The sequence below is a fragment of the Diadema antillarum genome, unplaced genomic scaffold, assembly GCF_040938485.1.
Source record: "Diadema antillarum isolate AM-2024a unplaced genomic scaffold, OU_Dant_1.0 seq00000400_RagTag, whole genome shotgun sequence".
Taxonomy (NCBI): domain Eukaryota; kingdom Metazoa; phylum Echinodermata; class Echinoidea; order Diadematoida; family Diadematidae; genus Diadema; species Diadema antillarum.
In genome coordinates this window covers 1185187-1307082 of record NW_027271391.1, presented here as the reverse complement: position 1 = coordinate 1307082, position 121896 = coordinate 1185187, and the positions used below count along the sequence as shown (strand labels likewise).

The following is a 121896-nucleotide window of genomic DNA, read 5'->3' as shown; positions in this document are numbered from 1 at the left end:
CTCTCTCTCTCTCCCTCTTTTTTTTTTGATTATATGTCTTGTTCTTGTTATTCATAATACAATGTATGTTTGTTTTGTTTGCTTTGTCCACCCTTCTGATTTCGTCAACAGGAAGTGTCTGATTCTCAGTTTCATTCTGCCATCAATTATTCACATCACTCTCTCTCAATTCAAAGCATCCTAAGCATCCACTCAAATACATTATAACCACTACTTATACCGTTCACTCCGCTAATGTGAACACAGTTACATTATATCGAAATTCCGCTTACATTATCCACTTTTTTTCTTACATGCTTGATTATAACAACATTTTGATATAACAAAAGAAAGCTGTTGATCCCAAGGACTTCACTACATTACTTCACTCTATTACTATAGGCCTACCTAACTAGGCAGAGAAATTTACATACATTATTGCACGTGCCATTCTCATCAATTAATAAAATACCTTTTTTTTTCATTAATAACAACAGAGAAAGGAGCACAATCCACAAGTTTTTTTTCTTTATAAATGTATATACATCTCCATATATATATATATATATATATATATATATATATATTTATTTATTACATGTAAGTGTTGAAAGAACTACATTGCAGTTAAGTTTCAAGGTATCCACCAATCTTCATGACAATGTATCACACACATAACAAAAAAAAAAATACCTAAAGTAAGAGCTGCATAAGCAGTCTACAGTTTTATCTACTTTTTAGCAGTATAGTCAAATGCAGTTTTAGATCATTTTATTTTTTTTATTTATAACTCTCATTTATTTATTCATCCATTTATTAATTATTTTTAATTTATTTTTTGGTGGTGGTATTGGACTCAGTCTCCAGCCAAGTGGCATGAAAGAGACCTACGAAAGGTACAACTGTCAGCGGTCTTGTGAGTACATGTAGGAACGCGAGTAGGATCAGTCTGTCTTGACTACAACAGTGATGTACAGTGAACATTTCAAAAAAAAATTCTTCTGCTGAAGCTCAGTAATAAGACAAGAGCAAATGAATGTACCAGGTAGTTTGAACAATTGCAGAGCTACATTGTATTGAGCAGATCTGTACAAATAATTTGCCGGCAAATTCTGACACTGGCAATAAACAAACTATACTGATACCGATGTTGCACAAACATGAAACAGTTGTGAATATTGCTTGAATGTTTTGTAAGTGAATAAAATCAAGCAAGAATACCACAAATGTTTTGAGGCAATACTCTGTAAATTACATGACATCTACACTTTTGGCAAGGTTTCACTCAAATGATACATGTACAGAGATAACTTCATTAATAGTTCAAACTGCATGAATGTTTGAGGGTGTACAAATGCCCTTGAGTACTCTGAAGGTAGGTACACATACGTGTATCTACTATAGTATTCACATCGCCAAGGTTTCACACACATGAATAGAGGGTGACAGTAAACTGGCAGCTGCAAGAGCAATTTGAGGGTGTACATGTATACATATGAAGTGTACTTACTGGAAACAAAATGAAACATGTACAAAATATATAAACTTCATCGACAGTCCAAACAGCAGAGAATGTTTTGAAGGTGTACATATGCCCTTAAATACTTTGAAGGCAAGTACAATGTATCTATTGGTCACACTGCCAATGTTTCAAAGACATGAACTGGCAGCTGCATCAACAATTCAGAAGTGTACATACTACATATGAAGCAGGGGCGGATCCAGGAATTCCGTAAAGAGGGGACGCGTTTACAAAATTAAAGGGGGGCGCATGCACCCGTCCCCCCATTTTTTTCTTTTAATTTCTTTTGTTTAAACAAAAAATAAAGGGGGGCGTGCGCCAGTTGCGGTCCTAACTGGATCCGCCACTGTATAAAGTACACTTTATACTGGAAACTAAACAGATAAAAAATTTAAAGTAACTTTAAAACATCAATATTACTGGAAATCGAAGCAGACAGATTAGACTTGGCCTTATAGCATCTTGCAAAACATCTATGTGAAGAAATCTTTCATTCCCAACTTTAGCATTGACTGTATATAATCTTATCTGAAATGTCAAAAGGCAAACTAATCATCCCAACATCTCTGTCAACTGAATACACATGTATCAGTACATGTACACAAGCAGTATCATACACATTTAAAATATCTGTGTGTCACTCTCTTCATGGTTATGACTGAGTGAATGATACAAATGTGTATTCGAACCCCTTACCAGTAACAACACTCGACAACCCTGAGGTAGACTACAGGCCAACATGAAACCTCCCAGGTGTTATAAAAATCTGCTCATCTTACCTTTCACAAGGTCCACAATTTTTCTTTATAGGTATCTAATAAGAGCATGCCCGTTCAATGCGAACATGTTCAAAATTTTGGTTGATTTGGGGGAAGTACTAATGTAATGTATCATCTATCTAACTGTTGTGTCAAAATCTTCATCTTCCTTATCCCTTCTTGACCGTTCAATTCCTCTTGGTGACATACCTTGTGTATCTTCCTGATCGAACAGAATTCTTACATCTTTGAAACCTCTTCTGAAATGGGTCACAACCAAAATATTAGCAATAAAACATGCATACATGTACTAACTAAACCTCTTATAGTGCTTCAGTGATGATGTACAAATTAAATTCATACCTTCAGCAACAAGACATGCCCCCTGTCGAGTAATGGCTGTACGTCCAGATACTACTTCATACTGTACAATGTACTTGCTTCCATAACATTTATCAAGAATATCATGAAGGATAATATTTAGTTTAATCAGGGCTCATAATTCTGCCATCTGTACAGACTCCAAAGTAATTTATATGCACATAATTTAACATATACTATCTTGCATAGTTCCACACATTGATGTATCTGTAATGGTCGAACTTCACATTTACTACAACAACCGCGCTTTTCAAAGAATATACATGTACATCCTCTTTACTAAAAATGTTACCGTAAAGATGAATGAAGTTGATATACAGTAACATACTGTACTATGTTACAATTGTATATCAACTTCATTCTTCCTATTGTATCATATCACATATTTAGCACCTTTCTGAGGTAGGTTATCATGATCACATACTGCTCTAGGTTTTTCAATGAAATGAAAAAGTTGACAGGTGTACTAACAGAGCTACCAAGTCTCACGCATTCTGCGTGAGACTCAAGCATTTAGGGTCCGTCTCACGATCTCACGCATGGCACCCATTTTTCTCACGCTTTGGGAGCATAGCTTAAAGGAGTAGAGTGAGAGTTGCAATTGAAGGCATATTTCCCTTTTGTCTATCAAAATACGTAAAAAATAGTCACTTAAAAAAGTATGCACCAGCTTGCACCATGAAGAGCTAAAAATTTGAAAAGCTCCCTACCGTGGGAGGGCGGACATCCCCCTCCCACACCCTCCCCTCGCTCACACACATGCGGGCGCGCCGAGACGCTGAGGCATGAAAATCTCACTCATAAAAAAATTTTGAACTTGGCATCTATGTACTAATCAGTTGTTTCTATTCTTGTGAGGAAGTCACTCAGCGCTTGCAAAGCAGCAGTGCTCTCCTTGATAAAAATCTGTCAGAGATTGAATGGTACGTGTGCATCCAAGAAAACAAAATACACTATAGAACTGACAGTGTAGATCTTCTCGTTTATGTCATGCAGATTTTCCTGGAGGCCACAGAGAAGAGAATCACCTTAAATATGCATGTTCCATCGATGTGATGTCAGGTACTGGGGATACCTACATATACAATGTGACACAAATAGAGAAAGGATTAGAAAATGCATAACAACTTTTCCAGATATTACTCCAAATTAATCATAGATGATATTATAAACCATTATTCACAATAACATGTCCGAAAACATTATGTTGGAGTAAACCCCAATTCAAGCAGAGAGAAACTACAGACATGTACTGTACTATGGTAAACATATGAAGAGTCTGTTCGCAAAAACCGATAAGTCCATTTTTGAAGATTTTCAAGTACAGTCTCTGTCATAAAGTACAAAATAACACCTTTTAAATGAGATATTGGTCACTACATATAAAAGGGCATTTTTGAAGTTATGGTCAAAAGAAGCAAAAATTGTCTTAGTATTCTCTTTATTTTTCCTGACCTTTAATCGCAAATATCTCCATTTGGCAAATATGGACTTATCGGTTTTTGCGAACAAACTCTTCATATTATTCTGAGAATAATTGCATTCATTCAGACATCCTCGTAAACTTTATTGTTACAAATTGTAGATGCGGAAGACTAATAATACATCTCTATATTTACTGACAACTTGTATACCAACTTGAAAAATTCAAATAGCCTGGTACTCTATTCGTGTTAACATTGCAGCCGGGTCAACTCTTAAACATGTCATGAAAATTATGTTTACATCAAATACTAGAATCGCTCTTGTGCCTTCTTTCTCCATGCGAAAGAAAAAACTAATAATAATAATAATATTGAATCTATACTGTTCTTGTTTGTATTAAGTGATGAGTAAATCATATAATAATTAACTACTAAAGTAAGAGATGAAGACTAAGACCCTGTTTATTCTTCTTCTTCTTCTTCTATCTTCAAAGGGCTATAAAAATGCAGCCTATCACGAAGGATATTATAGACAGCATACACATTGTACACTGTACAATTTTTGTGAATAAGTTGTAAATTCAAATTTACAAATTGCCATCGCCACATACAATTGTAGGCCTACCGCCACCGGCCTACACTGACTCACTGTACACAACACACGATATCACGAAGTTCCAATTGAGCGAATGAACAACGCTAATTTCAATATATGGGACTGACCCTGCACCTCCGCAGAGATCGTTAACAACGGTGCATTTATGGTCCGAAAAAGTCCCCTTCCGCACTAGATGCAATCACGTGACCTTCCGGAGGACTAGAATACATTATTTGGCCTCTAAAAATGCGATCTTCAGGCCTAATTTTTAACAAGTTATGCTTCTAGGGCACCGTCGATCTTGGTATCTGCGTAAAGCACGAAGTATTGCCGACCTGATGAACAAAAAGTCACATCAATCCCCTTTTTAGATGGGTCAGCAGCCATCTATAAACACGGGAATGTTTTGAAAGAGGAAAAATACTATGTCAACTTCGAGATACTATTTAAACGGCAAAAAATACTCATTTTGAACCGGAAAAAATAGCATGTCGATCACAAGAAGTCAGACATCAAACTTACCCCACAACATCGCTGTTGAAAAGCGTTGTAAAAACACACGTTATTCAGCAAGTCAGGCGTAGATTCAATTATTCTCGATGTAGTATGCATGTAACGGCACGAGCGTGCATATCCACATGTGAGGCCGAGGCGAGGACCGTCGACTGCTAGCTCGCCTCGCGTCGCTTCCGCGCCAGCGTAGCGCGCTAAATCTGGGTACTGCATAGCCAGCCGGCCAGCTGGCCGGCCACTCACCTCAGCTCAGTGCTAACAAAGTGTCATGGCACTGTGACTCCGCTCAGACTGGCGCCACCTTTTGGCCGGAAAAAAAGAGGAACGTATTTTTTTTTTTATCGGAGTGAAATGGTTTTATCAGAGTGAAATGGTTTTAGCGCAGTGAAATGGTTTCGTCTGAGTGATATGGTACGCCAAAGTGAAATGTATTTTTGTGAAGAGTGAAATGAATTTGTATTTAAAAGTGAAATGTATTTTTGTGAAAAGTGAAATGAATCTTTATGTAAAAGTGAAATGTATTTTTGTAAAAAGTGAAATGAATCTTTATGTAAAAGTGAAATGTATTTTTGTAAAAAGTGAAATGAATTTTAATTCAAAAGTGAAATGTATTTTTGTGAAAAGTGAGATGAAGCTTAATTCAAAAGTGAAATTTATTTTTGTGAAAAGTGAAATGAATTTTAATTTAAAAGTGAAATGTATTATTGTGAAAAGTGAAATGTATTTTTATAAAAAGTAAAATCAATGTTTGTGAGTGAAATGTATTTGTTAAAAGTGAAATGAATATTGGCTGGAGTGAAATGAATTTTGTATTGTTTCCTTAATGGCGTTCCATATCCCGTGGTAGACTTTAACCTGTCTATTAGACCCATACGGAGCCGCAGTCGAACCGATAATATTCAGCACGTTTTTCCGCAAAATACATACAAGAATGCAATGCACACAAAATGTCCGATAACTTGTCTATAGCGGTCATCTGTCTATAACGGCCACTCTTCGTCTCCCTTGGGTGGCCGCTATAGTCAGGTTTGACTGTAGTGTCATTCTGACCCGCAGCAAGACAGACCATTTTGAGCAACAGCTGTCCTGCCCACAGAACTCTGGGTTCTGTGGTCCTGCCCTGTCACCTTTCAAAGGTCACCTTCTGCAGACAGGACGGTGGTCAATAGAAAACACGCGCACACGATGGTAAACATTACGCGCCCTTCATTCAACGGTACCGTACTGCGGTGCGGTAAGGTGCTAGCTGTGCAGGCAGACACCCATTCATTCCCATGCACGCCGTACGAACGTTCGCTCTGCACTGAATTACAAAGAGCACAGCTAGCTAGGCAGAGCAGCAACAGGAGCACTTATACTTTGGCGCTGTACTGACAATACTCAGTAGTTTGAGTAAACCGTAAAACTCTACTCGTATTAACTACTAACAGTATATTAAAGGTGGGTCAGTTAAGATTGAAGATACTCAGTAAACTTGCTCATACTTAGTGAAAAGAGTGGGAGAAACGTACCACTAGTAAATGTAGACTGAACTAAATTTACTAACACTTCTTATAAACAAACTGTTAGCTACGTTCTTGGTTTTTTTTCTGTAACGTTACGTAAACTCTCTGGCCTCTGCTCTTCAAATTCAGCTGACACAGCCATACTGCCTTGAGTATTCGCCTTCAAGATTGTTTTCTATTTCTTCAGTGTTCACATCATCTGTTGTGAAAATGCTGCGATCGACTACAGCGAAGGTGACGATGACTGCTGGCGTGGTTGCCGCTGGAGCGCTGGCGGTTGCATTCTTCATGTCGAGGAGGAAATCAAAAAGGACGAAGATCATTGACATGGTAAGTGCCGGCGTCGTACACATTCGTAGATCGTACATTCATAGTAAACAACGTACAAGCTCAAGCGTACTAACCCCACATATTGTACTTTGTGTACGTACACTTGGTGTTGGCTATTAAGTCAAAGGTCGTATGTGCTGTACGAAGCAGCTTCGACTATTATCCATTCCCAGGGACGCGAGGAGATTCCTGCGATAGACTACCCCGGTGACAATACTGTCAACTGACATAGGGACCTAGATCTAATTGGCAGTGCGAAATAATACTCCACGCAACCATAATTTCCCAGTTTGTAGCATTGCAATTGGTGCTGGAGTACATGATGTAGGTAGTGTATAGACCCTCTTTCTACCAGTGCAAAGAAGGACATAGAAAACATTCTAATCTAATATTTTAAAAAGAGTTTAGTAGACAGGATTAGACTTCTGTGGTATGAGTAGTGCCGCATGGTGATTTGTACTTCAATTTAGATCCCACTTGTCTGACAGTAATGGTAGGATTCTAACATGTCTTCTCAGCTTGCCTTTAATTTAGAAGTTAAAATTTAGTGTTCTAGACTATAAGTCTAACTATTTCTAGATGATCTAGCAGCTAAAAGTAAAACATAATCACTGGATCTTACATTATGTCATTAGATTTGTAAAGGACGAAGGATGGAGCGGAGAATTTCGTTTAAATGTTGACTGAGATTGTTTCACAGGTGCAGGTCCAGCCATTATCACATCCCTACATCCCATATACACGATATACCCAGGCCAAGGTGACTGTTCGATCAACAAGCTAACATGCATTTGGGTCATACAGCACAGCCACAGGGGCTAGTAATAGTAATCAATAGATCTTGGTTCTTAATTTTCAAATTCAATCATGAAAGTAAATTCAACTCACTTGGGCTGAAGGTGTACTGTAAATTGTCTGATAGTGAAACTAAAGAATCTATTCTGTTCCTATCACCATTTTTCAAAGCCATCCATGAAAGCTATTCTTTTCTTCTCCTTCTTCTTGTTTTCCTCCCTTTTTCTTTCTTCTCCTGGGAAATATTTGGTGAAAGACGTGGTAATCAATGCTTGTAGAAGTCATAGGAACCTACCAAAATTGAAGTAAAGCAAAATATCATGACAGCAAAGCCGAAAAAGTGACTCTATTATGAGCATTTGTGTGTGTGTGTGTGTGTGTGTGTGTGTGTGTGTGTGTGTGATTGATGTGGCTGAAAGTTTGATAAAACATCCTGCTGGAAAATCTTGCTCTTGAATCTAAACAGCTGCAAATCAGAAACCGTCCAATTTTAGTAAAGTCATTGCCTTTTTAGGAATGCAAAAGGTGGGCATTTGTCAAACAAAAGCACTTCTAGGTTATACTTGTACATGTAAAGTTTTTACTCTTTGATATAGAATTGTAGCTTCAATACATGTATCATACTCAGTGGCCTTGTTTGGGTTGATGAAGAGTACTGGAAATATAAAGCTTTCATAAAGATACATGTACACTGCAATCATACACCTGTAGTTTGTATCCTTTCCATTGTATTGCATCCCTGGAGAAGTTGTCTCGTCCGCAATTATCCTCTAACTACACTGTATACACGGCCCTGTCGCTGTACAGCAGTCTGATCCTCTTGACCCAGTGCTCCACTTCATAGGAAGTTGCTAAAATTGCAACTCTTGCTGCAGAGGCAAGTGTTGATTCATTGATAGATATGAAAAGAACCCTGCTTCCTGATTGGCTGTCGCTACAAGTTTATACAAGAAGTTGCTCTTTTGGGGAGAATTGTTCTTAGAACTATTCACACTGTTAATGAAATGAGACCCAAGAGTGTCTGGAAGAGATGGTACAGCTGTATAGAGCTATTGCTTGGGCAAAAGTCATTAATGGCAGGGATCCGTGTTGAGAGAAGAGAGCTGAAGACGCTGCCTAAAGCAGATAAGGTCATATCCAATTGTAACTAGAGAAGCACTCTGAGAGCGCAGACCTCCGCCAAGCATGCAAATCATTTTTACCACTGATCTTGTTCTTCCATTGAGATATCAGTGATTTCCACCCATGCGTATTTATAGCATTGTGTGCTGAAAGTCGCCCAATTTCCCAATACAAGCCTTTGTTACGTCATAAACCTTAAGCTGCACGGCGCGCCTCGCCCTAGCAGAAACTAGAGTACGCACTTTATTGCGCGCATGCAAACCTCAAATACACGCAGCCTGAACTCCCAAGTTCATTGACCCTACCTGCCAAAATATCAAAATCCTTCATAAATTCCCCCAAAATTCTCGGATCACCACCAAAAGTTAATCGTTAGTTACTTGTGTCATTCTCAACCTTTCCTGCAAGTTGCATCCAAATCCGTTAACTACTTTTTGAGTTATTTTCCACACGGACAAACTAACTAACGAATTAACTAACGAACAAACCAACGGTAACGAAAACATAACCTCCTCCCTTGGCGGAGGTAGTTACTGTCATTACAGTGCCTCTTGAACACTGGTTAGTTTAGGAGTTGAGGAAGTGCAGTGCTGTGGTAGCCGAACAAGCAAATGCACTCACAGCCACTTGTATGTTCACGCACCTGTCTAGGGGTAGATAAACTTCTTTTGTCTACTCTCCTCTATCCCCTATCACTTCAGGAAGGTACAATTGAAGGGGTCACATTGCTGCTTACAGGGGTTTTGTGATGTGAAAGGAGCCCTCAACCTTTCATGAACTGCAGACAAGGTGGAGGGCTTAAGCTCGTCTTTGTGTGTGCAGGTCGTTAGCCCTCCTTTGACCGGTCTTTGAAGGTGTCATTGCTTTTATGATGGTACAGTGGCCATTGTCAATGACTGGGTTCAGTTTACTGAAACGGGCTCACTTCCAATCTATAGGTCAGTGGCCCAAAGTAGAACAGCTGTAAGTGGACTTCAGTGAAGTGGACAGTACATGATTGCTCCAGCATACAGTTATAGGTTACAAGTTCCACAGGATGTTCTTAGACCAACACTGTGATCTGCATGCAAACTTCTGACTTTAGTACAAGGCCATTGTTTCAAAAGGCCAGCATACTTCTCACTTCAACCATCAATTGTGTTTTCAAACTAGACAGGAAAATATGTCAAGTTTCTTGGGTCAGCTTTTAACAGCCTCATTGTACAATTGTAAATCACACCTCGATACCTTGTCTATTATCAAATTCAAATGATTTTGTAGTAACACACAAAAACAAGAATTTAAAACTGACAATTATCCCCTTCAAACCAGATTGGTTTTGTATTTCTTGTAATTCAGATTAAAGGATATATGCCTATCTATTTGGGTGGGGATTTAGAAATCTTACTCTCATGTTGTAAGACTAAGAGAACTGTCTATCACATTTATACAATAATAGGCACAGCTGTAAATGCAGTACTAGAAGCAGATATTATGTTGTAATCTATCAGGGAACTCAGGATCTGAATAGCTCAGACAGTGTAGTGTGGCATTGATTCTCTTGAGCCAAAACACACCCCTATCACATTGCAGTGACCAGGTCATTTCAGGGGAGATACTGTAAGTCATACTCTATAGTAGAAGGTATGGAAAAATCTCTAGTGTAGGCACTGCCTATATCCACACACAATTTTTGATCCCAGTGTGTTTTGCTTTGCTCATTTCTTGGACTCATTTTAAGTGTAAAAATGTACAAATTTGATACAGTTGGCAGAAAAATTGCTCTATTGTTTTGACAGTTTGTTGTATTTAACCTTTTCCAACATCACCAAATGGAGTGTCTTCATCAAAACCAAGACAAAAAAAAAAAATGTCGTGAAACCTGCAACTCTAGATGTATAACAGTTACACAAGGTTACAGACACAAAATAATCTTCTTTGGGTATTACAGTGTGTGTCGTCTTCAAGATTCCGTTCAACTACATGTACATGTACATATCCATACACCACATTGTCCACACAGCTGTAAACCCTTGCATCAAAATTAGCAAAGAGAGGTTCAGTTATGGCATTAATTTGTAGTTTAAATTTACTCGCAAACTGTAGAGTTAATAATAGAAGAGCTGGCATGGAGACAATGACAGCCTCTTGTATTTTTGTGCTCATACAATGGGACGATATGCAGCATACTGGTACAACTGAACACTATATGGCTGACTTACAGGAGGACCTCAATTATTCGACCACGTCGGGAGCGGCGGATGTCCAAATAATCTAGTTTTGACTGGATAAGAGAGATATGCCCAAATACAGCACTTTCTAGCATATCATGCCAGGGTACGTGTATACATGTTATTACCAATTCATAATACAGTAATTGATTATCTTGTTTGTTTTGTGATAAAATTCGACCTCCTATAATACACAAAGTAAAGAAGAATTAATGTAGGCTTGCTATATTATTATGTTCAAAGCCTAATATTTGCAGTATCATGCAAAGTAAACAAAAATGTTTAGCAGTGTGCTGTGGAATTCCCACCAAATTTCATCAGTTTGGTTGCTGGCATCGGCCCACATTGGCATCTTGTGCAATCTGGGACCAAACCCCCTTCTGTCAGTGGCAATGGGAAATGGGAAATTATACCATGAATAGTGATATTACATCTGTATGTGATACCTATCAGATAAAACTTCACCAGTCACACAGGTGGCTACAGTTCCATTTCATTAGTGCCTCCCACTAAATCAATTTGTGTTAACTTGCTACATCCTATTCTGAGGTACAGCAATGCAGTGTGTGCAGTGCAAGATGCATTATTTTTTAGTGTGACCTCATGAAATTGTGTTACTAATACACTGTGCCTCTAGAGTAAAGATGAACAGCTTATTAAATGATCTTGTGTTGTGCCAAGCAAAGGATATTCGATTCTGGGTCTTGTGCTGATGATATCCATTGTGTGGGAACTGACCATTTCATCTTTTCTAGTTTGAGATGAAATCTGTGGATTATCCGTACTTTTTGTTACATTTTCTCATCTGACTGAAATTTTCATCTTGATTACATGTACAGGTGTATGTGAGACCAACTGTTTGACTTGAAACACATGACATTGCAGGGCAGCATGCGAGTTACAGTGTATGCTTCGTCTACGGGAATGTGCACTCTGATGTCGTTTGATACTACTTTAGCAATACATTGTACTATGTAATTGGGAGATGATGTTACTGCCAGAATCCTAGTAAATGAAGAAAACTAGTAGAAATATTGTTGTAAAATAATGGCACATACATGTATACACTGTACATGTACATTATGTTACTTCTTTTTGACCACATGAGTGATAATCAAGGTATTATGAATCAATACAAGTCAACATGCATTAGCATTGCATACAAGCTGTACAGGTGGTTCCTGAATAATGCCAGGCATTTGCATGATATTTTTGTGCCCATTACATTATATCTGTAAGTCATATACAAAAATCAATTTTATGATGCAACTTGTCTTTCCTCTGCCATGCCAGTAGAGTATCATGCAAATATTTTGGTATGCAAACTACATCCTATACTGGTCTAACATTATGCAGTCATCATTGTCCATGTACACAGCCAGTAATTTTACTACTCAGCACAATGGAAGCAGCAGACCATATTGATCCAAAGTACATTGTATGTCAGTGTTTTGAGAGAAAAAGAGGGCCAAAATCATAGATAATTCACAATTATTGCACTGTAATTTGTGGTGTTTGTAAACTATCAAGTCTTTAGTGGGCAAGATATCAGGAAAAAGGGCCAAAGATTTAGTCTATTAGTTTAAAAAGTGGACTGCTAGGCACATACTAGCTAGAGTGCTTGTTTGTGGCAGTACTCAGTTGGGTACATTGTACAAGCCTCACTGCTGAGGCAACCTACAGATTGTACACTGTAGATAATAAGGCTGGTATCTGTACGTAAGTACAATCATCACATGTCATAGGTCAGATACAATGTGACAGCAGTACAACACAAAGGGCATAACAATATGGGTCTTCTTCCAAAAAAAGCGAATTTGAACCAAACCGAGTTCAGTGTGTTGTGCCACTTCCTGAATGATTTTTGCAACCCCCCCCCCCCCCCCCCACCTCTAGGGCATTGGCTGGGAAAAGAAGTGAAGAGGTCTTGAATGGTACCAGATATATTTTTGTACACTGCAACATTCACTTGTTTGCTCTGTATTTGTACAGAGTATATCTTACAGCTTTTTAAATAGCCTTCATCATTTTAACCTGGAGCGAGCAGAAATTTACAAACACTATGATTAGCCTGAGTGCAAACATTAGTTTGTAAATCGTAGTTGTATATCAAGTTTTTATACATATCTATGAATTACGTTTCATATTTTTTCCACTCCTTTTAAGGCTGCCTTTTGACACCTGTAGGTCATTTGAAGTTAATTTTGAACTTGAAATGTATACTTCTGAAACAGGTGCACATATCAATCTTTTCATGTTTTTGTAGATAATATTTTCAATGTTCACTTCTCTTCAAACTAATCTTCACAATGCCAACAAGTCACAGATGCGAGCTTTTAGAACTTCATCCAGAAAGACATGCTGTATGAAGTTGCGAGATTTTTCCAAGTTTTGGATAATTTATGAATTATGCTTTGTAAATTCCTCAACTTTGACCTCATTTCTTATTAATCTTTTTTTTTCCCCACCAAAGATGCAAGTGTTCCAGAAGAAACACGTTCATATACGAGACCCAGAAAAGGTAGAGGAGAAAGTCACACAGCTCATCAGGGACGGAAGAAACAAATTACAGGTAAACGGAGTCCAACTTTCAAACGAGGAGATACGTATTTCTTCATCGTGACTATCATGGTTTTGATATTGGCTAACATTGTGGTGTCCCCATCTCCCTCCTGTTTTGATATTGGCTAACATTGCAGTGTCTCCATCTTTCTCCTGTTTACCTTTTTCTTATTGTTGGAAAAATTCCGGGATCCTTGAAAAAAAGGACAGATTTCACGCAGACACGGAAGCACATGTACAATCAGTGTAGCGCAGGTTCATCCACCAAGCTCCTTTGGAAAAAAAATAAATGTTGCCAACCACTCTGATAAAATCAGTAAATAGTTTCCAGTCATCACAACTTAACTAAAGTACAATGTCACTGCAACATTTGTTTCCTCAAAAGAAAAAAAAAAGATAAAAAGCCACAATTATGTTTGCTGGCACTAACTTTACCAACTACACTGTACTTCTATCCCTGCCCTTTTTAAAGTACATTGTATTCTTGTTGAGCTTCTTGGATAAAGTCAATGGTAATGGGATATGAAAAACTTATATCCTCTGTTTGTATTTCATGTGATAAAGAAGGAAAGTTAGTCATGATTTGACTGTTATGATGCGTGACACACACAAGTGCTGTTATCTCTTTGATTGCTCCTGGGAAACTCCTCGATTTTGATTTAATGGGACTGTTGGTCTCCAGGACCTGTGACTGAGCCTCCTGTCATTAGATTTGAAAAGACAATGGGATTTTGATAACGAGGTGCACATGTTTCCTCTCTTTGTGTTTGTGTGCAATGCTTGCCCTGATTGCAATGATTAAATGCTAGAAAACAAAGAAAGAGACGTCACTTGTCATTAAATCCATTGTTTTCCCCCCAATCTTCCAACAGGTTGTATCCGACTTTGACAGGACGATAACACGGTTCATGCATAATGGCAGGAAAATACCAACGTGCCACGGTAAGAAGTAGCTCCTGTAGGAACCAGAGTACATACACTGTTTTAGCCTAGCTTCCAGGCTGTTGGTTTATGTATTCATCTCTCTCACCCTAACACCCTGACCTGCAGCATCAGTCAAGAATAACTGACATGTGTTAACTCCTTTGATTGTCCGTGTTTTAATTGACTAATCAGTCCATAGAAGGACTTGTCTGTGCCTGGGACTGATGTATGCTAACTGAACAGGCATAAAAGTGAAGAAAAGCATCTCAGTGCCTTGAAGCTAAGCTAACTCTTCCTGCACAACAATGATAGTTTTGTTTGATTGTTAGAATACTCAAAGACAACAGCCAATTTTTCTCTGGTTGTAGTTTCTCTCACTCTCTCCCTCTCTCTCTTTGATATTACATTATCTATTCATCTCTACCCCTCTTTGTCACTTCTTCCTTCCTTCTCTTCCTCTTTCTCCTTTTTTCTCAGCCATATATTTTACTTTCTAACCTAGTTACATATGGTCATAGTCCTCTGTGTGCCCTGTGAGACAATCACATTGTCTTTCTCTCTCCCATGTTGTTCTTTTGTTCTTTTTGAAATAATTGAGAGCTTCTGCTCTTACTAATAGTATGACCTTACTGAGAAGGACATACTGGTGTAGAATGTACTCTTTACTGCCTGATATGAACTTACCGAGCGCACAAGAGATAACTGAAGTACATCGCCCCCAAAAAGACAGAACATGGCCTCCATTGCGGTATATTCATAGCGTGATAGAGAATTGAAGTGTAAAGTAGTAATAAAAGGTATCTCCTTGTAAAGAATTTTATTGGAAAGTAAGTTTGTGAAATTCTTACAAGGAAAAACTGAAAAGAGAAAATTCCAGTGTTTAAATTTGTTTAATCATTGGTTTACAGTATACATGTATTTCATCGCTCTGGCTTTGTGTGTGAGAGCTCTACATGAAGGGGGAAGAATTATGTTTCTGCTAAATGATATAGACCCCATTTACAGTGCGAGGCTCGGCCGCGGCTTGGCTGCGGCCAAGCCCGCCTTCACTTCAGTGTAAACGCGCAAAAGGCCTTATGCGGGGCCAAAATTGGCCGCGCATTTGGCCACGCTCTGGAGGTGGTCTCGGCCGCGGTCGAGCCCGGCCTTTTCTCAGTGTAAACGCAAACTGGGCCAAATGCGCGGCCAATTTTAGTCTGGCTTCCAAACCCTCTGCCCGTACTATTTCGTTATTCAGGATATTAACCCCCTCACCGTCGAACTAGTATAGTATAAGGTGGTTTTGTCCTGCAAAGGATTTTTCCTTCGGCAAAGGCCTTTGCCCGAACGGTGACTTTGTTGCACGGAATCTAGTTGGCAAAGGGTCTGAAAACCAGACTATACCAAATTGCGTTTGTTTACAAGCAGAGCGCCACTACGACAAAATATTAAAAGGTTTGAATTACAAGCGCGTCCAAGCCCGGCAGTGTAAACGGACAAAATTGCAGGGCTTGGCCCTGCAATTGAGGCTGGGCTCGGCTGTGGCTCAGGTGCGGCTCGGCCCAGCCCCGCACTGTAAACAGGGTCCTAGACTCTGCTTTGGATAGGATAGGGGAAGAATTCTTCCCTAGAAGGGGATTGGAATGGGGTTCAGGGTGTCTGTACTACAGGTACAAATTGTATACCCAGTGACTGGAGGAAAATGGTGAGTGTTAATGACGACACTGTGTAGACAGATGTGACCCCTCACTACAGCAGGCTCTTGAAATTACCAATAATCATATCTGTGTTTTGGTAGATAGATTCTCCAGACTTAGCATTTTGATGATACATTAACTGTTGATGCTAAATATGCTGAATATTTCACACTAGTTTCATTTTTGTGAATTTTGCAGCCCGCCAAAATTTCTTTCGGTTGAATGCTTGTAGCAATGTATACGTACATGCAACATGAGCAGGTAGCAGCTGCTCACAAATGCAGAGCCTACTACAATTGTATGGGCACGTTTCTACCAATACGCTGAGCATTCACAATGCAAGCAGTACAATATCTTAATTCCCGTATAACCCATTGAACCTCCCACGCAATTGCCATAGAACTCCCTATTTGCGAAGTACTTGTCATCTATAGTAATTGTCCTACTGCATCCCATCCCTGAAAAAAAAAGGAAGAGAGAGACATACCTCAAAAGCCAATTGAAAAAGCATGTCACCAGAAAATTTTTGTGGTCAAGGTGCATTCAAGCTTGCTGGAAGGTAGACATTAAAACACAATAGGTAGATGTACTGCTGCAATCAGTTGCCTGAATTTTCAGAGTTTCTGAACATTCATATTCCATAATCGTTGCCATGATGTTTGTGAAAATGTTGAACTTTTGGTATTTGAACATATTTGAACGACTTCCTGTGTTTCAACTAAAGTGACTTAATGTTTCTTTTTGTGTGTTTTTTGCTTATTTTGTTTTCTGTTTTTTTGCTTTTTTAGCTGTGATGCCTGCAACTCTACTAGAGTAACTTGTTCTAGGAGTGACACACTGTAAACATGGCAACTTTGGTGCAATTTGTTGTTGCATTGGGCCAATTTCAATGAACTTCACTTGTTCATATTTCTAGCGGACAAGAGTGTTTCTTTATAGTACTTTTAGTGTCTCAAAAATATTTTCATTTTATCATTACCCTAGTCCAGTAGAGCGTGGAGTTATAGAATATATTCATTCCACGAAATATTCCTTGCTTACAGTAAATATGTGGTTACAGTCCAGAGGGTTGCCTCTTTTATCTCGTAACAGGTGTTCTGGATGAATGCAAGATGCTTCCAGAGTCCTACAGGGAGGCCGCCTGCAAACTGCGGAGCAAGTACTACCCCCTTGAAGTGGACGGCAAACTTACAGTGGATGAGAAGTACAACCTGATGGTGGAATGGTGAGTACAACCAGGGAGCTCCTTGGTACAACAACACATCAGTCAGCTGAGAACCAAACGGGTGCTATCACATTCTAAGATTTGAGCGTAAATAGAAATGAAACTATCAATTTTCATGGAATAAAAAAGTGTATTTAATTGAAAGTGGGTAGATTTGTAAGCATTGTTCCGAATTATAATAGGGTAAAATAGCACCCTTGCTGTTTTAATTTTAAACATTTTATTGAAAATTCAAATAATATAAAATTGACACCATAATGCAGAGGAGATGGAGCTTCTACAACATGATACCAATAACTCAATACCCCCCCCCCCAAAAAAAAAAAAAAAAAAAAAAAACTGCGATAAAGCCCTTCTGGTTCTCAGCCAGTGTTATCTTGCGTGCTGAATATTCCGGTTTCTGTCACAGTGGGTGGTCAACAAGGAAATCGAAGTTTGACCACCCGCTGAGAGACGAACGGGAACATTTGACATGCATCACTATCCTCAGGGTTTGTGAGTTGATGAAAGGGGGAGAATGAATACCAAGCCTTTATTATACGTGCATTTGCTATGTTGTGTCAGGGAACAGTTTACGGCTTGCCCCACCAGTATCCTCTGTGATAAGATCTCACTTTATTGATGTGTGTGTACTCCAGTCTTTCTTTGATATGAAGACTTGTTTCGTAACAATTATCATTTTTTTTGCCACCACCAAGGGAGGAGGTTATGTTTTCATTACCGTTTGTTTGTCCGTGTGCAAAATAACTCCAAAAGTTCTGAACGGATTTGGATGAAACTTGCAGGAAAGGTTGAGAATGGCACAAGGAACAGATGATTACATTTTGGTAGTGATCCAGAAATTTTTATGTATTTTATGAAGGATTTTTTTATATTTTGGCAGGGAGGGTCAATGAACTTGGGAGTTCAAGCTGCGCATTTTTTAAGGTTTTCATGCACGCACTGAAGTGCGTGCTCTAGCTTCTGCTAGGGCGAGGCGCACCGCACTGCTGGAAGTTGATGGCTTAACAAAAGGCTTCTATATTTGGAAATTGGGTGATTTTCAGCATGTATTAGAATGGGTGGAAATCACTGATCTCCATGGAAGAACAAGATCATTGATGGAAATTAGCTGCTTGGCTGAGGTCTGCGCTCTCAGAGTGCTTCTCTAGTTTTACGATGTAATTCTTTGTGCTAGCAAGACATGAATGTCTCAATAAAATACTATTCATCTATCAATCTATCATCAGGTGGACAAGTGCCCACAACCTCCTGGTCAGCTGCGGCCTCAACCGAGCGGACATCAAGGACATGGTGGCGAAGTCGGGCGTCATGCTGCGGGACGGTGTCACCGAGATGTTCCGGCGCTGCGACGACGCCGGCGTGCCGCTGCTCGTCTTCTCGGCCGGTGTCGGCGACATCCTGAGCGAGGCCATATCCCAGTTCTCACAGTTCTTCCCCAACATGCAGGTCATCTCCAATCTCATGGATTTTGATGACGAGGTAACGCACTGCTAAACATTCTATCCACAATGCATTTCCCTCCCCCCTTCAGAACTCAGCAGTAACTTTTTTATCTGGTTGCCTGTTTGAGCCACTAAAGTCTGTAAATTTGATGACTCCACAAAAGAAATTGATTAGCCTGAGATAAAAGCAAGCATATTAATAATCCATTTGCATGGTTTGTGTCTGTGGCAAGCCAAAAGGAAATGCATCCAGTAAATTTACCATCAGGTTTTGAGATATATGATCAAAAAATTGATTTCTGGCAGAAAGATTGTCCCCCTTTCTTTAACACAGATAATGCACCTGTCTTTTCATGCGTTAGTAGGAATAACGTGTATACGGTAACAATGGAATTTAGTCTAGACCCACTTGGCTTTGCTTTACTGGTTAAGTATGCCGTAGTTACCTTATGCAAGATGCTAACAGATGGAGTTTTTGGGTCACATCGTGCGTAGAAGGCAAACGGAACATCTTGTCCTGACTGGATTTGTAAACGGCAAAAGATCACGCGGTCACAAGGCTCACTTTCCTGTCCACAAAGGCTGGGATAACTGGCAAAACAGCATCTACCTTGCTGCACTTGTGCAATGACAGAGGGAGCTGGAGGAGGATTACTGCATCAGTGCTTGCCAACCTGCAGTGACTTTTGGCAAAGCAGAGAGAGAGAGAGAGAGAGTTACCTTATGCACACACAATTTCTACTGACACACTCAGACCTGTGCATCATTTGTATGTCCCCCCCCCCCCCCCCCCCCCCCCCCCCGCCTTCACTGATGTGTTCTGGTGATATTCATGCCTTCACCAAATTCACATACAATTGCACATGTTTCGGTTGGATTCCCCTATTAACCTCCAAATGAGAGGTTAATTGGGTAATCCAATCTTCCATCTCTCCCTTCATCCATTTTTACGCTCTCCACTTCTGAAATTTTAGGACTCTTTTCCTAAAGAGGTCTGCGATTATGATATGTTGCATTAATTGTCATTACCATGGCAGCATCCAGAAAACAGGCGGTCATTTCTAATTATTTACCATGTTGTCACAGTAACAGCAATTTTACGCTAATTGCAAATATCTGTGTAAAATGATCCCCTGATTTTTCTTGTTTGTTTGTTCTTTTATCGCTCATGCTGGTTCCAGTCACTTAGGCATTCTGTTGAGGCTGATGTTGTTTATTGCGAGGCTGCGTTTGATAATATTGGTGTGCACATTGGTGAACGTGGATTTTACACCCATTGCCTCATAATACGGTCTGTACTTTAGCCTGGCTAGCTGCCATATATTGTAGGGAGAATTCAAGTCAGAGCTTGTTCCAACCCTACAGTCTGACGGTCAACATTTTTGCATTAAATATTGACTCTGCATAAAAATAGACTGAAAATTCACGGCTCTAAAAGTAGGTTGTTCTGCTCTTGTTTTGTTTTGTTTTGTTTTGTTTTGTTTTGGGGGTTTTTTTTTGTGGGAGGGGGAGGGGGTTTCAGTCAGTGCCTTTGATGTGGATCATGATATGATATGGACTGGCCTTGAAGGGGATACAACATTTATATCCTGAATTAGAATCATATTGCCAAAGTCAAACAATAAGATTCTCGTGAGGGCAATTAATGTCATATCCCCCAAAAGCAGCCAGTCCATATCATTATCATTAACAAAATCAGACATCTGGACCAAAAATATTGACAATTAATGTAATGACATCTTAAATTGCATTTCAAAGGAGGGAAAAGCAAATAGACTATAGGGCAACAAGATTTTACTGGATGTATGGCTAGCCATCTCTAAATAAGTGTGCAAATGCTTGTCAAGTGCATGAACTCTTTTGCTACAAGTGCACAGCAGCGTGTTTTACAGAGTCTATCCAACTTATTGTCAGCTATTTTACACCCAAATTCCCACCGATGTTCTTCGGCAGGCAATTAGCATTTTTTTTTTTTTTTGACTTGATGAAAATTAGCCTTTAAATGGCTGAGATATCCAATAAAGCGATCCTAATAAAATGGACAGGCCAGGACTTTTATTAGGATCTCTTTGTTTTACCTTGTTTTTAGATATATCAGTCATTTCAAAACTGATTTTCTTCAAATGAACTTTTGATTCCCCTTAGAATTTATGCTCTTTAACATTTCATGGAGTGGTTTCTAGATATCTCGCAAAACGTTACAAGCTGAATCCTCACCTCAACCAGTATTGAACAGACCCTTTAAGATGTCTGATGTAGTTGACAAAATTTTGTTTTCTTACTCTGTACTTTTCTGCATGCAGGATAAGCTGGTGGGCTTTAAGGGGGAGCTGATCCACACCTACAATAAGCACGAGGTTGCCCAGCACCATCCAGAGTACTTTGAGAGTATCATGCACCGGACGAACGTCATCCTTCTTGGCGACATGCTGGGTGACCTGAAGATGGCCGATGGGATGCCCCAGGCCCAGACCGTCCTCTCCATCGGCTTCCTCAATGATCATGTGAGTTTGACCTTTCCCCCTTTGACCCTTCACACTGAGAGGATTGTTGTGTTTTGTGGGGGTGGTGGGGGAGGGGGGTGCAACAGTGTAATTGTATAGAGAGGACACTATTTTGTGTTATATTGCCCACTATAAGTATAGATAAGTGTGACTGCTTATATTTTTGTTATACATACCTGGTATCCTAAAAAAAAATCAGTGTGTGCAGGTGTGTATACAATGTATGTCTGTCTCATTTCACATCTTTCTGTGTTAACTACTTATCTACCTATTATACATACATACAAGTATGCTGTACTTCAAGATAGATGCACACATTGACTGTACTGTAAATGTGGACATTTTTGCGCTTTTCATGCAACCAGAAACTAGCATGAAAATAAAAGCATGCAAATATTTGTACTGGTTTTATGTAACACTATTTGATGTTTTGATTCTGTGGGATTAAAAATAAGCAAAATTCATCTTACCCTGACCAAGTGCAAAAAAGTACTTGCACAGAAATTTCCACTTTTACAGTATAGTATGTATATTTGCATATATACACATAAAAGCAAGCATACACGTGTGCTATGCAGTGATGCACTATTTACCCTATTTCCATCTATTCTCACCTCAATTTTCAGCATCCTCCGCCTTAGTTTGGAGCGATGAGTGAATGCCTCCGCCTTAGTTTGGAGCAATGAGTGAATGCTTTGGCATCCAAACAAGATGATGCGATTAGATGCGGAAAGTGCACAGTCCTCAGGTAAGCGCTTGTTGCCTAGAGACTCGTCTCCACAGTGAGGCTGTCTGTCGTGATGAGGTGATCGTGGGAGCAATATAATGTAATCGTCGAAAATTTTGACAGCGTTTTCACGCTAATAGCAATGCACGTCTTATAACAATTTTAATAGTACTCAAAATGCAACATAGGTGATGAAGTCAGGGTCCAATGCGTTTTATGATGTGTAAGCAGTTATAAACTTGTTAAGGTGTACCTGTATGTTCAAAATGTAGTTAGCTGTATCTATCAGTAAGACAATAGTTAAATCCATGCTTGTTATTATGATGAGAAGATATTCATGGAAGAGGGATGATTGGAAAAGTTCAGTTTCAAAAAGCCAACTACTTCTTATTGATTGTGGATAAGTGCAATAAGTGAGGATAGTCTAGTAAGCAAATTCAACTTCTTCCAATTTTTCAATTGACTACCAGTACATAGTTTGACATTCTTTTGTTATGATTATCGTTCTCTGCAACGGGTTAAGTGTGTATATGCGTAGGTTGTAATAGAAGGAGACTTAAATGTTGCAAATAAGCACCGGTGATGTCAGCATCTGGTCTGTGCAAAGCGAACATTCAACATGGTTTCAAGCGATGTATGATCTGGCCATGCCAGTCGGTTCACACATGGCTGTCACTATTTAATGTGACCGTTAACGTTGATAGGTTGTCTGCTTTCCTACCAAATCAAAGGCAATCGTAAGGCTCCGTTGCCTTTCTGTTTCCAAATTGAATTGGCAGAAAATGGGACAATTTCATTTTTTAGCTTTAGAGTGGAATTGCAACCCCCCCCCCCCCCCCAAAAAAAAAGGGCAGTCTTGGTGTATGTATTACCATTTCTAATATATCTTTTCATTCTGGCTTAGGTTTGATTGCCTGACATTGTCAAAGCACAATATTCTGCAGCAAACTGCTCAGTTCATCTTAATCATCTTAAGCCAAGCCAAAGACGTTCTCGTTTTCTTTCTTTTCTTCCCACATTCTCAGCCCCATTTCCCTTCAATTCTCAATTTGTACGGCTGATCTTGTTTTACCCATTTCTGACAAAGGGGCAGAAATCTTCTGAGGATATGGTGTTCTAAGCCTTCAAAATCCTGGATATGCATTCCAACAAAGGGATACAGTGCACCTTCTAGACAATTTCAATAAAATCTCACCATCTTACATTCTTTCCCCCCCCCCCCCCCCCCCCCCCCAAAAAAAAAAAAAAAGAAACAAAAAAGATGATAATAAGAAAGAGAAAAATAACGATAATGAAAATAAATGAAAAAAAGTAAGTAAAAAATAATAAGGACTGAAGCAGTCTTCCTGTTACTGAGCATAGAATAGCAGAATTTGCATTGAGTATAGTTGGGCTTTAGCAATGTGTGCTTTCAATAGCGTATGATGCAAAATCACCAAGTGTGATATCACCCAGCCAAATACGTGGCTGCACTGCTGAGTTTGATATCCAAAGAGGATAGGCATAGTCCGTTATGGCCAACCCAACCCATTCTATACGTTTGAAAGGGATTGGGATTATGTGGGCATGTATAGGTGGAGCATGCACATACAGTATGCTTGGACAGGGAAACCAAATTTTTTGTACTTTGATGCAAGTGAACAAAGTCATACCAATGACATATTTTCAATTCAAATTTGATGGATAATGAAATATTTGAGGGAAAGCTGGGCCCAGATATTCCAAATACCAAGAGAATATTCTTTAACCAGGGTAATATATATTTTATATTTGTGTGTCATAAGTTTTAGGCCTTGTCATCTCCAAATTGGCATGAAAATATGCCTTGAATGTGAATGCTAACTTTGTGAAAATGAACTAAATACTGTGTTATTAGTTGAAAATCAATTCAGTGTAAACATTTGTGGTAGGTTATATTATATTGTATTATATTATTATCATGCTAGGTTTATTTGCCTTAGACTTAAAGCAGTTACTGTCATCATTTGCGTAACTTCTCATAAAATGAGTCGAACATTTCTTCACTGCAGATTATACCTTCATATTTTGATGACTGTCTATTACGTAAATTGTGTCGCATTGTAAGACGTGCATTGTTAAGTGACAATAATATCAGCATTGATGTCGATTGTACCCATGCTCCCACTGATCACCTCGTTGAGATGGCCATGCTTGGTCTTGTTCTGTTTTTTGGCAACAACCGCTTATCTATGGTGTATGTTTTTCATCACTAAGTACATTGAACCTTCTGTTCATCACATTTGTATTTTGATTTTTGTCTTTGTTCTGTAAGTAGCTTGTTCACCACTCTATAAAGATGTACATTTTGTACATCATGACATGACAATGCATGTAATGTCAAAACTGATATAGACTGATACGCACCTGCTCCCACAATCACCTTGCCGAGTGGCCTCGTCACCGTACGTAGGTTTCTAGGCAACAAGCGCTTACATGTGAGAATGGACTCTTTCTCTGTCTGGTGATGTTTGATATTTTGAGTGGGTGTTCTGTGCTCGGAAGTTTGGAGATATTCCAACTTTGAGTGGATGATAACAAGTCATCATTGCCTGAAGACATGTCACATTACAGTAATGTTTGCGCCGTAAATTTAGCGAGTCTAATTTTTTTTCGCACATCGGGACTTTCCGACGAAATCCTGAGTGGTTAAATTCGCGATTGTGGAGTACAGTAATGAAGGGAAAATATATATGCTTACACATCACTTTCATGTCACGATCAGAGTTATTATTTTCTAGTGTTTTTAAACCCGCGAAAATACTTGTTCTCTGTACAAGATATCTGCTTAATTCATATAGCATGTATACATAAATATAATGGGGAAAAGTGGTTTGTTTGACTCATGGACCTATTTTCAATGTCGGTCTCATGGACTGTATGACTCGTGGGTGTCGGTCTCGTGGGATGAACCCCTTGCCAAATGGTGAGCATAATTCTTGAAATCTCGTCTCTGTGTATAGATGTATATTTAGTGTTATCATTTGAGATTTAAGTGGGGAAATACCTAGCCCCATGGGTTTCAATAGGGGGAATTCATTAAAAATGTCACAAGTTCATTGTCCATGAGAAATGTTTGTTGACCATGCGACAAGTTCATTGACCGTGCTGGAGGTTCATTGTCTGCAAAACAAAAATTGGCTTTTCGTGTAAACAACTTGCACCCAAGACCCATCAAAGTTTGATCTTATAGCCATTCATCGCCATGAAAACTTATTGTAAACAGCCTCACCTGGCCATAATATCTTCTCACTATTGTTGCTAACCATGCTTGCACCTGGTTCCAACTGGAGCTGTAGCAAAAGACTTTGACTTTGGTATGGTCTGTTCAACAGATACTCATGCAAATGTCACCTGTCAGGTGTTAACTTTAAATTCCCTACCTTACATAAGAAGACTTGTAATTCAGAACCCTTGTTGACCTCATACCTTTCATTGTTCAATTTAAATGTTCAGTTTGGAAAAAGAATGCTGCCATTCAAAAAACAAACAAACTAGTCCCAAACAAAACAAAACAGCTGAATGCACACCTGCTCATTGTTCATTTCAAATTCTTCACCATGTATGACAAAAATAGAATTCAATTCAGAACACCTGCTGACTGCATACTATTCATTGTTCATTTGAAATGTTCAGTTCAAAATAACAGCTGGATGCACATTGTTCATTTCAAAATTATTACCAGGATCTAAAAATACACATGTTTATGATAGGTGTTGTGGCATGCCTGTTCATAGTTTAGGCCTATGTCCATTTTTGTAGCCACCTACACACTATAGGTGATGGCGATGAGAGGTGTGTGTTTCATGCCATATTATAAATTCAGGCCAATAGAGTTCAAAGGGTTCTGCTAGGCATGGGGTCTGTTTCCTGAAAGTCCAATTTGAGAGACTTTTCACTCATAAGACACACTTCTGAGAGACTTCATGAAATGGATTTTACTTCTCTTTGAAAGTTTCTGTGAGCGAATTTGGCTATTCTGAGATTTATGTAAAGACTTACATTATGTGATGACTTCATGACACAGACCCCAGGACTTTATTTTTCCTATCAAGAGAAGTTATTAATGTTAACTTGTTTTTTAATGTAGAGAGAAATATTTTGTAGAGAAAATGTTTCAATTATCTTAATGCTTACTTTTAAAGAGAAAATATGGGTAGAAATAGTTCCTCATTAAGTACTGTCAAATGTCATCAGGAAAACCCATGACTCTGCAAATATCTGAGGATTGGTTTTCCCCCAAGGGTGATAAGGAGGTGGTGTGCCAACAATGTGTGGGCATCCCTGGGGGTGGAATAATACTAGGCTGGAAGGATCGCCCCCATGTTGAACAACTGCACATTCAGCCACATGCACAATATAAATGGCATGTCATAAAAACAAAAACAAAGAAACAAGACTCCCACACTCATACCTTGAAGCACTCGAAGAGTGCAAATTTCGCCAAGGCTATGGGGTCACTAATGCCAGAAAACTATGTACACATCCTGTAACAAAAACAAAACACACACACACAAAAAAAAAAAACCCACAACAACTATGATCTGGATCACCATCAAAAACTAATCAACTGTTCCACTTATGTATAACAACAGTCCTATTGTGATAGTTTCATCACAATCCGTTCATAAGGTTAAGAGAAGTAAGCAGGCAAACAAAATCAATGCTTGTAAATAACGTTAACTCCTTGGCGGAGGTATATTGTAAGTTACCATTTGAAGGAAGATGGCTACTTACGTAGAGCATTATGGCTTTTTTTTCTATTTGAGTGATTGAGAGATTTGCACTTCGAATTATTGGATGTGATGTTGAGCTCACAGTTCTGAAATTGATCAGACTTTGGATGATGAATGTAGGTGGGCTGCCATGAAGTTCAATAATTGTCCTACTTTATCAAAGGTGCTTGTTATCAACAATTGTCTTGAAAAAGGTGTATGTCTGTTTGCCAAGCATGTTTGACAGTAAATTTTCTGCAAACTGCACTTTACACTCATCATGTGAGCAGGCAAATTACACTTTCTTCGAAAGGTATTACCTATTTTCGAGAGATGGTAAATATTGCTTGATGTGATTTAATATTTTGAATGCTGTGACTCACAAACTCATAAATGTGTTCGTATATTACTCCAGAGGCAGTTTGAAGTCAGAATTCAAATAATGATTATTGCCTTGAATACACAAAACCTACTGTTTGTGCCTCATATTCCGCAGAGAACTCATTTTCGCAAATTTTGCAGGCTGAATGCAACTCACAAATTTTAAAACATATGAAGATATGAACACTCCATCCAGCATGAATGCAACATGGAGGTGTACATTACTTTGTCCATTACTGTACTCCAGGAATGTGAATTTAACCAATCACAAAATATTGTCTAGAAGTCCTTATTCACAAAAAATTAAACTCGCTAAATGTATGTCATTTTCAATAGTCCACAGCGTTCTGTCAAAGAAATTTGTTTATTTTGTGCCTGTGATTGGCAACATTGACTGTCTGTCTGTCTGTACATGTTTTTTGTTTTTTGTTTGTTTGATTTTTTTTCTTACTGAGTATGGTTATGTGAACTGGCGTCTACTGCATTGCTTGATTGTAAACTTGTTGAAGACGAGTCCCAAGAATATTCGAGCAGGTGTCTATGGGAAGTGTATGTTATAGCAGAATCAGTCCATCTTCAATGGGTTGATGATGAATGATTGAATCTTTTGTACTCTTCTCTAGATTGAAGCCAACTTGGAGGATTACAAAGCCAAGTACGACATCGTGCTCGTGTCAGATGAGACGTTTGATCTGGCCAACGCTCTGCTGCAGAAGATCCTGTAGAGGAACCAATTATGGATCCCAAGGTGCATCGCCGGAGTGTTCCTTCTTCTCCTCTTATCTTGGGTTTTCCGTAGTAAATTTCCCCCAGCGCCATTGGGAAATTGAGAAATTAATGATATATGAAGTCAGCAAGTAGTATCAATATGACAATTTTTTTCATCTTTTTGTTTTTATCTAAATACCACTGGCAGTGGATTTGTTTTGCATGTCTGTGCCATCACATAGCAGCTGTCGTGGAGAGGATCTCGTATTCAAGATGACTCCAACATCAGGAGAATGGTTGTCAGGGTACCTCAATGAGAGAGCAGCAGTTCGACAATAAACAAAAAAAAAAAATCATCTTATGCATTTTGGCAACGGTGTAAAACAGAGTGTTGTGCATTTATTTTTCCTCTAGAAAAGCCATCCTTGGTGAATGATGCGCTGTCTCATTGTGTAAAATTAGAGTAAAAGAGATCTATAACTGTTGAGACTTACAGGAGACTAAAGCAAAAACATGTACTCTCAAGATTATCAGGTTTACGATAGTTGCTCTCCTTTGCAAAATGCCAACATTGTTGCCGGAAGAAACTGTAAGTAGTCAAGAAAACTGTCACTGAACTTCAGGGAATACCTGCCTACTTTTCATTGCCAGAGCTGAGCAAAGTTTGAGTTGATATTAGGCACGGTCATACTGGCAAAAGATCGAGAAGTTTAAAGATCACGATCTTTAAGATCTCAAAGTTTTGCCAGTGTGACTGCATACTTCCCAAAAACTTCTCGCGAAACTTCCTACTCCAACTAGGGATATTTCCCCCACCCCTGCCAAACTTCTTGATCTTTTGCCAGTGTGACCGCGAGAAACTGAAACTTTGCGATCTTTGCTGTGTGACCAGTCCACCACCTGTTTTCGGGCCGTGCCTCAGAAACACACGGCCATTGTAATGTATAGGTGTCGACTGTCATGTCACAATCACTAACCACCACACTGCGTATTCTTTCTTCTTCCTTGTGCACGCGCACTAATGACCCAAACTTCTCGATCTAAAGATCGGGAAGTTTGGCTGCCAGGGTGACTGGACGACAAAAGATCGCGAAGACTTCGCAACCTTAAACATCTCAATCTTTTGACAGTCTGACTACTCCTAGTGTGTGTCTGCTGTAACATGCCTTTATGTCTTCGTGAGATGATGCTCAGTTGATCGATGAAGAGTTGGAAAAGGAGAGCCACAGCATTTGCAGTGAAGTAGAGTGTTTGAAATCCGTTGTCAAATAATGAAGATTTGTCCTCTGATATCCGTGGTGTCTCATTTATGCTGTGAAGGATGATGGTAGATGTTTGAAGCATCGAGGGCCCAGTTCGTGAAGATGCTTGCCCTTTTTGTAAGTCACGAGTATTGCATTTACTCTGGCAACAACTAAAGCAGGTGTCGTGCCACCAAACTTCCAGAAAGGCTACATTTTGGCGGCCTGATCGTCTAACTAAAACTCAAAATTCATTGTAATGTTTCCTTTTATTTTAGGCCACCACATTTCCTTTTCGAGCCACAAAAATTTCAGATTTATAGATTTCAGTTGCCGGAACGTGCCACCAGGGAGAAAAAAGCAAGTTTAGTGTTGAGCCCTGACTAAGGATAAACTCCTAAACTGACTGACTGTATCTGGACTGCTGCTGTAGTGATTTGCAAATGTAAGTACACTATACTCACAGAGTGCAATCCCCTACCAAGGCTGTAAGGCCACTAATGCCAAAGAACTCTGGCACAAAGGTGGATCTGGATCAGGATCTGAATCCCCTCAAAAAACCTCACTTTTCCTTTTAGTACGACTAAAACAGACCTATCCTGAAAATGTCATCAAAATGTGTTTTTAAGTTTCTCAAAATAACATTGCTAGCAAGACAAACTAAAAAACCAATAATGACAAAAAAAATACAAAAACAAAAAACAAAAAACAAAATCAGCTCTTTCATGGAGGTAGTTATTATAACTTAACAATAATTGCAAACCTCCGTGTGAAATGGGCCTTTGATGTTTAGAATGTGAAGATTCTGTCACATACATTATGTATACATATACTTTATTCTTATGTAAGAGAGTACAGTAGATTATTTTGGATTGGTTGAATTTTTATCTTTATCAATGAATGTCAAACTCGCACAAAGTGACAAGGAAGTTGGATCTTTTCATACCTCCGCGTAACAATTGCAAGAGGTATTCAAGCTTGTGTATCATTGGTTGGTCCACTGACCAGTCCATATCTCTCGACCTGTTTTAGGCTTTGCTTTTGTTGCTTTCGTCCAAAAAGCTCAGGAGGTTCTTTCATCATTATATTGGGACTGGCTCAAGGAATGGGGATATTGATCAAGAGGTAGATGCATGATGTTTGAGTGTGGAATAAATTCTACAATAGCCAGGATCAGAGGCTTATAGTCAAAATGTACACAGCCACTTTCTGTCAGTAGTTTGTGGGGGATGTTATTTCATATGCCTATATACATATGTTTCATATCTCTTTGTGGATGGGATGAGATTTGTAAGTTGAACAACAAGTCTGCCAAATATTTCAATTTCTTTGCTGTGTATTGCATAGTCTGTGCATGCAGTTTGTCTGTAATGGAGCATACCATTTCTATGGGCCTTTGATAAAATTAAGTCTCGAGGAATTGTATGTCTTATAAGTGTGTGCTGTCTTATGTATACTCGATTTTAAGAAGATTATGTTCCTGTGTTTGCCAGTGGCTTATATGATTAATTTTGATTAATTCACCCAGTCTATTCAAGCAATAAGTTGAATTCCATTTTTTTTTTAGCCTTCCAGTCCTCTAGGAACCAAAAGACAAAATTGCTGAGCATATGAACTTTTCAAGTTTGAACCAAATTCTGATTTTTGCCTTATGTTTTGAATTGTTTTGTTTGTTTTTATTGTGCATCTGCATTTTTAATTTTTATTAGTATTGTTTTTTTATTTTTTTTTTCTCTGTTTTTTTTTTTTTTGGGGGGGGGGTTTATGCAGAGGTTGGCAATCCTTATTTCATTTCATTTCATTTCATTTCATTTCATTTTATTTATTTCCACTTTCATAATTGGTTTACAAAATTTGCTTTAAAAAAACAAACATACAAACAAACAAACAGACAAACAAACAAATTAAAATGCATGGTGTCAAATATGATAGATGTATGGGTCTTGTTCAATACCCATAATTGGTTGATGGCTATCCAGAATTTTTAGCATGATTTGTAGAAATGCAGAAAACAAGGTAAAGTCTTCATTCATTCAACAGATTTATACAGGTGAATCTAAACCTTTTTTTTTTTTTTGGTCTATGTATCACTGGACTGGTTTAAAAGCCTACACAGCCTTGCAGTAATTGGGCAAAAAAAAAAGAAGTTAAAATGTGCCTCTTCATTTTACTTTGCTTTTTAGGTCATTGCTGTGTGATTTTTGTATTTTCTTTACATTTTGATATTATGTATTTTTGTAATTCCATAGGCAGGTGCCCATGACAAAAAGAGAGAGAGAAAAAAAAATAATAATGTGGTATATTTACAAGGACACAACAATGAAATATTGCAGATTTCATGTTCTTCGTATGTACTTCCTACGTGTTTTCCTGCCTTCACATTATTTTCGCTGAAAGGGCTATAGCTGCTCAGATTAGATGGTAGTTCTGGTCTAGTGTAGTTTGAGAAAAGATGAAGTTTTCATCCAGACCAGATCTATGGTCTACACTAAAAGGTTCTTTGTGATTCAAGGTCCTCTGGCACACAAGCGAAAGCCCTTACATTTCAGCTGTATAATTTCTCATGCGTACGCCTCAAGAGAGTGCAGGAGGCATTATGTGTGGGTGCACGTCACGAGACCGACACCCACGAGTCATACCATCTACAAGTTATACAGCCCACCAGTCATACAGCCCATGAGTTCGACACTAAGCAAACAAGGCCCACAAGACCAACACATTAAACCCCGTGTTGTATCTGTCGAACTCGTGGGCTGTTTTTACCTATTGTCGGTCTCATGGGCTTTATTTGCCTAGCGTCGAACTCGTGGGCTGTATGACTCATAGGTGTCGGTCATGTGGGATTACCCCTTATGTGTTACTGTGTTTTTCTAAAATTCTAATTAACAATTAATATCCAATTTTAAAACTTCTCTTCCACGTAGGCCCCCAAAACAAACATGATGCAGTCAGCTGCTGCTGACCACGAAAGATTTATTCAAATCCATGAGATTTTTCGAATCATCTTATTTTGGGAAAAGAGAGTGGAATCTATGAGTTGTCTATTGATGATAAAATAGCCTGGCAACCATAATAAAGCATGCATTACAGAGAATCTACAAGAAATGTAGGATACATTGCACATTTTGTTATCGTGTGGGTAGTGAGGTTGTGTTCTCAGGGGAGTGTTCTTTTTCGGTTGTTGTCTTTTATCACAACAACCTTTGTAGCTGTTGCCAACTCTATATACAGAGTTTTAATATTAGCTTTTAATGCATGTCCTTAGATTTTATTTACTTTAACCCTAAATAGACTGGGCTATTTTGGTAGCTCGAAAGACTGGGGGGGGGCCTAAAGGGCCCCCCCTTAAGATCTCGGCCGTGGATCGCGCGATCACCGCGGAAATTTGTACAATGGTAGTGTGCGATGTAATCTACAAGATCGTATATTTAAATTTTCCAAAATAGTATTCTTTTATTTTATTTTGATTAATTATGCTAATTTATGCGAGAAATCAGACTCTTTGACCTAAATCAGTAAATAAAGCTCCAAAAGTGCTAATTTTTGGTCTAATTATTCTTTATGGCATTCTTAGCAAATGTACTTGAAAAAAAATTTGGTATCAAAATTAATTTCTTATTTATTTTATTGTTTTATGAATTTCTTATGTATTTCTTTGTTTTTTCGACCTTTTGTTTTTGTTGTTTTTTTTACAAAATTTGTGGCAGACACTTTTTGAAGCATAATACTCCTAAAATAAATTAATTTTAGCCATTGAGAGTAAAAATAAGCATATTTATATGAACCATGTGAAAAAATCAATTTGCATTGACTTTGTACACAAAATCACATTTTTGAGCCATTTTCGGCCTCACGCGCATGTACAAAAAGTTATGTAACTTCAGAACCGTACCTCCGGGCGTCACAAATTTGGTGTCAAAATGTGCGGGAAACTCGAAAGAAAAAAGTCATAGAGCATCGCGGCAAGAGCATTGCGTGTTGCAGAGTAATCGCACGAAATGTCGGGGGGGGGGGGGCCTTTTAGGCCCCCCCCCCAGTCTTTTTAGGGTTAAACCAGTAAGGGGTGCATGTATCTTCACAAGTTTGAGTCATGCGTGTCTTCAGACTTTTTAGAACTATTTTAAATCCTAAGCTGGGAATTCTTTTGACCTCAGAGGGAACTTGACGAGACGGGGTTAACTATCAGTTTCTCCACCGTGTCGTACAGCTATAGGTTCATTTTGACCTGTTGAGGACGAGTCCCGAGTATACTCGGGCAGGAGTCTATATTGGAAATGCATGTTGTAGCAAAATCAGCCCATCCTCAACGTGTTAGTAATTGTATAAAGACATACAAGTGAGGTCATGTTTTTTGTAAGTAATTTCCTTAAGTGAGTAGTCGTGTATGCTGTCAAAGTCAAGTTGTACTCATTTCTTTTTTTTTAATGTTTTGATTTGTTACTTTTTTGTGAGGCTTTCTTGTATTAAAAGTCTCCTGCTGGTACTGTTTTAGTCATCAGCACTGGTGCCGGGACTCCACTCCTTTGCCAGTGTGACCAGTGCTTTGTAATTTGTACCACTTCAATTTCCAAAAACACACCAAAGAAATGAGTAGGAACTGGGCAATATAATACACACAATCTGAAATGCTTTTGCAACTTGCTCAACCCCCTACCCTATCCCCTATTCCAAATGTTGAATCATTGTGAAGTTTGGAATATTGGACAAATGGTAGTTCAGGTATCAATTTTTTAACCCATACAAGATTTTCTTGGGGGTGGGGGCAAATCATCTTTCTTATTTGTTTGTATTTTTTCCTCGTTTTTCGTTTTTGGTTCAGTGTATATGACTTTGTTATGGCCTAGATTGTGTCAGTTCACTCTTAAGAATTAGATTACATCAAGACAGTAACATCCCCTTTCCCCCTATATGTACACACTGAAAAATACTGTCCCTTCGCCGTTCATGTTTGTTTAATAACACCGTTCAACTTAGCATGCACGACCATTTAGCTCAGATTTTTCATATTGAAGACATGAGTGAATGCATTTTTCTGCTGGTTTCCGTTGATTCATTCATTAAACATATCAAAATTTTAGCATAAGCGTATGAATTTAAAGAAAGAGTAATGTTCTTTGTAATGTTATAGAGATTATGTCTGGGGAATCTATATCCAAACATGCATGATGGGGTTGCAATTATTCTTGGAACTGTACTTTTACTTGTTTGTCAAGAAATTTATCTATACCTGCAAATGTGTGTAAGTGTACAAAGTGTTATTGTAAGGAAGCATCTTGACACACAGAAGAGAGATAATTGTAATATATGTATATGTTTGCGACTACTTCCCTTCTTATGCAAAGTCTGTATATGTCCCAGAAGAAATGTACAGTAACCATGGATACTAGTAAAGTTTAGTGCAAACATGTACATGCTAATCCCCACTTTGTATTTAATTGACTAAAGCTATAACATCTTAATAAATTGATTATTTACTCTTTTACAAAGAGCTGTGCCGAATCCACTTCTTGTTCTGTGTGAGTTGATGGAACATACATTTTCACAAAATACCTTGCACAACACAATTATCAAATTCTTTCTCTCTTTTTTTCATATGAGATCAGTGAAAGTTTGAGGAAAATCGGACAATCGATGCAAAAGTTATGAACTTTTACAGTTTTGGTGTTGGAACCGTAAATGAGGAGACTACTTGAGTTTATGACATATGTGTGGACACCAACTATTAAGAAAATATAAAGAAACTTCAACATGTTTTCACATTTCTAGCAAAATGAAAGAGCACTTGACTTACCGCTTTCAGAGAGCATGGGGAATAATTACTACCCTTACATATATCAGTATTAAATTGATGGAATGAGTCATTTCATGAAAAATGAATTTTTGTGGAATTCCCTTTATATTTTTTTTTATATTGTTGTCCACTCATGACATCATAACCTCTAGTAGTCTCCTCATCCAGCAGTTCCAACACCAAAACTTTAAAAATTCATAATTTTTGCATCGATTGTCTGATATTCCTCAAACTTTCACTGATGTGTTCCACTAATATTGCTGCTTTCACTCAATCCACATTTATCTTGGGTTTTGGTTTCCTTTAATTAGTTGCTTAGCTGGCCTATAACTGGACATAATTTTATTTTATTTTTATTTTTTTTGACGATACAAATGTATTGTTGGATTTGTATATGGCTGACATATATGTTTTCCAAACACATTCCTGGCAATAAGTTCAACACATATATACACATTAATACAGATGTATTCTTGGCTTTATTCAGATATATGCATACATACATACATACATACATACATAATACACACATATTTGTGTCTATACATGATTATATGTATTATATGTATACATACATAATATACATATATTGATGTCTATACATATACATTGTACATGTATTATATGTGTACATACATAATATACATATATTTATGTCTATACATATACATTGTACATATATTGTATGTATACATACATAATTACGTGTGTATGCATGTTTTCGAAATATGCCAACACTATTAATACCTAGTTTGCTTTGAGCACTATTAGAATTTGAAAAACATGTTGATAGCTATTGCTGACGGCCAGCGGAGAGAAAAAAAAAGGGAAACACATTATACATAAATATGATTGCTCAATCTTGGTTTTTGCATTGATAAGCATGTTTATTTTTTATCTAATTGAACTACCTATCTATAACGACAGTACATGTATCCTAAACCAGTATAAAAAAAGTAGTACACTAATTTGCAAATAATTTATACAAAAATAACACCACTAGTATATCTAGTAGTAATCATGTGATTATGTTGTATAGCACTGGAAAGTGATTGGATGTGTAAAAGTGTACGTGTGTCTTCAAAAATGGCAGTTTTAATGCCTCTTGTCTTATTATTGTTTGAACTCCCTTGCTCACTGAACCTCCCGCGGCCATGATTCCTCTCGCAAATCTCAGGACCACCTGCTGACGCTCTTTACGCATGCGCGCGCAGGTGTACAATACATGTATTTCAGCCTAGTATGCAATGTCATCTCCACTACGTCAACAAATAGTCTAACCATGGACCACATGGAAATTTATTAGAGCCTCTTTACAAAAGGGGTCGGTTTTAAACAAAACCATCTTAACCAATGTGATAGGTCGTTGCATGTCCTTTAAGTCTTTGTTTCTTTGTTTTGTTTTTTGTTTTTGTTTACCCTGATTCAGTGATAAACCTGATATAACGAGGTGTGTAACTGACATGATCTAAAAGTCCTCGTTGAAAGACGTTTTCCTGTATTTCGTGCTTGCTTCAGAAAGTAGAGCCAGACGTTGCACGAAACCTGCGGAAGCCAAATGGTTAAATGTAGGTTTCCGAATCGGGGCACGTCCTTCGTCATTGTGTTGCAACCGATCTAACATGTTCGATTTTTTTTTTTTTTGATTTTTTTTTTTTGGGGGGGGGGGTGGGGGGGGGGGGGGGTAAAGCGCTAAGGTTCGTCTGTTCTGTTTGTTTGGTTGGTTGGTTTTGCAAATTAATCAAACAGCTCATAAAATCTTCTTTATCCATAAAGAAAGTCATCAAGTCTTGTCCATTGACAGCCCGTCTAATTCTGCGGTTATAGGCGATAAAGTTGATCAGTTGCCATTCTGTCCTGTTCGAAGCGAGGCTCGAAGGCGATTTTGGTAGTACAAATTGTACTAAGAGTCATCTGTTCTGCTTGTGTGTTTTTTTTAGTTGTTGTTCTGCATATTAGTTCAACAAGTTCAAGAACCCATAAAATCTTCTTTGACCGTAAAGAAGGTAATCAAGTCTGCTCCATTAAGAGCCCTTTTCTGGTTTTCAAGATATAAACGAAAAGGATGATCAGTTCCCGTTCTATCGTGTTCGAAGGTGTTTTTAGTAAAGTACTGAGATTCTTCTGTTCTGTTTGTTTATTTTGAAAATCAATTCAATAGCCAACAAAATCCTCTTTGAGATATTGTCTTAAGAAAGTCATAAAATATATTTCCATTAACTGCCCTCCTTTAATGTTGACGAAAGAGGCATTTAAAAAAAGGTTTATCATTTCGATTTTGTCAGACATTCGCAATAAACAAGATCAGGCATTCCGTAGGGCGCGTTGAATAGGATGGTTCATTTTGTTGAATGATAGTACAATTTATTAGCTGTCAACGTTTGGCTACATATTTACTGTTATTTATCATCATTGTCATCATTTCATTAACAGAATTATTCCTCTTGAACAAAAGAGAAGACTTGCTGCATATCCCGATCGAAGCTAATATTGCAGTCGACTCTATACTCAAGCTGGTCCTCTAAACTACTCAGAATGCAAAACAGAGAAGAATATAAAATCTATACATTCATTACAAGTTACACAGAAAACATTTTTATCGAGCCCGCCTGCCCGCAGGAAAAGATATGAATAGCAAAAACAAAACGAAATAAGAAATGAACTATATAATATAAATGATTATAATAGCTATAAAAAAAACGCAAGAGCTTTGGGCTTCTTTGGTTATCAAGTATTTGATTCACTCAATGTTATAGTGAATTCTCATTAGGTGCATGCTTATAGAACAGCTAACTAGTGTCAACTAAACATGCTGCTGGAAGCAGTACTTCTAGCTCATGTAGAGACCATAAAGTCGAGTAGAGTTTAAAAGGTTCTCATCTTGATAGGAATTTCATTCTCAGGAATTTCATTCTCTACAGATTGTTTGTTTTTCTCAGGGGCATGGACATCTTCAAGTTCGTTCCCTGTCTTCTTTGGCGGGAAGTGATCACCAGCTTGCTGTAAGAGTCAACAATGAGAAGAAAAAGGATGTCTGGTTACAGACCGTGAAAAATTGCATGGAGCACTCGTGTCGCACCTAGCCTTTTGCCAAGGCCCTATCGCTGTTTGGTTGTGAGCGAACGGGGGCGAACGAAGCAAGAACAGCCGAGTGCGAAATCATCGCGCTCGGCTGGGCTCGCTTCGCTCGTCCTTTATATAGCCATCAAACTGCGAGAGGGCCTTGTCAAAAAGACTGTAAGTCGCACCATAATGCCGTGCCATGCATTTGATATTTGCTATAGACAATCAACAGTCAACATATTATTGATGGTGGGGTGGTGTGGTATACCTAAGATTTCAGTTCGCTTCTCTTTTTGAGATTGCATAATGTGGTGGCTTTGGCAAGACTTTCGTGGAATATCTAAGGTTCGCTAAAAAGCTTTTTGATTTCATATCGGAGTACCGAAGTCTTATGAATTGTCACTGGTCCTTTGGTTCTTATTTTACTAAATTCAGAGTCAGTTGGGGTTTGCAGCTGGCGTTACCCTTTTAATCCTACATACCCAATGGCAATGTGGTTACCCTATATCAATCCTACATACCCAATGTGGCCAAGACCACATTTCCTCGAAGAGCGCCTCGCCCGGGCACGTCCGAAGAGGTGTTGCTTGACGGTGACCGTAGAGGGTGTAGTTTGCATCCAGTTTATTGCTGCGTTAGCAGAGAATAAGAAGAGCATGTCTTAGATTGTTTATGATGATGTCGATGACAACAATGCTAATCATCATCATCATCATGAGATCTATGATGACGATGATAATGATGATGATTATTGTGATCATTATAATGATAATGATAATAATATGATAATAATAATGATAATAATAATAATAACAATGATAAAAATAATAGCATGCTAATGATAGTAATGATTTTGATAATAATGATAATGTAACAAACAGAAAAACTGACCAGAAATGAAAATTATTTATTAATGAAAAATTGAGCACAGAAAATGGGATTCCGAATCCCATTTCTTTGCTCAATTTTCCACTAATAATGATAACAATAAGAATGTTGATAACACGAATTATTATTTATCGGTGGATAATACAAAACTGATATTTGTTGTTTTGTTATCTAAGAGTACATTTATATAGCCACAATGTCATGATATCACAGGCGTCTCATTTGCATGCAAATCCGGGATTGAATAAACTATTCACAAACGGAAAATACCTGTATTACTCTACGCATCAGATAATTAAGAGTTCTGAAAATGGGAATGGGCGATTTTCAAATAGGATTTATAGTTACTCCATTATTTCAAAAGAATTCACACTGATTGGTGATGGAAATCAACGGAAGATCTTGATGCGTGACGTCATAGCCTCATCTCATTTGCATAATCATGTAAATGTGACCCATTGGACTGTTTTGTTATTACAATGTCATGTGGAATCTGAAAATTCAACGAACCTGTTCTTCTTTTGCAGGTTTTGATAAAGCTTTCTCTGTTGTTTGTCTGCACACCCTTTATTAAAGTCAATGAAGTAAAAAATTTCCTCAATTTACTGAAATTGATAATTGTCAACGAGAAAAAAATTAAACAAAGACAACAGAAAATACCCCCACCCCCCACCCCACTGCGTACTCACTTCTCGATTGCACATGATACGATAGACTGGAACGCACTGATCGCCTGTTTGTTGGGAAGTTTGGCCGTGTAGTTACCCATGATGGATATTCCTGTCACGTCAAAGTGAAATTTACAAGAGAAGATTTATTAGACAAAAAGTCATTTGTCATGCCTGCAAAATGTTATTTTGCGATAACTTTCGGATACAGACTCGATTAACGGTCCTCCCGACATGATCATGGTAGGTAATGAATAATGAACGGAAAAGAAAACATAATTCGCCATTCCTGCAGGGATCCGGTGTCGATATCAATGTGGAGTATAAAGTTTCCGCACAGTGATTTATAGAGATACATCAGGAAACAATCAGGACAGAAAAGTAATTACCATAGCAACGGCAGAATAGAACACAAAGTCACCGCATCTGTGTACATTGGCAAATTGGTGGAATTTTTTATTGGGAAATTATTCAATTCATCCAACCATATTCTACGGCTTTCCTGCTTGTGTTTTCCAACATAGTAAAGATCATATACTTGAACACACTATATACGGCACATGCAATAAGAGCCATCGATTAAGATACTTAACAATTTTGAGCCATTCATTTTTATCCCAACATGCAGATACATCGATACTTTGTACCTGAAGTCGATTCTTTAGTCATTTGGTTAAAAGATGAACTCAGTTGTTGTTGTTGTTGTTATTGTTGTTGTTTTAACCAAAGATATAATAACATTGAAACGTCAAATTCTAAAGGTCACGCAGCACCAAAAGGTAATAAAAATAGATAGCTATGCAGGAAATAAGTAATCAAATAGTGAAGAAAGTAAATGAATCATCTGTTCATTTGTATTCACTGCATCACTAGACATTCGATGTTATGCATAACCTTTATATTTTATAGTAATTTATTCATTTGTATGATACTTGCCTATTGATCTGAAGTTGTACCACGGAGCGTGACTGCCCACCGTGTCCCAACCTCGTCCCTCGTACACTCGGCCATCTTCGCCAACCAGAAAGGAGTAGGCGATGTCATCCCAGCCACGGTCATCCATGTGCAAATCCTTCAGCAGCAGAAAGCGAATGAGATAGGTAAATCAATATCTCGTCATCATCATCATCATCATCACCATCACCATCACCAGCATTATATCATCTTTGTCATCACGAAGTTCGCGTTTCTCATTGCAAAAGCGGAATATTCATTCATTCGTACGGCAAACATTTCTGGCTTCTTGGCAGAAAAAAAAAACAGAAAAAAAGAAAGAACATACGTTTTTATTCACTTCAGCCTTAGCGAATGAATTAATATCTGGAATACTCTCCGATCTCAAGCAGAAGCGCAATATGACTGCATATTCCAAAATTGTGTGGTAAATATTTTTGGCTTCTCGGCGGAAAAAAAAAGAGAGCATAATGTTCTTATTCACTTCAGGCATTGCGAATTAATTTAAGATTGGAATACATAGGCCTACACTCTCCGAACTTTTGTGTATGTGTGTATTTTCCTGTGGATTTCTTTATACCTGTATTTCTCTCATCATCTTACAGCAGTCATCCAGGTTGAAACACTCGTCCATGTAGGTGTGATGTAAGACGACGAATGGCACTGGAGTTTCCATGTCTAGGCGGGACTTTGGCGGTCTGGCTCCCCACACCCTACGGGGAACTATGATCGGACACGCCGTCCTCTCTGTCGATAGGTACAAGATAGTGGGGTTAGCGTGGAAGCGCGTGAGAGTGGGGATGGGGGGGGGGGTGAGATTCCATATAGATTTATCTTAATCCAATCACTTTATTTCCATCGAACAAAATGCAACATATGATACAACGTATCATACACGTAAAGAAGTAAAGAAATATAAGTTGTAAAGTATACAGAATTAATATAATGTAGGCCTATAGTACACGCTTGTTTAAGAGAAGTAATGCATACTTTGCAAAAATGCCATTTAAAAGTAAATAAAGCTATGGGAAAGACTAGACTGATCCGCTAAAAAACATAGCTCATTAAACACTCCTTCTCTCTCCCTTTATGCCTATGTCTATAACTGATCGGAAATCTATGTTATGATATAGAAAACGTGAATGAGTCTGAGTGCAACAGATACCCGCCTTTTCCACAAGAATTCGCTAGATGATAGATATAATCAATTTTATAGACAAATATTGAGGTAGGGTCGACACTCACCATCGGCACTTGAGGCATCCATCCTCATAAACTGTGTAAAACATAAGCGAACAAAGAGAGAAAAAAACAACACGTTGGCGTTCTGTTTTAAACACATGAGCCTGAATCCATTATCTTATTATAGGTTGATCGAAATAGATGCAGTAACGGAAGCTCAAGCAAACGATATTTTGATAAGCCGAAAACTAAATAACAAAACAAAATAAAAAAAACGGCGATGTCTTTAATATAACTTTACTCTCTAAAAAAAAATCGAGTGAAAATATTCACTCTTAAAGGAGTGAATACAAAAAAGAGTGAATTTAGAGTGAACTTGGAGTGCATACTCATTTTGGAGTGACCTCAAGGATCACTCGAAGATTTTGGAGTGATCCCTGACGTCACTCTAAAACGAGTGAAAATGAACATTTTCACTCAAAATTCTCTCCAATTTCACTCTGAATTCACTCTTTTTTTGTATTCACTCCTTTAAGAGTGAATATTTTTTAGAGAGTACCATGTCTTGAGGCGGCAGGTTAACCACGCGCGATATTAGACCCAATTCACGTGGAAAACAACGTCAACGTCAACAAAAACAACACGGCATTTGATGGGGGAAAAAGTTATCATAGCGTGTGAGTCACCTGACGTATTCCATTGGCCGCCTTGAACCACGTGGCTGTGACGCCGCTTATGCTCAAGTCATTGAAAATTAATTCAACTTCGTCTTCATTTTAACCACAGTAAAGTTAAAAACAAAACAAACAAAAAACATACGTGAAAGTTTCATCAAAACCGGACATGAAAAAAAAAGTTACGCAAGTCAAAAGAGTCACACATTGCTATCTTCCTGCATGACTTTACAGTACTTTTCATGAATAAGATTCAAGGAGATGCATGCTTTATCCTTCGCAAACAATTTTCAAATGGACTACAATAAATAAAGTGAAATCAAACAAGCAGGGTATACAATATTTCCATGAAGTCGGACAAAGAACATAAAAGCTGTGAAAAAGTTAATGTTTAATTATTGTTTTGCATGAATACTGATATAAGTTGCAATCATGTTCTATATGATATTTTCTAATTATGTTTGCAATATTCCATAATATGCACCATGTTCTACATGTTTGCAATAGTTATTCTACTGTTCCTCCTATCTTATAGTTGGATATCATGTACCATTTTATTTTGTGATATTCCATGTATTTTTTTTCATTGAGAAATATTACAATAGAATTTAAATGACATGAAGTCAAGAAGGCAAATTAATTGGGACACTGATTTAAACGCCATCTCTTTCTTCTCTTTACTTTCTCCTCCTACTACTCCTATTTCTCAAAATTTTCAATCTACAATACGTTTGATAACTTTCCCTGTTCCTCCAACCGTCTCCCCTCTCCCCCATCTCTCTCTCTCTCTCTCTCTCTCTCTCTCTCTCTCTCTCTCTCTCTCTCTCTTTCTCTTTCTCTCACTCTTTCGTGTGACTTCCAGATTTTATGTCACATTTGATATTTATTTCCTCTAAAAGGTCTACTGTGTTGTTCGCTGCCATATTGTATTTAACACATGCACACTACGAGCGAACGAACGACAAAAATCTGACAATGATCCATTGCTATACGACGGTCAACTGCTCACTCGACCACGACGATTAAACAAAGCAAAAACAATCTTGACGCCATTTGCCACCTGCAATGACGTAATGGATACGCTCAAACAGGGAATTTCCCAGTTCGTGGTTTTTACTGTTGACGTTATATAATCCGTTTCCCCAAGGACGCTATTATAATACCCTTGCTTGCTTGGAGCCGCTGCGATTGTGCAAAGTAGCCTAGTCTTTATATTCAGCCAGTTTGCAATTGAAACTTTCCCTAAAGTTTTCACGCTCATTTTACAGGTTTACCGCATAGTCCACACAATCGTTTTAAAACCGTGAAGTTCCGCTTTTTAACATAGTTGGTGACAGGGCAATTTTGGGACTATAATAAAAAAAGGACGTGGCGAGTCACAAGATCCAACCAAAGTGTGTTTACAATCACAATATGCACTGACGGGGCATTTATTGTCACACTGCTTAATCACGATTACTAGTACACCGCTCCAAAAAGTCCCGTGGATTACAACGATCCATTTTTGGGAGAAAACAAAACTTAACCTTTGTACAATCCGGCACAAAAGAATACAAAACATCGTACTATTATGTTCACAAAATACTGCTGAAATCTCGCAATTGTTTGCAGCAAAGAGGAACTACACTCCTCTTATAACTGGATCCCTTACAGCTAGATATTAATTTTATCAAAATAATGAAGAGCAGAAGTTTAATATTAATTTTCTAGTTTCATGTTTCACAGAGGAAGGGAAACTGGGAAACACGGAAGTTACGAAATTCGAAATTCTTAATGAGATACTTATTCTTAGATAAATCCTTACTGAAATTCTTCAATACGGTCATTGAGGTAAAACACACGTACGCGCGCGCGCACACACACACATACACAAACTTCATATATCAGAGGTGTTCAAGTTTTTTTGTTTTTGTTTTTCACGTTAGCTTGGACTCATAATGTGAGCAACAAAATCTATACCAAATAAACGAGGTCTTCTCGATAGGACGTCAAACCAAAAAATACACATCAAGGCAGTTGCAAGTTCGCATGATACTGCACATAATAATAATACCAAAAGTTTGGTAAAACAGTTTTATTGCCAATTCTCAACACAAAAATCTGGGATGAGAAACCAATCGCACACCACAGCGTGTATACCTGATCAAAAAGAGGCATGTGAAAAGCAAGACTTTCACATTTATAAACATCAATGCGCTCCCCTCCATTTTTCAATTTTTTCCCCTAAACAATTAGTTATTGTGCTGAGTTGGGGAGCGCCGCTTATTATGTAACAATGTTTGTGTGACAGGAACTATCAGTGTGTGAGTATAGTATCATTATGATTGAACCTATTTTTCTTATTCAAATTCAAATTCTTATTCAAATTCTTCCATCGAGATTTTTTTTTTTTTTTTTGGTATTGCAACTGATTGACAAATTTGCCCTACATCGACGTAAATAATGCTTTATTTACGTCGATGTATATATAATAGGACAATTTGTTAATCACTTGCTATAATTTCTTCTTCTATATACGATATTGTTATAGTGTACTGCTATTACTACTCATTCTTCTCCTCCACCTCCTTCCTATCCTTCTCCAGCAGTCCTTCTTTTCTAATTCCCCTTCTCCTTTTTTCCTCTTCTTGATCGTATTCTTGGTTTTTCTCAATGCATATATTTTGAAGTAACTTCCGTAAAATGATTTATCATGATATTAAAACTGTGAGCAAAGGGGGGAAACGCCATTGTATAGCGTGTCTCAGCTCATATCTATATCTATATAACAAATTCAGGAAGAATTCATTCACTACGATAACAACTTTGTGGTTTTTGGTTTATTAAGAATAATTATAGTGATATCTCCTTATATTTTAGGCTTTATTGCAAAATGTTTGTATGGTAGGATGTTTTGTGATAAAACTGACCTACACACATGCATCAAAATTAATGTGATAACTCGAACATCTTTTAGATCACTGCTTCAAATGGCAAACAATGGTAATGCTTTTTAAATGCTATGTTATCATCGGTTACCAAATAGCCAAGCTTTTTGTTTATTGTTGGCAGCAGTTATATATGCAAATTCATAACACGTGTAATCATGTCACAGATGTGCATGTGTAATGAAAATTGTTGAAATTATAGGAATGCCCATGGTGTGTAGCACCTTGTTCTGTAACTTTTGATAATATCGCTGAAAATAAGGATGGTATTGTAAGGCAATGTCATTCAGATAATATAGATAATAAATCAAATCAGATCAAATCAAATCAAATCAATTTAAATCAAATCAAATCAAATCAAATCAAATCAAATCAAATCAACAACTAGAATCGATCAAATACAACGACTATTATAATAATCCAAACCGTTTGTTTAACAATAGGCACGGGTAAGAAGTAGACCCCTGTCCTATTATACCTTTCGCACCAGGTCGACGGCTTGCAGTTCTCCGCTGGGCCTGGCCTCGACCGAACCCCTCCACAAGGCGACAGCAAAAACTCCCCACAGCAGGGCTTGCCCTCTTTCGAAGAACATAGTGCTTGAAGCGAGACTCGAACTCGATAAGAAGTACCGAACAAATCGACAACTATTAATGCAGCTGCTTTTAACAGGTAGACTCACCTGTAGCAATCATGTGCTCAAACACCGTGCACATGTAGATTGAGTATACTTAACAGCACGTTCCGCTCTGCGATGAATGAGCAATGTATGATTATGGAGCGACTAAACATAATAGCTCCATGGTTAAAGTCCAGCTTACTCACCGTGACGAAAGTATAATTATAAGGAACCCCCCCCCCCCCCCCCCACACACACACACACACACACAACAGAAACTAGTGTGGCCATGTAAACACGTCCTAGTCTAGTTTCAGACCATTCAGATATTGGGTCACTATTTCCTACTTCCGCTATAGAAAATTAATGCACATGTGTTGTTTGTTTACATGATAATAATCATTATCTAGCAGATGAAACATGCACGTATTAAACAGTATGGTGTATTCTTTAATGTTCCGACACAATTATTGAGGTCATCTTTTAAATGGAATGAACAGTGACCAGAGAGACGGGGACATTTTTGTTGAAGTGTATTCTCGGGTATAGTGACGCACATTGATGCATTCTTGCTCAGAGGACGAGGAGACAGAACAAAATAAAACAAACTAGAAAATAATAAACAATATTAGATTTGAACGGAAGATATAATCATGAGGAACGGGAATCAGATTGATAAGGGTATGATAGTTTGAATATTTGTTATGTTTGATTGTATTTTGTTGGTCCCGTGTCAACAGTCCGGGTTTGATATCAGTGTTGAGAGAGAGAAACTACATTAGATGAAAGATAAACAGATAGAGATATGTAGAGATAAATAGAGGGATAGAGAAACGGGTGGAGTACAGTGGATAGATATAGATATAGATAGTAGAAAAACAAATGGATAGATAATAAGATATAGATATAGGGCCTAGATAGATAGATAGATAGATAGATAGATAGATATATAGATAGACAGACAGATAGATAAAATAGGAGATGTTGAAAGAGAAACATAATTGTAATTAGAAAGTACATGAAAGTTGATAGCCGTGAATCTATGAGCTGAAACAATAAGTCATCTCTTTCTTTCCGAGTGCCGAGTGGTAGTTTTTACGACCTTCATGGTCCCTAATTATAGATAATTGATGTGATTTAACACCTATGGTTCATCTTAACATAGTATCACTCTCATTTCCCCTTTATTGCCACTTCGGGCGCGAAAGTAAGCCAAGTGTGTATGATACATCAGCACGTACATTATGCTTTCTTGTAAAAATCTCTACGCGTGTCACACTGTCACCATAGAGCTATATACTATACACAGTGCATACAGGTAGTTCCATGCTGTCACTGAACAGTATATATACGCACAGGTATGGAATCGAATATAATGGCAAAGCACAAAACCAGTAAAGTGGTTCGGCCCATACCAAGGAGATCGGTCCCACAATTTTATGTCCTGGAAATTGCTATATACCATCCCATATTGGGGTCCGCCTGAAGTGGTAGCAAGGAACTATATACAGAAAGAATATGAAAGATTAGGCCTCTCCCGACGCTCATCTTTCCCTTAATCCAATGAAACGGTGTCGACTCGCCACAGCGAGTCATACTTACGAATAGATATTGAATGAATTACTATGAACAAGAAAATGAATGAATGACACACAGATTATCATACTAATAAATAAATGCATAATTATACCGACATGCAAAGGGTAAGTTTTATGTACCTACTACTGCATCTTCCCATTACTACTGCATGGGTGATATGCACATACTAATAATATGATACCAACATAATTGTACAGACATATTGTTCGACTGGCAGGCTTGACATTCGCGGTCGGGGCAACCAGAAATAGGCTTCGAGCCACATCCATTCTTTTAAGAAATGATTATGTTTTGTTGGCCCGATGGGGCCACTAAAGTCCGTGAGTGTGTACATTGTTTTATGTGTTTATATGCATCCAGAAAAATGGAGAATAATTCTCGGCTCAGTGCATTTCATCTTGTTTCTGGGACCAGGGTAGTCTAGCATGCGACGTATTTCAAATCTTATCCTTTGGCTATCATACATGTATTTCATTCGTTGGTTGCCAATCAATAGATGGCGCAATTCTAAGGAATACCTATAAAATTATGAAGGTACTCCAGATATGCTGGTTGGGTAGCAATCGATTATCATGACTTCACACATCTATATTTGCAGTTTTTTCTCTCTTTAGTCTCATAAATTGTTAGCAACCCTTGCGAAACAAACAAACAAACAAACAAACAAACAAACAAAAACAACAGCAAAACAGATAATGTAACGATGATCAATGTGAGATTCAGAAATTCTGGTCTCCGGGTACATGCAGGATTTCATTACTCGATAATATTCCAACTTTACCACACCGCATACAATGTAATAAGTTCAACATGACTAATGCTCCGATGTCTAATATTGAATGCACCAAGAGAAGAACTATACAGGTAAAAGAAATAAGCAGAGAGGTTGTTAATCAAACCATGTAGCAAACATGAAACCATTGAATGAATGCAACCAAGCATATCTTGCACATTAACAGAAAAGCACGCACGCACACAATACACACATGCACGATTCATCCTATAATCGTTAAGTGTAACAGTTTTATATATTCATTTGTTTATCTATTTCAATATTCTTTTAGCAGGGTAGCCCTTTCAGTTGGTTAACTGCTCTACCAAGGGGTCCTGCTCACATTATGTACAGATAAAATGTCATGATCATCAAAACAAATTTAAGTACAAACAATGAAATAGCTTACACTGCAAATCAAATAGAAGAAAGTATAGAAGTACACGTGTATAAGAAAAAAAAGAGGCAGTTGAGCTTTAATTTCAATTTCGGTTTTCAATTCAATTCAATTCAATTTCGGTTTTATTAAAAAACACCAAATAAAAGTCCGAAGACTAACCATATTTGGTTTACATCAAACTTTACAGCTTTACAACAGGGAGACATAAAGAAAAGAAATAAAACAAACTGACGTTTTACACAACTGATTCATATGGACACCTCCCGAAAAAAAAAAATGATCTTCTCGTGCTGTATCAGTAATAATATGTTTCTTGTTGCTTCGAGAATGAAGTTATGAGACTCAGTCACTGTAGTTCTGCTAACGTTAGTTATTACGATTGGATGTTTCGTAAATTTGTTTTCAGTGTATATTTAGAAAGCTGACCCTGTATGTTGTAAACTAGTAAAGGTACAGTATATGCAATATAATCACATCATTACATGTGCACTGCATCGTTTAGGCCCTTTTATTGTTCGCTGAGTGTTTTTGTTCGCAGACCTGTGTGTATAGCGTGTGTGTGTGTGTGTGCGTGTGTGTGTGTGTGTGTGTGTGCTGTGTATGTGTGAGTGTACGAACTGTGCGCGTGCGTGTGAGTGTAAAAACTGCGCACTTTTACAGGGCAAACTTGCATCCATACTACGGGTGCAATTTTGCACCCTTGCAGGGTGAAATTAACGCACCTTTAACATCAGTAGAACAGGTGCAAATAAGTCATTAAGAAAGGACTGTATCTCGATTCTTCTCACCGTTATGAAAGATGCAAATATGCACCATTAACCCTAAAAGGGCCGGGGGGGGGGGGTGAATCAACCACCCCCCGACATTTTCCGCGACCATTTTGCCACGCAAATTTTTTTGACCGCGCCGCTCGCTGACTTTTTACTTTCAAGTCTCGCACATCTTATGACACCATTTTCGCGAAAATCGGACATACCGTTACGACGCTTTACGACCTTTTATACATGCTTGTCAGACCGAAAATGGCTCAAAAACGTGATTTTGTGTACAAAGTCTATGCAAATAGAGTGTTCTCACCTCACTAAAAAAAAAGATGCGATTATTTTCATATTCAATGGCTGAAATCAGTTAATTTAAGCATGATTATGCTTAAAATAGGTTCTGTAATAAATTGTGTGGAAAAAAAACGAAAAAAAGGTCGAAAAACAAAGAAATACATAAGAAATTCATAAAACAATAGAGTACATAAGAAATTATCTCTGATACCAGATTTTTTTTTCAAGTACATTGTTAGGAATGCTACAAGGAATAATGTTATCAAAAATTAGGATGCCATTAGCTTTATTTTCTGAATTACGCATAATATACAATATAAAAAATGAAAAATTCAATTTTTTCTTTTATAATTTGGTAGATTACGCGACAAGTAATGTATGTGCCAAATTTCATGGCGATTGCGCGATCGACGGCCGAGATCTCGGGGCGGGGGGGGGGGGGGGGGGGGATGGGGGGAGGGGAGGGGGTTTGAATGATCACATGTTAGTGTGATTTAGTAAGCGATATCTATCATTAGAAGTACACTCAACTCAACTTGTGAAACTGGAAACTATTAAGTCCTTGAAACGCTTCATTCCGGAAGTAATTGAGGAAAATCAATTTCCTCTTTTGGTATTAAGGGGGTAGATATAGATTCGATAGATTGATTTGATATGAAAAAAAGACGATTTATGAATATACGCACACACACACATGTACACACAAACAGTCATGTTCAAGGCATAATTTACCATTTGCAGATGAAACAAAAACTTAGCATTAGTGCTTCAAAATAGTTCTAAAATGTGGGCTAGGGATAGAAACAACCAAAGTAAAGTTTGAACCAGTACAATCAATGTTAAGTATTGTTAAATATACAAAAGGTGAAAAATAGTTATAACAAAAGTGTTTCTGGACTTAACCGTCTACAGTTATGGTTTATTGAGAAAAATACTGACATCTCCTTATATTATAGGCTTTATTGCGAAAATGTTATAATGGTAAGATGTTTTGTGATACAACAGACTTACACATACACTCAGCAAAAAAAAGAAAGTAAACGCTTTTTCAAGTTTATATTTCTCATAGAATATTTGGCTGAAAGCTAATGTATTATGTACCATATTAAAGGTAATTTAATTGGCTATCAGCCTGGTAGGTCAACAAAAAAAAAAAGGAAACTTCACGCATGAGTGCACACTTTTGTTTTTCTCTTCCAGGGCACAAAAGTAAAAATTGCAAGATTGAACAAGTTGTCATTCATGCGTATGTGCTCTCCCATAGAACATTAAGAGCAAACAGCAAATTTCACACAAAACGAAACATGAATTAAGTTGCAAAAATAAACCTTTGATCTCTATGACATCTTTAAAGCCCAAATGATCAATGAAGGCTAAAAATAATGGAGGAAAATAAAGAATCTTATGTCAAATCTAAATTCAAATGAAATAAGAGAAGTGATAATTAACAGAAATGGTAGAAATTTGAGCTTTTTTTCAAATTAGGAAATTGTAAATATTGTTTGGTTCTTGAATTTGTCTCATGAATTCTGAAAACACTAGATTAGAGGAAATAAACAAAAACATTCTGCTCATTTAATCATCTGTGTGCTTATTATTCCCTATGTTATTTGAAGTTTGACTTGACAGGAAATTCTTATTTTCCCCCTTTTAGTTTCCCATTTTGCTTTTCTTAGAGGTTATACAGAGATAAAGACAAAGAAAACTTATTTTTGCTATTTCATTCATGTCTCTCATTGTGTTAAACTGGTCTTTTGTTGTGAATGTTATCGTGAAGGGTATTTGCAAATGAAAGAGAACATGTCAATTTTTAATTTTGTGCCTTGGAGGACAAAAACGAATGTGCTCACTCATGCGTAAAGTTTTCTTTTCAATCAACCTATGAGCTTAATAGCCAATTGAATTACCTTGAATATGGTATATAAAACATTGATTTTCATCAAAATCTTCTATCAAAAATATGATCTCGAAAAAGTGTTTACTTTCTTTTTTTGCTGAGTGTAGATATGCATCAAATGAGATATCTTGACATTTAAAATCACTGCTCCCATAACAGGACCTTTAACACCCGTCCGAAACAACTTCGTTGGCGAAAAGTTAGGCCTGTCTTCACCCTGTCAGAAAGCACACGTGAATTATCGTGCAAATTTAATAACAATAAAACTTTTGAAAATGGAGTAATACCTTAAGGCCCGGTCTCACTGCACTTACGGATGCAAAGAGGATGTAAAACGTTAAAAAAAAAAATCTTGCCATCCGTTGGAAAACGCTGTACGCATCCGCTGTGTACTCATCGCATACGTGTTTCATACGCTCTATCCATCGAGCAATCCGTCCACTGTGATTTCATCCGCGCAAAAAGTTTTAAGCTGCTTAAAACGTTTAGAACGGATAAACTTTCCGCCGTGTAGGATGTAAATCCGCGACATACGAGCAACAAACGTTGTATGTCCGTTATCATCCCTTAAACGTCCGCTGTATCCTCTCTGCATCCTCTGGGCATCCTCGCAACTCACATCCGCTGCAGCTCAAAGACGTGGAAAGACGTGGAAAGACGTGGAACGTCTATACATCGTTAATAGCACGGAAATAGAAAGGATGTAGGCGTATGCATCTCGTATATAAAGTATTCAGAACGGACAAAGCGTTTGTTTCCGTTAGGCATACGTGATGCATCCGCTTCATCCGCTCTGCATCCGCTCTTTCCGCTATGCGTCCGTTTTGCAATTATCTCCGGTAACCCCTTCGGAGCTGTCATCCACTTCCATCCGCTTTCATCCGCTAGGCTTCCGATGAAAATCCGTTTAACATCACCGCTACATACTACCCACGTCCGTTCTTTTTCCGTTCTGTTTTCGCAAATTTTCGCCAATTTTGTCAATTTCTGGAGCGGATGAAAGCGGATGGAGCCATTCCCGAAATTTTGCTCGTCCGCTGTGTCCTTTCTGCATATGTTTTGTGACCATCGGCCGATGGGACCGGGCCTTTACTGGCAGCGTAGGGACCCTCTTACATGCAGGAAGGAAATACCAAATAACCATTACATGACCATTGTGTTTTCGAAAGTATGAAATACAAGAAAGGAATAACCTTGCATTTATGAAGATGAAAAAAAAAATCAGATTCAGTAAGTAATCATTGTGAGATGAAGACATCATCACCAGGGGCTCGTTTCATAAAACTTGTCATCATCAGTGACAACTGCCACATTTCTATGACAAATTTGCTCTCAGCCAATCAGATGCAAGGATTTCAGTAGCTTGTCACATCTATGACAACTTGTCACTGATGACAAGTTTTGTGAAACGGGCCCCAGGGATTACTTTTGCCTCCCCTCTCTTTCTCACCCTTTGTTTCATGAGTACATAATTATACCTTTCATTACGGCTTAACGCGTGCTATCGATTCTCCACAGAGAGCTCATTGTAACTACAATGTTGATTGACAACGCTTGTGTTTGATTCTGTTTTGCATTTCATTAAACACACACGCGCACACCCACACACACACACACACACACACACACACACACACACACACACACACAGACACACACACACATGCACACACACACATAAGGAAAAGCCCGGGAGATATACATTTTATGCATGTTGCAAGAAAGTTGCAATTAATTGCAACTCGACTTTCTTCCAACACCTCCTTAGTCGAATGAGACCGAGCATTTATTTACATGCATATTATGATTTATACACATAAATGGGCATACTTTTAGGCAGCGAAGGACATTGAGCTTATAAAGAAGAGGAATAAGGAATGGAAACATAGGAAACAAAGCGAAATTACATCTTACGCAAATTGATTCCATCGTCAATAAAAACATTCCTGTATCTATCCATCTATTAGAATCCAAATTTCATTTAATTCCATTTCATGTCACGACGCCAGTATCAAGCGAGGACATTAGTTGACACAGTGCCATATTAGTGGTTGCGTTTGCTAAACAAAACATAATACAAAATGTCGTGTGAAGTAATGTAATTAAACGTTCTGAATAAATGGTCTGAAAGTAGACTATAGGGAGTGCTTTGATTTTTGTTTTCTTTCCCCCGCTTCAGATCTATTCACCCTGAGTGAGTTGGCGCATTATCCTGGTGTTTTGTTGCAGTTTACCTTCCTTCCTGGCTCTATTTCTTTGGGTTGGTCTCATTCCCGACCGGTGTCCTGGCCAAGTCGGTCCACGACCAACTCTCAAATCACCACTTCGCTTCGCCAAACATGTTTCGTGTGCGACAAGTTTTCCTGCTTTGGGGAATCTTAGCGGCGGCCGCATGGACGAGTTCGACCGCTTCACCTGCGTTCGGCAGAGAACTGCGGCCTGTCGACCTGCGAAAGGTAAGGAATGAACGTTATGACTTTCCTGTCCCAATTGTTGCCAATGTACTATGTTTTTTTGTTTCCCGTAAAATTCAATAAAAGCAACCGGCAGCATTTCATTCTTTTTTGGAGTCAGACTTTGAGTGAGATTCAACCTCGATTACACGACAGATGAACGTCATCAAGGCATTAAAGAAATCAATGTTTTTGACTTCCCTGTCTCAATTATTGCCAATGTTCTTTATCATTCATCGTGTCTCTGTTTCTTGTTTCCTGTAAAATTCAAGAAAAGCAACCGACAGCATGTCATTCTTTTGTTGAAGTCAGACTTTATAGTCAGATTCAACCTCCATTACTGACAGACCAACGTCATCAGGGGATGATGAGTGGAGGAAATAAAAAGTGATACAGAAATATTCATAATGAAGTGATGATTATATTTCGATAGAAACATGTAAAGGTTCCATGTAATACCCTGACCGTTTCCTAACAGATACCTGCGGTTATATTCCTGCAGCATGTGTGGCCTGCACGTTTAAGTCACAAACAATCAGTTTATCGTCTATAATGTACTTTTTAAGACGTAATGATCCAAATATCTAGCTGCACAAAGAATATCTCCAAACTGAGATCAGCTCCCTACTAAAAATTATAAGCTGTTCTCTATATCTCTGATATTTCAAAACGTAGGTAATGAAAAGACAAGTGGAAATCAGTCGGTTTTAGATTGGAAGGCTGCAAGACATTGGATGAAATGGGCTAAAACAGCATGCATGAGTATACAAGGAGGAAAAAAAGGAGATGAAGAAGCAGAAGAAAAAGAAGAAGAAGAAGAAGAAGAAAGAAGAAGAAGAAGAAGAAGAAGAAGAAGAAGGATGTAGAATACACTAACAATTACCCACTCATCAAACTTAACCACCATACTTTGATGATGCAGTGGTGCTTCGCCACTGTCTATTCGCTTGTGTCGTATATGTTATAATAGTTTCAATGACAAGTACATCTTTAAGATAAATGATCTTCAAGTACTGGATCAAATGAATTACTGGAGAATTTAATCTAATCTAATTCAATAGTTGTAGTCGAATAATCACAACATACTGCTTGAGTTATCGCAAAGGATGCATAATTACAGCTTTTTCAATACACATGCAATATTCTTGTTCTTGGGTTTTGTAAGTTTGGGAAAAATCATATATAGGTATAGAAGCAGATGAAGAGGAGGAGGAAATCGTTAAAATAAAAATAGGAAAGAAGAAAGAGAAGAAATGGAGGGGGAGGAGAAGAATGTAGTAGTAGACGAAGACAGACTAACCCAAAAGATGTATTTAATCAAGACTACGATCTCGTGACATACTGATTTCTTAACACAAAAGATTTGATAAAATTAAGCGGCCCCACCTTCACCGAAGCGTGAAAAAGGAAGTGTAATTGTAAAAACGTGCAAACATTTCTTTTTTCTTCTTATTCTTCTTCAAACATGCCTCTTATTGTCCGAGAGGGATATGGTTGTGATTACTTTGTGCAACATTTTGGAGCGAGAAGTTCCAATTAAGCAGCTTTACCACCCTTTCCTTATGTATCTCAAACTGAATGAGTTGGCTGGCTGACTACTCAGACAATCTGAAGACAATTTCCGTAATCCTGTCATACGCAAATAACATACGTCGTATAACGAACGGTCTGCTCTTCGCAGTGGGTGTAAAGAGGACGTTTGTGGCCTCAATTTGGGAGGTTAGACGAAAACCAGAGGGGAACAACATGAACAGTAACAGTACACCCCGAACTGGCTTACTGCGATTAGGGAAATCCCCGCGTTCTCGGCTGACCATGACGTCACTGCAGATGATAGGTGGCGCTGTTTTGTTTTGTTTTGTTTTGTTTTATGTGCGCGAGCAAGCTTTGCAGCAGGTGCTTGAATTCCATGTCCGTGACTCGCAGACACTGGCGTATCTAGGGGAGGGGGCGAGGGGGGCACGTGCCCGGCCGCCACTCCTTGGGGCGCCAAAAACGAAAAAACGAAAAACAAAAACAAAAACGAAGAAGAAGAAGGAAAAAGAAAGAAAGAAAGAAAGAAAGAAAGAAAGAAAGAAAAAACAAAAAACCTCGCCCGGACAGGGGAGGGAGAATGGGGGGGGGGGGGCAGAAAACCAAATCAAAAAAGATAAAAACAAAACATGCTGATGACGCGGACAAAATGACAATGTTTATTGTGTTCACACAAGAATTCCATGTTTTGTAAGCTGAAATACAAACATTTTCGGCTTGCTCGCTGCGCTCGCTCGCCAAAATCTATTTAAAAAAGAAGATAAGAACAAAACGTGATGATGACGCGGACAAAATGACAATGTCTATTGTGTTCACACATGTCATTCTATATTTAGTAGGCAAAATGTTACACGGAGCAGCGGCTGCAATTTCTTTCGTTCTGAAGCGATCGCCGATTGGATCAAAAGAGGGCGCCAACGGTTTCGAACGTGGGGGGGGGGGGGCGCAAAAAAACCCCAAATCAAACAAGATAAGAACAAAACGTAATGATGACGCGGAAATATACAAATTTCGGCTCACTCTCTCGTACTAATTTAGAGTATTTTTTCAAGTCCTCAGTTTGTTGGTATAAATTGTTATCTATAAGGCCGTCACTATATCTTGATTAGAATTGTAAGATTTAATAAGAAAAAAATGACAAGAATTTCATGTTTTGTAAACTGAAATGCAAAAATTTTCGGATCGCTCGCTGCGCTCGCTCGCCAAAATTTATCAAAAAAAAATAAGAACAAAACGTGATGATGACGCGGAAATATACAAATTCGGCTCACTCTCGCGTATTAATTTAGAGTATTTTTTCAAGTCCTCAGTTTGTGTATAAATCGTTATCTATAAGGCCGTCACTATATCTTAATAAGAATTGTAAGATTTGATAACCAAAAAATGACAAGAATTCCATGTTTTGTAAGCGCTGAAATACAAACATTTTTGGTCGCTCGCTGCGCTCGCTCGCCAAAATTTATCAAAATTTATTACATTTAGATTACCTCAAAAGACCCTTTTTAAGTGCTTGAAAAAGTATATTATGTGGACCTTTTTTTATATACCCTACCGAGATGGGTTGGGGTTGAACACTTTTTCAGAAAATAGGGCGCGATTTTTGCGCTTGCCCCGGGCGCCGTTTTCCGTAGATACGCCACTGCTCGCAGAACTATTAATTTTACAGTTTTGTGCCAGCTGGATGTGTTTTCAATCCACATGGAAAATGACAGCATGTGTGTGAGAAAGAAAGAAGTGGGAGCTGGGAGGGGTAGATAAAAGGAAAAATGAAGTACAAAGCAGATCGAAAGTACCGGAAAAAAAACGTACCAGCTGCATGTGAGGGAGAAATTATGAGTAGAAAGAGGAAACATTGGTAACTTATTATGGCCTTGTATATGGCTTTATTTGTATACAATTATGACTGATATCTATGCAAAATATAGTATATTTTAAGCTTGAGAATGTCAAAACTTTGCTGTTTTATGTCCAGTTTCGGTGAATCATAATTGTACAAATCCATAATGCTTAGTATCACTTTATTCACTGCAGTCCATTAAATCTTGAACGTTAAGAGACAGGGATAGTTGCTTTACTGGTTATTGTTGCACTGGAATATTAATTGATGCTTTAAATGTGACTTGTTCTTCAATTCTTTAAAGAATAGGAAATTAGTGACAATATAATGTTCAGAGCGAATAGGGGAGTCTTGTGAAGATAAAAGCACACCATCATGACCAATATCACTCACATTCGGTTAGGAAACTTTCGCTGCATGCTCTATTTTTAAATCTTACCCCATGTATTTCTGCAATTTTACTCCAGAAATTGACGCTAAGATAAACACGAAGACAAAATTTACTCCAGTGATTTCTTTGCACGTGACTAATCATATGACCATTATACCACGTCAGGTGACTTACACGTGGTTACCTTTTCGTCACATGACTTGTCCAGCACGACGGAACATTATACAAGGTTTACTTTTATCAAATATTATGAACAGGTTCTGATATCTAACGTTACAATACGGTGTTTAAGCAAGGCACTTCCTGAGGCTATAGAATGAATAGAATAAAGTTTAAAATATTTCTTTTCCAGGGCCCAGAAAAAACACACACCCTGAAGTGATAGCAACTCTTGCGGGGATAGCAAATGGTAATGACAAGAATCCAGCTTCCTGATTGGCTGTTGCTATGATGGGAAGTTGACGTTCCAGCAGTAGTTGCTATCCTAACGTCATTTATGAAATGGGACCCATGCAGCTCTCGATAGACTTATCGTACTTTTGGCTCTCCTGCTCGATCAATGAACTGAAACCATTTTGACACCGATTTTTTTCCCTCTTTATTTCATTTTGCTCACAACACACAGTTTCTGAGAATGGATATCAAACGAGTTAGTGGTGAGTATGATGGAGCAATCATGGAATCTTTCTCCTTATCTGTCTACCATCTATACAATATAGACCTATGTAATATGTATGATATATATAATATATGTCTGTGTGTGTATGTATATGAGCAGTATATTCAGCTGCCCCCCCCCCAACACAACACACACAACACACACACACACACACACACACACACACACACACACACACATACACACACACACACACACATATACACACAAGTATCTGGGAAATACATTTACATACACTTATAAATACAGAAAATCAAAAAGAACTTACATTCACTAAACACCATGGAAACACAAACTCTGAATTTGCCAATCAATCAGAACCGAGTGTTGGGCCACCAGATTTCCCAGTCACTAGGATTTTAACATCAATCAATCAATCGATCAATCAATCAATCAATCAATCAATCAATCAATCAATCAATCAATCAATCAATCAATCAATTGATCGATCGATCAATCAATTAATCTATCTATTTATCTATCTGTGCATGTATGTTATATGTATGTATCTATTTGTCTATCTATCTACAGTATCTACCTGTTTATCTACTAGTTTATACCCACCTATCTATCTGTTTGTGTGTATAATTCACACTCTCTCCCTGGATTGTTAAAAATTAGTAAATGAAAAAGGAAATGATCGATTTGCAAGCAAACATTGCTCCAAAACTCTGTTACTAAAACGATTTATATACCTTGCGTATATGTTCTATGAGTATATTTCTTTGAAAACAACTCGCAACCCCTCCCCCCCCCCAAAAAAAAATGCTTCCCATGATTTTGATAAACTGTGAATCGTAGTGAATCTTGATCTTTTGATATTTAAAAAAGTAAATAAATATATAAAACAACCCGACTTCGACTCGACCAGATTTTCGGTTTTCGGGGAAGGATGAAGAACAATGACGGTTTATCGACGCAACTGTTTTTCACGCAGCGTCTACGGCGTGCCCGGAAATAGTCTCCCGCGGCCTGTGGGGCGCCAGACCGCCGAAGGCCCGCCAAGACATGGCGACTCCAGTCCCGTTCGTCATCTTACACCACACCTTCACATACGCGTGCTTCACTCTGCAGGACTGTAGCAAGCTGATGAGGTCGATACAGGTACAAGCGAGATACACGGGCAAGCGTACACACAATATGAAAATTAGGCCATTTTAAAAACCTAATATTTTTCTATAATGCGCACATTTCCGCATGTTAGTTTTCTATCTTTTAATCTGGTATATTTTGATCTTTCAAGTAAAGTACTCCGCTCAAGCGTGTTCCAGAGTGCTTTTAAACTATTTGCTGTTAAAATTGTCAGTTTTACACTGCATTTTGATTCGCTGCTACAATTCAAGGTACACAAATTCCTTGTTGCCTTCACATTGAAAGAGAGAGAGCGAATTGGAGTAGGGGCAAGTATTTCTAGATGTGAGAGCGCTAGTCCCGATTATTGATGCTCTCTTTTGTCAAAGCACATGGGTAACACCTGTAGTTGAACGCATAACTTCTCGGTGCCGAGCATGACTTCAAAGGAGCAGTAGTTGTCTGAGTCTCCTTCTCTAGTACCTCCCCGTATATATATATACAATATGTTCCCAAATTTTTTGCATTTTTTGCATTGACAACTATCAATAAGATTAAACTGTCTAAATGCTACTTCAGGGTTTTAAAACATAAGATATTTGCTATATTTTGCAGAAAACCCCATTCAATTTGGTTTAGTGGTTGCAGAGAAATGAGGATTGTTGTAAAGCATGTCATGGGTCTTATTCTTCCAAGTTTAGCACTTGCATGCTCTTGGAACTGCGTAACGTGTGAACACAATGGACAGAACTTGGAGGGAAGGGATTCCTGTCATGTTCTACAAAATTCCTCATTTCATCTTGACCACTGAAGAAAATCGGATGGGGTTTTCTGTAAGATGTGGGTAATAAGTTATAGTTTCATACCCTGAAATTATATTTGGATTGAATCACTATTTTCAAAGTTATCATTGCAAAGGTTCCCGTTGTAATTTCTTTGGGGGGACATACGGTATGTATATATATATATATAATATATATATATATATATATATATATATATATATATATGTATATATGTATATATATATATATGAAATATATATAAATACATAATACATATAGATATATATCTTCATTTATTTATTTAGGTTTATATTCATATTCACATATGTATATGTATTTATGATAGTAGTGAATATATGATTTCTGTTGTATGTGAAATTGTTTGACATTGAGAATTAAGGAAATTCTTAAAGGTATTTTTTTAACGAAACAGGGTTGGGAGATTATATTCCTGTTACAAGAATAATCAAAGCGTGAACATTACGAATACAATCGAGTTTATTCACAATGACTTCTCTAAATATACAAACTTATGTTCGTGATTGTGGGACAAGGAATGGAGTATACCAGTGAACATTGTGACGAAAAACAAGTGAAGTTCCATCCGATAAGTGATGACGACGATGATGATGATGATTGTGATGATGATGACGATGATGGTGTGGATGATGATAATGATGATGATGATGATGATGAGGATGATGATGATGATGATGATGATGATGTAGCAAGTGCGTGACTTTTGGCATCTTTTCTTTAATCCTGTGCTAGAATTTTCACATGGATGATCGTGGATGGAATGACATCGCCTACTCATTTCTGGTTGGCGAAGATGGCCGAGTGTACGAGGGACGAGGATGGGACACGGTGGGCAGTCATGCTCCTTGGTACAATTTCAGATCAATAGGCAAGTATATTATATATATATATATATATGATAAAAAATTCAAAGCTGAAATCAAGTTCATGCGGTAATCACCAAGCAGTTTGTTTCAGTACACAAATTTTTGAGCGATTTGCTCTTTCTCAAGTGTTCTTTAGAACATTGACTTGAGAAGAAATGGATTGCTCGTAAATGTTTTTTTTTTTTAATGGAAATTACATGTTTTGGGGCTCAATCGGGTTGGATCATTTCTTAAAAGCTTACCCATCTATCCAATAATAATAGATGTATAATTACGCCATTAAAGTATCGTGTCATGGAAAGTCATCTTAGTGCCTCAAATTCGACATTAATCATGTTAGACTTAGTGATCTTATGATACGTGGTATTCGTGACCCGAACAGGTCACCAAATGAAAAGTTTGTGTCGAGCCTTTAAAAAAAGAAAAGAAAAGAAAATTAAAGTCGAGTCGACATTTCTTCCTCAGTAAATATCCATGATGTCTTCAGGACATATAACTGACTCGTACCTCAAAATTTCGTACGTTCCTCACCAGCAGCGTTTCTCATACGTGAACTGTAAAAACATTTTAGACACTCACAATATTCATCCATAAGCTCAGTGTGGAATTGTTTGCTTGCTTGTTTTTTACGAAAAATGAGTGGAAAGCAAAATCTGCGTGTTACTTGCAATTCTGAATCAAACAATGACTGACAAATCCAGGATTTATGATTATGTATCTGCATACTATACGGATAGAAAATAAATGACCTTCCACTTTCCAGAAATCAGCTGCATTAATAAGCATCTTCCTTGGGGATCTTCTTGCACATCATGCTGTATACTGACGCCAAAAGTCTGTATACTGGAAAGGGCTAAAAAGCAAGCTATAGGACATAATGCGATTACATGGACGAAGTACAGCGTATACGCGTATACCTTGATCATATACACCAAGTATATGGTATATCTCCTTATATCTGTTACGCGATTGTGTTAGTCGAAATTTATCTCAAAGTAGCATTTTGCCTCATGACAGCTCACTTTTTTTTTTTTTTTTGGTCTCAAAATCGTCTCTTTACATCTTTTGTGACAGGAATATCCATCATGGGTAACTTTACGGCTAAACTTCCCAACAAGAAGGCGATCAGTGCAGTCCAGTCTCTTATATCATGTGCTATAGACAAGTGAGTATAGGCCTATAATACAGCGAGTTTCTTTTTCTCCTCTTTATTTTACAGGGGGAAAATTTTCATTCCAGATTCAGTGAATAGAGCGAGACCAGAAAAGAATGAAAGTTTCATAAAAATAAGGAAAAGAGAAAAAAAAAGAAATTTGTTTGATGTTTTCCGTGCTTTTACACGCTTAATACACAAACAAGATGAGGTTATAGATGTTACCGCCTACATGTTTAGTTCATCTTGTTACAAGCATTTCATAACCCAAAACAAACCTATGGTGTAAATTATACCTTTAGCTCCCTCTTTTAAAGAGTCTTGTTTATAAGCACTGCAACTCTAGAATATTTGCTTGAGAAATACAATAATATTTATTTTATCAGTCCAGTGATAGCCTGAATAGAGTGCTCTATAAGGAAGGTCGGGTTACAATTACTTTGTTGAATTCCGAAGGTTCGTAATTCCGAAAATGACATAAGGTTTTTAATTCCGAAGATTCGTCAGTACGCACTTTGTTCTTTCTTTTTTTTTTCATTTTTGGATCAACGAACCGTCTTAGAGTAGAACTTCTTTTCACTTCGGATTAATGACATTTCGGAATGACGAACCTTCGGAATGACACCATAAATGTTCGGATTGACAACCCCTGTACTTCATTTTTGGATTAAAGAACATCATTCTATATATACGGTTGGAATTGTTTGTTTCGGAGCAACAAACCATCGGGATAACAAACCTTATTTTATTTTCGAATTAATGAACCTTCGGAATAACGAACATCACCCGGTGCGTGAACTGCCACTGCATCGACAGGGAATTTCAGTGGCTGGGGTGATGAGTTTGTAAAGCGCTTTGAGCCAAATAGAGTGGAGAAGGGTCGCTATATCAAGCACTAATTCCAAACAACATGTAGTAGTATGTTTACTGTTCCGTTACCATTATTGTCATAATCATTATCACCGTCATCATTATTCTCAATACATGCTCGCTGCACGCTCTCAACGCAGAAATAAGCTGAATGCAAACTACATCCTCTACGGTCACCGTCAAGCAACACCTGACAGGACGTGCCCAGGCGAGGCGCTCTTCAAGGAGATGCAGTCGTGGCCACATTGGGTATGTATGGATTAAGAAGGGCAAATAACAATCACAGCAGCAGGACAACGATATAAAGAAAATATAAAGAAATTTCCACAAAATGTCGTTTGTTTTATGAAAAGCACACATTCCCTCTGCTTGTCACTGACACAATTAGTCATGTTCAGGGTAATATTGGTAACCCTGCATTCTGAAAGAGTCAAGTCGAGTGCTTTTTCATTTTGCTTTTATAAAGAATAATGTGACATTAGATATGTTGAATTTTGTTTGTATTTTCTTTATATCGTTGTCCTGTGTAGTGATGACACAAACTGTTGTAGTCTTCTCATCAGGTGATGGCGGTACTGAAACTTAAAATAGAAAATCATAACATTTAAAGGATTGTCCGATTTTCCTCAAACTTTCATTGATGTGCACTATTAATATTGCTATACATTCACTTATTCACACTGTATATTTGGATGAACTTGTCCTTCAAAGTTTACCCTCACTCCGAGCTCATTTTAATGGATAAGGGAAAGTCACACCAACATAACACTGATAGTTCGTTTAACACGGATAGCAATGTAAAAAGCCTTGTTAGCAAGATTTTCTTCCGGGGAAAAATTATTTTATCAACATCATTCTTGGTCAGTAACCAGCAGAATATTATAGTGGAACCCCGCCTATGCATCAGTAGTTATAATAATTTGTTTTTTTGTTAGAATAAACAATCGATCATATATTTTCAGTTAAAAAAAAAGGTGGATTTTCCAAAATTAAACTATTTATATCTGAAATCGGTTGGAATCTGTTGGCGTACAAAATGATAAAATAGAATATCCATTTTTATAATACTTGAAACTCGATGCTGTGTGCTGGCGACTGTCCATGTTCTAACCCGGCATTAATTTTTCTCATCTACCGTTTCTCACAGCAAGCCGGTGATCATTTCCCGCCGATGAAGACAGAAAACGAACCCGATGATGTCTTCTTTGAAGAAAAGGAGGACAAGCCTTGATTGACTCCCCGTACATACACATTGCAGAAGAGGAGAGTTTGCAAAGACATGAAGAATCAGTTCTAATTAAACTTAATGATTTTTTTTTCACAGTCTACCAGTGAAAAACAAATTTCTGTGATCATGAATGAACAGGCAATAATCATATCATACCACTTTTTGCACAATAGGAATAAGAGTACGTTTATAATAAACAAACTCGGGATATTGCTTGGCTTTCGAAGAAGTCGTTTAATAGATACGTAAATGCACCGTATATAATCACATTTCTAGCATAAGTCTTCCTGAGGTACATGTAATTGTTATTGTATTTGCAATAATTGTTGAAATAATGATAAGACGCCACGAAAGCGCCTTACAGTCACAAATACAAGGCGCCACGAAGGCTCCATTGCACATTGACTGATTAGACGGATTCAGAGGCAATGGACAGATTTCTGTATGAAGGCGAGTCACGTTGCTGGTTGACGCATGACAGGTAAAAATCTGTCACGTGATCGCTCTAACACAATAGTAACAATCGGTATACAAGCAATTAGTCCCATGTATGGCCGTTGGGCAAACATCACGGCTTTGTATAGCGAGCTACAATGCCACCAACGGCTGGTATAGTCATGTGGTTCCATCAGAATTGATTTGAGTCCAGTACTATATACTTGAAAGAAATTATCAGAGTAAAACAAACTAGGCTGAACGTTTCCATGGAAACCTTTGTGCAAGCTTGTCCAATCGTTAAGCAGTCAGCTGTGAACAAACATTCCATTAAGGAAGAACAGTTATGTGTAAATGTATTATACAGTACTAATAATAAAGTTTACAATGCTTGATATGCACGGTTTATATACGCATTTACAAAATACTTTCAGATTCAATATGGCATTGCTTTTTTGAACTAGAAATCTCAAGAACTTCACGTGTTTTATCAGTACTGATATGTCTCTTGTTCCATCAATGAAGTGAGACTGTAGTTCTGCCAAAGTTAGTAATTATAATTCGATGTAATTAGATTTGTTTTCAATTCAATTCAATTCAATTCAAACTTTATTTCATTTTTCGAAAAGAACATAAACATTTTACTTTCTTTGGTAACAGAGAATAAGGTTGCATAATCAAAACAGAGTAAATTGAGAAAAATACAATTGTGGAACTTTGGGGTAACAGATTCGATGTCATGAAAATTGACTGACTGAAATGATAAAGACGATATAACAATACGCAAAACATCGAAAAATGGAGAGACCCACTAAAAAGACAAAGCTTGTAGAATGTGGGCCCCTCAGGGAATGTCAAATAGAAAAATGAACTAATGCAAAAAGGGAAAAAATGCTGGGAAAAAAGTCAGAAAAAAAATCTGGAATCCCACTAAGAAGACAGAGTAACAGACACACTTCCAAACGCGAATAAACATTAAACGATACTGGGACGACGAAACTAATAAAGGGAGACTAAAAGACAAGACAGAATGAGACAAGACTAACATAACAGGAAGACAGTACAACGGACAGAAAGGCAAAACAGATCCAGCGATCCTCGATAGAATTATATCGAAAAAATAATGGGATGCGTGAAAAGGATACGGAAATATAGCAAATAAGAGAAAAATAGATGCAGAAGTAATATAAATACAATCAAATCTACTCTGTAAGTGTCTCAGGACAACAGGGACGAGAAAATACGTGACAGTTATTATTTGTAATCCAAGTTCTTCGAAAAGGAATTGAAATAAACCAACAGGCTAATTCATTTCTGTGAGAAAATTCCAAAAGTTGGGGCAGTATAAATAAGTGTGTTCTTAGCAAAAATCGTTCGTAAAAGAGGTGAATGAAATTCACTGGAACGTCGAGTGGGATGCTCGTGGAATGATTGATTTCTTTGAAACATAGAATCGAAATGGACGGTAGTGAGTTGTTGCTGTACATGTACATAAATTGCCCCAAACATTGCCAAATTGAATAAAAACAAATCTTTAATTTTTAGCAGCTTATTAGAGCAAATAACAAATTTGAGTGGGAGGGTATGGAAGGATAACAGATGAAACGGAGAGCTTTCTTTTGTAGAAGGGACACTCTATCCAGTATAGGTTCTGGTGAGTGTTGCCCCAAACTAAAACACCATGATTAAGATAAGGCAATGCCAATGACGAATATAACATAAATTGTGATTTTTGAGGAATATACAGTTTCATTCTATTTATAACGCCTATATTACGCGAGATTGTGTTGCAAATATAATCAAACTTTGTCGTCAGCAGTAATTCCAAGGAATTTAAAATGTGAAACTCTTTCTAAATGAAAATCATCCAAAACTATAGCTGTACTCAAAATGTCAACAGTATTACTAAAAATCATATATTTGGTTTTTTGGGCATTCAATGATAATTTATTGGCTCTAACCCAATTTCAATCAATCAATCAATCAATCATAGTTTATTTCCAATCATCGAAAATCAAAAAACATAGTACAAAGTATACATGTAATGAAATATTGTTCAAACGTTTGCATAAGATTCATGTAATATATATACGAGACATATTATAGAACAACATATAACATGTACAATATTTAGGAAAACACTGTATAAATACTTCGTGGGCGAGCGGAAAATAAATTCGATTATGGAAAATAGTGATCCACTAAAAAGCATAGCTTGTCGGACGTGGATCGCTAGACAAATAATGAGTAAATTATATACTATTCTATAACAATATACATGTAATTATTTTGAGATACACCGGTTGGGAAAAAATATAGAATACCAATGCTAGTGCCCGGACACTGCTCACTGAACCACGTGTACCGGGAAAATATGACAAGGACAACACGTTCGTACACACATTCAATTACCCACACGTATACACTGTAAGACGCGAGACAGTACCGAGAGGAGAGAAGACGGTAACAATACAAGTCTACGAAGAACAAGAGACAGGAAAGGAAGAGGAGAGAAGAAAGAAGAGAAGTCTGCACACAGAACACACCAAGTGCTGCGACATCAGGACAAGTGAAGGCTCAAGCATAAATCAAAACAATTTAAATTATCTAAGATTATAAGTAGAAAGTAAATATTTTCTGAGTTTGTATTTAAATGTAACAAATTTGGGGGAATCTTTTAAACTATTATCTAAATTATTCCAAAGTCTGGGTCCGGTATAAAGAAATGTATTTTGGGCATGTGCGGTTCTCATTAATGGAAGATGAAATTCGTCGGATCGTCGCGTGGGATAGTTATGAACATGACTATTTCGATGAAATGAATCATGGAATATTTTAGGTAAAAAGTTACTGTTGTAATTAAACATAAACTGGCCAAGTTGAAACACATACAAATCATTTACTTTTAATATTTTATGGTCAGAAAACAAAGCATCTGTATGTTCTCGGGTATGTAAATTAAAAACAATTCTAAGCGCTTTCTTTTGCAGTAAAAGAAGTTTATCAAGTAACATCTGACATGTATTACCCCAAGCAAGAATCCCGTAGTTTAAATAAGGTAGTATCAAACTAGAATAAAGAGTTAATAATGCAGATGAAGGAAGATAATATTTTAATCTATTCATTACACCAATGTTACGTGATATAATTTTACATATGTTATCAATATGATCCCTCCATGAAAGCTTGTTATCGACACAAACGCCAAGAAATTTAAAGGAAGAAACTTCTTCTAAAGGAGTAGTATCAAATGTTATATTGCCTGGGAGGCTATTTAAAGAATTACTAAAAAGCATAACTTTTGTTTTTTTTAATATTTAATGACAATTTATTTGCGTATATCCATTGTATAACCTTTTTCAGTTCTTCATTGACTGTTCTTATTAAAATGTTTGGGTCAGGGTGAGAAAAAAAAGGTTAGAGTCATCCGCGAATAATATGAATGATAGTTTTTCCGAGGATCTATGAAAATCATTAATATAAATAATGAATAACAATGGGCCTAATAAACTCCCTTGTGGAACACCAGATGCAATTGTTTTACTTTGAGAGTCAAAGCCGTTGACATGTACAAATTGGGATCTTTCTGATAGGTAACTCGTGAACCACTCCAAGGCCTTTCCACGTATTCCATAATGAGACAGTTTGGCGAGAAGTATTCCGTGGTTAATCGTGTCAAAGGCCTTGGAGAAGTCCAAGAAGATACCTATTGTGTGTGAAAGTGTGTCGAGTGCGTGTGTGACTTTGTCGATGAGGGCAAGTAGTGCGTGTGTTGTGCTGTGATTTTCCCTGAATCCAAATTGAAAGTTTGAGAATGTGTCGCAGGTTTTAAGAAAACGTACTGTCCTGATATAAACTATTCTTTCAAGAATCTTAGAAATAGAAGATAATAGAGATATGGGTCTATAGTTATTGACATCATCCTTCTCCCCTTTCTTGTAAATAGGAATTACTTTCGCAATTTTCATGCTATTTGGCACATGGCCAGTTGTAAGCGATGAATTGATAATGTGTACTAAGGGATCCACTATCTGAGAAATTATGTTTTTTATCAAATAGTTGTCAATTCCGTCATGGCCAGGACTTTTTCCTTCTTTCAAATTAGCAACAATCTTTATTATTTCTTCTTTATATGTTGGGTCAAAAAATATAGTTTTGGAGTTAGGTGTATCTAAAAAATCATTAAAAGATTTACTAGAAAGAGGAATATTTTGAGAAAAATTTTTCCCAATTGAAGAGAAAAAGTCATTGAAAATTTCCGCCATGCCAGCGGGAGTGTTGCTGGAGGCATTGCCCCACCGAATTTCAGAAATATTAGATGAATTATTAGATGTATTCATAGCATTCTTTAATGTTTTCCATGTGTTTTTAATATCATTTTTGTATTTACTTATCTGATTCACATAAAACATTTTCTTCTGCGTACGTAATAATTTGGTGAGTGTGTTTTTGTATGAAACATATTTTTTCTTATTTTTTTCAGTGGGATTACATCTATATTTATAAAACAAATTGTTTTTCCTGTTTATAGATCGTAATATAGACTGGGTTATCCACGGGAGTCTTGGAATTTGCTTATATCTATTTTTTATGTTACGCAGGGGAATATGGTTATCGATTTCGGAGGTAAGAGTAGATATGAAATAGTCATAAGACAAGTTGACATCGGTAGTGTTGTATACAGAAGACCAGTCGATTTCTTTTAAACTGTTTTGAAGACTTATAAGATTATCTGCAGTAATCTTACGACGCTTATAATAATTATTTTGTTTAATCAGTTTAATTGGTACCTGAGTAAATATAGGAAAATGGTCAGTGATGTCTGAGAGGACGATACCAGACTCAGGAAGTGGAAAAACATTACAAAAAATGTTGTCTATGAGGGTAGCCGATTGGCTGGCGACACGGGTAGGCTTGGAGATTAATGGTAAAAACGAAGCAGACATTAATGTTTCTATAAATTCTTTTGAACTGTTTTGGGAGTTACATTTCATGAGATCGATATTAAAATCGCCCATCAAAAATGTATCTTTATTAAGTATCATGGGATTTTGTACTAAATCCTGCAAAACAGTCAAAAAATCATTTAAATTCGAACGAGGGGGCCTGTAAATTACGCCAATCATAATGTTTTTTCCATGTGGATTTATCAATTCAATAAAAAGGGATTCAAGTACATCGCTCATAACACTAATCTCCTCATGTATAATATATTTAAATTTTTTCGAGATGTATAAACCAACTCCACCACCAACTCTCTCGCTTCTATTTCTAAATACAAATTCGAATCCGGGTAAAGAAAATAAATGACTGATATTAGAGTTCAGCCATGTTTCTGTTAACCCTATGATGGAGCAAGATTTATGATCTGGGTTTTCTAAGAGTAAGCGCAACTTATCAAAATTTTTGTTAATACTGCGTATGTTAAAGTGAGCTAACAAAAATTTTTCACCAACTGTATTCATGATCCGATTTTTATACTGATTTTCGGTCAAATAAACACACGATGGACTCTGGACTGGATCATTTGAGTCAAAGTTATATTCAAATTCTTGTGTTGAGGTATTGTATTTATCGGATATGTAATCTTCATATACACTGGAAATAATATTTACATGATCAGATTCAGAGTGCCTTACTGTGTTATAGAATTCATCACTATTCAAAGAATTAAAAGCAAAATTTGTTGCGTTAGCCATGGGTTAAAATATAAAACATTCGGGAATTAATAGCTGGCTTCCCGTCTGGTCCTAGCTCAGCAGCTACGTGGGGGTATGCAGACCTAAAAGAAGAAAGGAAACCGAAATTCGTACAGAGAAACATGAAACACACACAGAACAGGGAAACGAACATGAACACGAACACAGATGACACAGAATCAACATCGTTGCGGATGGTACACAAGGCCATGGCCTCGTGTACAATGCCTAACATGAACTTATTTAACAAGCAAGGACGTGTGCTACACGTACTAGGCAGTGGAGAGTGGAAGTGGACAGAGCTCCCACTGACAAGAAAAAAAAATGTAAACAATCAGCTATTTACCGATATACATTTGCTTGGCAGGAAAAGAAATCATCCATATCACTGAATTATTCTTCAAACATATCAAACATTTACATGTATATGCATATATAATTATCTCGGAATCAATAATCACTAGACACCTCCGGTCTCCTACGTCACAGAAATCCCAAAGGGGGGGGGGGGGGCGGCAGTAGCCCATAGTCATTTCATACGTTTCGGAAAGTACAACAATCTCTGCTTTGTAATTTCCCTCATGGAAAACAAGAGCAAAGAGACAAACTAAGATGCAGCTAACTGAGACGCAACTTGGTATATTAAAATTAACCTAGGGATAAATACCAGTCGAACACCTCATAAGAGGTGAGCACCCTCTGAAAGGGTGAAACTTTGCAGCCCCATGTGCAAAAGATTGAACTGAGCAGCTTTGAATAGTAAGGCAACGACCAGCCAACCATAAATGAATAACAATGATGTGTTTTACGTAAGACTTCGTTGCCAAAATATATACCGTATGAAATATGTTGGGCACGTTGACTCTCACTTTTCGAATATTATTCACTTTTTGTAATTCAATATTGACTTTTTGAACAAGAAAATTAACATCATTGTGGGCAAAAAAAAAGACATTGGTATCGTCAACAAAATATATAAAGGAAAGTACTTCAGATGCCTGACAAAAAATCATTAATATAAACAACAAACAATAGTGGCCCTAATAAACTTCCCTGTGGAACGCCACGTTTTACTTCTCTTATTACTGAATAATTGTCTTTGATTGTAACAAATTGTCTTCTATTTCCTAAGTAACTCTTGAACCACTCCAAGGCTTTCCCACGTATTCCGTAATGTGATAACTTGTGGAGTAAAGTATCGTGATCAATTGTGTCGAAGGCCTTTGAGAAGTCCAAGAAAATACTAATTAAATGAGAACGACTATCAACTGCGTTAGCTACTTTATCAACGAAATATCGAAGAGCATGAGTTGTACTATGCTTCTCTCGAAAACCAAATTGAGAATTAGTAAAAATTTTGTGCAATTTCAAGAAATTTATAATTCTCTTTATGTGTGTACATTCAGAAAGCTGACGCTGTATATAATGTAATTACAACGTGATATATGTGTATTGCTTACATTCCTCGCTGAATATGTTTGTACGCAGACTTGTGTGTACAGTGTGTGTGCGCGTGTGAATGTACGTACTCTACGTGTGTGTGTGTTAAAATTGTGCACTTTTACAGGGCAAAATTGAATCCACACAATGGGTGCAATTTTGCACCTTGAAGGTTGAAATTAATGCACCTTGGAAATCATTTAAACAGGTGCAAATAGGTCCTTTTAAGGACTTATTTTATATAACCGTGCACCTTTATGAAAGGTTGCAAATAGTGTGACATTGATTTTCACCTTTAAAGGTGCAACGTCGAACTTTTTTTTCTTTTGCAGTGGACACACGAATAAGTTGGCTTGAATCGAAACAGTTACGTGTTTTATCATCATTAGGCACATTATTCGTATGATGATCACTTGTTAGTGTGATTAAATAAGCGATAGCTATCTATCATCAGAAGTACACTCAACTGGTGAAACCGGAAACTGTTACAGAGTAAGTCCTTGAAACGCTTCATTCTAGAAGTTTTCCAGGAAAATCAATTTCCTCAAAGAGCCATTAGCACTTCCACAATGTGGTATTAAGGGGTAGAATAGATTCAATAGATAGATTTGATATATATTTAAAAAAATGACGATATATGAATACACACACACACACACACACATACATACAAACTCAGTTTGCATATGGATTCTATTTTTGTTCTGGGGTTGTTGTTTTGTTTTTGTTTTTGCTAGTTTTTATTTTGCCGTTATAACTTCACCACCAACTAACCATGATAATTGAGTGACAAATTCCACCGAATCAACGCTATTCTGACATGCCGGTTTTTTGTTTTTGTTTGTTTGTTTGTGTGTTTTTTTTTTTTTTTTTTTTTTTAATACGCTTGCTGTATAGGAGATTGTAGGTTTTCGTTAAAAGGCGATACAACAATACATAAGCAAAGGGTGGTAAAGCCGCTTAATTGGAACTTCTCGCTACAAAATACCGCAAAAAAACCATAACGCGCGCATGCACACACACACACACACACACACACATACACAAGTATGTTAACACCGAAACAACTTCATTGACGAAAAGTTCTATATCAGTTCCGATAATGTAGTCGAAAACCATTCCTGCGCAATTTGTGCGAAGTTCTCACGACGTATTGACCGATTCTGTGACGCGCTATGTGTATTTTTAGCATAGGCGCAGCCATACTGGGTGTATCATCCGACCCCCCCCCCCGCACTCCCCCACCCCTCTCCCTACATTAGCACGCGCGCAGAATGAAAAACTGCTTTAGCCAATGGGCGTCTCGTACTGAGTGCGCGAATGCTTGCTAGTGCGCGAACCTTTGTTACAAGTGCGTGATAAACATGTTGCCCGGGGGTGGGGGAGAGCAGGGGGGGTCGGCTGATACACACCGATACACCCACTATGGCTGCGCCCTGTGCCGTAAAATGTCTGCTGCCCTCAACGAACCCGAATCGGTCAATATGTGTGTATCATTGCTGAAGTACAGCATGTTACGTACACGAAGAACACGCGACGGAAATGCGAACAATGCAAATTTTTCAATAATCACGGGAGAAAATGACTATACCCAAGGAGAGGTGGGAGCTGTCTTGAGTTGGAGTTTGTTTGTTTTTTCCTGTAGTTCTTCTTTCTTTTTCTCTGATTTCTCTATTGTGTGTGTGCCTGGAGTTTGTTTGTTTGCTTTTTCTTAGGACATATCTCCACTAGTAAAGCATTTTTTTGATTTTTTTTTTCAGTTTCTCCAACACATAATCTCTAGTTTCAAATGTAATTTAGGCATACTTTAGATTCATTTTAAGTGCATTCTGCGATTTTGTGTATATTAAACATGTCTTTCTCTTTAGTGTTTGATTTCTTTTTTACTATATAGTTGTGAATAATTGTTTGATGTTTACATGTATGTTACGATTTTGATTGGTAGAAAACGTAGGTCACACATCCCCCAAACATGCGCTAAACGTTTGTGAGAATGTCTCGAAAGGTGCACGAACAGTTCACTGTTTGCGGTTACGTCTTAAAATGATCGGAAAAAACTTTCGCGAAACATATCACGCGAGACACTTTTCAAAGTTTCGGGGTCTGTTTGGGGTTTCACGAACATTTTGCAAACATCACGCGTGTCTTGCGAAGGTCTTGCGCATATGACAAGGCTTTAAAGACACTTTCGAGAACAAATCACGAGCAAATCACGACCAAGTGTGCGGAAAAGGTTCGCAAAAAAAATCAAATTTTTTTTTGAAATTCTCGCCGAAGTAAAAACGACATTCGCGAACAATTGACGACGCTTCCGAACCCTCACGTTCGTTTGGCGATCTTTTGCAGACTAAAATACGAATGCTAGATTTTGCCATTCGCGTCCTTCGCAAATCGTTCGCGTGCTCCGTGAAATCACACCTTTATGCCGTATAGAGATTCTTTAGTACAAGCATTCTTTTCATATTCAGATTAACGAACCTTCGGAATAACGAACCTAATTTCGCTTTTGGATTCACGAACCTATAGAATAACGCCACAAAATAGTTTTCGGATTAATGGACATGCTTTAGGTATAAGGAGTTTCGATATAATGAACCTTCGGAAAAATGAACCTGATTTCCTTTACGGATTAACTAAGCTTCGGAATAGTGAACATAACCAATCGATACCCGAGGGTTACTTCACCCTGTCAGAAAGCACACGTGAAGTACCGTGCAAACAGAAATAAAGAAATAAAACTTTTGAAAATGGAGTAATACCTTACTGGCAGCATCATCTCCACAGACAACTCATTGTACACCATATTGATTGACATTGCTTGTGTTTGATTCTGTTTTGCATTTCATGTAAACACACACACACACACACACACACACACACACACACACAAGGAGAAGCCCGGGAGATATACATTTTGTGCATCTCTGGGGGTGTTGCAAGAAAGTTTCAATTAATTGCAACTCGACTTTCTTGCAAACACCCTTAGTCGAATAAGACCAGACCGAGCATTTATTTACATGCATATTATGATTTATACACATAAGTGGGCATACTTTTAGACAGCGAAGGACATTGAGCTTATAAAGAAGAGGAATAAGGAATGGAAATATAGGAAACAAAGCAAAATATTACATCTTACGCAAATTGATTCCATCGTCAATAAAGACATTTTTGTATCTATCCATCTATTAGAATCCAAATCTTATTTAATTCCATTTCATGTCACGACGCCAGTATCAAGCGAGGACATTTGACACAGTGCCAAATTAGTGGTTGCGTTTGCTTAACAAAACATAATACAAAATGTCGTGTGAAGTAATGTCATTAAACGTTCCGAATAAATGGTCTGAAAGTAGACTATAGGGAGTGCTTTGATTTTAGTTTTCTTTCCCCGCTTCAGATCTATTCACCCTGAGTGAGTTGGCGCATTATCCTGGTGTTTCGCTGCAATTTACCTTCGGTGTTTTGTTGCAGTTTACCTTGCTTCCTGGCTCTATTCCTTTGGGTGGGTCTCATTCCCGATCGGTATCCTGGCCAAGTCGGTCCACGACCAACTCTCAAATCACCACTTCGCTACGCAAACCATGTTTCGCGTACCAAAAGTTTTCCTGCTTTGGGGAATCCTAGCGGCGGTCGCATGGAGGAGTTCGACCGCTTCACCTGCGTTCGGCAGAGAACTGCGGCCTGTCGACCTGCGAAAGGTAAGGAATGAACGTTATGACTTCCCTGTCCCAATAACACAATTGTTGCGAATGTACTCTGTTTTTTTTGTTTCCCGTAAAATTCAATAAAAGCAACCGGCAGCATTTCATTCTTTTTTGGAGTCAGACTTTGAGTGCGATTCAACCTCGATTACACGACAGATGAACGTCATCAAGGCATTAAAGAAATCAATGTTTTGACTTCCCTGTCTCAATGTTGCCAATGTTCTTTGTTATCGTGTCTCTGTTTCTTGTTTCCTGTAAAACTCAAGAAAAGTAACCTGCAGCATTTCATTTTTTTTTTTTTTAAGTCAGACTCTTAATAGTCAGATTCAGTCTCGATGACTGAGAGACCAACGTCATCATCAGGGGATTAAGTGGAGGAAATAACAATTAAGTAATGCGAAACATTCGTAATGAAGTATATTGATTATTAATTTCGATAGAAACCTGTAAAGGCGTCCATGTACTCTGACCGTTTTGACAGATACAGTACCTCCGGTTCTGCAGCGTGCGTGGCCTGCACGTTAAGTCACAAACAATCAGTTTATCGTCTATAATGTACTTTTTAAGACGTAATGATCCAAATATCTAGCTGCACAAAGAATATTTCCAAACTAAGATTAGCTCCCTACTAAAAAGTATAAGCTGCTCTCTATCTCTGCTATTGCAAAATGTATGTAATGAAAAGAAAAGTAGAAATCAGTTGATTGGATGACTGCAAGAATCTGGATGAAATGAGCTAAAACAGCATGCATGAGTACAAGGAGAACAAAAAAGACGATGAAGAAGAAGGAGCAGAAGAAGAAGAAGAAGAAGAAGAAGAAGAAGAAGAAGAATGAGGAAAAAGAAGAAGTAGTGGTAGTAGAAGAAGAAGAGGAGGAGATCTTTAAAATAGAAATAGGAAAGAAGAAATAGAAGAAATGGAGGGGAGAAGAAGAATGAGTAGTAGTAGACGAAGACAGACTAACCCAAAAGATGTATTTAATCAAGACTACGATCTCGTGACATACTGATTTCTTAACACAAAAGATTTGATAAAATTAAGCTACCCCACCTTCACCAAAGCGTGAAAAGGGAAGTGTAATTGCAAAAACGTGCAAACGATTCTTTCTGGGGTATTTTTTCAAGCATACCTCTCATTGTCCGGGGGATATGGTTTGTGACTAGTCCTTTGTGTGACATTTTGTAGAGAGAATTTCCAAAAGCAGCTTTACCACCCTTTGCTTATGTACTTTTGTATCGCATTTTCATGAAAACCTACAATCTCCTATGTACAGAAAGCGCATTTCTTTTTTAAATCCGGCATGCCGGCATAGCGTTGATTCGGTAAAATTTGTCACTCATTATCATGGTTAGCTGATGGTGAAGTTATAAAGCCAACGTAAAAAAAAAAAAAAAGACAGGATCTATATGCAAACTGAGTTTGTGTGCGTGCGTGCGTGCGTGTGTATGTATATAAGTATGTATGTTCACCCAAATGCCTCATTTAACACTTAAAAAAAAACGCAATACAACAACTTCCTCATTTTCTGTCTGATGCGAAACATGAAACTGAAAACATATGCTGTTCATTTCATTATTTTGATTTTTGATGACTATTTCCCATTAGGGATCCAGCTAGTTTAATGAGAACTGTAGTTTCACTTGCTACTAACAATGCCATCATAGATATTTGTGTACATGACTGTGTTGTTTGGTATTTTGTGTCCACCTGGAGGTTGATTTTGCTGTTAGTTTCAGTTAAAGGTCCTGTTTACTTTTGGGAGAAGTGATTTTAAAAATGTTCAAGATATCACATTTGATGCATATGCGTAGGTCTGTTGTAGCACAAAACATGCCTGCCATATAAAATTTTTGCAATAAAGCCTAAAATATAAGGAGATACACTGTATAAGTATTTTTCTCAATAAACTGTAACTGTAGACGGTTTAGTCTGGAAACATTTTTATTATAACTATTGTTCACATTTTGAATATTTGTCAATACTTAGCATCGATTTTATCGATTCAAATTTTTACAGTGGTTGTTTCTATCCCCAACTTATATTTTAGAATCTTAAAGCACTAATGCTAGGTTTTTGTTTCATCTGCAAATGGTAAATTATGCCTCTAATTCCCTAAAGAAGAAGACAACTGGCTACATAACTTACGTGCGTAATCCACGGGACTTTTTTTTTGCCGGGTGAAATCATGATTTAGAAATGTTACAAAACTTATGTCACTGTGTGCTTTGCCCGTTTAAAACACCTTTTCCCCCCTCATTTCCTGCCATTCACCGCAACCGTGTCATTTCTGTCCAATATTGCTTTATTAAATATAACCATAAAAATGGCAGAGTGACGTCATCAGGGTTTCCTTTGATGATTGTTTAACTATAAACCTTTATTCACGTGAAACTCCTACGATAAGCCTGCGGGGGAGTTGCGTCTGTTCGAGATTCAATCTCAGACTGAATGAGTTGGCTGGCTGACTATACAGACAATCTAAAGACAATTTCAGTAATCCTGTCATACGCAAATAGCATACGTCGTTTATATAAATAACGGTCTGCTCTTCGCAGTGGGTGCAAAGAGATGGCTTCAATGAGGGAGGTTAGACGAAAACCAGAGGGGAACAACATGAACAGTATACACCCCGAACTGGCTTACTGTGATTAGGGAAATCCCCGCGTTCTCGGCTGACCATGACGTCACTGCAGATGATAGGTGGCGCTGTTTTATTTTGATTTGTTTTGTTTTGTCATGTGTGCGCGAGCAAGCTTTGCAGCAGGTGCTTGTATTCCATGTCCGTGACTCGCAGAACTACTGTATCAGTTTTACAGTTTTGTGCCAGCTGGATGTGTTTTCAATCCACATGGAGAATGACAGCGTGTGTGTGTGTGTGAAAGAAAGAAATGGGAGCTGGGAGGGGTAGATAAAAGGAAAAATGAAATACAAAGCAGATCGGAAGTACAGGAGAAGAAACGTAACAGCTGTGAGGGAGAAATAATGAGTAGAAAGAGGAAACATTGATAACTTATTATGGCCTTATGACTTTATTTGTATACAATTATGACTGATACCCATCTATGCAAAATATGATACATTTGAAGCTTGAGAATGTCAAAACTTTGCTGTTTTATGTTCAGTTTCGGTGAATCATAATTGTATACAAATCCATAATTATGCTTAGTATCACTTTATTCACTGCAGTTCATTAAATCTTGAACGCGAAAGAGACAGGGATAGTTGCTTTGCTGGTTAACGTTGCACTAGGATATTAATTTGATGCTTTTGATGTGACTTGTTCTCCAATTCTTATAAAAACAGAAATTTAGTGAAAATATATGTTCAGAGCGAATGGGGGAGTCTTATGAATTATAAAAGCACATCATTATGACCAATATCATCCACATTCGTGTAGTAAACTTTCACTGCATGCTCTATTTGTCTTTTTTTCTTTAAATCTTAGTGCGATTTTACTCCATAAAATTTATTGATGACGTTATGGTGAATACGGAGATAAGATTCGCTCCAGTGATTTCTTTGCACGTGACTGATCATATGACCATGATACTACTGCAGGTGTCTTACACGTGATTACCTTTTCGTCACATGACTTGAACAGCACGATGGATCATATTAGGTTGACGTTTCATCTTCTTCTTTTTTCAAATACTGTATTATGAACAGGTTCTAATATCTGACGTGCGTAAGCAACGCACTTCCTGAGGCTATAGAATAAATAAAATAAAGTTAAAAAATACTTCACTTCCAGGGCCCCATTTAAAAAACAAACAAACAAACAAACAAACAAACAAAAACAAAAAACAAAAAACAACAACAAAACCTGAAGTGATAGCAACTCTTGCTGGGTCAGCAAATGGTAATGACAAGAATCCAGCTTCCTGATTGGCTGTTGCAATGGGAAGTTGACATTCCAGCAGTAGTTGCCATGCAAACATCATTTTATGAAATGGGACCCAGCTCTCGATAGACTCATCGTACTTTTGGCTCTCCTGCTCGATCAATGAACTGAAACCATTTATTTTTGACACCGATTTATTTTCCTCTTTATTTCATTTGCTCACTACACACAGTTTCTGAGAATGGATATCAAACGAGTTAGTGGTGAGTATGATGGAGCAGTCATGAAATCTTTCTCCTTATCTTATCTCTACCCTCTATACAATATAGACCTATAATTATGTTTGTGTGTGTATGTATATGAGCAGTATATTCAGCTGCCCCCCAACACAACACAACACACACACACACACACACACACACACACACACACACACACACACACACACACGCGTATACACACAAGTATTGGGGAAATACATTTAGGCTTATAAATAAAGAAAATAAAAGAGAACTTGCATTCACTGAACACCATGGAAAAACTCTGAATTTATCAACCCAGAACCGAGTGTTGGGCCACCAGATTTCCCAGTCACTAGGAGTTTAACATGAATGAATGAATGAATAAATGAATGAATGAACGAATGAATGAATGAATGAATGACTGTATGATTAATGACTGAATGAATCAATCAATCAATCAATCAACCACAACCAATTAATTAATTAATTAATTAGTTAATCAATCAATCAATCAATCAACCAACCAATCTATCAATCAATCAATCAATCAATCAATCAATCAATCAAGCAAGCAAGCAAGCTATCAGTCTGTCTGTCTGTCTGTCTATCTAGGCCTATCAACAGTACCTATCTATTTGTTTATCAATACCCACCTTTCTGTTGATGCCTATACCTTTGCAATAGTATCTATCTGTTTATGTCTATAGTTTCCCTGAATTGTAAAAAATTAGTAAATAAAAAAGAAAAAATGATCGATTTGTAAGCAAACATTGCAGCAAAACTCTGTAACTAAAACGATTTATACACCTTGCGTTATGTTATTTTTCTTTGGACACAACCCCCATCCCCTCCCCCTCCCCCCTTAAAAAAAGAGAAAATGCTTCTCATAATTTTGATTAACTGTGAATTGAAATGAATCCATCGATTAGGGGAAAATGACCCGATTTCGATTCGACCAACTTTTCGGGGGAGGATGAAGAGCAGTAATGACGCAAATGCTTTTCACACAGCGTCTGATACGGCGTGCCCGGATATAGTCTCCCGCAGCCTGTGGGGCGCCAGACCGCCGAAGGCCCGCCAAGACATGGCCACTCCAGTCCCGTTCGTCATCTTACACCACACCTTCACATACGCGTGCTTCACTCTGCAGGACTGTAGCAAGCTGATGAGGTCGATACAGGTACAAGCGAGATATTGTATACGGGCATCCACTCACAAATTTATCTATTCATATATATATATATATATCTATACTTATACGTATGTGGAAATGCATTTATGATATTAGTGAATGTATAATTTTCGTTGTGTGTGAAATTGGTTGGCACTGAGAATTGCGGAAATTTTTAAAGGTATATACAATTTTTGTCTCGCCCACCGGAGGTGAAGGCGAGACTAAGGGATCCAAATGGCGTCCGTCCGTCGTCCGTCCGTCGTCCGTCCGTCGTCCGTCCGTCGTCCGTCACAAATGTTAAAGTTTACCTGCAAGACTCTCTTATGATGCATAACTTGGCAACTGTTAAAGCAATGGCAGCCACACTTGGGTGATAGAAGCACTAGGGGTATCTTTATGTTACTGGAGTATGGTGTTGTCGGAGGTCATGTGATGATGTCAAAGGTCATTTGAGGTCATATATTAAAGAGTATGTGCAAGACTCTCTTTTCTATGTTAAAGTTTACCTGCAAGACTCTCTTTTGACAAATAACTTCACATAAGTTGCTTGGATTACAACCTAACTTGGATCATAGATGCACTGGGGGTACATTCATGTTATGGTGCCGTTGGAGGTCACAGGATAAGGTCAAAGGTCATTTGAGGTCATACGTTAAAGTTTACTTGCAAGACTCTCTTATCACACGTAACTCGACACATGTTGCTACAATGGCAATCAATCTTGGGTAATGGATGCACTTGGGGTACCTTCATGTTATGGTGCCGTAAGAGGTCACATGATAAGGTCAAAGGTCATTTGAGGTCATATGTTAAAGTTTACTTGCAAGACTCTCTTGTCACACGTAACTCAGCACATGTTGCTACAATGGCAATCAAACCTGGGTGATGGTAGATGTCTCTTGGGAAGTTGAAGATAACCACAAGGTCAAAGGTTACAGACAGGGGCCAACAAACTTTTAGGGCCCAATGTTAAGTTTTTAGGGCGCATTTCGTTTATGGCTCATAACTTTTGATCCCTTTGTCCATTTGTGACCAAACTTGGATGGAAGATGTCCCTTGGGGAGGTGAAGGTCGTCACAAGGTCAAAGGTCGCAGACAGGGGTCAACAAACTTTTAGGACCCAATGTTATGTTCTTAGGGCGCGTTTTGATTGTGGCTCATAACTTTTGATCCCTATGTCCGTTTGTGACCAAACTTGGATGGTAGATGTCCCTTGGGGAGTTAAAGGTCATCACAAGGTCAAAGGTCACAGAAAGGGGTCAACAAATTTTTAGGGCCCAATGTTAAGCTTTTATGGCGCGTTTCGATTATGGCTCATTACTTTTGATCCCTTTGTCCGTTTGTGACCAAACTTGGATGGTAAATGTCCCTTAGGGTGTTGAAGGTCACCACAAGGTCAAAGGTCATAAGCAGGTCAATTAACTTCTGGGAGTTATAAAAAATATTAATTCCTTGTGCGCGAATGGGCGAGACACAATTTGGCGATTGCCTTGTTTTTTAACGAAACAGAGTTGGGAGATTTAATTCCTGTTATATGAATCGATAATAAACTAAGTGTGAACAGTACAAAAATAAGTTCATTTACAATGACTTCGCTAAATATACAAACTTATGTTCTGGATTGGAGGACCTTGCCAACAAACATTGTGACAAATAAAAGGGAACTTGCATACGATAATGATGCCAATGATGACGATGATGATGATGATGATGATGACGTGGATGATGATAATGAGGTTGATGATGTCACATGTGCGTGACTTCAGGAGCATCTTTTCTTAAACCCTGTGCTAGAATTTTCACATGGATGATCGTGGCTGGAATGACATTGGCTACTCATTTCTGGTTGGCGAAGATGGTCGAGTGTACGAGGGACGAGGATGGGACACGGTGGGCGCTCATGCTCCGTGGTACAATTTCAGATCAATAGGCAAGTATAATCATGGTAGATAGATAGATAGATAGATAGATAGATAGATAGATAGATAGATATAGATAGATAGGTAGATAGAAAGATAGATAGATAGATTGGTATACACTTAGATAGATAGATGGATGGATAGATAGATAAATAGATGGATAGGTAGATAGATAGATAGATAGATAGAAAGGCTCGACATTAGCGGTTCCCCGGGGCCACAAAAATTAGATGTTGTGCCACAATTTCTTTTTATTTAATAGAAATTAGGCCCTGCATGTTTTGGGGCCCAGTCGGGCTGGATCATTTTTTTAAAGCTTACCAATCTATCCAATTATACTAGTAATAGATCTTTTTTACGTCATTAAAATCTAGTGTCATGGAAGTTCATCTCAAAATTTCGTATGTTCCTCACGTGCCCAGCATTGTTTCTGATATGTGAACTGTAAAAATATTTTAGATACTCGCAATAAAATTCATCCATAAGCTCAGTGTGAATTTGTTTGCTTGCTTGTTTTTACGAAAACGAGTGGAAAGCATATCTGCGTCTTATTTGCAATTCTGAATCAAACAATGACTGACGAATCAATTGGATTCATGATTATGTTTCTGCATGCTGTAACTGTAAAATATTTTAGATATTCACAATAAAATTCATCCATAAGCTCAGTGTGAATTTGTTTGCTTGCTTGTTTTTACGAAAACGAGTGGAAAGCATATCTGCGTCTTACTTGCAATTCTGAATCAAACAATGACTGTCGAATCAATTGGATTCATGATTATGTTTCTGCATGCTGTACAGATAGAAAAATTAATGACCTTCCAGAAATCAGATGCATTAACTTTTGACCTTTGACCCTGTAAAAGGTGGAATAGTGAGGGCAGCATTATCAAAAGGTTTAGGTGTATAGATTTGACTATGACACATTTACATACCAAATTTGAAAAAAAAAAAAAAAAGTCGGTCGAGAAACTAGGCCGGCGTCGCATACACAAGCAGACCCTGTTAAATTTACCTTTTCATGTATAAAGACGGAACAAGCGAGGGCGCCATCACCAAAAACAATATAGGCATCTTCATTTCATTATAATGCACCTTTTTGCCTAATTTGAAGAAAATCTGATAAGAAATGTGGCTGATAGAGCACACACACGAAATGTGCATTGGCCTCCAAGTCAACACTGAGGGCGCCGTCACCACAAACTGTTGTTTCCTTCATGTAGAATGACCACCCATACATCTCCTTAGCAAGTCTGAATAAAATCCATTGAGTAACAATCAAGTTATTGCATAAATAAGCACTTTTGCAAATTTTGACATGATCAGGGTGACCTTTGACCCTGTAAAACGTGGAACAGTGAGGGCAGCATTATCAATAGGTATAGGTGTATAGATTTGACTGATACATTTACATACCAAATTCGAAAAAAAAAAAAAAAAATCGGTCGAGAAATAAGGCCAGCGTCGCACACACAAGCAGACCCTGTTAAATTTACCTTTTCATGTATAAAGACGGAACAAGCGAGGGCGCCATCACCAAAACAATAGGCTTCCTCGTCTTACCATACCCTCAAGATAGACATGCCAAATTTAAAGAAAATCTCCGCGACGGACGCCAACGCAGCGGACGCGGCGCAACGAGGCCAAATCCATAGTATCCTCCGAACTCTGTTCGGGGGATACAATAAGCATCTTCCATGAGGATCTTTCTTCCAAATCATGCTGTATACTGAAGCCCAAAGTCTGTATTATATACTGGAAAGGGCTAACAAGCAAGCTACGACATAAGCCCATAATACAATTAATTGCATGAACGAAATACTTCGTATACCTTAATCATAATACATCAAGTGCGGTACTGTTATTTCTCCTTGTATCCGTTTCGTGATTGTGTATCCGAAATTTATCTCAAAGTAGCATTTTGCCTCATGACAGCTGACTTTTTGTTTCAAAATCTTCTCTTTACACCTTTTCTGACAGGAATATCCATCATGGGTAACTTTACGGTCAAACTTCCCAACAAGAAGGCGATCAGTGCGGTCCAGTCTCTTATATCATGTGCTATAGACAAGTGAGTAGGCCTAGAACGAGTTTTTTTTTTTTTTTAATCCTCTTTATTTTACAGTGGGGGGGGGGGGGGGGGATTTCATTCCGGCTTCAGTGAACAGAGCGGGACCAGAAAAGAAGGAAAGTTTCATAGGAATACGTAAAAGAGCGAAAAAGTAATGAAATTTATTTAATGTTTCCCGTGCTTTAACACGCTTAATACACAAACAAGGTGAGGTTATAGATGTTACCGCCTATATGTTTAGTTCATCTTTTTATTAAGCATTTGATAACAAAAAAATAAACCTATGGTATAGATTAAATCTTCAGAACCCTCTTTTAAAGAGTCTTCTTTGATAGCACTGCAAGTCTGGAATATTTGCTTGAGCTGTAATGTAACAGAAATCAATCTAAGTATTATGGAGGTTGCGAACCATTTTTTTGATGGGGGGGGGGGGCGCAATGCTAAATATAACATGTTTGCTGATATAGGTGTTTGATCTTTTTCTTGCTTTTTTTTAATAAATGGTCACCCTATATATATACTATGACAATGAGATAGGTGCGATGCCGTGATCTAGAGGATAAAACACGGCTCTTTCAAAAGAACTTATACCTATGGGCCTGAATTCACAAAGGTGGTACAGAAACCATGGTTTAAACCATGGATAATTTGTATGGAGCGCCAAATGTCGCATGGCCTATTTCGTTACGAAATCAATCATTTTAGTCGACGAAATGACAACATTTCATCCACAAAATTATTATTTCGTCAACGAAATGGTCATTTTGTCGACGAAATGACTGATTTCGTAACGAAATAGGCCATGTGACACTCCATGCAAATTGTCCATGGTTTCAACCATGGTTTCAATAATTGTACCACCTTTGTGAATTCGGGCCACAGGTTTCGAGTTCTGCAATAATGTGAGTACCGTACAGTGGTATAGCCTGAATAGAGTGCTCTACAAGGGAGGTCGGGTTACACTTTTGTTAAGGTTCGTTATTTGCAAAGGATCGTAAGTCCGAAAATGAATAAGGTTCGCTATAGACTACTATCGTGGATCGTGAATCCGAAAACATTCCGACGATTCGTCAGTGCGCGTTTTTTTTTTTGTTTTTTTTGTTTTTTTTTCATTTTTAGATTGAAACGAACTATCTGAATATTGAACTCCATTTCTCTTCGGATTAATGACATGTCGGATTAACGAACCTTATTTTCATGTGACTTTAGTTTTGGCTTCGGGAAACTTCGGAATAACAAACCTTTCGTGATAACACCAAAAATGTTAGGATTTAAAACAACAACAACAACAACAACAAAACTGTACTTCATTTTTTGATTGAAGAACTTATCATGGTATACGGATGGCAGTGTGTGTTTCGGTATAACGAACCTCTGGGATAACAAATATTCTTTCATTTCGGATTAATGAGCCTTTGGAATACCGAACATCACCCAGTGTGTGAACTGCATGCAATTAGCCGCATTTACACTTACTAACATCGCGATTTTTAAAATCGCGATATTTTGGTTCCACCGTTTACACTTGCGCAAAAGCACGCGAAGTTTGAGCTTCACGAAACATCGCGATTTTTGGTCGGTAGTGCGCATGCGTAATTTACCTCTTTTCAACACGGTAGATGAGTGGAAGCGCGCGCTATTCTGTTCGTTTTCACTGCATGCAGTGCAGTATATTTTGATCACATTAGCTGGTTGGAACGTTGAGCCAGGGCTTTTTATCAGTACAATGCACACATAAATTTGTGCTTCTCGAGACTGTTATACTTACGGTAAAACTATATAGCTTGCTATATTAATATAGATCACATACGTAGTAGGTGTGTAAAACTTCATCTACAGCAGCATTCAGGAGGATCATGAAATTTCGCCGATATGACGAAAGTGAGAAGTAGGACTTGGAAGTTAGGACTGGTATTTTATCAGGCGACAGCAAGAACTCACACTTGTTACATAACTCCTGTACTAGTATTCCACAAACGGCGTATCAGAGCAGTACGGGCTCTCTCACAATCTGAATCAACGCATTTCTGGGAGAACATTATTTTGTTAAGTCGTCTTGGGGTGATGATACGTGGTTGGAAAACTTCAGGTTTGCTACTAGTAGTCGTTTTCACGTACTAGTTTCATCAGGGAGAGGGAGGTGAGAGACTACGAGCCGATCGAGGATCGGCCGTTTAGACCTGTACACAGCTGTCTATACCGTGTACTAGTACTATGGCCAGTGACCGACGCACTCTCTACACCGTCCAAAGAGGGATCGGGAGCGCGCGTAAACTCCCGGTGCAATCCGAGACCGAAAGTCACGTGATGAAAAATCGCGATATTTCTGCAGCTTGGGTTTACACTCGCTAACTTCGCCTCAAACTTCGCGATGTTTCAAAAAATCGCACTCCGGCTGGCGATTTTTCTGGCGATGTTTCGAGGGCGTTTGGGTGTAGTTGCTTAGCAACTTACACCCAAATGTCGCGATTTTAGAAAAATCGCGATTTTTCCAAGCAAGTGTAAATGGGCCTATTGACGGAGATTTCAGTTCAGTGGCTGGAGGGGTGATCGTATGTTGCAAAGTAATTAAAACCAGACAGCGTAGCGAAGCGTCCCGATATGTCGAGCACAAATTTTAACGCTATTTTTTCTTATGGTTACTGTTCTGTCTTCATTCTCGTCATCATCATTATCACCGTCATCATTATTCTCATTACATGCTCTTTTCACGCTCTCAACGCAGAAATAAGCTGAATGCAAACTACACCCTCTACGGTCATCGTCAAGTCACACCTTTCACGGAATGTCCAGGCGAGGCGCTCTTCAAGGAGATCCAGTCGTGGCCACATTGGGTATGTTCAGTATTAAGAAGGACAAGTAACAATCACAACACGATGACATAAAGAAAATATAAAAAAATTTCCATAAAATGCGATTTGTTTATGAAAAGCACACATTCTCTTTGCTTGTGACTGACACATGTTTATAAAATAGGGTAATCTGTTGTTTTCCCCCTACTTTCTGCTAGAGGTAAGTCAAGTATAAGTCATCTGCTATCTAGAATAATGTTACCTTATGTTGAATTCTGTATACATTCTGTATAGTTAATATACATTCTTTATCGTGTAGTATGTAAGAGACACAAGCTGTTGAAGTCTTCTAATCCAGCGATGGGGGCACTGAAACCTAAAAAAAAAGTCACACCTTTTTAACGGATGGTCCGATTTTCTTCAAACATTCATTGATGTGCTCTGTTGCTGCATTTACTCAATTCACAGATATATTTGGGTGAATCTGTCCTTCAAAGTTTACCCTCGTCTCAAGTTAACTGTAAGGAATAAGGGAATCTCACACCAACATAGCATTGGTGATTCGTTTAACGCGGATATAAATTTAGGGGGGAAAACGCCTCGTAAGCCGAATTTACATTCTTTAGGGGAAAGATTGTTTCAGGCTCGACGGTCTTATCAACATTATTCCAGAGGGGCCCGTTGCATAAAAGTTACAATTATGGTAACTTTACCATCCAGTGGTAACTACCATGGCAACAATACTCAACAGCCAATCAAAATCAAGAATTCCATGAAAGTTACCACTGGATGGCAAAGTTACCATAATTGTAACTTTTATGCAACGGGCCCCTGGTTAGTAACCAATAGAATATTGGAGTGGAACCCCGCCCTTACACATGTACATAGTAAATACAGCAGATTGGATCAAATTGCAAAATAGTACAAATTTGTCAAACATTGATAATTTCAATAAAGGTGGCATTTCCAAACCCAAAATAGTAAATTTATTTCTAAAATCGGTTGGAATCTGCTGGCGTAAAAATAATGTTCTTTTTCATACACTGTAGTAAATGAAACTCGACGCTGTTGCGGACAACTTAACATGTTTTAACCAAATATTTTTCATCAATCTTTCTCACAGAAAGCCAGTGATCACTTTCCGCCGAAGAAGACAGAAAACGAACCCGATGATGTCTTCTTTGAATAAAAGGAGGACAAGCCTTGATTGACTCCCCGTACATACACATCGCAGAAGAGGAGAGTTTGCAAAGACACGAAGAATCAGTTTTAATTAAACTTTATGATTTCTTTTTCACAGTCTACCAGTGGTAAAAAAAAAAAAAAAAAAAAAAAAAATCTGTCTTCAGGAATGAACAGGCACTAATCACTCATATCATAAATGATTATACCATCTGTATAAAAGGAAATAGAGTATATAAACGTTTATAATAAATAAACTCAGAAGATCACTTGCTCCCGCAGAGGTCGCTTAAAGGGACATTCCAGACGATTTTCATACTTTCACATCATATAGTACATAAATCGACAACTCCATGTACAGATGTGTGGAATTTATTGTGGTTCTTGAGCAGAGAAATAATACTTTGAAAAACCTTAAACAAATTACACTGAACAAGGATGATGACATAGGAGGTTCACATATTTCAGAAATGTAGCAGTGTAATTCCATTACAATACTGCTTGCTTGCGAGTTCACCTGTGTATAATCTATGCATGCCTTCTTCTTTTGCTCTGCTTCCTTGAGCCCCAACTCATGCATCATCTTTGTTCATTGCAGTTTGTTCTAAATTTTGAGAACACTTTAATTCTTCATCCCAATTATCACAAATTCTGAAACTCTGTCCTCTGTATAACTAATTTATAGTTGTTCAAATGTTGTTTATCTGAAAATCATCTGGAGGTCTCCTTTAATAGATACACAAATGCTCAGTATCATATTTCTAGCACAATAGTCTCCTTGAGGTACATGTAAATGTTATAATATTTCTAAAATAATATTGTTGAAATAATAATATGGCGCCATGAAAGCGCCTTACAATCACAAATACAAGGCGCCACGAAGGCGCCATTGCACATTGATTGATTGCACGGATTCAGAGGCAATCATGGCAATGGACACATTTCTGCATGAAGGCGAGTCACGTTGCTGGTTGACGCACGACAGGTAAAAATCTGTCACATGATCGCCCTAACACAATAGTAACAATCGGTATACAAGCAATTAGTCCCATGTATGACCGTTGGGCAAACATTGCGGTTTTGTATAGCGAGCTGCAATGCCATCAACGGCTGGTATAGTCATGTGGTTCCATCAGAATTGATTTGAGTCCAGTACTCAGTGTATACTTGAAAGAAATTATCAGAGTAAAACAAACTAGGCTGAACGTTTCCATGGAAACCTTTGTGCAAGCTTGTACAATCGTTAAGCGGTCAGCTATGAACAAACATTCCATTAAGGAAGAGCATGAGTTATGTGTAAATGTATTATACAGTACTAATAACGGAGTCTACAATGCTTGATATGCACGGTTTATATACGCATATACAAACAACTTTCAGATTCAATAATCGTTCTTTTGGAACAAGAAATCTCAACATCCAACCATGTTTTCTTTTCTTGTTTAGTTCATTGCCATTTTAAGTTCTTATCCACTCCCCTACTTTCGCAATCTATCAGACTGTCTTTCTCTTTGCATATATACTGTACACTGTAATATACGTCTGCACTTCCGATTGAATTATGAACCATTTTTCGTGCAAGGTATAAGAAATGTAATTTTACCGCAAAACTTTATCAGCTGTGATGAGTGATAATCAAAATAAAGCATAAACAGCAACAATTTGATATAAAATTGATAGTCAAAATTGATAGCTAATTCCAAACTGTAGGAATAAAGAAGTAAAGGTTGACTATAAAAAGACATGGAATATGAATGAATGGGAAAGAGAGAGAGAGAGAGAGAGAGAGAGATGGTCGAGAGAGAAGGTTATAGCCAGAGAAGAGGAGAACTAATTTGATGTAAGGAGACCGTTCTCATATAAGATATTATTTAGATGATATGTTAAGTGTACATGTTTTCTTATGCCTATGTATTTCATTATAATGCGACACGTTGTTGAATTGTTTTACTTCTGGTATGTGCATAGAGTGCAGAAATAAATCTGAACTGAATTGAACTGAAAAAACCCGAGTATTTTGACTGGTGTGAATTTTACAATAGTATTGCAAATATACTGATGTAAACTATTTTCCATCATCTTTCACTTCACGTTGAAGCTTGTATGATTATATAGCCCGTTTGTGTTCCAAGGATTTATAGGACGGTATGTACAACACTATGGGGGTTTCTATGCCAATTGCACTCGAAGCACATAAGGGTAAAGTAAAACAAACTTGTCAGTTGCATTCATACTAGACACGAAAAGGAGAGTAATGAAGTTGTAGAATCTTTATATTCCATGTTTCATGATAACATGACGCCAGTCGTAATCACGGTTTTTAGGGACAGTTCGTTATTCAAAGGTTTGTTGCTCCAAAAATGAAATAAGATTCGTTCATCCAAAAATGAGGGGGGGGGGGGGGGGGGGGAGAAAAAAAAAGTTTGTTATTCCGAAAGTTCAGTAACCCGAAAACGAAATAAGGTTATAATTCCTATGGTTCGTTAGTTCTCACCTTCTTTTCGCTTTCGGAACAATGATCCTTCGGAATGACTAACCTTTTTTTTCTTTTCTTCATCTGCGGAGAAATGAACCTTCGGAAGGACGGACATCAATCGCAACCACATATGCCGATAACCGAGGTGATGATGATGATTGCCTCGTCAATCTCCCACATGCCTATGATATATCAGATGCCTATAATTAGATAATTGAAGTTGAGTGCAAAGCAAATAAAAAAAAACCCCACACAGCTTACCCTTTTCTTCCTCGCTGTCAAATCATACACGTATTTTTCTTCCGAATTTATATCAATTCAAACTTTCCACGCACCCTCGGCGAACCTGTACTTAAGAATAACAATGTCGATTTTGTGTGCGTGTGTGTGTGTGTGTGTGTGTGTGTGTTTGTGTGCTGATTGAACGTGACTAAAGGGTGTTTTTTCTGATAATTTTTTTCTTAAAATGTGATAAATACAGACAGGTAATACTAACTGACAACTTGTTCAGAGTACTCAATCTAATGTTTAAGTGCGTTTATGCATGAATTTTCGATTTGTTCAGTTCGGTAGTTCCGTCATATTTTTGACATCCGATGTTCACTTTGTTGAGAAAACAGAACGAGGCGTTATTTACACTTGAAAAGTTACATCATAAGTTCACACCAGCTTTTAGCTCCCTTTCCCAAAATTCTCTCGACAGGAATTTGATAGATAATGTTATGCTCTCATTAAAGAAAAACAACAAAATCACACCTCATGTGATAAGACTGTATAAAGGATAGAGATATACAATTATTATTGGCTGAGTGATGTCTTTAATGATTACAAGTTTATATTGAGATTTATCAAGTTTGAATGATGGGCCCTATAATATTTTGAATATCCATATCCCCTGACAGAGAAGTATGCATTTTTTAATAGATGTGATACTATACTCAACAGATCTATTGGTTTTCGTCCAAAATGTTATTGAATGATGTATAATGTTACCCGTTCAAATGAAACCTGGTTTGCTTCTTTGTCATCATTGCAAAGTGTACATTGCTTTTCTCATTTATATTCATTCGCACATATCATTTTGTATTATACTTTATGATTTTTTTTACACTTTACAAATATATAGATTGTCTAATGTATACTTCCTAGTATGCAAACGTTTCTGTTGGATAGACATAGAGTATAACCGAAGTGAATTAGATAAAATCAAATTTAACCAAATTGAATTAAATTGAATTAAATTGTTTATTTACTCAGGTTATATGGCAGAAAACGAGAGAATATGACTGAGTACAAAAAGAACGATACTCCTTCAACTTTGAACTTTGAACTTTATTTCTTTCACCCCTTCCGGAGTATGAGAAATGTAACATATTTACAATATTGTACAGCATAAAACAATCACAAAATGGCAGTTTTATAAAACGCAAAAGATGAGATACTACAAACAACAAGGATATTACAAACATTAAATAATATAAATATACATCGAGGTTAAAAAGGTATAAACTTTTTACAAGAATTAAGAGCTAAATTTCTGTAATACTACTGTAACAAACTTGGCAAGTTTAAACAGATAGTTCGGCTTGGATGAAGAATATTGTCTCACAAGGCATGTAAGCACCTCAAACCGTATCTCCCTTTTGATATAAAAAAAAAAAGAAAAGAAAACTCGTACGTCTTATTCTCACCAAGTAACACTTCTACTGCTGTGAAAGTGATGTGTTGTTTGAAAGTTCGCGTGATGATGTAACTGAGGAAGTTTACGTTAGCACCATCAAGAGTATGTCTATGAGTTCTTTATGATGTCTGGATCCAACACCTTGAGCATGGAGTCTTATGGCTTGAGGAACAGCAACAATGAAGTCTACGCATCAAGGTTTGTGGATGTGGCTGAGAAAATTAAAAACTTCCTTCAGAATGGCGTACAGCAACTTTTGTTCTTGTTTTTCGGGATTGGCTAATTGTTTTCTCCGTGGGTGGCTCGTCGCAAGCAGCGTAAGCCACGCCCCTTTCAAACACGCGGTTATTTGCACTCGACAGAGGAAAATGCGGGCATCATAATACACACACGATCATGAACGAAGATCATGGGTATTTCGAGGACTGTATACTGGACTTCACACACGTGGTATGGATCGTCGGTGACGAACCTAGCAACAAACACTCGCTGGCCATCTATGGTGTAGTCTATGGATTTCTTGAGTGGATACCTCTATTCCTTGAATATCGTTCTGAAGCACAAGTTTGACTGTAAGTATCAACAGTCTTGTTGAGGAGGGATAAGTTACGAACTCTTAGCCAATGTATAAAGCAGTTACAATAAACTGAAGGATAGTTTTGGGATTAGAGGTCAGATTTCACGGATAACTGTGTAACAGTGCAACGCTTGACTTACCTTCATACACAACAGTATCTCAGGCAGGATTATGGATCCTTTTGTAATCACATTGTTTTGACGAATAGAGCATCGTAATTTGTTGCGTATTATCTCCACCGTCTCATGAAATCCGTTATCGACACACCCACTGTACAAATAGGAGAAATTCGTTGAATGAACTAAGATTGCAACATGCAAGGCAAGGATTAGCTTGCCTTTTTAACCCTGGGGCGCTCCTTGTACAAAGTTATGCAACGCTTCGCGTTGGGGCTGGTCGCAGTTATCCTTTTATAGATTTACAAGCAGCAATGATTTTGATCGTGGCATTTCAAAAAGTAAAGAAATAATGATACACGACTTCCTAGCTCTATACACTCACGCAAGAGCATTTTTTTCGCCACTTTCTTGAGGCAGTAAATTACCGTCCTTGCAGTGCTATTGTAGACAGATTCTTTTGAATGATAGTTAGGAAACTGTTCCTTTATTGAGTTTTAATACCAAGTCATCCATTTATCGAGCACGGTTTGAAAAGTGAGGGATATTGTGTTTGACCTTTGTCAATACAAGTGAATGGGACTGAGGTCTTAGCTTGGTGAGGCCAATAACAGGAGTTGTTGTTGAACTTTATGTGACCCAGATTCAAGGAATGGTCATTTGGACATTGGGGGAAAAGGGGGGGGGGGGGGGGTAGGAGAAGAAACAAAGGTTTATGTTGGGCTGTGGGTCTCAGGGGCAGATCCAGGAATTTTTTTTTTTCATTTTTTTCTTTTTATTTTCTTTGTTTTTAACGAAAATTAAAGGGGGGGGGGGGCGTGCGCCGGTTGCGCCCCCCTCTGGATCCGCCACTGGGTCTAAAGAATTCCTGACTACGTAGGCCCTAGGTACCGTCTTGTCTGCCTGGTTTTCATCAAGTTGCAATTGTCCATTAGGGACTTTCGAAGCAGTGTGGGTCAACACATCACGTAGTGTGTAGTGGAAATAGAGAGATGAGAAAGAAAGAGCCAATTAGGTATGCTGTGCTAATAATGCAATAAGTATTCGACCACATGGTGTTAGACTCTCCATTCAAGCTGAGATCAGTGAGAGGGGTCAGTACAGTCCACTGCATGACGTTTCACAGATCAAGGAACAGAGACTGTCTTACGTAGCTTTGAAAATGCTTGAATTTTCATCAAGATTTTCTCATGTAATTCCATTCAGATGGGTAGGGAAGAGGGAAAAACAGGACACATCTATTGCCGATCCGCATGCTTTGTAATATTTTTGGTGAGAAGATGGCAACATTTGTTTCAGACAAGTTGAGTAAACATAATTTATCAAAGCAGAACAAAAGCTTGAAAACAGATTTCGTCTTCCACTTGTGTTCATCTGACAAAATATTACACAATGCAACATACAATTGTAGGGAAATGACCAGAAAGATAATAATCAGTATAAAAATAAGCAAAGAAAATATGATTCCATTCCTATGGAATCCCATTGTCTTTGCCCATGTTTCATTTATGAAATATTTTGATGTTAAAATCCTTTGAATTGCACTCTTTGCTCTTCGTTGAAATTAGAAAAAAATGAAGAAAAACTTTGTAAGTATTAAGAGGTAGTCATGATCTATATGATTCTAATCTAAAGAACACAAATAAAATTCATGTGCAGCTGTTAAACTACAAATTGTTTCTCCCACTCTTATTCTTATCTTTCCATTATGTTTTTATTCTTCTTTTTACTTTTCAGGTAAACCTTGAGCATTAGAGAGGATGTTGTGTGTTCTGCATCTTTCTGAAGGATTTCAACAGTCTGTATGATCAACATTGTTGCAGAGTTGATGATCCAGGGAATTTCTGGAAAACAAGGCATTTGAGTTTACATTGACACATTTCTCCAGCCATTGGATACCACTGAAATATCAACACCTCCCAAGGGTGCAAAGGGATGCTTCTATGGAAGAACAATTGAGGAATATTTAATTGATTGAAAACTATTGTCTGTCTTGGATTTTATAATGTGGAATTATACATCACTCAGCCGAGCTAGCCTTCTTACCGACTGAGAGAAAAGAGCCGGGAAGACACAAATTACATCATGGACCCCAGATCCAGCAATAGGAGACGCTACTCCAGCTATGAGGCACGCAGTTACCATGGAAACGTGAGTAATGTCCATACACATTCGCAGTGGTAAAAAACATTATGAAGAGCTCACAATGCATTCTTCTTGTGCAACAAATACATCAGGGGTAATGTGTCTGTCCATTCTATGGTAGACATTAAATAGTGAATATGAACAGAGCATTATCTTGCGGTACTGCATAATTTGGTGTGTATTTAATATTTAAAGTATATTATGTGTGTAGTGGGCTTTTGGATAGAAACTTCATTAAATCCCACCATAGAATGTCAAGCTTATAAAGTTCAAATCCTCTGGGATGTTCATGAACTTTACAAAGTGTGCATGAAAAATATATTTGCTGTTTACAGGAGTCAGCGAGTATTTTGTGGTAGGATGAACAAAAGATCAAATTTAGTCTTTTTTACAGGCTGTGCTGTGATTTCGGTTTTTATGTAGTCTAGACAAAAACATTTTCCCCCCTCCATGGTGTTAGGGTTTGTAATTCCAGCATTAACACAGCAGTGACTTTCAAATACCGAGATCACACTATGAAGCTCATTAGAAATACTGTGTGATGTAAGATTTAGAATGGTCAGTTAAAATGAAAAAAAAAAAAGAAATACCTTTGTTGTTACTTTGCATCACATGTTGGTAGAACTCCATAACTCGTGTGCAATAATCCATTTCAGACTAACACAAATCAATATTCTGTCATTGTCCTAACTGTTAGTAAGTTGAGATAAAAACCAATTCAAATAGGAACAAAGCAAACAGACCTGAATGAGTACTTTGACCCCTGCAAGGGAGAACTCGGAGGCACTGTGAACCATTCGTCTGGTATCGTGGCTCAAGTCTGTATGAAGTGGTATGTTGATATCATGTACAGCACTTAGGATAATTAACAGATGCTCATGGAGCCAAAAAGGAAAGACGGAGGGGGGGGGGGGGTGGAATAGGCAAGGAAGGAGGCTAAAGAAGAAGAAAAAGAAGAGAAAATAGAAGGAGGGGTGGAAAATGAGAGAAATGAAAAGAAAGGGGCCAGAGAGAGAGAGAGAGAGAGAGATATGGAGAGAGAGAGAGAGAAACGGCAAGGAATACAAGCAACCACTACGTGGCATATCATTATCACTATCATTATGCGAGTAGCATCATTAAATAATGATTGTCAAATCAACATGTTGACATTGCTTTAAAAGGCAATATTGACCAATTCTAACTCTTTTCTTTGACCTGACAAGAGCAGCAAGGCAAGATATTGAAACAAGACCCCAAGAGCTATATTAGATTGCTGGTTAGCTGTCTGACAATTGCTAGACCTGTTTTGCAGAGATATAATGATGTTATCTTTGTGAAGTAATCCCAAATTTTGAATACAAATAGCTGCACAATGGCATTGGAGCACACAATTGTGTAGGCCCTACTTCTTTTTCAGTGGACACAATTCATTTGACTGCTTCTTGCTTGAATAAGAAAGCAGGAAATGAATGAATACACAAAAATGTTTGACTGTTATTATTCCAGAGTGCTAGTGTGTGCATTGGTGTGCCGGTATAATTTCAAAAACAATGCACTCGGCATGTGTGGGTATGATGGATGGTATTGTTAGTATTGCCCCCACAATCCAATGTTTGTGAAGCACTACAGTTGTGTGTGTGTGTGTGTGTGTGTGTGTGTTTCCCATTGATTTCTGTTCTTAAATGCACCTTGTAGATATTAGATCTGCAATTTTATCAATCTTTCCTGTTTTTGTTTTTGTTATATCTTCACCAATGAACTGGCACGTTAGGCATAATTATCATTTCTTTATACTCAATTAAGATATTTGTAAAGGCGTCATCAATCTGTGCATAGAAAAAGACTGCATGGGACGACTCTATTATATTAGTTTATACACAATAAAACCATTTGCATACTGAATGCAGAGTACAACCCATGCTTCCGCAGACTATTGACTGGGTGCCCAGCTGGTCAATCAAACAAGAATGAGCTGGCTTCACAATCATTATATCACCGCCGTAAATCAATACCTCAGACTCTGCCTGTGATTACTAATCAAAGCGTTCAGGCGAGGCAGCGGTATGAAATGGACGGAGAACGAAGGTCAAAATTATAGACGATGGCTTGTGATCTCAAGAGTGCGTGGTATGTGGCGCGGCCACATTGAATGATGGTGACCTATGTTGTGGCTTTGTCTGAAATAAGATTATGAGAGTGATGATTAAATCAGTAAGAAAACATGTCTGGTTACCCTTTTAGTGAAATTAGTTCCCTAGATAGCAAAGTCCTCATTCACACACAAAGAATACATTTGAGTCAAATCAACAGCCTTCATCAAGTCTGGTGGAAGTTTTTGCTGCATGTTGTCATGGTATAATGTTGCCAGCTCTGAATTTCATGGCACACCTTGTAAATAGTCTATGAAGATTAGGTGGAACTGGTTTAAGCCATTAAACCATTGCAGAATCTGAAAGAATTTACAGAATGTTGCCAAGTTAACGGAAACAGGAACTTTTATTATTCAAAAAAATCAGTTCCTAATCTAGCTGGTACAGTTGTTTTAAAGAGGTTTTTTAAACTTCTGTATTTTGAACAGAAATGGGCTCAAATGAAAAAGAATACTATGTTCTGCCTCCTGAAAGTCTTAGCAGTGAAAAGAAGAAATAATGACTAAAAGATATAATACTAAACCACAAAACAAAATTGCTCGGTAAAGATTAAGATAAAAAGATTGATTTGCAACCTAGAACTAATCTTTTATGGTTAAGCTAGTTGTCATGGCATTCTCATGTTATTGTTTAGTGAAACTTCACCCCAGGTAAATTGCTCATACTGAACTTAATTCATATATCTGGAGAAAAGTCTAAGAGAATGGTGGAGGTTTATTCTTGAAATGGGATGTTTTAAAAGCAAGATGATTACTCAAGTTTCAAGTTGATTAGGGAAACTTGCATTGTCCATTGCTGTTGGGAACTGTTTTCAAATATACCTTTCTGTTTTTGCCTTTGCACCTGGAAATTGATCAATATTAAAGAAGAGCAAGTTTTACCGTCCCCTTTTTCAAAATTGTTATGATGAGTATGAGACTGTGTAAGGATTTAAGACAAAACTAGAAAGCTGAGGAGGCATCAGTACTTGATATAGTCAGCTCTCGAAACGTGGTACATAGTGATATCTTTTTACCCCTTCAATAAGAATAGAATCTTCCAAAGTCTCATTTTCTGGTCAATTGCAGATTTATTTATTTTTTTTTCAATTTGTCTCGCTTGCACCAAGGGAGTACATTCCCATGCCTGAGGCCAATTGGCCAGAGCACGTGTAGATTCACGCAATTAATTTCAGGCAATTAAACAGGCCCCTGTGCCAAAGAGCCCATCTCTTTATCAGAGTTGCAGCTAGAGTAATTCAGTTGCAAACCTGATCTCATCAGTCTGCTAATGGCTGCCCTATGTCTTCAGACATGTTACCAGTCACCATAGTGACCAGGGCCTAGTAGAGTAGGGCTTTAAGTTCCTGGCTTTAAACCTGCTTTAATAGTGAGCTGCTTCCAAAAAGTTGCACCAAGTATCTGTGTTGTATGCCCTGTGGCTTGATGGGTTCCAGTAGAGATGGAGTTACAGCACTGGCCAGCATAGGAGCAATTAATAACTTTAATGTATGCTGTACATCATACTGTATGCTGTACATTTCATGATTACAATACAATGTAGGCTTATAGTGTTGCAAATTTGGGACTTGAAAGACAATTTCACAGATGGTTGCTCTCACAGCTAACAATTGCCTTGACGGAATGAAGATGAGGTATTCTCACTTTTTGAGGCAAAACAAGGTTAGCGACTTCCTACCTTGGAAGCCAAGCATTTGTGTCATGGGAGGCGATATTGAGTGGTTAATTTTGCAATTATCAGCCAACTTTACAACATTGGCAAAAAATAAAGCACCAGTAAAATAGACCATGTAAACAGTATTCTGTTTGCAATTCTTCCAGTGGACATTACAGGAAATACAATGTATTAAGAAACATAAAGTTTTAGAATGTAGATTTGATTACCTTAATGTTCCAACTAGAAGAATTGTATGTTATGAATCACTCACATCAACCTGTTATCACTCTAATTTCATCAACACTTGTGCGAAGCAGCCATTACTGTACACGCCATAGTAGTGGGTCTAATTTTTCATGCATTGGGACTGCCTGACAATATTTATCATTGTGGAGTACAGTACTGAACAGAGAGATGTATGCACGCTCGTCACTTTTTATGTTTGGATCAGACTTGATTGCATTTTTAAATTTTGAAATATCACCAGACTCATGAAATTTGCAAAAAAAAAAACAAAAACCTTGCAAAGTATTCAGCTTATAATACAGTATCTTCTTGTGGTTGAACCTTGCCCATTAGTGTACAAAATTGATTGCATAGCAATGTTTGAAATGGAAGATTACACTTTGAGAAGGGAGTTGCAGAATATTTGCACACAGGATCATAGTCTGGAGCCATGTTAAAAGTAGAATTTTTGTTTTGCAAAGGATGTAAAAAAAAATTATGTTTGATTTCTAGAGAGGTCTATCTTTCACACAGTGCATATATTGACAATTATTTCACTTTCATTACCTCAGCACCCATTGCAGTGTATCGTTATTGTAAGTTTTCAATTATTGTTTTCTCTGTGCAAATTTACATGCATTATTTCTGTCACTTAAGAAAGCGAGACTTACGCTTATGAATATATCATTTTATTGTGGAAAAGCACCTGTTGTATTATTTTATTGTGGAATGATTAAATAGATTTGAACTTGAAGTCTTCACTGTCGCGTACTGTATGTTACTTGGGGAATTGTTACCACCTCGATACATGTCAAGCACGAAGATGTATGTACTTGATGCTCATATAGAGTGCCATTGAGAACGCTAATTTCCATGGTTTGAATTGCTTCTGGAGTTTGCACCGTTTTCTGTACCAAAAAATGTCCACACTTTACTGTTTAGGGAAAATATTATTTCAGTAACAAGAAAATGCAATCTGCAAGTTTTCTTTCATTTTTTTTTTTCAATGGGGTTAGGGGCGGAAAGAGTAGAGGAAGGGTAAAGTGGATTTTAAAAGAGCTCCATCATGAAATTAATGGTCCATGATAAGTGTTTTAATGTTGGGTTCAAAAGTTCAGCATACTGTAAATGGAACTCATAACATTATACAAATTCCCCAATGTGCTTGGAGAGTTTCTAGTATGGGCAGCAAAAGTGTCACTATAAAATAGTACAGTTATTCAATGAGGACACCGCCCTATTAAAAGTGAATGCACTTCTGGATGCACTGAAGCCGATGGTTTCAATCAGAAAGTCAAGATTAGGCAGAGTATATTTGTTTTATATGTTTGATCAAAAAAAGGGGAAAATATGAGGCGAGAAGTCATGTGGTGGATGCGCTCTTGTGGAGGGATTTTACACCACCGACCATACAAGGCAGCTGTGCAGGATGTCAGAATTGCTTTGTGATGTCACAATTGTTTTGTTAGAAATTGTTACATTTCACAGAGTGTAGGAAGTGGTGCGCAATGTCAGAATTGCTTTGTGATGTCACATTGATTTTGTCAGAAATTGTTACATTTCACAGAGTGATGATACAAAGCAGTGCGTGATGTCAGAATTGCTTTATAGTGACATCATTTCACAAATAGTATTTTACTATTTTAAAAGTGTCATGAAAGTGACACCATTTTGCAAATAGTATGCCATGGAGTGTCATAGCTGAAAATATCTACATATGTACATACCAGTAATGATAATAACCTCTTTCAGCCAATCATTAGCGGATAAACTTTTGATCCAAAATGTAATGCATTAAATTTGAAGTCCGTGAGCATTTTTACGACTGAATTCATCGTATCTTACGTTTTCACAGTCGACAGATGTAGTCTTGCAGTGCTTCATTGCCTTGCTATGTACAGCGAAAAAAAAACAAAAAAAAAACAAAATAATAACCCCATATTTTCACTCTAGGGAAATGGTTTGAAAGTGATGCATCATTTGTTATAGATAAAATGTCAATGGCATGAAACAAGTTTTTTATCATATTATGATAGCACAGTTCAGCTGTCACTAGATTTCAACACATTTGTCTTTTCTGCTTCCACTTCCATGAGTTGAGCAGTTTTATATGAAGGAGACCTTTAGTTTGATTACATCTTTCACATTTTGATATTGCAACAGGGAACAAAAACATAATTCCTTTCTGATGAAGAACTGTCAATGAAGGTCTTGATTGAAATTTGTGAACATCAGAAATTTGGTGCTGTTTTGCAGCTATTTTCCTTTCTTTTCCCCCATAAGGGTTCCACTAGCTGTGTGAGTTGTACAGTGTAGTAAATGCATTATAACTGTATCATTTACTGCAGACAGACTATTTCATCAAATCTGTGATACATAATGATGATCCTAAAGTTTTGATAGAAGAAACCAGTTGGCTGTCGAAGAATGGTGTGTGCATCACTCAATTTATTCATTTTGAAAGGCTAATAGAGACCTGTACATCTTGGGTGTTGTAGTTCTTTAGTAAACCATATTTAACAGCAGTCTTTGATACATGAAAAGGAATTCATGTTTAACATGTGTGACTGGAATAATTTTTCCTCACTCTTGAATAGGCATATATGGACCATAAAATAGGTGCTAGTGAAAATATAGATCTCTACAAGAATTGTCAAGTTGGATGTGCTGAATTAATAGTACTGAGTAGTAGTAAATGCACGCTATGAAAGTGTCTACTACATGTACATGTCTCATCTACTGCAGATGTTGACATGGCTACATTTTAATTCAGAATGTGTGTAGCAATGTGTGAAGAAAAAAGAGAATTAATCGTATTATTAATTCTGTTTTCACCATCTTGCGACTTTTCATACCTGTCCTAGGGGTCTGGGGTCTTAGTAATCACAATGACAGAGATCTTGGAAGGTGTCAGGTTGAAGACTTTGTCACCAGTTATGACCTCATGAATTCTCCAGAGACCGTCATGGTTTTTGTAAGAAGGGTGAAGGCTACATGCTTGCTTGTCTTGTTTGAAATGAACAAATTCTCCTTTATATTGCCAGTGGCACATCACCTTGAAGTACAGTGTGTCCTAGTTCAAATGCAAACCTTCAGAATACTTCCTGTGGTTATTCAATGCTACCGACAACATTTATCATACGGAGCAGGTAGATGGTCGTATAATCAGAGAGAAACACGTGGGGAAATTGCGCACGTCGACACAGAGGACTGACTTTTGTTCAGCACACAGTCTCGTCAGTGCTTTTGCCAGCAGGTGCCGCTGTTTTTCAGGCAGGGTGTCGGGTTGCATACAACGAATGAATGATTCTTTCATCTAAAAAAAAAAATTCTTACTCCTTTTGCCATTGAATTGAAAGTATTAATATTTCCAGAGGGCATAGAGGTATCAGGTTCTGCTTTGGTTTTGATATATCAGTATGCAGTTGTATAGGGTCTCCTACAGTTTGTAGAGTAAATGTATGATCCGTACAAAAAGCAAAAGGAATTTCAGAGAGAGAGAGAGAGGGAGATCGGTGACTGAACAGGGGTACAAAAATAATGTATATTATATGTGACTGTGCATCACAAAACGAACAAAAGTCGCACACAGTGATTTTGTGTGAGGACTGAAAATAGGTGAAATGGGTCAACCTAACCAATCTTTAGTTTTTCATACTTTCTGAAAGAGCAAGTCTTTTTCTTTATTGTATTAAAGTTTGGGATCATGAAACAAACAGGAGCTTGTGTTTTCAGCAGTTTTTCTCGAACACTTTTTAGTGGAATAGTGTGATTACAACGTAGGTGTTTCTCTTAGAACCCTCTTCTCATGTCTTAAAAAGCTTGTCCATACTCTTCACTTTCAACTCCAATAACTTTAAAAAGAATAATGCTACTGCATTGAAAATTGGCATTAATCATCTGCAGAATGTGTTAATGAAGCATGCTTAATTTCAGCTTAATCTGATAATCTCTTCATTGTTGTTGCTCTGGTGGTCAACATCCTGTTATAGATAGATGGGTAGATAAATAGATAGGTAGATAGATAGATAAGTAGATAGATAGATACATAGGTAGGTAGATAGGTAGATAGATGGGTAGGTAGATAGATAAATAGATATAGGTAGATAGATACATACATGTATAGGTAGATAGATAGGTAGATAGGTGGGTAGATAAATAGATGTAGATGTTGGTTTAAGAGGGCAGAAAGAGGGAGAGAAAGAGAAATAGAGTTTAATATTAGTAGATAGAAAAGGCAGAGAGAGATAGAACAAAATAGAATGCAGTAGAGATGATAGAACTGGTAAGTACAGGTGATACCTTGACTTTTAGATGACCGTTAATGTGAGATCAACCTGAAATTGAACCTTAATCCTCGGTGCGCTAGGAAGGGGGCTTAGCGTGTCCTCCCCAATGCCTCTTACAGGAGCATTGCAGTCATGCAGAATTTTTCGTTCTCCTCCAGCAACTTTCCCATTTAAAGGGAAAGTCCACCATTGTACATGTGCAGATAAAGCAAAGCAAGTTATTGTTAAGACTAAACCTCCCACGGCTCCATCAAAAAAAAAAGGTATTGATGATGTCATATTGTCTACAATCAAAATCTCTGCAATTTAGTAATGATACAATAATGTAAAGATACAATATTTCTTCTGGAATTCATGTTTAACAAAATATTATTTATGGTAGAGATTACTGTGTGTGTAGATGAGAGACCTGTTTTAATAGCCAATGGCATCATCATTTCAGCTAAGTTGTCTATGTGTGATTGTAACCCACATTACTACTTTGAGGTTGATGTCTTAAAGGGTTTAAAACTTAATAACTTTAGATTTTGGGATGATTCAAAGGCAGTTTCACTCTAGATATATGTGTATCTTGCTCACATTTCCATAAGTTATGTAGAACATTTAATCAACCATACCATAAGTATGGGATAAGTAATGTGAATTTTATGATATATTTATGTATATAGATGGCAAAAAATGGAATTTGTTCTGCCACCATGTGATAACTACTTTCAAGGGAAACTTTGTTTCCACATTCATTCAAATCACTCTGGTGACATCACATCCTTGCTTCTCACTCCAAATTCAGCCATAGTCTCAGGAATTTGGGGTTTGTGCTTATGATGTTGCGGCAAAGTGGCGTCACTGAAGAATCCAGCAGAACTCTTTTTTATAGTAAATACTTTTGATGCACTTGAGACCATCTTGTTATCATCACAGAATCTAAAGGCCTTGATCTACACTGGATGTGAAAGTCTTGAAGGGCTGTGTTTATATCTTTTGATCTCTGTTGGCAACAACTGCATTCACATTGGTATTCAAAAAATTTATGTTACGCAAGTGCGTGTGAATGTTGTCATTGTTTGGCAGGGACTGGACAAGCATGCAGAGATCTGTCCAGAATTCTGATCCTTGCCCGAACATTCTCCAGTCAGCCATACACAGGTACACATATAGCAGAATGGGGGTGTTTGTCCTTCCCATGTAAGACCAGCTAGTGCAGCTGAATGTGAGCTATCCAGCCATTTTGTCTGATGTAAAATCAAACAAACAAACAAACAAACACCCATATCAAAAGGATCATGTAACATCGTCTCCAGTTTGAAATTGTATGATCTTCAGTGTCATATACTGTATGTATATTCCCTCTGTTTCCTACCTTGTAGGAACTATAAAACCCATGAAACATTTATGGTTAAAAATGACTGTTTGGTGATTCAAATAAGTGAAAATCTGAGATTGGCCAACTTTAATAGGCCTACTGAGTTTGATTTTGCCCGTATACAGTAGTGTTGAAATAAGATATTCAAAAATGTCAAAATAATTCACTAGCATGACTATGTTTGTTTGTAGATATCTTAATTGTGACATTCAAAACTTGTATTATTAGCAATATTTAGTAAAATACCCCCTATTAAAGAAACACTTAATTGTAATTAAAGCTTCAAAAGTGCTCTTAGACAAACCAAAGAAGAGTGTTGTAATTGTTGGAATCTAAGAAGGTGCAGAGATTAAAAATGAAAGCATTTTAAGAATCACATTATAAGAATTTCTTGTCCATTCTCGTGGTTTATGCTGATGTACAGAAACTGCTTTATGACTTCAATGAAGCTGTTATAAGGTTAACTTAAATCAATTTCTAGATCACAGTGTAGGTTTATTGACAAATTAGAAAATCATAATGGCTAGAGCTCTGTTTGACTACATTCTTAATTTGAGAACACTAAAGGTACCACAAACTAAGTTCTTGTCTGGGTTTTAAGTACAGAAATGTAGATGACCCAATAAAATTCCATGGATCAAATTTTTTTGACTATTTGCCTGATCTTACAATTAATCATAGTTTTGTTTTATTTTTTCATCAATAATGTAGTCTTGGTAACTCTGCATTCTTGGAACATATGGTAGATTTCAAGACTTTTTCATTATTTGTCTGATCTTGCAATTTATCATAGTTATTTTTTGTCCCCGCCGAACGAGTTCGAGCAGGGGACTATGAAACAGGCTCCGTACGTGTGTGTGTCCGTGTGTCCGTCCGTCCGTCCGTGTGTCCGTGTGTCCGTGTGTGCGTCCGTGTGTGATCAAAATCTTCAATTTGCTACTTCTCTGTCATTTATGAGCCAATTTTGATTCTGTTTGCTTTATATGATAGCACTACATGGGAGCTTTGAAACTTCTACACAGAATTTCAGTCGTGACCTTTGACCTTGACCTTTGACCTATATTGTACATTTTGCTACAAAATGCTACTCCTTCGCCATTTCTAACCCGATTTCGATTCCGTTTGCTTTATGTGATGGCACTAGGTGAGGGCTTCCAAACTTCTACACAGAATTTTGACCTTTGACTTCTTTGACCTTTGACCTTGATTTTTTGACCTATATTGTACATTTTGCTACAAAATGCTACTCCTTCGCCATTTCTAACCCGATTTCGATTCCGTTTGCTTTATGTGATGGCACTAGGTGAGGGCTTCAAAACTTCTACACAGAATTTTGACCTTTGACTTCTTTGACCTTTGACCTTGATTTTTGACCTATATTGTACATTTTGCTACGAAATGCTACTTCTTCGCCATTTTTAACCCGATTTCGATTCCGTTTGCTTTATATGATGGCACTAGTTGAGGGCTTCAAAACTTCTACACAGAATTTTGACCTTTGACTTCTTTGACCTTTGACCTTGATTTTTGACCTTTATTGTGCATTTTGCTACAGAATGCTACTCCTTCGCCATTTCTAACCCGATTTCGATTCCGTTTGCTTTATGTGATAGCATTAGGTGAGGGCTTCAAAACTTCTACACAGAATTTTGACCTTTGCCTTCTTTGACCTTTGACCTTGATTTTTGACCTATATTGTACATTGGCTACAAAATGCTACTCCTTCGCCATTTCTAACCCAATTTCGATTCCATTTGCTTTATGTGATGGCACTAGGTGAGGGCTTCAAAACTTCTACACAGAATTTTGACCTTTGACTTCTTTGACCTTTGACCTTGATTTTTTACCTATATTGCACATTTTGTTACAAAATGCTACTTCCGGCGGGGACATATGTTACGCACCGCGTAATTTCTACTTTTCCTTGTTGTCAATAATGTTGTCTTGGTAACTATGCATTTATAGAACATATATATATGGTAGATTTCTTCATTAGGAGCCTCTTCCTTCAACAAGAAAGTTCAACTCAGCACGGCGTGATTTGACTATCTAATAATTAATTGGTTACGCAGGGATTGTCTCTCCTTACCCAATCGGCCATGTTGCGGATTTAATCACGATGACCCCACACCTCCCGGCGTATGGTGGTGAGGGCAATTACAGTTAAATCAAGGGGAAGACAACAACTGTCACGCATAAGTGAACTTAATTTGCGACTGGTGCAAGGGGGGCAGAGATGGCGAAAAGCGGGGATGAGCGGGGAACGCCAAGAAATCTGATCCTGGTGGAGATTTGCTCTGGGCTGGGAGAGGCGAGGCGAGGCGAGGAAGTTAGGAGGAAAACTGTTTGAGTTTAGTCTCTCTCATTCACCGGGTGTTGACAGAATAACTCACCGTGTCTGTGTGTATCGGTTAAATTGCGTTCCATTCCACTTTACAAAGTACATGCCATACAAAGGAAAGCCATACATTAACTTGAATCTGCAAAACAAATAAAACAGATCAGAGAATATGAGATACAGCAAGTTGTGACACTTAACATAGAAAAGATGCTGTTTGAAGTTGTGGTGGCTCGATTTCAGGAATTGTCAAACTTTGTGCTGACTGACTATATTAAAAAATGCATGGAGGAAAACAGACATACGGACTGCTGTCACAGATATCAAGAGAGCTACAGTATATGAAGAAACATTTCATGCAGCATAACTGTTTATTATTTTATGGCTCTAATATAAATGAACACTGAATATTTGAAATGCAGCCTCTATAACTGATTTTCACATCTTTGAAGCATCTAACATTAAGTTTAAATCCTATTTTTCACATACAGTCTGTAGTTTTCATATTTTGACAATATCAGAGACTCATGTCTTATGTATAACCATGCTGTTCTGAGTTTTCACACCAGAAACATTTATAAACAGTGCCTTTAATGGTATGTGGTTGAGTATGCTGATGACATCATGTCATGTTGCCCTGAATGATGACATCATTTTATGTTGCTCTGAATGACGACATCATTTCACATTGCTCTGAATAATGACATCATTCCATGTTGCTCTAATGATGACATCATTTCATATTGCTCTGAATGATGACATCATTTCACATTGCTCTGAATAATATATCACTTTGTTAATAACCAGAATGGTGATAAATGACACATTCTGAAAATGAGTAGGCCTAATTTTGATAAGTGTTGAACTTTGTTTCGACTTAGCCAAATGACAATGCTCAAATGGCTATAGAATGGCAATTCAAGCTTTCAAATGAATATATGTGAAGAGAATTTAATGTGCTCTAAACATCATGTCCACACATTTTTTTTTATGGGGGCGGGGGGTTGTGTTATTAATCCTATAGGTCTCTTTCAAAGAGATGGCTCTGTCCTCAGAAACTATGTGCTGTACATTATAGACATGACAACTTTATTCAGATTTCCGAGTAGAAAGAAATTAGAGAAATGACAGCTTGATTGGTACTTGGAGTAATGATTTAAAGATTAGGGGTATTGGGGAGGATGTAAATGAGAAAATGCAATAATTTCATCATGAGGATATAAGGTGTACCTGAAAGCAATTTTACAGGGGCCTGTTGAAGGGGCAGTGCATGATTTCACAGTCCTCCTGACCAATTATGGCATGTGCCTCCCTCATTCTGAGGCATGATCAATTAATTGATTCATGATTCATCTCTCAATTCCAAGAATGCATGTATACAGCTTTCATTTATGATAAATGGAAGATGTGGAGAATTCCTCCCTCCCCCACAAAATAAAAAGCATTACTCCTCTTCATATCATGTAGAGTTTTCAAATTGTTGATGAATTGGTGAAACTGTTAACATGATTTTTCAGTAGCAAAAAATAAGCAAGAGCATTGCAGTTCCTTGAAATCTTGCGATAATGAGAGTACAGCAAAGCCAAATTGCAACTCATTTTATTCAACTCTTTTTACACTGTTTTGTATGTGAAATGTCTATTTTCCCCCACTTTAATTGTGATTGTAATGGTATGACTCTTTTTCTGGATTCATGATGTGGAAGGCAGGAATGTATTGTAGTTGATAAAGTACGAAGTTTGACAATGAAAATTAGTAAATCATGGGAACATATGTGACCCTAGGGTTTTTCATTATGAGAGGAGGAATATGTTGATGTGATCATCTTCCCAAAAGCCCAATGAAAAGATTCTTACTCTTTTCACAACTTTGATGCCAGGTTTGGAGGCACTCCCTGGCCACGATTTGAAAGCAAAAAAGTCCCAGAATGCTCCCTGCAAAGTGGAGGCAAAGTGGGAGAAAAAAGCGTGTGCTCCTAGTATACAATTATTCCCCTGTACGATTATCCACTGTCCTGAGGATAAACAATACACCTTTTGGCCTCTCGAAGGAAATTGCCTCTCACCGTCGGCATATACTGAAGTAGTGAGTCCTCATCTTTCAACACTTACAGCCTCAGAGGTTGGAGGGAGTCCTCTGTTGAATTTCAGCAAATGAAAGTTGTATGATCTACTTTTTTAGATGTAAAGCTCTTGCTCTTTATACCAGGGATGATGCGGATACTCTTTGTCCAATAGGACAATGAGGCCTTGCTTACATCAAACTTTAACTGGGGAGGGTTGTAATTTTGATTTGAGCACCAAAATTGAGAACTCCCATCCCAACTTTGTCATTAATCTTTTTTTAGAATTGTAATTTAATTGTAAAACACAATATTTTTGCGGCATGAAATTTTTGTGAATTGGCGCCGACAGCCATTTTGCGTCATGAAATTTTCACGAGTTGCTTCCAATATTCAATGCACATAGTGTAGACAAGAACTTTTGCATGCATTTTAATTTCATGAATCTTGGCTCTCGTGAAATTCTCAAAATTAAAATGCACGCAGACATTCCTCGTTTTGCAGTAGGAAGTGGGGGGGGGGGGTAGGAGGTTTTCACACAAAGACCAGTGTAAAAGAGTTTGTAGAATTTATATTGTTCTGTATATCAATGTTGATATGTGATATGATGTTAGGAAGTAATGAAGTAGGGAGTAATGCTTCGTCTGGCTACAGACAAGCCCGATGATACAATGCAGGTTAGAGTCAGGCCGTCATTAGAAGAGGATGTTCGCTTTTATTGACTCGGCTAAGATGAAGATCACCTCTTTCTTATATTCAGTGATGGATGAGTGGGTGAATATGAATAGCACGTTTTAAAGTGAGTTCCCTTAACTGTGAATTATATTCAACATCCTTTGCTACATGTATAAGCTGACCAGTGGACTGCATTGAAGGGGAATTTCAAGTGATATGTGAAGCATGCTTACACACACACACACACACTTTCTTTTCTCTCTCTCACACACACACACGTATGTGTGTGTGTTTACCTTTCTGACTGTTTGTCTGTCATTGAACTTAGAAGTAATAAGCATATGAAAATATAAAAGAGTGCCAAAAAAAAATTTCATGCTCATGATAGTCAATAAATTTCCATATCAAAGAGAATGTGTGTAGTCTCTTTAATCATTTTTTAACCCCTGGTGTACTTTGAATCACGACTGGCACAGAAAGCCTCATTACCATTTTACAATGTCCTAAGTCCGTAGCACAGCAGAAGTGAATGGCTTATTTTGTAATCAAAATCATTTTTCTTATCCCCCCCCCCCCCCCCCACCCTCTCTTTTTGGCAACGATCATGATAAGATGTTCTTCACATTTTCACCAATTTAAACTGAATGCTCATTTATTAAAATTGTCTATTGCCATTACACCTTTTTGATTCTAGGGACAGAAGATGGTGAACAAGATGTACAGTTGTAATCAGCAAAACTTTGGTTTGTGTTGGATCAAGATTGTCGGATTAACAATGGATCTGAATTGATTACAAATCATATTTTGATTTTGATACATCTTGATTTGATTGCAAAGTTCCTTGCTACTGAGCAGTTTACATTAGTCTTATGTCAGTTCAAATTTAATAATTTCCTCATCTCCCGAGTTAAGCAAACTGAAAAAGTGACAACAAATTGATAAGATGTATTAAGACGAGATGCATAGCCAAAATGAAAAAAAACAACAACCAAAAACTAGCCTGCCATAAATCTTCACATACTATAATGAAACTTTTATTCATAAAATATCATGAATTCCCATGCACTGTGAAAGTTTGCTGCAAATTTTAGATGACCTATGACCTACAATGTATTACTGATAGTTCTTTTTTTTATTTATCTCCCCCCCCCCCCAAAGATAATTTGCAGGCCATAACAATTACCTGACTTCAAAGTCTTTTTAACAGAAATGAAAGTTGATGCCATCTTTTTTTTTTTTAAGGTGAAAAAAAATCTGCTTTTCCAGAATGTGTACTGTATGTTCACCTGCTTCTGTGAAATGTGAGTTCACCTGCTCAGAAGAAAATAACCTTTTCACATCGTTCATGCCACAGAGCTTCTCGGCTCAATTTCAGCCCACGGTTTGCCCAGCGGAGCACTTTCATGCAGGGCTTGAATGCACACCATGCTCCATTTAGTATCATACCTGGTATAGCTTCCGGCAGTGGCATCATCCAAGGACAATCTTTCTCCTACCCTCATCCCTATCCTTCCTCCACGAAGTCGAAATTTCCTGAAAGGGGGTAGTCTTTGTGGATAATGTGCAAATATTTGTAGATGGGCATCTGTTTTCAGGTGGTGTGTAAAATTGATCTAAATTAAAACATGGGCAAGGAAGATTGATTTGAATTAGGACATGATTTAAGTTGTAGGTTTCGACAAGGTATAAGGATTTCATTGTCATCTTTATCCATTGCAGTTGAATCTTTCTCCGTACTCCTCCAAAGACAAAGAAGAACAAAAAAGAATTATGGATGAAGATGCCATCATCTCTTCACTCTTTGTACTAAAAGATTCCCTTCTAGGCCAAGTTTCACAGAGAAAATTGCAAAGTTACAACATTTATCAAAGCTGCAACCAGATAGATAATTTGAATATTGCTGTTAAAAAAGTTAATCTTTATGATTCCATAGCTTTCTTTTTTAGCATCCAGTTTTGAAAACGTTGAGCATTTTGTTTGCTTGATTTCATGTCTGTTTTTGCTTTGAAAATACATGCAACTGAGTTATCTATAGCATTTTGAAGAGTAAAAACCAAAAAGTAATCATGGGCATTTATGGAATTTATGGTGTATACATATGAATTCTGTGCCTCACTTTTATCTGTTTGTGCAGTGTAATGATGCACATACATTCAGCACTTACTGCGTCCAACTTACCGAGGTTTATAATATTGATGATAGTAACATGTTGGCTACAGACATACCATATACACACTCAGTAGGTATAGAATGGCTAGAGATACATTATATTATCACGCATGTATCCAAAGTGGTTGCAAGTAAATGCATGGGCCAGCTAAAAATATCGCTGTACAACACTACATCCATGGCATGGTTCTAAGACAATTACCCCCTGGACAATAACCCCAAACCCTTCCCCTGACTCCAACCCTAATCCTAATCCTAAAACTAATCCTAATCCTAATCCAAATTCAAACCCTAATCAGTTTGGTTAAAGGACTGTCCTTTTTTTAAGAGGGCTCAAAATTGTTGAGGTGAAAATATTTTGGATAAATTGTTTATGAGTGTTGTATGTGTATATGGCAAAAAACATATCCATACAAAAAATATGGCAATAATATCTAAAGTTCTTGCTTGACAGTACCCTTTAAGTTTGGGATGATGTATTATACATCAGAAGGAGAAATGTCTCTTTAAACTGTCACAATTTATATTTCATCAGGCATAATGCAGGGTGGATGAGCACTGGCCAACAGAAAATGGTACCAAGACTGTACAACAGAGTCCCTGATGTCAAATTCACTTTTGGAAATGCACGGAAGCCTTGCGCCCACAGGCTGAATTCTTGGGTTTGGAAGAAAATTGTCATTAAGTTGCTCTGCCCTTGAAGCGATGCCATTAAAGTAACTACAGCTTCTAGGAGGAAAAAGCTTAGCATGAATGTCAAAAGATAAGTATTGATTGACAGGTTACAATAGTACTTACAATAGTTACTTCTCTTTCCAGGTCAGTGCCATCTTACAATCAATCTACCTACATCTCTGGAACGTCCATTCGAATTTGTAGTGACTTGCATTATTTTTGCGACATCTTTTCTTCTTTACCATCAATTTGAATTTGGGAATCAAAGATCAAAGTCCAGCTTTACTTTGACTTATATTCTCAAAGTACTGGATTCAGATAAGAGTATTATTCCAAGATTCAGGCTAGAAACCAAGAAGGGATTCATAATCCTGCTTTGGTTGTTATGAAAATGCATTTCAACTCCATTCCAGGATGAAATTATTTACCCTTTGTTGAGCAAGGTGTTACGACAAAAATCACTCTGAGAATGATCGCACAAAAGAAACAATCAACTAATGTTCAGGCGGTTTATTAACGGTGATATTCTGGGTACAGACTCGTAATCGGTTTTCACATCAGTACAATAATGATCAATAAAACAATTATAAAACAGTAGTGGAATCACTTACACGTATTGCAGCTAACTGTTAAATCATGAGGTCCTTATAATTCCCTGGTAGTGTCCAGATACGATGTTCGGTGCACAGATGAATGATCCGTGATGCACCGATGAATGACACCTCCGACGTAAATCCAGAGGCACAGGTTACAATAGTCCGCGTTATAAATCCAGGGTATATGTCCACAATAGATCCACGGTATAATGTTCACAGTGAAATGTGCAGAATCCAACGTTATGACGACCACGTCCAGTCGATGCGTTGAATGATGATTCACTTTATATTGTCCAGCTAGGAATCCAGCCCATCACAGCTTTTCCGTAGCAATGTCCATTGACACAAAAATGGAGTCTATCTCCAATGTAGGCAAATTAATTATCTGCAGGCAAAATGTCTCCCAGGCCTTATCTCCACAAACATAACAGGTCAGCAGGTAACACAGGACTGACTATAACAAGTCGCTTCAGAGCCAGAAGTGACGTAACTCTCAGAGCAGAGGTGTTGGGTACTCTGCCTACTGCAGAATTTCTCTGGCTTATATACTATCCATTCACCCCCTTCTAGCACATTCTGTAACTCTCTCCAACCTGGGGCCACACATATGAACATTCTAGCTAGTCCAAGTTCCAGGAATCCTGGATGATTCACTGCCTATCTATGTACAAAACATCATTGCCAAGAATAACTACCAATCACATTGGGCTACAGGGACAGTGCCTCACTCAGCCAAACATGTAAGCACTTCCCAGAAAATTCTGGAATGGGTGAAATCATTCTAGATTGAGTGAGCTATAATGTTTTTCCTGTTACATGCATGTACTGTATAGCTATATTGTATACCACCTAGAAAATTCTCCACTGATCTGATCAGCCTGTATGTACTATATCTATACCACATAGAATGTTCTCCATTAATCTGGTCAACCTGTGTACATACACATTAAAACAGCCATGCATACAGTACATCATACATGTACATAATTACTAGTGTGTACATTTGTGACAAAGGACACACCCAAAATTCCAAGAGTTGTGTGACAGAAGACAACGAAATGAGAGAAATACAATCTGTGTATAACCAGTTAATTTGACAATGCAGTCATTGTCTATACAACTGGTCCTTTAACATTGTGTACAAGAAGGGGCAATGTTATGATTAATGCTAGAGGTAAATTCAAGCAAGAGGCTACAGGTTATATCTAGTGACAAGAAAAAGACCCTACTCGCTCGGTGAAAAAGACCCTACTCCCTTGGTGAAGATTCTTTTGATATATAGCAAGAATGTGCCCCTTTGCAGACCTACATTTACTGCAAGCAAATGTAGTCAAACAAGTAAGATAGCACAGTTTCACTGCATGCAGGTTCCATTGACAAGGAAATGTGTTAACTGCCGTAATTCCCTGGAGGGGTAGAAGTGGATGTGAACTCCCCTACTTCCCCCTTGTGACTCACTTAAGGAAATGTGCCTTTTCAGGTGTGAAATGTTTGTGAGGCAAGGGTGCCTTGACACACTAATGTATTGGAGCAGGTCGGGGTCTTGTAGCTCTATCAGCTCTGTGTCATTGCAAAGGGGTGATAAGATTGTACTTAAAAGCAGACTGTACACAAGGCTGAACATTTTCTTTTTTCTTTAAGCTGAAGAAAATCCGCAATTTCATTCTTGCTCATTGATACTGGTATTCAATATTGCAATGATGGATGGCCTGACAACATTTAAAGCAAAGTTACAACATTTGTACCACTACTACAGAAAAAATGATCTTTTTGCAACTTTTAGTTCCTTGTAGGGTGGACAGTGAGTTGAAGACCCTTACCAAGACTTGAGGGTAGATGTGAAGGCGGGGCCCCTTTTGGAGCTGACAGGAGTGGTGATCCTCTATTGCTGCTCCCCCATGCCAATTATAAGGCTGTTAAAATCCTAATCGCCCTGTTGCCAGGGGCTACTAGGACTCACTGTTAGGCACGTAGAAATAAAAGCCACATGCCCGTGTGATGTAATGGGCTCTCGCCTCTATATTCATTTTTGCAAGCAGAAAAAGTTTCGGTATTGTATTTGTATTATTTATTCAGACGAATGATTGTAGTGAGCATGATTTGCCATGTTCTGCATAACAAGGTTATCACTGTTGTTTTAGGTTTTGGTTGATTATATATGGAGAAACCCTGTTGTAATGAGCCAACTAATAAGATTCTGATGAAATTGGCCATCATGGTGGCAAACCTCTGGAAATTTTACTCTATTACCATGGAGATTCACGAAAATGGGTTTACAAATTTTCCCTACTTAGCAAATTGTATTATGACTCCACATCTACTGAAGATGTCACATTCAAGGTGGCCTTCCTGTACACATGAACCTAATATATAGCAGAGTTTGCATGGTACTCAGTAATCAAAACTCTTATGTTCCACATATTTTGAAAGCATAATGATTTACAAATATGTGATTTGAAAGAAAATCCTGCAAGTGGTAAAATTCTTACTTGAGAGCCAGGTGATAAAATGAGTATCATCAATAACCATCATTCCTTTAAAAAAGATGACAATTTCCCGTTTTTTAAATTTATTTATTTAATTATTTATTATTATCATTATTTTTTTTTGCATTTCATTCTTTCCCTTCTTTGGCATAGTTTGACTCGGGAAATTAGTAAGAATAAGAACATCCCATATGGCATATAATGCAGTAGCAATTTATTGATAAACTGCAAGAAATATGAATATCCCTTTAATGATAATGCCCCATTTTTTCAGATCACCTTTTCAGATTTACTTCAGTGCAAGGGACTAAAAAAAAAAAAATCATCTACCTCTATCGATCACTATGCAGATCAGTTAACTTGTGGTCCATGAATACTCCATTTTTCCGCTGATCTCCACAAAAATGCAATTCAGGAACACAGAACGTTGTGATACTAAGCAGTCAGCCGCGATGCAGGGCGGCTTTTTGCATCTCCTGAAAACTCCAACTCGCATTGTCAAGTCCGGATGGCATTTAAAGCTTTCTCGATGAGCTATCTAATCCCCGGGATGCCAAGTTATATAGGTCGTATGTCAAAGGAATATAATGAATAATATTTTTCAAAGTGTGATTTAACCTAAGTACAGGTCCTGTTTTACATGTTTGTTCTTGATTGATTGCCATCAGTTAATGTCTACTTTTATTTCGCTCTGTTTTATCATCCATAACATATCCCAGATGACTTTTCCATTAAGTTGAGTTTCCCATTTATATCATTCGTACTGAATGCATTGGAAGTATTTGATTTAGAGGCATGATGGTACCTTGCACGTATAGTATGGGAACTTCAAAAACTATCATTAAGGAACTGATGTATTTTTTGATGAACTGATGTATTATCTTAAACCATAAGAATGCCAAGGAGGGTCATGTACGATCACATGTTTGTTTTTGCAGTATACATGTGGTAATAATTGCATCAAGTGTAAATGTACCATGCTTCAATGAGACCAACGAACAAGATTGTACCTGCAAGTTTGGTGGTTGTTTGCTGTTGTTTTTTGTTTGTCTGTGTGTGGATGTCAGTTCTTTTTAAAGAGGAGTTCCAGTCCAGTTATGAATTATTTAGTCTGATAAGAAAGAGTTAGATCTTTAAAAAAAATTGATCAGAATAGGATGAAAATTTTGGATGTTATGAAATTGTTAAGTTTGGCTAATTTCTGCCCCTAACAGTTCTTGTACAGTTGATATAAATGTGAAAATGAGTGAGGTGATGATGTCATCGCTTCTCAAATTTCCATTGATCAAGTGAAAAAAAAATGACAAAAATTCAATGTTTCTGTTAAATTGAAGTGGAAAACATGATGTTATTCCTCGATGAATGGCTTTAGAAAAATGATCAGTTAGATATATCAGGATTTGAGACTGGGCATAATTGTGTTTGAATGAAAAACCGGAAATAAGACAATTTTTTTTTTTAATAGATCTGTGGCAAGTTGTGAGGGGAATACATCATTTCTTCACTATTTGCATTTATTCATATCGACTATTTAAGAAAAATTCCTGAAAAATTAGCGAAACCTCAAAATGTCATACACATTGTAATTTGCCGTATGTTTCATCCGATTTTGATCAAATTTTCATTGTTGTGCTAAGAAGATTTTACTCCTTCTTTTCAGACCAACTTTCAACCGCACTGAAATTCCCTTCTAAGGAAGTGGATATCATAACAGTTCTCCTGCATGCAACTTTATCATCAGTGATTGAAGAAGTAGGATGCACTGACCGTCCAACACATTTGATTCTGCGAACAAACACATTGTGTGCGCAGACGTCAACCTCAGTTTTTGACATCTGCAAATTGATGAGAGGTTTGCGACTTAGCCGTGCTTCGGTTTTCCCATCTATTCATTTACATCATTATGTCGTACATTTGGACTGTGGCACTCTCTCTTATTCAAAGTACTTTTTTTGTTTTTTGTTGATACGTTGCATCTAAGGAAGGCGGCCATTTTGCTCTGATACTGCTGATTGTACTGATTACTTTGTTCTGGCAACATTTCTTTGTATTGTGAACGTCTAGGTATCTAGCAGCGGCTGGCCCTTGGGGTAATTAATCAGCCATGTCTGTTGCTAAGTTGTGTTTTCAATGTAATTATCATCATTGGAAACAAGGTTTTGCAGCTGCAGTGCACCTCACTTTCTTATTAACCCTTTAGCAACTGAAAATTTCATACAAGTGGCCCATTCCATTGTTCCCGGGACGGTACAACAATTTTACTGTCATTTCGACAACTTTCTAAATTATGCAAAATAGATCACTGCATGTTTATTATTGTCTGTTATTGGTTATACTTACTTGAAAGCCTACATTGTATGAAGACTTTACCAAGAGACTTGTGTGTCACAGTAATAATTCTGAAATACTTTTGTTTAAAAAAAAAAACCTTTGTATGCTACCCATGACTGCACTGCAAGAAAACTGGTGGTTTAAAGTTAATTGTAGTAGCTAACTTTGAGAGTGTTCTCACAGTCCCCCCCCCCCCCCCCCCTTTTCAAAGGTCTTGGTCTTGGTCTCCCTTGGGGAGCTACTATGCATGTATCATCAGAGTTAGCTACCTTCAAAGGAGCTAACTTTTAGTTAACTCGGAAATTATACCAGCTCATTGTGAACCAACCTTGTATGTCACCCATGCTAAGAGAGGGTCCATTCACCAATATGAGGCTTGAAAAATTAAAAAAGACAATGATGCAATCAACCTATTAAAAGTGTGTGCATTATCTTTATAAACAAATCCAGAGACTTGAAAGTTGGTCCTATTGATATCATGCCATCTGCAGAAAATTAAAAGTATAATGTATTGCTGATTTTGTTTTACCCAAAGTGTGAGAAGTTGAATTATACCACTTTATTTTAATCTACCACAAGCTAGGTAAGTTTCTTGTTAGTAGTATAGGTGTACGTATAGCGTCATAAAAATATGATTCATATTTCTATTGTTCTAGAACAAAAGAAATATGAAAAGACAAAAGAATTATGAATTATGAAATATGGATTATGATATGATTTATGATAAAAAGATGGATTATGATATGATTTATGATAAAAATATGGATTATGATATGATTTATGATAAAAAGATGGATTATGATATGAATTATGATAAATCGATGAATTATGATAATAGATATGAATTATGGATATTTACATAACAATAGAAATTGGAAAGAACAAAAGAATGTATGAAATATGAAAAATGAAAGATGAATATTCATGAGATATGAATTATAGATATGAACGATGAATGATGATTATGAAATATGAATATTTATGGATCGATATGAAATATGAAGAATGAATTATGAAAAATATGCTATTGTTTTAAGAATCCGCATCATTGTTTCATCATATTCTTTTGTTCTCACATCGAGAGATATTTTCGAAGGCAATGGTCGAAATGGTCATAATGACGATTGCAATCGTATTCATGACATTTGTTTGTTTGATGACGTCACTCCGACAAGTTCGGACCTGTCCTCTGACCGACGCTCGCCCGATCGAAAACAAAAGAACTTTAAAAAACAAAGAAATACATAAAAATGGGGGCGTGTCCTCTGACCGACGCTTGCGCAATGCTTGCGCAATCGAAGACAAAAGTCAGGGCGTGTCCACTGACCAACGCTCGGGGACTTAAAGACAAAAGACTGGAAAAACAAAGAAATACATAAGACTGGACCTCAAGTTCACGATAAGTTCGGACTTGTCCTCAGACCGACGCTCGCACACTCAAAGACAAAAGACTAGAAAAACAAAGAAATACATAAGACTGGACCTCAAGTTCACGATAAGTTCGGACTTGTCCTCTGACCCACGCTTGTACGCGAGCGAAGACAAAAGAATTTTTAAATAAAGAAATACATAAACTGGACCTGGAGCCAGTGACGGGTTCGGACTCGTCCTGCATAAAACAATAGATGCCTCATACATATTCAAAGAGATGGTGGCGTCCTTTGCAAAGCAAAAGAATAAAAACTCGAAGAACATGCGAGAGGGACACATTTCAATTTGAAACCTTCCGAGAGCATCACATGTTACAGAATGTCTCAGCCGAATATCGCCAACACCTGGTGTCCCGAAATGCAGAGGACGGTGGAGAAGGTGGACTTGCTGATGTTGACGGAGTATCTAACTCTCATCGAAGTCTTGAAACGGGTGCAAAACGTGCCAGATTCTCCAATAGACGGTACTCCCGAAGATCCACAGCGCAAAGTGTTCCAGGCGGTTCATCATTTGGACCCAATGACTGTGGAGAGAGTGTACCCTTACGTTGGCAGGGTGCTCTGGATGAGACCAGATCTCGTCGAGTGCGGTTTTTTCCTGGAGTACATCAAATTTATTCTGAGGGGAGAGACTCAACAGCAGCTGGAACAAAGAAGAGTCAACATAGGGAGACACGTGGAGGGGATAGAGGCCGCTGTGAGAGTGGTCTACAGGGCCTTGGGGCTCGAGACCGGCCTGCCCGACATTGTCTTGACGGACCCTCAGTGGAACGTGCTTTAGACGAACGACTGCTATTAACGGTGATAAAGGACACATTTCCTTCCGACTTTCACGCCGTAGACACCGAGACAATCTTACGCGCATGTCGGACAATTGCAAGCGAGGAACAATTTTCCCGTGTGCGACGAATCAAGCTTCGAGGCAATGAGAGGTTCGACGATTGTATAGAGGCCCTGCTCAAAAATTGTATAGAGAACCCCAATCATCCCAACAAGTACAAACGTTCGCTGATGGCTCTATGCTATTTTGTCAACATCTACCAATATGCCTGCATACCGGACGAGCGGAAAGAGGAATTTCGCGCGCAATTCGTGCTACAAAGTGCGCTGGTCGGAACACGCTTCCGAAAATGACTGTTGGACTAATGTCGCGATAACGTTTTACATTTTTTGTCTGTATATGTTGTATAATGTATGGAATGTAGATGTTAATAGAATGTGAATTGATCAAGCAACGAAATTCGCTTGCACTGTGTGTCTGCGTGTACAATAAATGATGCGTTTCATTTTCAAATGATTTTTTTTTACTCGTTA

General features: G+C 37.7%; 4 protein-coding genes across 4 annotated transcripts; 3 read left to right on the top strand and 1 right to left on the bottom strand.

The window, feature by feature from the left end:
- Nucleotides 1–6871: 6871 nt before the first annotated feature.
- Nucleotides 6872–28755, top strand: LOC139732114 (cytosolic 5'-nucleotidase 3-like). The gene is made up of 7 exons (XM_071642981.1): nt 6872–7010; nt 13611–13709; nt 14572–14641; nt 17392–17524; nt 18754–19006; nt 21273–21473; nt 27938–28755. Exons 1-7 carry the CDS (start codon nt 6891–6893, stop codon nt 28037–28039), a joined length of 978 nt encoding a protein of 325 aa, XP_071499082.1. The 5' UTR covers nt 6872–6890; the 3' UTR covers nt 28040–28755.
- An 8272-nt stretch (nt 28756–37027) lies between these two features.
- LOC139732113 (peptidoglycan-recognition protein SC2-like) lies at nt 37028–46150 on the bottom strand. Its single transcript, XM_071642980.1, has 7 exons — nt 45889–46150; nt 41873–41903; nt 41208–41374; nt 40610–40745; nt 39695–39785; nt 38639–38747; nt 37028–38054 (listed from the first exon to the last, which is right to left on the bottom strand). Exons 1-7 carry the CDS (start codon nt 46003–46005, stop codon nt 37920–37922), a joined length of 786 nt encoding a protein of 261 aa, XP_071499081.1. The 5' UTR covers nt 46006–46150; the 3' UTR covers nt 37028–37919.
- Nucleotides 46151–54061: 7911 nt separating this feature from the next.
- On the top strand, nt 54062–64660 carry LOC139732147 (peptidoglycan-recognition protein SC2-like). Its single transcript, XM_071643018.1, has 7 exons — nt 54062–54208; nt 58592–58622; nt 59583–59749; nt 61273–61408; nt 62481–62571; nt 63570–63678; nt 64577–64660. The coding sequence occupies exons 1-7, from the start codon at nt 54092–54094 to the stop codon at nt 64658–64660; spliced, it is 735 nt and encodes a 244-aa protein (XP_071499119.1). The 5' UTR covers nt 54062–54091.
- Nucleotides 64661–80016: 15356 nt separating this feature from the next.
- Nucleotides 80017–89233, top strand: LOC139732112 (peptidoglycan-recognition protein SC2-like). Its single transcript, XM_071642979.1, has 6 exons — nt 80017–80043; nt 81033–81202; nt 82991–83126; nt 85096–85186; nt 87912–88020; nt 89102–89233. The coding sequence occupies exons 1-6, from the start codon at nt 80022–80024 to the stop codon at nt 89165–89167; spliced, it is 594 nt and encodes a 197-aa protein (XP_071499080.1). The 5' UTR covers nt 80017–80021; the 3' UTR covers nt 89168–89233.
- Nucleotides 89234–121896: the final 32663 nt, after the last annotated feature.

Bases quoted from the DNA above. Each gene is read 5' to 3' on its own strand.
- LOC139732147 (XM_071643018.1), top strand. From the start codon at position 54,092: ATGTTTCGTGTGCGACAAGTTTTCCTGCTTTGGGGAATCTTAGCGGCG. The intron at 62,572-63,569 runs GTGAGTATAGGC...CTCTCAACGCAG, and splicing joins ATATCATGTGCTATAGACAA to AAATAAGCTGAATGCAAACT. The intron at 63,679-64,576 runs GTATGTATGGAT...CGTTTCTCACAG, and splicing joins TGCAGTCGTGGCCACATTGG to CAAGCCGGTGATCATTTCCC.
- LOC139732112 (XM_071642979.1), top strand. From the start codon at position 80,022: ATGGATATCAAACGAGTTAGTG. The intron at 83,127-85,095 runs GCAAGTATAATC...CTTTTCTGACAG, and splicing joins GTACAATTTCAGATCAATAG to GAATATCCATCATGGGTAAC. The intron at 85,187-87,911 runs GTGAGTAGGCCT...CTCTCAACGCAG, and splicing joins ATATCATGTGCTATAGACAA to AAATAAGCTGAATGCAAACT.
- LOC139732113 (XM_071642980.1), bottom strand. From the start codon at position 46,005: ATGTTCTTCGAAAGAGGGCAAGCCCTGCTGTGGGGAGTTTTTGCTGTC. The intron at 40,746-41,207 runs GTATAAAGAAAT...CTGCTGCTGAAG, and splicing joins AGATGATGAGAGAAATACAG to GATTTGCACATGGATGACCG. The intron at 38,055-38,638 runs GTATGTAGGATT...TGACTCTTACAG, and splicing joins TGTGGTCTTGGCCACATTGG to CAAGCTGGTGATCACTTCCC.
- LOC139732114 (XM_071642981.1), top strand. From the start codon at position 6,891: ATGCTGCGATCGACTACAGCGAAGGTGACGATGACTGCTGGCGTGGTT. The intron at 14,642-17,391 runs GTAAGAAGTAGC...ATCTCGTAACAG, and splicing joins GAAAATACCAACGTGCCACG to GTGTTCTGGATGAATGCAAG. The intron at 17,525-18,753 runs GTGAGTACAACC...ATCTATCATCAG, and splicing joins TACAACCTGATGGTGGAATG to GTGGACAAGTGCCCACAACC.